Source organism: Falco punctatus (assembly GCF_963210335.1).
Source record: "Falco punctatus genome assembly, chromosome: 4".
Classification (NCBI taxonomy): domain Eukaryota; kingdom Metazoa; phylum Chordata; class Aves; order Falconiformes; family Falconidae; genus Falco; species Falco punctatus.
The window spans coordinates 103,767,724-103,870,309 of record NC_137583.1 but is presented as its reverse complement, the minus strand read 5'-3'; the positions used below and the strand labels follow the sequence as shown (position 1 = coordinate 103,870,309).

Sequence of the window (102,586 nt, the reverse complement as noted above, 5' to 3'; positions counted from 1 at the left end):
ATTTTTTAAACAGAAAGCTTTTTTGAATCTGTCTCTTACCTTCCAGAATTAATTTCTTCCAACTGTACCACTGAGAATACTTTGTTATAAATCATGCAACAGTAGGTGTATTTTAGCTGGGCTGATATGGGTTGTGTTGCTTTATGCTAGTGATGCTGCGACAGCATGAGCTGTGCTTTCCTTGTTGTGTATTCAGAGCAGGCGGGTTTTTGCATGTCCTGAGATATCTTACCCTGCCTTTTTAGAAGTCCATGGCAGAACTGTGATTGATGTGACGGTGCAGAGGATTGCAGGATAATGAAAAATTACCCAAGGTTTGTGCTGAGCTCAAGGGTCTATAAGCAGTAACGTACTCATCATTATTCATAAACTGTGAGATACTGCATGCTATTTTTCAAGGTTTTAATTGCAGTTGGCATTACAGACCTGCTGCTAGCAGTAGCCTTCTTGCTGTTTCTGGGTGTTTCTGGGATACTTGCAGTATGAAAACCTCACAGGAATAGTCAGCCAGTTTCTAGAGATGCACTTAAACTATACTGTTAAATTTAATCCTAGCTTCTGTTAGAACTAACTTCTTTTGTTCTGATGGCTGTCACTAACGTGCTAAGAGCTGAGTGGTGTGTCTTGACACATGAGCTTGAGTATGGACAGGTCCACATACAAAAATATGTGGAAGTTGTAACCAAACGTGCAGAAGATCCTTATCTCATGTTATCAGGCCTTGTGATGGGATGTTTTCCCAACATGTTTCACTTCAACCAATGCTATTTTTCCCTGCTGTCTTCCTTCTGTCCATCTCCTTGTGAACAGAACTTGCTCAACAGTTTACCCAGGGTTGTTTGTTGCTTTGAAAGCACATGCAAAACTGAAAGTTGCCTAGGGTCACCTAGTTTAAATGTAGATCTCCCTGGTATAGCTTTGATGACCTGAGGGGTGGTGTAACCAAATGCAAAGTTAGGCATGATCTGCACTCCTTCCTCTGCTGGCAGAAATGCTGCATGAACGTGATGATTCAAATTGGCTGGATCAGGCAAGTGTGAGAGGCAAATGCAGAATAATAACTCCACACACAAGGCCCCATTGGCAGAGATGCAGTCCCTGGTGAATCTTTGAGGAAGCATGAATACTTAAGGGGACAAAGTCTTTGTGGGCAGGCAGATGAGGTAGGAAAATGCTATCAGCCACAGTCATGTTCATTTAGTGGCTGTAAAAGTGACTTTTGCTCTGCGTTTTCTTCTTAGGTTCAGCACTGAGAATACAACTAATCTATTAGCACATCTGACAAGCCACAGCGTTTAACCCACTTTTTCAGCATCTTGCCCAGGAGAATAGGCCAGTCTGTTTACTGAGATATTTTGCAGCCCATTTTTCTACCACTACCGGGAAAATGGTCATATTTCAGACAGTAAGGCCCATTAGCTTTTTTCAAAAGGCAATTCCCTGTGAACACGCTGAGTACTGCCCAATACATTAGCCATGGATGGGTGGTTCATTTGTCGGCCAGTGTGGGATGGCACCTGCTTGTTCCATGGCTATGTAGTAACTCCTGGTGGGTAGAAAGAAGAGGCTTTCCTCTTAATAAGAGGCTTATTCATAAGAAAGGGTTATAATCAAATAAGAAATATCTTCTGCCCTTTAGATAGTCCATTGCCTCAGAAAAAGATAAGATGACTGCCTTGTACAGGAATTCTGGAGTTGTCATCCAGCTGATATTGTACATGAGTTTTGCTAGAAAAGACGTTATTACCACAGATTTTTATGTTTAGCTGGATGAGAAATAAAAACATTGTCTGAGCTGTTTGGAAAAACCTTATTTGGGATTTCCAGCAGATCAAAGGGGGGAATAGCTGAATGGAATGGTGATGTGATATGAAGGCAATGGAGAATGGAAAGTTGCTGTGTCATGACAACAGTAGCAGAAGTATTTTAAGTATTTAACTGTTAATTGCCTTGAGCACTTCACTTGTGTCTGGTGTCACTTACCACTGTTCCAGCAAGAACTTTCCTATTTTAGATCGTGCTCTGTAGGAGAGATTTGTGTCTTCATGTTATTTGGAAAGCACCATGCCTGGGATGGGCAGCCAATATCGAGTAAATAACTCGCATGTTTTGGGAGCCTGTCACAGTAGCTGTATGGAAAATGGCAAGACTGCCTAGCTTGCACTGCTGTGTGCGTGCGCTGAGAGCGCTATGTACACAGCACGCGGCTCCCTGGCTAATATGGCCATCGGTGACTGTGCAGATTGTGCAGAGTGAATTGTACAAAACCAGAAGTGAACTGCTGGGAAACAAGCAAGAGTTTCATGCAAAGCAGATCTGAGAGGACCTTGTTTCCCTGCAGCCACCAGAGACTGCCCACCTACCCCCTGCAGCTGGTGTGCCGTGCTTCTCTGTCCCCCTTCTCAGCACTTGCTGCAATAGCACATACTCCTGATGCCATGCATCAGGCATCCCTGCTTTTCCCTGCTGGGTCAGGATCAGATGCTCTCCTCCATGGCAAGGGTTATAAACATGCTGTTTCTTCCTCCTTTTCATCATGGCTGGACACTGGTCTCCCGGTCTTCTTTCAGGGGCTCCCTTTGTGCCCCATTTCCTCTTCCTCCCATTCAGGAAACCCTGATCCACCACCCACACAGTCAGCCTGAGGAAGACCATTAAGATGAAGGTAAGACATCATCAGCTAAGCCAAACATCCCCCAGCGTAGTTCACCTAACAGAATGGGCCTCCAGCCTCCTGCTGTCAAAGTTGTAACTTCTTCACTTCCAGCAACATAAGGATGTGAACATATAAACTGGGTCACTTCGTTACCATCACCTTCAAAAAATCAAAGACATGGGAAGGCAATGCTTCCAATTCCAACTCAGTAGGTGCGGCAGGCAGCAGATATCTTCATCATACTGGGCTGTAAAATGAGAATGCCCTGAGGTAAAATCTTGCCTTCAGACTGGAAAGGTTTTCCTTCTTTTTTTTGAATTTAGAAGTAATTCTTGCCAATTTGAGAAACAAATCAGCACACTCCCAAAATTGCATGCTGCATTAATTCAGCATGTATATTAAAAAAATTCCTTTTACAGAGGGCTGGAAAGTTAGGAACGGAATCCTGTAAGGGAAAGGCTGTGTGCCATTGCTTGCTCTGCTTAAAATAAGGCTGACTGCTCAGTACCAAACACTGGGAAGGACAGGTGAATAGCAGTCCCTGTCATCAGAGGGAAGCAGATTGACTGATCTGTTGGCTCTTTTGCATCTCCTGCTTCTTGAAATTCATAAGGAAAACCTCATGTATAATGTTAATATATTTTGCTTCTAACATCTTGACTACAATTGCCATAATCCTGAAGGCCCTAATCCCAGTTTAGTTACTCTGGAGAAGGCTTCTGATTTCAGGTGGTGATGAGTCCCCTGGCACAAAAGGCACAGTGCTGCTAACACCTTTGTAGTTATGATCTGGCCATGCATGAGTTTATGTTTTTACCTCTGGTCTGCTGGTCATCTACTGCCGGCATTTAGTATCAACACTGCAGTTACAGTCTACTTTCCCAGAGCCCAGCTTTATTAGATTCCCAGCCAAAGGAACTCAGACGCTTTCTAATCTCTGTACTCTGCTTTTCTCACCTCCTGCGTGGATGTCCTTCCTTCACCTTCACCACAGAGATCTGCAGATAAAAACAGTGGTATTCCAGCCACCTTGGACCTTCAGTCATTTTGGTGTATTGATGCCAATGCTTAATGGAGTCTTGTTGAAGTTTTAGAAAATCTTCCTGTTCCTTTCGAATTTCTTGATGGTTTACCTGAACTTACATAACTAGGGGAGAGTTTGACCTATGACACAATCTTTAAATAGAAACTTGCCTGTAGCATATTATTTTGGTTTATTAAATGCAAGAAAAAAATCTTTTCTGGTAATTCCCAAGCAGTGAAGAATTTGCAGGATGAGACCAAAATTAATTACTATAAGTAATGCAGCCACTGTACACAGTGGTTTTACAAAAACAAGAAATCATCGTCAGATTAAGACACTGAGCTCATCCAGAGTTACTGCAGAGAATTCAACGGGGACGTTTCTCATGCAGCACAACCATACGCTTTCTGAAAATATAAATTATAACAAATGAACCAGAAAAGGCACAGCACTGACACACAATTACAGAACAGAAGGAATCCCTCTTGTTTTTACTTGTTTGATTAAAAAACCTGAAATGCAAAGATTTGTTTATCTCATTGTATAGGGACACAGCAAGAGTCATCTGTCAGGTCTTTATGCTCAGGGCTGTTTCATGTGCATGTTTCATGTGCAATGTTTCATGGCACACTAACATTTCACGCACATTAGCATTTCTAGTAAATACTTATTAGGGACCTCTGTTGTACTCGGGTAAGATTGACACACAATGAACTCAGCAGTGATTAACTTGAAAGGTAAATACCTTGTAGGGAAACCTCAAAAGTCTGTTCCCATCAGCAGCTGACTCAGAGGCTTGCGGGGGGATATTGTAGCTTCTGCAGAAGTCTTGCAGTGTAAGTTTTAAAGCTTTGCTTGGTTCAGGTGACAGTGGTTAGTAGTTCAAAACATGGCTCAAGGCAGCAATTTCATTTCTCTGGATTTCAGCAGGAGAAAAATGTAATAGTTCACATACTTGTATTTGGCTTGCAATGAAAAAGGAGCTCATGTGCTATAAGTATATTTCAAATGCCAAGACAAATCAGATGTGTTCTTATAAACAGTCTTGTAAAGGTAGGTAATCTATTCTCAGTTATGCATTACACCCTCCTGGCCTCATAACTCATGAAGTATACTTAGTAGTTTAAAATGTGAACATCCAGAGCTTATGCAGCAGGTATTTACAGGTTGGAACATCTAATTTTTTTATTATATTACATGTTCATTTCTTTGATCTGTTAATATAAAATTACAGCTTGCTCTTTCTTCTCTCTTAATCTAAGAGCCAGATTTTAAAGTAATTCCAGGCGGAAGGGCAACAGTAAAACCTGAAGACCATTAGGCATCTAATGTTGCATGGAGGTGCTCAATGGGATTTCCAAAACACCATGTCTGTTTGATGTCTAATATCCATTACCTCTCAAAGGGAATTAGCCCCAGATCCTGCATAGGCTTTTTTTGCAAATCCTATTTGATGCCTACCTGCATCTTTAAGTATCTAAATGCCTTTGCATAATTTAAACTCTTACATACTATCTCAGAACTTAGTAAAAATGTTAAGGAGAGTTTTGCCTAAGAAAGCATTTCAGTATTCAACCTTAGAATTAATAAGGTGCAAACTGGGAAAGGCTAAGTTCTAGATAATCCTTCAAAAAATTGCTATCTAAACATAGCCTGTGAGTGCTTAGTCCCATATGGTCTAATACAACAAGGCAAGGATATACTATTCATCTTTCAAGAATCTCAGTTGGTTTTTCCTTAAATAAAGGGCAGTAGATAAAAGTCAAAGTGAACTGAGAATCTAGTGTCAGAATTTGTTTAATTGGATCAAAGTTCCTGGCAAGATCTAAATATAAACATACTTAAAAGAGAAATCTTTTTATATTACATTTTTGTTCTGATACTTGAGTCTAAGTTTAATATAGAAATCTTGTACTGCCATCCAATTTGCGAGAAAGTCCTTTGGAAAGATATTTACTTTTTAGGTTTTTTTCTTTGCTTTAAGAAGCACTTGAAAACCAACACATCTCAAACGCAAACGAATAGAAATGTAATCTCAGTTGTCTAAACGAGAAAAAAGATCAGCGTTCTTCCTGTTTATCTTGCTTCCCCCATATCATCTACTTTTCTAGTTGATATCAGAAAGAAAAGCAACAAAAATACATCCTAGAGTTAAATGAAGAATGTGAAAGGAATACTGCAATTTGTTAAGACAATAACAACCCCAGACCTCCTTGTCTTTCCAAATGCTGTATTTTCAAAACTACATAGATTAAAAAAGGAAGGTGCCATATGCACACACACACATGCCTTTATGACCTCTTGTTGATTTCTACAGAAACAAATAAAGGTTAGAATTTTCTTTTAATTTATAAGTTACGGAAGAGGTTCCAGACAGATAGTCTGTATATAATATCTACATGTTTAATGACAGAGATATCTAACATTAGCCATCTTGCTCTTCCCTTCAGAGCCCCACATACTTTCTTCCTGTCTGTGACACTTACTCCAGTTTGTAGTCTAAGCTCTTTCAAGGTCGCTAAACAAATACCAGGACCCCATGAACAGAAATAGAGAACAAATGAACAGGTCTAAAAATGCTTGTGGTAGTGATAACCTCTAAGTAAAACTGATTAATAACCCCATTTTACCAACCCCTAAAGGACCCAGGGACAAAAATGAGTCATCTAAGAAGGCAGGATCCTACCTGTGCTTGGTTAAGTTTTCATGATCACAGTAGGCAACAGGTAGTCACAACGCTGCATGAGTTATTTTCATACACCTTCTTATTTTGTAGCAAACTAACTTGTGAAACGATGGATTTAACTTTCGACTATGAATCTAGCTAAGGAATATTTCAATAGCACAGTTAGTGTTTTAACTGTGTGCAACTGAAATGCCATGTATGTAGCTGTTTGCGCTTATTAAGTCCATTATAGACCAATCCTTCTTACAGATGTAAATCTATATATTTTATCTCACAAATAACATTGACAGTCAGCCAAGACCATGTAATCGTACATGTCTACAAGCTAGCTCCTTGCATGAATGGCTCTCCCCATCACACCAAAAAAATCAAATTACAGTCTAGGAAGAACAACAGACCCTTGCTAAGAAAATGCAAAACATCACCAATTCAGTTGCACTGGATATGCTAAACTCATGTGAAGGAAAAAGAGTACAGACTTCTGCGGAAAGATGTGCTTTCAATATCTCATCAGTCACTGCAGGAAAGAGTTCTAATGCTTAGCTTCCCTTTGCATGGCATTGCTCTTGCAGAAAGTGCTTGTACTCCAGTAGGATCTCACTGAAATACAACCACACAATGGCATTTCATAGGAAATAAAAAATTCAGTAGGTTAAATAAAAAACTTTTCTATTTACTGGAACAAAGCCAGAGGCATTTACAGTGTGTAGGATTAAATCAGAGCAGCCTGGAGACTGATCTGTGAGAAATTTGAGAAAGAAACTAAAAATGCAAGTTGATTGGCAGCTGTTTGTCATGATGGGAAGAAAATTTTGGCCATTGTGATGTTTAATCAAAACTAGAGAGGTATTTATAGCAATGATACAACGTGAAAGTGGTTGTTACTTAACTGGTTGTCTGCTAGTATCATGAAAGATAGTTTTCCCTTCCATTGTGGGTACACACCTTTCTTGCTTGGGTTTGTTTTTTCCCCTTCAGGATCTCATAAGACTTACTACTCAATTTTTTAATCTAAAAAATCTTGTTTGTTTCGGTAGGTATTAATGATCTCATTTTTGATCTTGTTTGCTAACAGACTAGAACTTCCTGCATGTGCCACAACAGAGACAATCTTTTTTCTTCTTCGTGAAACGAGCAACATTAATTCTGATCATTTTCTGAATTAGCAGAGCTTTTCACAGGAGCATTATTTTTAAGTGCTGTTACCAGAATTACTCAGGAGAGCTTAGTTTAAATTAGTGATGTTTAAATTAATTAAAGAGAATGGCCTATGAATTTTCCCATTTGAGTTAAGATTCAAGATCTTATTTGTGTGTAGGGGTTTGCGTGTATGTTACCAGCAACAGCAAATTTGAAGAAAATCTTATTTAAATGTTGTCTGCTGCATAGGCGATTACGTTAACACGTCAATTAAAAATTACAATGCAGGCAATTGCTCATTTATTCTGAGGTTCCATGTATCTTAGTCGTGGGTACATCAACATAGCCCAGCTGCAGTCAGTGACACTGCAGTAACTTGTATGGCCAAGATCCTAGGCCAGATACATTAGGTAGTGAGAAAAGGGCATGGGAAGTTTGGACACCTGCCGCCTTTTCTGAGTACTGCCCTAACTGTGCTGTGCCTTCTTGGGATAGAGCAGTAGGAAATGCACTTCATGGAGCAAATGCATGAATGATGACTCATTTTAAAGTGCATGAGCTAATTCAGCTTCCACTGACTTCAGCTTGGATGAACAAAATGCAAGAATGTAAAGTAGCGCATCTATTTTGAAACATTAATTAATTTATTTAGATGAGTTGCCTGCTGTGTCTGGGTACAATAGAGATCATTGTTGTTTCAGTTTCTAACTGGTAAAGGACTTCTAGCTTGGTAGTGAGCAAAGGCTCAGAGTCCCCCCTGCAATGTTGTCCCTGGGTAACAAACACAGTACTGCTTCTTGTCCTTTTTTTTATGTTAAGAGAAAATTCTGGTTCCAACAAGAATGGCTACGTAGTCCTCACAGAGGCCAGGATTTGAGAGCAGGCATAATCCCACCAAGCCATTACCCCTGCTCTTTCTTTCCTTCCTTGATGCTGGTTGTAGCCCAGCCTTGGCTCGGAGCAGCCATGCTCTGCTTAACTCAGGGTATTTGCTGGCAGAGTGGGCTCCAGCACGCTCTGCCAGCTTGGACGGTGCTGGCCTGGTTGCAAGGTACACACAGGCTCTCCTCCAAGGAGCGCTGGAGTTAGGGCTGAGCCATGTGAGAGGGAGTTTAAGCTGGGGATGCTGCACAAGGGGATTTTTCAGCTCAGACACAGGCTCCTCTGGGCCAGAACCAGGCTTGTCCAAATTCCCACCTAGAGACCACGGCAGACTACTAGCAAGCTGTTGGAAAGACCAAGTCGTAAGCTGAAAACACATCTCAGAGAAATTGTCCTCCAAAAGCAGTAACTCAAGGGCTTAGAGCGAGCGCCATGCCATGCCCTTTCATAGTAGCGTTTACGTTGCTGGAGAGGTATAAGATCAAATCAGGAGCAGCTGAGGAGGGATATGACTACAGATGAACTATGGATGGTAAGGGAAAGCATACAAAATTTTACGTAAGTGTTTCCAAACATGAGCTCATTAAATTAGGTTCTGAAAATTGCAAAATAGCCTTCTGAAAAGAATCATTCCCATGGTGTAGGTCAGGTAAGATGGAGCTAACATTTATTTAAACAGCATGAGTTTATATCCCTTCTCCCTCCTCCCCCCCACCCCTCCCCACCCCCAAATCCATTTGAGAGCAATATTTTGAGGGTTTAAAAAGTTTACCTTAGGGAAACTGTTGGATTGACAAAACTTATCCACTAAAAATAATTTAACAGAGGTTCCAAAGGCTTTTCTGAATGAAACCAATTACAAGCTCTTCCTGAGGGAAGGTGTTAGACCTCTGGCATGGATGTATATGTATTAAACATTTCAATTGGTAAGAAATCATTCCTCCTGAAGACATTGTTTTTTGCTTGCTGACTGCAACTTAATGATCTTTATTGATACAGGTGGTGCAAACACCTAGAAAGTAATACAGGAATGCTGAAGATGTTTGGATAGGATGATGAACTAGAAATGGAGTGATACTTTTTTACGCAACCCCACTGCTCTTCTGCAAGGCAATTAGATTTCTGATTCCAACCATTTTAATGCTAAGTTTCATTTTTCAAGTTCAGGGGTTTTACGCCCTCTCTCTCTCTCTCAGATTAAAAAAAAAAAAAACAGGTGAAGAGGACTTGCTTTACGTAAAAAATTATCTGTAGAAGAAAAACAGAAAACCAACCGTTAGAGATGTGCTTATTCCTTTTAAATTTCTGTCAGGGGCTTAGCACCTCCGATGAATAAGAAAGGCAATTTTAACATATATCTCCACCTTTAATTCCTCAGTGCATTCATTTTAGCAGCAATCATTACAATGGGGTTGACGTGTCTGCAAACCTGGGGGGTGTTGTCAGAATCCAGAGGAATGAGCATGCAAGATGAAGTCAGAGCATTTGTTCCTTGACAGCTCAGGCGCCGTGGCAGCCAGATAGTGCTGCAAAAAAAGAGAAGGCACTACAGTTCCTCCTCACTGATCTGAAGCCTGCAAACAGATATCATTTCAGACATAAATACTCTGAGCAGCATGGTTTCCTGGGAGGTTGTTTTAAGAGTGAAGCATACCGATGCCTTCTCTGAAGGTTTGTGTTTCATGTACCTATTCCGATGACTGATTGTTTCTAACAGTCACTCTCTGCAAAGACTCTCACTCGGAGAACCCATTTATATTATGAATGAGAGGGTTTGGGGGGCTTCAAAATTAAATTTATCTCCCTGTTCTTACATCTTGCAAAAAATAAAGTCTAATGCCTGAACTGCTGCTGAATTTTTACATTTTGCATATATCAAGCAAGATAAAACTCATTTATTATGCTTACTTTTATCAGGTTATTAACATATTTTACTTCATCTCTGTAGGTATTTTTACTATCTCTGAAAATATGCCCAATGTTTTACAAAACTTGTACAGGCTTAGCATCACCCATAAATTCTCACAATTCTGAGAGGTTGAATATCGGAGGATTTTTCCCGTCAGTTATTATTTCTATAATAGGTGTACGGAAAAAGAAAAAGCACATGATAATTAGGGCAGCCCTGAAAAAACAAATCCCCCCAGTCATGTACAGTTAAGATTCAACATTGAATTTTAATTATGAGTGTTGAGTATATATTATGAAATATATTCCACATTTGAGTATATATTATAAAATATACTGTTTAAACATTTTATTGTCCTCAACCTGCTTCTTTTAAAAATAAATGTTTTATGCACTAATTTACTGAACATACAGAACAGAACTGGCAGCCACCAATATTAGGGATGAATATACCTCTCTTCCGTACAGCTTAGTCAAGAATACTGTCAGGCAACTTGCCTTATAGCGGTGTTAAAAAACTCACAATAACGTCACCATTGGAAAATAGTGATCTTGAAAGCTTCAGGAAGCCCCACAACTTTTTCCCTCATCCCCTACCCCCCCCCCCTTTTTTTTTTCCTAGAAATGCAAGATCAGTGATATTGTGAATATGCAAGCTGTAACATGTTTATGCTTTTTTGTACAGCTATTATACCTATATGCACTGAGAGGCATCCATCCTCAGTTGTCTTCTCAGCATTTCCAAGGAAGGCTTGTGCTACAATATGCTACGATTAGTCTGTGGAAAGCAGAGATCCCAATATTCAGTGACAAAAAAATTTCAAAACCTTCTTCCTTCTCTGCTACAAACTTAAAATGGTTGTTCAAGACTGCTCCTTATGTAGTTGGTACCCCAATATCTGTTCTACTTACGGTGCTATTTGTAAGTAGTAATAGTGTCTTACAGAACCCTACCCACAGCAAGTTACTGTGGAGAAAAGAGTGAAAGAAGGTGCAGAGATGATCCCAGGCCACCTGCATCTGCCTAGTTCAGCCAGAACATGTCTTTGCCTATGAAGAGACATATCAAATGGGATAGCAGCCCAGCCAAAAATGGGCAGTTGTGCCTCTGTCATGACTACATGTTATAACGTTGGCTAAGGTGGTTTATTGCTAAACCACAGGCTTCCATCAGTTCAGATTTTGGGAGCAAGTCTGTTCTTTCCACCCCTGGTGGGTTGAGGCCAGTTTGTGGATGCAGTTGGTAGCAAGGAGGCATCAACTGCCTGGAAGCCAGGCACCTTGCCATACAGCTGTCTACGGGCCAGCACAGCTCTCCACAGCATAGATCTGCCAAGTGATTCAGTTTGGACCACTGAGGATAGAGACAAGGAGTCTACTAAATAGCAGCTGTTTTGTTTGGGTTTTTTTTTTCTTCTGCAATCCTCGTTCTTTCTCTTAATCATGCATGGTTATTATTTAGATTCACAGTTTCAAAATACATCTGTACATGTCCAGTTTCAAAAATAGGTCAAAGCACCCATCCCAGTGTCAGTAATAAAAATTCACAGGGTAAGCACAGAAGAAAGCCACCCATAAATGCACAACCTGCAGACCACCCTGCCTTAACTGTGAGGGCAAAAGTGAGTGCAGAGCAGGGTACCTCAAACATTAACAAAGTTCATGGCTGAAAGCAAGATCTAAGCCTACTACAGAGGATTTCAGCCAGCACCTCCCTTTATGAAGAGGGTACACTGAACCTCTGCTGGTCTCCCCAGGGGCACTGGGACATGGAAGTGAAGGGTGTTTCTCAAATTCCAAACTGTTTAGCACACACTAGGTTAAAGCTGACCCCTTTAGTCCCATCATGAAGCTTATCAGAAACCAACACTAGTTTTGGAGCACTATAGTATAATGTATTTTCAATTGCTGCTATATGTAAGATAGGAGCTAAGCACTGCTTCAACTACACTGGCAACCTCTGGCCCTGCTGGTGATGGGTGGCACTAATGACTAATAATAAATGGCTGTTCCAATTGCCATAAGATTAAGAGAAATAATCTTTTTGAACAAGAATTCTATACCCCAGTCTGCTTCTTAATAGCTACTCTTACAATTGGAAGATTACTAGCTAGTATTCCCAGGCATTATATTTAACATTCATTTACTCCCAGACTGGTATAATAACATAATCATAATAAAAATAGATTTATTGGTTTGTTTCTCCTTCTAGCTCAATTAGGTAAAGATCAGAATTGTATAGGTTATTGAGGACACTGAAGCAGACGCTGAATAATAACAGCTAATCTCTGTTCATTGTGATATATCCCAGAACAGCTGCAAATAATGGCCAAGCTCTGTTATCATCCTGGATAGCATGAAAAATAAGGATTTCTTCCAAGTACTTCCAAGTCTGCATTACAGGCCCATTTTCATTTCCTGTTTAGTCCTCTTCTCTCCTTTGATTGAAATCCCATGAATTTCCACATATGCAAAACAGCTCTTCCTTGTTCTGTGTTCACTTAGAGGGGAAGACTACTGGACTATCCCAACCTATATTTTAACTGGGCCAAAAAGAGACTTAGGTTGCCGCGGGTAGTTCCAAGTGTTCCTTCACTTGTGCTGGTTATACTGGAATGTTGGTTTTGAAAATATTGTATGACAAAAACTATTAATGATCAGCCTACAAGCATTTTTGGCAGTATCTAAGAAACCATGTTTATAATTGCCAACAAGTCCACAGAAAGCACAATAAATTGTGTGTTAAATATGGAGAGTCTCCATCCCTATAGATGAAATAGTCAAAATGCAATAACCCTTGTTAAACTGTGGTACAGTGTCACATTCTTTCAGTGGCTGTTTTGGGCTTCATGTCATGTAAGACATTATAGTGCAAGGTGTTGCTTCCCAGGTCATACAGTTGTCCCTGGGGAATGTATCAGAGTGCTAAAGTTTCTCAAATATTCCATCTTCTGTCCAACAGTGTGTTTTCTTGTCCCACCATTTCCTGGTTTCCCATTCCCAAGAAACTGAACTAAATATAGTTTGAGAAACTAAATTTCACTAGAATCAGTGCCTGGAAAAATCTCATGCATGACACCACCCATCTTACAAGCAGTGAAGTAGTAAGACATGGCAACTCAAGTGCTGTTTTTTAAAGAAAGTGACACATGGTAGTCCTGTTTTTTTGCATTCCTTGCTGCTTTTTGAAGTGTGTTAGACAGCTCTAAAAATAGGTGTGAGTGTAATTGCCAGGCATTTGTAAAGGAGCCTGTTTGTGAATGCCAAAGAGGTTTGAATGTAGATACATTTTGAGAAAGTTGAGCTGGAGTAGTTCCTTTTCCTTCATCCCCCACTGTTTCAGGGGATGCAAGAGTAGAGCATGTGTCCATGCAAGGTGCAGAAGAGCCCTGCCAGCAATCTGCAGCAAAAGGGACTGTGAGGTATGCAGCCAGTGGAAATCGTGCTGTTTTGTAAAATAGATGCCGCCTTTTTCAATACAGAATTTTCCTCTAAAATATAAATGCAGTGGTTTTGTGCATATGTTTCAATGCTTATGAAAGCTAACAGTTGCAGATACTGGTATAGACTCCAATAGCTTTCCTGAAGTCAGTGGTACTAAGTTTTACAGTTCTCTATTTATTCCAACGAGCAAGATAATATGTAGCCTTGCTACCTTCTTTTGCTCCAACACGATCCTAATCTTGACAAGTCACCATCATGTTCCAGAAAGACAACTGAAATGCTTCCCTTGTCTCTCTGTGCCTCCTGTCCCTACAGACGAGCAGCCCCTGTGACTTAGGGGCAGCAAGCAACACAAGCATGCTGCATCCCTGGGCATTAGAGCATAGGGCTGTTCACGGTGGCTGTAGCTCATGTAGACGGAGCCGTTTTAGCTTTAAAGTAGCTGGCTTGGGCACTGATGATGGCATGGGAGCCATGGGAGCTTTGTAGTGCAAAGTCTGCCCAGGAATACTTAGGTAGTTAGCACATGTATACTTTGAGTAGCCACAGATGAAGTACTTTGACAGGTTGCATAAACAAGCAATAGGTCAGCATGGCTTATGAGCAGGTTAACTGGTGTTTTTCACTACCCTGCTTTTGTCGAGACTGGGAAAATGCTTGTGCAACAGGCCCAAGCTGTGATGGCTCACGTGCAATGTGGGGAAGTGGCTACTTGGAGCCCAGGCTGGTGATTGCCCCACAAGGCCTGGCTGGTCACATGGGGCCCAGGTTGGCGCTGAACAAGCAGTTCACCACCATCGTGGTTAAGGAGTTTATAGCCTATTACCAGTTTTCTGAGTCATCCGATCATTTAATTCAAAGCCTCTAAATTAAAGTTTTCAGTCGCAAGGCTTTTAGCATTACAGCTCCCAATATACTTCATTCGCAGTTCTGAAAATGTAGTGAATAACTACCACCAAAAAAAAAGAAAAAGAAAATGCATTTCCAGTCAAGTGTATGTGGTATATGATGTTTCTTACATATATATTGCAGCAGCTTTCAAACTCCTCTTTCTTGAAATAATTTTAGGCTTAATTAGTATTTTAGAAGATTTGTTTTTTGAAGATCTGTAATGACCAACAAATGTTTAGTTTGTTACTGAATCATATCTTTCTTAATCAATAACAATTACATGTACTTCAGTGTGAAGCATGAGTTCCCTGACACTTCTCAAAACACCTTACAAGGGAGCACAGCATGCAGTTCTTCGTTATACCCTGCCATGTCAAATGAATCACATTGTTATTGAATCATCAACAGATATTTAAACCGAATTCCATGGAATTTCAACTGTTTACTGTGCTGTCTCTGAACATTATTTTTATCCAGTGTATGTCAGCCAATATTGTAATATATTTTTCATCTAATTTGGCAAGGCAGTTACCTCAAATTGAGAACTCTTATCTTTTTGTGTAGTTAGCTTTTAAAGGCAAAGATGCCTTGTGTGATCTGAATATGGTTTGTAAAATCTGAAAACCTCCACATGCATTTTTGCTTGTCTTTGAGCCTGGCAACAGTTGAGGTACAGAATTTTATTAAACTGTCCAAATAAACCATTACTCTTGTACTGGTGGTGTTGTGTGCCAAATAGTAGCCTGAAGCAGAGCTGCTTGGCTCTGTTAAAACTCTGAACTAATAGGTTCATAATGAAAGCAACAATTCAAACTGAGCTGTAAGAAGCATGGAAGGGCCTATGCATCTCTCATAAAAACAAATATGTTGTTTCATCACTGTTCTGTGGTAACAGGGGTCATTTTTTGACTCAGCCTTGAAAGTGCACACAATATATGTGCACACAGCCTCTCCACGAGGAGATTCCTCAGCACATTTCAGAAGTGCTGCCCAACCCCTTCTTGTATGTGAATCCAAGGGACAGGAAAAAAGGAATGGGATGAAAGTCACTCTTTGACTTTAGGGTGAAGAAAAGATCAAGTTCTCACTTCAGTTCTATCTTGAAGGCTTAAATGGAAGAAAATTGTATGGGCCTGTGCCAGCCCTCTGCATCAGGGTGGATGCTATTCCAAAATGTAGTGCAGTTTTGCATGCCCAACTGGGAACAGTGGTACGCTGCTTAAAAAATCTGCTTCTTTGCAGGTCACGTACAGATACATGTCTTAGACTAATAAGAACTTCAAATTTAAGGTGTTTGGTTTTTTTTTTTAGTATATCGTTCCAGATGAATTAAAAGATTTCTTTCCACCCCGTTTTTTATTGAATCATATTATTGCTAAGATCATGATCCTCTGAATTCATATATGCACAGAGATCTTACCATCCAAATGTTTTCAACCACTCATCTCTCTCAAATTCATTTCTACACTTATTTTCATAATGCTTCTGCATGATCTAGAGAATGATAACTGTCCTAAAATGGAAATTTGAATTACAGCTGACTCTTCCCTTACCTGTTCTCCTTGGCTTTAGAAACTGATCTGTCCTTGGTTTTAGATAAATAATGCTATTTCAGAAATGTCTCATTAGTATAAACAATGATGTAGTTGATGTTTTTCTCCTGACATTGTAGCTAGCATCCGTATACAAGATCCATTGTTATTGTGTTCATGCTGCATTTCTGTAAGCACAAGCAATGCATCATCACGGGACAATAATTTTGCCAGATCAAGGCTGCAACTCTGCCCTCAGAGGGCTGTCTGTAAGCAGATAATACTGTTGAACTAGACAGAAGGATTTACAATGAACCTCTTTTTAATTATCCTGCATAACTCTAGGGAGCTTTTCAAAATGGTCCCTCTTTGAGTAATTTTAATATGTTTCTAAAAGATTTAAAGCGATATAGGTCCAGAGGCAGAATAATATGTATGGCTATTTTGAAATGCTAGTGTAAAACCCCAGCTGCACAGCTTTGTCTGTATTCATATTTTATTAATCAGTCCATTTTAATGTCCTCACTTTTCTCTCTTTCTCATTCTCTTCCTCTAAGTCCCTGCCCAGCTGCTTCCCAGAGACCATTTTAAAATTAATTCTAATGATTTTAGGCACTTCTAATGTGACTATCATCACAAGATTGTCCTCTTAGTTTACCAGGTTGTTAGCTGGCAGCGGTACTATTTGGGGACCTTGTCTCATTGTTTCCCCCAAGCTGACAAGAGAACAGCCAAATCCTTGGTCTAATCGTGTTTATTTATTTACAATTTAAATTAATTTAAATGAATATGCCATGGGATATTGGCTTCCCTATAATATAATAGCAATGTAAAGAGGTCTAAGCTCCAGCTTTTTTTCAGAGAGGGAGCCAACTGAGACAAACCCTGTGACCAGGCTCATTCCCTGCAACCAGAAAAACCCTGCACCCATGGTGAATTTTCTCTGGCCTGTTGGGCATCTGGGGCAATTACTCCGCTCTGATTAATGATCAATTTTGACTAGGAGTTTTGGATATTCCGCTGAGCCTGAAGGAATTCTTGGAAGACCACTGATTTTAAGTGGGGTCTAATGTTTATTCGGGTTAAACATTGTCTGGATGACAGCCTTTAGTGCCTTTCAGCACAACAGTTAGCAAGACCTCTAGTCAGAAGTTTTGCACTTAAATAGTTAAACGGGAGCAAAAAAGTCTGATTTTATTGACAGCCAGAAAAGAAGCAGGCAATTATGCTTCAAATGTTTCTGCTTGATCTTGTTCTTTCTTTTTTTACCGTTCTTGTGGATCACTATGTATCTATAAAGAGTCAATAACTTCAGCTTTGGTGGTTTGTCCAAAATCAGTGCCTTGCAACAAGAAATCTCTTTGTGGACTTCTTTGCAGAAAGATTTACTTGTCCCACTTCCTAAAAAACAGAGAGACAGTGTTCATGCTTCTTATTTTCCCAGGACCTCTGGCTCTTTTATGATGCTTCTCCATTCAGGTTGCACTGGCAAAACTTAATTCAATGTGGGGGTTCACACTGGGCTGTCTTCTGTGGAATTCTCCTGAAAAGGACATTGTTGAAGAGTTATTACAACAATCACAGACTACGTTAAATCTCTGTCAGCTTCTCTTCAGAGTTTAACTTGAGGGGGGAAAAAAGTACACCTTCTTAGGGTTTCAGTCTTGGTCCTCCCTGATGTCCGGCACCAAACAACAGTAATAACAAAGGGTATCTGATATATGTGAAGAAAAGAAAATCTTCACATGTAGAAGATATATATAAATATATGTTACTACAGGTCATGTAATTTCCCCTGTAATATCTGTTATTACACCACAACATATTTGTCCATAACATAACATACCTGTTATTACACCATAACATAATTGTCTTGCAAGACAATTTCATGGATGATTAAAGTACTTTTTTTCAACAAATTGGCTGCAGGAAAAAAATAAAATAGCAATCTCATAGTAATAACAGGTTTTATACAGCACTTTCCATCTTGTGAGCAAGATTTCCCTTGAAAGTAAATTGCACATACCTTCTCATTTTATCTAGGTGGAAATTAAAGTGCCTAAGCATGAGGGATCATTTAACCTATATATTTTGTTCTCCCAATGTGTCCATAGGTATTGTTGGAAGTGTCACTCAGCAAAAGACTTAGGCACACAGTTAACTTTAAAGACTTTAAAAGGCTCAGTTGGTCAGTGGCAGTACCCTTGGTGCATAATACTGAGCAGATGTATAAATACCTGCAGGATCAGGACCTTAGGTTGGCAGTTTTTTTGGTGCACATTATACTTCTCATTCTATTAATGTAAAATACCATGTAAATATTTCGCAAAATATGTATGTTCAGTAAACACACACAAAATCCCAGTGAATTTGGCTAACAGTTTCTACATAACAATAACAGACATAATTTTAAAAATCAAACTAGTCAATCAAGTTGATTATTTTGAAAGGCTCAAAATAAAAGAACTTGGGTACCATGTGATTTCTTCCAGGGCAATCAAGTTCTTGTAAGTCCTTGCGATACTGTACATAAAGTAAGAAATATCTTCAATATCATCTGAACAGTGTCTCAGATGTCCAGGTCTCAGACGGCTGGAATGTTATGTTATTGTTAGTTGTTGCTAGATTACTTTTTTACAATCTTTTTCTTCTGTTTCACAAAGATAATAAATCCCCCAAAGTTTCTCATTTTCTGTCCAGACACCCTGCAAACTGCTTCTGAGATAGTGCCGGTTGCTTCTTGTATGTCCCATCAAAAACAATGATTCTTTATGAAAACTATTTTTTTTTGCATTTAGCTATGAAAAATGACAGCAAGAATTATGCAATAGAGGATTTCTTTGGAAAACCTCCTTTGCAGTCTATACATACACTCAATGGGACAATCCCATTTCTTAAATAAAACTGGGGTGTAAAAGAAATCTGTGATAAATCTAAACCGAGGAGAGTATCTGGGTGAGCTGAGGCTATAATGTGTCCTTTCCTCCCACTCTGCAGCAACAAAAAGTATCCCCAATTCTGGATGAAAAGCATTATATGAAGCTGTACCTACTATGTTCGTGTAGGCTGCCAGGTGCAAACATTTTGGGGATCTGTAATACCATGGTTTATTCATTTTATTTATGAATAATCTGCAATGTCACACTATTCATTACACTTATATATGATTAACACAACACTCATTTTAAAATTATATTATTCAGAGGCAATAAGTCATGGAGATGTGCATCTGTGCTGGTATGATACATGTACGTGCTTTCTGTCTTGTTTCATCAGTCTGATGACTCTCTGGGTAAGAGGTTAAAAACAAATTATCACTAGTCATGTTAGTCTACAAAGAGGAACTTATGTTCAGTAACAACTTTCCAGATGGAGCCACTTGGACCTTGCAACCACACCAAAACATCATGGTGCCTGCCTTTGTGAATGTTTTGCCAGAGAGGGTGTTAAATATCTGAGTTCTCATGCAGGGATGCTGAGCACCCTCACCTGTCACAGGGATGAAACGCCTCATAGCTAAGAGCTGGAAGTCTTCAGAAACCTGCTTTGAACAGGGCTTCTCCATGTCCAAGCTGTCTGGTTGTCCTGCAGTCCTGTCCCATCAGTGTAGGCAGAAAGGGACTACTGATGGTGGATACTGTGAGGCCACCTCTCTTGCTAAAGGTAGACACCTCTGAGAAGTTTTTGAATTCTCCATGAGTTTGTCTCTCTCTGACCAGTGGTACTGGAGATTGTTTGGTGCCTGTGACTCATGTTGTAACCACCTGCATTCCTGGGAGGCCCTGGAAAAGTAGGGGCTGTTATTAGGTTGGGACAAGCTTTACATTCCTCACAACTTAAGGTCAAAAGAGATCATTAGATTGTCTAGTCTGATATCCTGAGGATCGGTGGCTACTAAATGTTGTACATGTACCTCATAGCTGAGATAGCTATTTCATTAGCCGTGTTTTAGTCCTTGAGAAACCAAACTTATGTGCCCAAAGCAGTACCTGAGATCCTTGCAGTACTTGAGAACTGATTAGGCATGACATGTCCAGACAATCACAGAAACAATACATGCAAAAAATCAACCTCTTTGCCAATCTGAGCTAGAAAAATCTCTGCTGCTCCTGGACTTGGCTGAATTCAGACCCAAGAATCAGATGTCTAAGATTATTTTCTTCATTGGTTTACTCTCTTCCTGGCTACAGCAAAATAAATAATACATGCTCCGAGGGAAGGCAAAAATCTACTGCAGAATATATGAGGCCAAATATCTTCTGGGAGGAGTGGAGAAGGGAATCCTCCTCCCCGCTGCAGGCAGCCAGCTGGAGCTCTCAAGTGCGGGATTTGATTATACTCATTACCTCAGAGCCAACCTGCAAACGTCTGAGAGGGCAGGGTACAATTCAAGGCACCTTGCTTCAGCCATAATATAAGAAGTCGCACAGATACATCATTCTAATGGATGCAAGACTAGAGGGATCACCAAGGGATCTAGCCTGACGTGACCCTCCTTCCCTCCCTGTTTGAGGCTGCTCAGTCCATTAGAGGTTCTCCCAGAAGCTGAAGTAAAGCCCATATTTAAGAAAGACAGCCAGTTTTTAGGACAAGATCACACAACGGTGAGTGCACCACCTCCCTTTGTAAGCTTTTACAGAGTTTAATTACCTTTACTGCTAGGAAATTGCATCTGATTTCAAGGTTGATTGCATCTCACCTTAAACTTCCAGTCACTGGATTTAGTTGTGCTTTTGTCAGCAAGAGTGAAAAAGCTCACCACTATCTGTTATCTTTTCCCTGTATCTTCTCATCCTTTTCTTGAGCAAGTGAAATATGTCCAGCTCTTTAGGCCTCCTGTCTCCGAGACTTGTGCTTGATTCGCAAAGTATTTGCATTTTCTCCAGTATTTTCTCATCTTCTTTAAAGTGCAGGCACCAGAACTGTGCCTGATGATTTTGAAACATGCAAGGACTGTGCAGAGTCCTTTCCACAGCATTGCACTGAGATCTCGTGTTAAGGGTGATTATCTAGAGTAATCACTTTTTATCATTCCCTGAGTCTTTGCTCTCTGAGCTAGTGTCCGTTCCTACAAGCTTTTGGCTCCCAGAGGTATTAATTTGCATTTGACTGTAGTAAAATGAATTTGGTGTGCTGCTTGTTGGACAGTGATCATTTAGCCAAATCAAATCACTGCAGAAGTAATGTGTCTTCTTTATTTACTGTGCTAAAATACATTGTGTCATGTGCAAGCCTTTAAAGCAAAGATTCTATCTCAAGGCCTGGATTGCTGAAACCAATATAAAATAAAGTTAGGTGAAGACTGTTTCCGATTCTGCTTGGGAAAGCTCCTCACATTGAATGAAACCTCCCCATTAAAAGACTACATTTTGAAATTTGTCAGTGAGACACTTCTTAATCCTTGTAATGGGTGACCTGTTAGTTCCATGTAATGCAAGACTTGAAATCATAATGTTATGTAGTATTAAGTCGACTGCCTTCCAGAAATCCAAGTATGTCCTATCAATACAGCTGCTATTCTCATGCAGTCCTGTAATCTTTTATATAAATCTTCTAAATAGCCAAAAATTCCACAAGTGTGTCTGACAAGACCTAACTTCCACTAGCCTGTTTTGACTAGCATTATATATATTTATTCTCCAGTTCTTTTTCTAATATTGAAGTATACCAGAAATGCATGCTGTTTTGTCAGAAGCCCCAAACTCTAATTTCAAGTAATGGATGGTGCATAGCAGAAAAATATACTTCCCTACTTATATTTTTCTCTAAATCAGAGCTAGGTGGAGTATGAGCTGAACTAGTTGAGCTTATTTACAACCACTGTTTCTCTTTCAGAGATGAATTATTGACTGTCGAAGGATTTTCTGTTATTTAAAACAGAAACTCTCTTCTATAATACTGTGCAACTCTTCACTATGAAGAAAAGGGACTATGTGCAAAACTAGAAAGGTCTTTCAAAATGACAGAACCTGCCAAATACAGGAAAACAGAAGCTACGGGTACTTTTTGAAGAAAGTGGTTAAACCCCAGTCCTCAAACCCTTGTGAGAGTAGCAGTGCTTAGAAATCAAGATGGTTGGCACATTGCTAGCACAGGGCTTAAGCAAGACTAAGAGACACAAAGGATTTGTACTGGCCCTCTGCAAAGATGGCTCTTCTCCATTATTAACCTCCTTGGGGCAAAACCTCATCACCTACACATACAGTGGCAGTACCTATGGGCTGAGAGGAGCATGAAGACTATTGGCACCATCAAGCACAGAGGAACAGCAGAAGCAGGTGTCCAATTTAGGAATATGGCTACAGTGTGAACACTGTAGTTTGTGTGGGGTTTAGTATTTCCAGGATGCAAAAATTCATACTTTTTGCTGCTCTTGTGGCTCAATGCAAACTGCTGCTTCAGGCCCTGTGTGTGTCCTCCCTTTGATCATGGAGTAATCCCAAGGAGAATGACATGTGTTTGCACTGTCTTTACAAAAAAAGTCACGCTCTGGCCCATGAACAGAAGAAATATTCCCTCTAAACTCCTAAGCACATGCTGCTAGAGTAAGACCGTTGCAAGATTTAGTTCTTTAATGTTGGCTATGAAAAGAATTGATCCTCTAGTAAGGTCACTCAATTTATCTCAGCACTGATTTTTATACAAAGTTATTAATATCTGGGAAGCTTAAAGGAATAGATGGTACCAGATGATTCTTTAATTTAGCCATTGAAGTATTTTGTTGATGTTTATAAATTTTTAAGGATCCAATCCTGTAAAGCCTCATTTGTATGAATGACCCTTAGTCATAGTCTGGCTGAATTATGTAGGGGGTTTTGCATTAGAAAAAATAATTTGTGTAAAGGTTGTTAGTACTGGGGCCTTTAATATTTATGAACACTTATTAAAATTATTTTATGAGGTAAACTTAAGAACCATCTGGTATCACCTATTTATGCTTCCTAATTTGCAGAACTATGTGTAAAAGTCAGCAAGTATTAGCAGTTGCTTTCTTATTTGAGGGCAGCCAAATGACCTTCTCCTTCTCCTTTAAACTTACACTCCTTCCTAACAAAGGACTAATCCTTTCACTTCTACTTCTGCAAAATGGACATGTGATGCCAATAAGCTAATAAGCAAATCTGCTAGTGGGTTTGTTCATGGAGCTAAGAAGGTTTTTTTTACCTAGAATATATTTTCTACTAAACACACAGCCAGCTGGGGGGGGGGGGGGATGACATCAGCTGTATTTCAGTTCTTAAAAATCTGTGACATTTTTAACAGCAAGTAGCTATGCATCCCTTCACAGTAATTTTCCCCAGAAAAAACACACCTTTCTTCTCCTTTTCAAAGATACATTAAACACCCATTAATTTCAGCTGAAGTTATAGATGCTTAGCTGCTCTCAGGAGTGAGTCTTTGAATACAAACCTCCAAACCAGCTACTCATGTGCAGCTGGCCAAAAAGTTTTTGGAAGCTGCAATTTCAACAGGAAAAATAAGTATTTCTATCTTTTGTGAGGTTCTTTTTGCCTTAACACAGGCAATCACACTTAAATCAATAGGATGAGTAACATCACGGCTAATGCGGTAAGCTAAGTTATGCAAGCTAAGACCAGCCTTCCCTTATATTGTTATGATATTTAACTATGCAAATGGTTCATTCCACAAAGTACAACTGGAGGTTCAGTTTTAAAGGGAAATTACTGCTGGAAGCCATCCATTTTTATCTAATCAAATAAACTTTCTTTTTTTCTGTACTGTTGAACCAAATGGAAAGCAGATCTGCTAATCTTCTTTTTCATTAAGAAAATATTTAACAGCAGCAAGTCACTCCAAGGAGGTTTGTGATGCTTGTCTTATTGTGTATTGTGGGTATGAGCAACAAAATGCATCCATCCTGAGTGCTATACCCAGTTGTCAGATGCCTATCTGCTGAACAGTGAAAATACAAACACAAGCTGAATTTGAAGAAATGGTTCCTGCACATTAGATTTTGGGTTCTCAGCAATGATTAATATTTTTCTACTGCCTGAAAATGAATCTGAGTCAGTTTCAGTTAAAGGAATAAAACTCACAAAGCCTGAAAATCATTTCCCACTGCAAATAGTACAGGGCTGGCAGTCCAGTCATGGCTTCTTCTGGTCACTGACTTGTAACACAACACACTGTCAACAGGAATGCATGCTCATATACTAAATTTTTGTTTTTTAACTGATTATGTCTTCAAAGCTGGGTTGAGTCAGTAAGTATAAGGAATATGTAAGGAACCGTCAAAAGTGATTTTTATCAAGTTTCTCCATATTTTCTATTTCCTCTTATACTAATAAGAATATAAAATGATAGGCATACATAAAAGTGTTTGTGAGCCAGTTTGCAAATATTCTTAGGAGGAAAAAAGCAGGTTTTGATGGAATAAAAAGACCTGGTCCTACATTATCTTGCCGATGTGACTCAGACATTACTCAGGGACGTAAGTATTTTCTTGGGTAGAGACTCCCAGGACTGAGGTTTAATGATGGAGAATGGCATTTAGCAGTGTATGTTGCATGTTTTTCCTTCTCCCTGCCTCTCCCCACTCCCTCAAAAAAAAAAAAAAAAAAAAAAAGACCAGCACACAGCTGGTCCTTCTGACCCAGCAGTTTCTTTTTAACTATGGCCTGTATGGAGACAAAACAGTTTTGTATCGTTAGAGGCCAAAAAAACCACCAAGGAAATCCCAGCCAATTCATTTTCTGTTCCACGTAGCACCTTCAGCGGCTTTCACTTTTAATGCAAACCAGCTACCAAGCAAAGGCGAATCTTTCTGAAACCCATCTACCCAGGTGCTCTCAGCCGGAGACAGGCAACTGAACCCTTGGCTGCACGAGGTAAACAGAGCATTAACTTCACAGAGCCCGAGTAGAAAAGTACACCAGGGAGCGTATGTTTCATTGGGAGAGCCAACCGACCGCCTGGTGATGTTCCTTCAAGCCTGGCTTCGGCTTTGGCAGTCCCTGCCACTGCTGCAACGTGGCACGTTTCGCAGAAGCACTTCTCAGAGCAGAAAGCCACCCCAGCCAGAATCACGGTAGACCCAGCGCAGGGTCTGAGCAACTGGTTCTACGCAAGACCAGTGCAAGGGGCTGGTGGGGCTGGGCGCAGGGTGAGCTCCCCTACTGCAGCAAAACCCCTGCAGCAGCAAGTTCGCCGGATCAAGTACTGCGGGCGGGCGGGGAGCGCCTCTCATCCCGATCGGCGAAGCCATCGCCCCGCTCCGTGCGCCGCGGGGGCAGCCGGCAGCCGCCGGGCAGCGCCGCGCCGCGGGCAGGGACGGGGCTCCCCGCGGACACTGACGGGCGCTGCGCGGCACCAGCCGCGGCCGGGGCGGCCCCGACTCTGCCCCGGGGCTGGGGGCGCGGAGGCACGGGCGGCATCGCCGCTCGCGGGGGGCGCCTCCCCGTCGTGCCGCGGGAGCGGGAGGGAAGTCTCCTCCTCCCCTGCTCCCCGCCCCGCTCCCTCCTCCCCGCCCGCCCGCAGCCGCAGCGCAGGGGCAGGAGGCAGCGCGGCGCGGCAGGCACAGCCGCCCGGTCCGCGCCCGGCGCAGGCAGCAGCGCTGGCGGGCGGTGGCTGCGCCCGGGCCCCGCCGCCGGCAGGCTCCGCCCGGCGCTCCCATGGCGCGGCGGCCCCGCGCCAGGTGAGGCTGCGCCGCCTGTTGCGCCGCTGGGGCGCGGGCCGAGCCGAGCCGAGCCGCGCCGAGCCCCAGCGGCGACACGCCGCGAAGTTTTGCGGGAAAGCGCCGCTCCGCGATGTGAGTTGGGGGGCCGGGAGCAAACTCGACGGGGACGGAGGGAGGGAGGGAGGGAGGTGGGCAGCGCTGCCGCTACCGCCGTGCCGTGCCACCTGGCCCAGCACTGATGGGCGAGGGCCAGCCGGGGTACCCCCTCGCCTCCCCCGCGCCGTGCTCTGAAGCCGCCGGCGCCCCGTGAGTGCTGGTGGGTGACGGGGTCGGGGCTGCGCCGAGGCAGCGGCGGGGTGGGGAGGGAATCAAGAGGCAGAGGCTACGGGGAGGGGGGGGCTGCCACCCCCTCGCTTGGGAGCAAACGAGGGATTTGGGACTCGCGCCCCCCGATCCCGTAGCGGGGCGGCATCAGAAAACGAGGGGGCAAGGAAAGCGCACCCCCATCCGCCCCTGTCTGCCCGGCGGCGGCGCCTCCGGCCGTGTGCGGGGCGCGCTGCCGGGGGTCGCGCTGATGGTGCGGGCGGCGGCCGGGGCGCGGAGGCGGCAGCGGTGGGAAGGCGCCGCGTGCGTTGCGGTGGGATTTTTCCACGTTGACACCTACCAGGGACCAGCTGCTGCGGAGCGGGCGGCGGTGGCTGCCATGGGGAGGAGAGGGCAGCTCGCTCCGAACGCGAGCAACAAATGGCAGCGGCGGCACCCGCTGCGCACAGGTGAGCTGCACCGCCTCGGGCCGCCCCGCTGCCCTGTCCGGAGCCGGGCGGGACCGTGGGGGCGGCGCTGGCGCTCGGCGGGGACCGGCGGGGCCCCGGGCAGGGCACGGCCGCCACCGTAGCGCCCGCGGGGGGATGCGGCGGTCGCTCGCAGTGCGCGGGTACCGGGTGCTCTGTGTGCGCAGAAACCGCAGGCTCTTCTCTCGCCTTCCCGGCCATCTGCACCTCCAGAATTTCCCTCTCCAAAAATCTGGGAAATGTCTCTGATGTGCCAGCGGGATTTTGTTTTTTAATCCTTCTTGGCTTCTGCCTTCAAAATTCAGGAGATTTCAGAGTATCTCTTAGGAAATCGCAAAGTGATTCAGGCTGCAGCTTATCACCCAGTCTCTCGGAATGTCCCTGGACAGCAGAAACGGTGTGAATACAGAATAAAACCAACCAAATAACTTGAAAAACATGAATAAACAAACTACTTCAAGAGTCAGAATGAAAGCCAGGCAAACGGCATTTAGTACTCCTTTCAAAGGCGTCAGCCCGGAGATATTTACATATATGTATATCTCTGAAAATGACAAAATAAGCTAATGCTTTTGAGATTATTGTAATTATTTTTAAAAATAAGGTTTTTGGCAAGGAAAGGAAGATGAGTACTTTTCAAGGCAAAAACTGGATAGCCTTACCTGAATGCTGAAAAATAACTGGCAACAATTTCTTCTTGTGTCAATCTGTCTAATAATTTGTATATTTAAATTGCAAGGTGTGCATCACGCCCTGCTGAAAGCAGTAGCTTGAAGGCTTGGATACAGACCACCACAGTGTTTGTATGACTTACCCGTTGATATTATTCTTAGTAATTTAATTAAAAAGGACAGGCACGCAATGGGCTTCTATTTTGATTTAGAGAGGAAGAAAGTATTTAAGCTGTAGAATGAACTGATTTGTCAGACCTTCACTATGTTCAGAGTCGTATTTTCTAGTTTTGAAATGGTAAAATTGTTTGGAATTAATCATAAGTGTGATCGCTTAGCTGATTCTGCAGCACTTACTGGTGCGAGTTGCCATGGGTTTCTGTGGGATTACTCCTACAGGTAACGTTCTGACGACTCAAGATAGCAGGATTGGGCCCGTCGTGAGATAATTCCACTGTACGGCACTATGTGGGGATGTGCCCATTGGCGCTACTGAGAGGTTTTTGATGTCAGTAGGAGAAGAACTTGGGTTTAAGTCCAGATCTCTTCCAGTTTTTCAGCTATTGCTGACAGGAGCTCTGAGCCCTGATCTTGCCTTCCCAGAGGTCGGCTGTAAAATTTGCGCTGAGTTAGTTCAGTCCAGCTAAGATGAACTGCTGTGGGCAATTGTAGTTTTCCATTGCCTTAGGATGAGTTGAAGGAGATCAGGGCCTCAGTAAATGAGAAGGAGGGTTATACCTGCAACTGTCAAGAATCAGCGTGGTTTGCCTCAAATAGGAGATTAATTGAAAAAGAAATATCATTTAATAAGCATGTAAGTTCATGCTCTGGATCCGGTCCTGTGCTAATAAAGTCGATGCGAGCTTTGCCACAGATACACTTACAGCAAGGCTTAATTTAAAGACATTTGTGATTTGTCTCTTCCATGTGCTTTACGGGGTCCGTATTTCAAATCTTTTGGGAGTTAGGAAGCTCCTCCTGCTCACACTGAAGCTGCGTTAGAGTAACTTCAGAGCAAACGCATACATCAGCTCGAGAAATAACCTCCAAGCAGTAGAACTGAAATTTATAAAATTCAGCCTTACTCAGAAGTGCTAATTTGGGTGTCTAAACCCAGAGAAAATCTATTGCTTCATTGCAAACACACCTTTAGATATTCAGTTAAATAATACGGTACTTCTGAATCTTGCTTTTAAGGATATTTCCTGTCTCTTCGCTAGGAATATTTATGAGGGTAACACAAGGGATACATGGTTCACTGGCAGGAAGATTTTAAACTTTTTTAATGACATGAATAATTTAAGCAAGCAGGAATAGGTGTAGAAATACTTGTTACCATTTCAGTTAATAAGAAGATGGACTAAGGACGGTACTTTTTCTTGGAGTAGAATATTGCGTTTGTGATGACTTAGAGGATTTGTATGTAGCTACTGTCCTTGTCATCTGCATGCGTGGTCTTTGGATCAGGCCTCATGTAAGAATGCAGCTTAAATTAGTGTTCTGTGGCTAGTAAAATAATCTTTACAATTCTACTTCATGCAGTAAAAATTGTTTGTAAATTTAGAGAAAATTCTTATGGAGCTATGAAATTTAGAAACTTGTAATAATGCTAAACAGAACCTTATTTCAAAATTATATTATTGTGAGCCAAGGATAAATTATTTGAGTTCATGGAATATGTAGCATTTACCTTGGCTTGTTTGGCTAAGCTGTTTTAAATATTATTTTATTTACTAAAAGTAACTTCCAGAAAGTGCAGCTTTGGTAGAGCACTTCAGTGCCGGTATGAATCAAACGTCAGTATGTCTACAGAAACTACAAGCAATAAGGATTCAGAAACTTCTCAGCGTATTCAATAAGTATTTTTAAATAGATGTGCCTTCTACTCTTAAATCCAATGTGCAGTGGGTGAAGTAGCATCAAATTTAGAGTTGTTCTGGTGAATGTAAATCTGTGCTTCTAGTTTTAATCCAGCTCTTTTAATAAAGAAGTTTCTGTGCTTCCATCGTTCCGGTGCAGTTTGTTAGTCTGGATGTGCAACGGAATTGTGGGTGCATCCCAGAGAAAAAGCAGTATGATGTGGTATTGATTTTACTCACTGCTTCGTCTGAGCTCACGTTTTAGATAAACAGTTGCCAAACCCACTGTGGAGGAGGATCTCTGTATTTCACAATGGTTAAAGATGTGTGTGCTCCTGCTTCATGAAGATTTCTGTGGGTAATTGGTGTCTGTGTCCGTACTTGCCATTGATGGCTTGCGTTGCTTACCCCTGTAGGCTAAGCGGCATTTGTGGCCGGCGCTGGCTGGTTTTACAGTGAGACCTAGTTTGAAGAACAAACACAATGCTTACTGCTACCGAACAAGCAAGTAACTTTTATTCCTCTCCCCCTGGATATTTAAATGCTCTATTGAGTTCCTTCAGCAAGCAGTTTTTTATTTTTGTCTAATTAGCTTCTTTCTGCACTGATTTCACCAGTGGATGTGGGAAAAGCCTTTTACCATAAGGATCAGCGTACCTCCAGAGTTCTGCTTTCCATCAGCAAGGAAAAGGTGATGGGAGCTGAATTAAAATGAGGTGTCTCTCTGGAGAAGGTATGAACTTTTATAGGGGTGAAAAAAAGAGAAAGAGGGAAATGGGAACAGATGAAGAAGGACAGATGCCCTCGGAGTAGGGAAAAAGTGAAGGACAGCAAGGAGCAAGATAGTGGCTGAACTGGGTACTTTGACTTCCCAAAGGATGAAGGGGTCGGTGGGGTTGCACCGTAGCCCTCTGGCTCGTCTCCCTGCTGTGCCACGGGACTTGAGAGAAGATGTTTTTGTTGATTTGAGTGGGAGTAGAAGCGTTGCTGAGGGATTGAACTTGGCTTTTTGTATCTCAACTCCACTGGCAGAAAGGAGGTAACAAAGTAAACAGGGCTGGTAAAAGCCTCTTCAGAGATACATAGAACTGGGTAATGGGATTTTTTACATAAACAGAGATGAAAATTGCCACTACAGATCTTGATGTATTTGATTAAGGTTTACCTCTACTTTTCAGGGTCAGTTCAGCTATCTAGTGTGTGTTTTGTCCTACATGACTAGCAGTTTCATAAAGCTGCTGACTTACCCTTTGAGAAGAGGAAAAAAGTTGATCTCTGCCTGCCAGATAGTGCTATAAAGATACGATAACAGGAGAAAGTGAAAGGTGGTAGAAGTGACTGATAGCACATAAATAGGATGCTACTCTGGCTTGTAAGCAGGAAAGCAAATGGAGACTGTTTAATTATTTAAGGAACAATAAATGAAAAGTCTGGTTATAAAGTGACAGTAAAAGGAGAGACAAACAATAAAAAAAAAGTTAGGGAAGGGAAACAATGCATAAAGAAAGTAGAAGGTGAACAGGGAGGGATCAGAGGGGCAGGGGATGGATTTAAAATTTCCATGGAGTTTTCAATTGGAAAATATTATCAGTATAAATCCATATATTGCAGTGTTTACATAACAACCTACCTGTATTCTACTCAAATTGTGGAAGCCTGATGCAGGGTGTTTTCCTGAGGGGTCGTTACATGTTCCTGCTTCATCCTTTGGGTGCACCACCTCATTTAATAGGGCATGTGTTTTTAAAGGTGGCATGCCTTAGTGGTAAGCCATCTTAAGAGATATACTTTGCGGATGGTGTTAGTTCTAATGGCATTATCATTTTCCCTTCTGTCAAAGTTGCAGTGAAAGTTAACTTTTCCTCCAACAAATAATACCATTGATTTTAAAAGGAGTATTTTTTTGCAGTTTATCAAAACTGGTTTTCATACTTTTGCGACTGTAGTAACTAAAGGTATTTTGTATGTAAAATTTGCAAGTATTCAGCATTTCATTAGAGTGCTAGAACAACTTGAGTATTTACTGCGCTTGTACTGGGAGTTAGAGGGACAGGTGAAAAGCATGTGAGGGTTGTTTACCCTCACCTAGATTACAGATGTGTATTGCTTTGGCAGAATTTGCTTCATGCAAAGTATTTTTGTAATACTTACAAAGCATACATACTTATGTGCATGTGAATAATTTGCAGCCAAAGGGTGAAGCCTTTGGTGGACATTCAGATGAATCTATGCTGTTTGCTATTGAAAAGGCATTATAATTAAAAAGAAATAAAAGCACTGGGTGTACAGTGTTGAGTTCCTGCAAGTACTCCTCCTCCTTTAAAAACAAAGTCAAGTACTTCTTCCACTCAGAAGACGAGCTACAACAAAAACATGTGAAGTTGCTTGCTAGGTCGTATGTGGTTAAGCAAGCAATGGTGGTTATTTATCTTACTGATGAAACTTCAGCTTATGAACTATAAAACCAAAATAAGTTTTAATTCTTGACTTTTTTACCCATTTTTATTTCTGTTGGGTAATGAAAATTCACACTATCTATTTAGACTTCCATTTAAATTATTTTTAATTCTTCATGTGGCAGGATTTGTGTATTGTTTTCAATGCACTCTTACCTTAAAAAAACCCCAAATAAACACCAAAAAACCTTCTCATGTATTTCTAAAAACAGATTCTGTAATGGTTTGTTTAATCTGAAGTTTTATTTTGAAATGGTGATTTCTGTTATACCTTCCTCCATCTAGGCAAAACTGGTATTTGCCCAGAACTAAAATAATGAATCAATATGTGCAAATGTAGGAGTTCCAGAAGAATGGAAATACTCAAAGGCGGAAGAGCGTTCACAAGGCTGGGAATCAGTAAATCCAGGGGTCAGTCTTTACAGCAGTCTGGCTTTTGGGTTTGGGTTGGGTTTTTTCCCCTGGATGTACTGTAAATGATCTTTAAAATGTATGTTGATTCCTATTTATCATTAAACATAATTTATTGTTATTATTGTTGAAAGAGAGAATTACCCTTGGTTCTTTTCTCCTGAAATGAAGTTAATAGTACAACTGCCGCTGCATCCTTTAAGTAGTCTGACAGTATTTCTGAACGTCCTTTCTGCCCTTCTTTTCAGCTTTATTGACACCAAGCCATTGAGATGAGAATTGGTGACTTTTGAACAGTCTATTTTTAACAAAATTTGTAATAGAGTATTGCTGCTTGTGAATATGTGTCGGTCCCAGTCTTCACAGGCACTAAAAGGGAAGGCACATATCAGATGGGAACTGCTTTTTAGTACTCATTTTTGGATTTTGTGGTTCCGTGGGTGTGCCTGGACATGTTCTGTAGATAAGAGTATCGATCTTCACTCTGTTGCTGCAAGGATATCTCCTCTTTTTTTAAAGTGGAGAGATTCCAAACTGTTTCAAATAAAATGGTCTACATCACATTATAGAGTGGGATAGGAATGGGAAATTGTTGTTTTCTAGGATCTTCAAACATAGAGTGAAGCAACTCTGAAAACATGGGATCACAGTATTTCTTAGAACTTCACTTGTCACTTCTTGCACGCAGCAAATAACTGAAGCACACCCATTCAAATAGAGTAAGAACATATCAGCTTTGACTTAAAAGCAGCACATGGGTGACAGCATGCAGTAAATGGGTAATCCTTTCCCTGTAAGTGCGTATTGAGGCTGGAAATCTGAGATGTCATGTCCCTACAGACCAGATTTCTGATCCCATTCTTGGGTTTAGGCAGACTGTTGTCATTGAAGGGTTAATAGTTTTTGTTAAGAAAATGTATTGGTCATTCTGTTTCCAGAAGCTGTCACGGTTTTTGCCCTTTGACAGAAGACACTGTATATGTATTCTGCTCATCATTTTCATCAATTATATGGTATGCTTATTGGCAGTTCTCATGCATAAATAGTTATTTTGTTGGAGTAGGAGATGACAGGATTTAGACATGTAAGAAACCTAAATCTTTGGCTCAGATAAAATTCCTGATGGATACAAATGGTATTTCAATAACTTTCGATCCAAAAACTTTTCTTGCAAAGCGACATGACTGTTCTTCTTGCCAGTCACGGCAGGTGCTCCATCTGTACAAATACCGCCTAATTTGAACCAGTCAAGCCTAACATTTTTTTTCCCACTATCTGCCACATTTTCAACAAATTTTCTCAGTTCTTTAAACAAGTGTGAGGCAGCAGTGTGGAACAAAATGGACAGAGGCCAAGCAATTCCTTAATTATAACAGATTTTTTTTTAACACATTGAAGATCAACAGTCAACTGTGCAGTGTCAGTAGCATTGCAACTTCCCTTGGTTTGAGGAAAAAAAAGAATAATTTGCGTGAATCTGTTAAAAATTGACTGCATGCTGTTGTATTGTCTAATATCATCTCAGCCCTTCTCATTTTCATGCTGCATGAACAACTATGAACGTATCAGCTGTGTGCTGTTCTTTTGATCTGCTTTGTGCAGCAATAATTGATGTACCCTCTCGCATTCAGTCTTTGTTGTCTGAGGATGGCTGTTTCTTACAAGCTCGCCATAGGGATGTTTGCTATTACACCTTTGCCACTGATTTTGGCTCACAGATGCGTGTTTATATTTTACATTACAAAAAGCTGTTGTGCTGGGGATCTGTCTTGATATGAAATCAGACCGCAGGTCGGATCCAATTAAATATATTTTGCATTAATGTCAAGATTAGTTTATATAAAAATACCATTCTAATCTGGACTTTCTGTGCAGCTGTATCACCGCACCACAAACATACTTTACAGGCTCTGTCCCTTCACCACAGAAGAACCTGGCCTTCCCTGAGAGAAGCTCTCTCCATGCAGCGTCGGCTTCATGCACTGACATCTTGGTTTTTTTCACTGTGGCATGCACAACTCGGCAAGCAATGCTTTGGTGATGAGTAAATTGCTTCAAAAAGTTTATGGATGTTGGAGTTAGCTGGGAGATCATTAGAAAAACATGAGGTGAATGAGGATGCTGCAGGTTGCACAGGTCCTTTATTTTTTTCCTTTTGCTGTGGAGTTGCAGAGCAGGTAAGCTCTGGTTTTCTGTGGGCTCCCCAAAAGTAGTCTTGTTGACTGGAGTTACTGTGCCTTGGTGGTTGTTTTAGTTTAATGAAGCAATTTTAATCGTGGGCTAAAACTGCTCGTTTTAGATTCTGGTTGTAGAAGCTGTGGAGTGCAGCTTTTGAATCCCGAGTAGTTGCTTGGGCTTCTATAAAGGGAAGCTACAATGCTGTCAGGGCTGCAGAACGGAGCTGCATCGATGCAAAGCAGGGCGGAGCTGGGGGCTGACTCTGACCACGTGTGTTCTTCCACTCACTTGGCTACTCCAAGTAGCTTTCTCCATTTCCCATGCATCCATAATTTCCTCAATTTATTTTTTTAAAAACAATATTATTTTTACCTTTCTTCTAAAAATAGTTAAGGCAAGGGGTTAAGAAGACTGTTTAATAAATATACCTTATTATATATATAAATATGTATATAAATATGTTTTTAAAGTGATGACATTTTTGTGACTGCACATGCGATGTATGTATACAGGAGCTAATGGAGCTCTGAAAACATTTGGTCTCAGCCCTTCTGATGTCACTGTTTCTTCATTTTGAATCAGTCAGTTGCAGGTAAAGGTCACTGTCAGGGTACCTCTTTGGTGACTTAAATACCACAGCTGACAGAGAAAGGTTTAATTTCCAAGGATCAGCTATCAGGGCAGTGCAGTTCACCATTGCCTTCTAGGGAAAAAAAAAAAAAAAAAAAAAAAAAAAAAAAAAAAAAAGCATGTTTGCTTTTGATTACAGATACCGAGCTGCCTGTGGTCACTTGATGTGAGTAGAGGTAGACTGGCTATAGAGGTGGGGAGTGTGGTAGTGAAAATGGAAGATTGGTGAGCGGTGGACTGCTGGCCAGCATTGACACTGTACTCAGGTTCGCTGTTCTCGCCCATACACCTGACTGTTCTTGGAGTTACCTGGCAGCACCTTGGATAGAAGGGTTGCTCCTGGGAACAGTTCCCTTACGGTCTAAGAAATTAGCTATAAACTTTGTCCTTTCTCCAGTATAACTTAGACTAGATGATTTTATTTGACAGCTTAATAATTGTACCTAAGCTGCCTCTGAAAATATTTTGCGCTTGAATTTTATTAGTCTTGAATATATTACTTTTCCAAAAGAATTTTTATAGTTCTTAGTAAATGAAGAATGAACCTGGAAAAAGGAAATTAAAAGCAAGTGCTCTTGTGTCTTCACTTCCAAAACAAATTCAGTATATAAATAAGTGTAATTATATTATCTTTTCATCATTTTCACACCAGAATGGGGCGGGGGGAAGCCCATCTATGTAAATCTTTTGAAACCTGCTTCCTGTGCCATAGCCTGTGCTTTTCCAGATGAGAGAGGAACGCTGCGTTCCTCAGGTGTGGGAAGGAGAGCATTGCTCCGCAGTGACTGCCATGAGGAGCAGAGCAAGGCCGGGGCTGGCGGGCAGGTCCCTGCTGCCCGGTGGCAGCGGCGGTGCTGGCGCCTTGATGGCAGCGCTCGGAGGGGAGCGGGGGTCTGCAGGCTGCCCGGGAGCCTCGTGCCGCACGGTGCCCCTGCGCCCCGCCAGCCCATGGCTCTAGGGCACACCTCTTTACTTCAGGGGCTCTGTGGGACATTGCGGAGTTCACCTGGCATCCCTGTGCTGCGTTGCAGTTCCCCTTGTTGGTGAAAGCCTTTGGCTTTTCATTGGGAGGTTTGACCCTGGGTTGATTTGAAGGGGGAAATTGATTTCCTCACCCATCCAGAAAAAAAAATCCACCCCAAAAGAACCAAACAAGCGCACCAGCCTCTGTAAATTCATCAGGTGTGACAGGTTGGTGTTCCTCAGTTCGGGCTGGCATTCGTTGGGCTCGGGGGCAGCATGGGAAGTGCTGTCTGTAGGGAACTGGCAGGGAGGTACCAGATAAAACACTTGTGGAAGAAGGCTCATCCGCAGAGATGAAGGGTGGAAAGACCAGGACATGCTGAAACATTTGCTGTAAGATTTGTACCTCTGGTGAGCGGTAAAAGATAAAACATCCTGCTTATGCTACAGCGTACCCTCGCTAAATTACTTGGCAGCCCTGGTGGGGGCATTTTGCAGAGTAAACGGGCGTTTTGCATGTGCACAGGGCACAGGGATTTGTCAGGGCTGAGACACAGACACTGGTATGAAGGCAAATTCTTGGTGCTCCTTCCTAATCCATCCAGGGAAGCATCTCAGACGGGAGCTCTGTCTTTGGGTGTCTGTGTGAAGGGCTCACAGCTGTCAGTGGTAATGGGCTTCCCTCAGAAGTCATCATCTTAAAAGGCTGTTCAAGAGCTGAGCCCCTCTGCGAAAGAGTTCCTTTGTAGGATGTGTGGCTGGTCCAAGGTGTAAGAGGAATGATGATATGTTTTCAGTACCTGCTGCTGCCGCCAAACTTAGTTAACGCTTACTGCACACAAAAATACCACCATTTGAGTTTTTAACATGAATATTGTCAGTGTGACCTGAGGTTGTTTGTAATTGCCATGGTTTGCAGGAGACCTTCAAGGTTGTGGTTCAGGGCTTCAGGAGGTTTTGTCCAAAACCTTACCGGGAAGAAGTGCTCAGTTCTTTTGCATTAGTGAGTGACACCGTTTAGGAGAGGGTGGGTAGGTGAGGTTTCAATCTTCTCAGCCGTGGGGGAGTCTCATGTGACATTTTGCAATGTGCATTTAAAATCTCTTAACTTCCCAGCCATTTCCTTTTTTTTTCCCCCCTTCCCCAGAACTCTTAAAACCTTGTTCTAATTTTTATCTGAAGCAAAGTGATGTTTAAAGAACAAAGTCCATTAGAGATGTTGGCACAACAAAGAAAAAGAGTTTCAGAAGATGTGAGTCAGCTTAGGAGGTCTGAAATGGGAGGTGGATAGGTTTTTCCTTTCTCAGGGGAAAATGGTCATTCTAGATAAGAAGGTAAGGTGTTCTCAGGTGACAGACCAGAAAAGTCTTCAAGAGGCTTAAACAAGTACAGCACCTCTTCATTTCCCAATCAAAGGTGGAGAAATGTTTCACTATAGCATAGCAGTGTAGCAAGTTAGTAAAAAGTAAACTGTGTAATTTTCCTTGCAAATATCTGGATAGTAATTAGAATGTTTACAGTTCCTAAACTTTTTACTGTTTTCTTTTTATCTTGCTTTCTTCCCTTTTCATTGCTGCTGCTTTTTGAAACATGTTTTCCCCCTCTCTTAGAGGTGTCGGCTGCAGAGGACTCTACCCACATACCAGCTGAACACTTTGCGTGGGCTGAGGGTTACACGGAGCAGGACAGCAAAAGACTTTCAGTGCAGGTGCCTGGAGCTGACAGATGGGTCTTCTGGGGATGGAGCTGGATTCTTAGGAGGAGAAGGAGCCGCAGGAATGTGTGTAGGTTCAGACCTGAGACCAGAGTTGTACAGAGGTGTCTCCATTAGCGATTAGGTTGCTGTTTGTTTTGGGAACACCAGTATTGTGGATCTGGTGGGGGTTTTTGGTTTTTGTTTTTTACTTGAGATTCACTCACATTTAAAGACTTGAGGTAAACCTGCATAAATCTGAGCTCACTGAAGTTGCTTTGATTAAGGTGTGTATAAGCCACAGTAGATTTATGTCCATAATGCACATACTGTCTCAGTTTATGATAGACTTATGCAAAATCATAATGAAAACACCTTAAAAATGGATGTTATTCATACTGATTTGAACACTGTGTATGTCCAAATGGGAAGTGAAGCATTGTTCCTAACTTGCAATATAGAAATACTTGAAATAACTATTTCTGGGGCTTCAGTATTATCTATTGAATTAGATATCTACCCTTGTCATCTGACAGGCTACTAAAACAAGATTCTGCTTAAAATGATAGAAGTGACAGTCATACAATGCATTTCATTCCTGCTGAGCTCTGTTACATAGTTAGTTCAGGGAGATTGGGATCTTGCTTCAATCCTTCAAGGACAGTCATTTGGAAAGGATTTGCAGAATTTATAATTGTACCTATAAATCCCCCGCTCCCTCTTGCAAGTATGGTAAAATTTGTGTTGCAGCCCTACTGTGCTGTGCTGGGGAAACGGCATTTCTATCTTACTTCTTGCCTGTTCCCTCTTTTTCAAGGGAAACCTTGAAACCAGCGGTTGTGTTGTGCTTGCAGTGAATTCCCTCTGCCACTGCCACAGACCGTGCTTTCCTTCCTCTGTGACGTTGTTATGTAGAATTGCTCCTGTGCTCTGTCAGCGTTTGACCCCTTGCAGCTGGCAGTGAATAGAAGAAATCATATATACAGAGCGCACAACTCTGCCCTTAGCTGCACTTGTGAAAACCTGTGGCATTATACAATTGGCTTGGAAAGACTTAAGGAATCCCGTGAGATCTGCTCTGCTGAAAGTCACTCTGTAAATGTTAGACAGGGCTGTTGTTTTTGCGCTAGTACGTTTTCTTTTCCAGCCATACCTGAACCGCAGTTGATGATACTGTTTCATAACGTTGAAATAGAGGGACAGATTTGGAGTACAAGATGTGCTGTGCTGTCGGTGGAGTCTGCTGTTAAAACTGTCTTAACTAGGCACCGCAGCAGTGTCTGTGCTGCAAGCACAGACGTGCTCTGTGGGCTCCTAGTTCCTGGCAGCGTTCAAACCTCTGGTCACGATGTGACAGTGCTCCTCTGTGGCCTGACCTCTTTTGGGAAGGAACCAGGCCCATCTGCTGGCAGGGCTGGGCAGCAGGAGGTGCCCAGAGTCCGTTGGTGGGCACTGGCCATGTGGCCCAGCGAGCCCCAGGCAGCAGAGGACATTGTCCTTTCCAGGTGAAGAAAACTGTGTTTAGGTCTGACACGTTCCTGGCACTATCCAGTATGGAGCAGGCACAGGGCTGAGGAATGTAAGGGGAAGGTGCTGGCATCCCCTCGGTCTCCAGGCAGTGGGGTGAAGCTCTGGGATCTGGTCCATGGTGGTGTAGCTGACTGCCCTGCCATTTCTGGCTGCGAAACATAGTGCACGTGGAGATGTATGTCACTGTATGGAAAGGCCCGTATGACCTTTTTGTTTCACATTCAGTGCCAACCATAGGAAATAATGTTTAGCCTATCAGCAGATACTGTACTGACTGCAGCATCATTGACTCATACCAGTCTATGAGTGTGGAGGATACTTCATACAGCTGGTCCACAAATAACTGAAGAGCTTAAGTAGCAGTATTCTTCTTTAAACAAGTGTTGCAGTGATAGACCTGAGCAGATCGGAGATTGAGGCAAACTGTCCTGCTCTGAGCCTGTTACTTTTCTTCCTGGTTTCTGCACGTTGTGATCCTGCTGAGACAAGAGAGCAAATAATGAGAAGTGAGGAAGTGAAGCAGAAGATACGATGAGTTGTATTATATGCACCTCCAGTACTGTCGTTGGTCGCTTTTACTTACTTCTATTTTGTGGAAAATTTTCAAAAGGAGAAGTTTTGGTTATTTTTTTCAAGACCGAATTGGAAATTTTGCCATTGCTTAGTGTAGAAAGGGAGTCGGAAATACCAAAATTACATGTTAATTATTTATGTGCCCAGTTTGCTGTTGTGAATGGAGGAGCAAAGATTTTAAAACCTGATAATTACTATGGATTTTATTGTACTGACTATGGTTGTAGCTGCAGGCTGCATAAGCTCTGGAGGGTAACCTAATGCCCTGCAGTCCACGCGCACGCTTCTGGGAGGGAGGAGGGAATGTGCCAAAATGCTTACTGCTGAGCCGTGAGGTTACATCTGGATGTTTTGTTGTGTTACCAGAGAGGCATGGTGTTTTTCCTTCAAGGCCTGAAGATGAACAGCTTTATTTATGTTTCTTGTGGTGTGTCCAGAACAGAAAAAAGAACAGAACTAAAGTTACCATGCTGTAGTACAGCGTCTTTGCATTTTTTATTCTGTGCTTCCTTATATTCAAGGGATTTCCTAGCAAGAATAGAAGCATCTGCAATAACAACTTCTATTTATGTTAATCTTTTGCAATCAGCATGCAGTCTGAAATAATTACAATGAATGCACCCTCTGCTCCAAACACTCACAACTTGCATTTATTTCAGGCTTTTTTGCCTCGTAAGTCTAAGAACATAATCCCTCATTCTGCAGTGCTTCATCTCCTTTGCATGAATTTATCCAATAGAGCCTTTTGTGAGCTTCATTAACAATGGCCGTGCCATAATAAATTACATAAATCAAGAAGTTTTTAATTAAATAAGTTAACAAAAAAATATCAAAGCACAATAAATTTAATTAGGTAGGTAACATTTTTTTCTGTAATAAATTTGCACGTGAGGTGCATAAATAAGTAGGCTGGGGTAAAATCTATAATCCCAAGTTTTTTAGCCTTCATAGGTGCAAAAAGATTTATCTTTCTTTTTAAAAAAAAATTTTTTTAAAGATTATATGTCAAACATACCTTGTTGTGCAAAGGATTATGCAAATTTAGCAGAAAAACAGGAGCTACTGACAAAAGAATATGCCTGACCCTATGAAGATGCATCTTACAGTCTTTCCTCCTCTGTTTCTTTTTGAGCTACTGGCCCAAGTCAGGGTTATTTTCTCCAGTTTGGCAGTGGCCCTTCAGCACCATGCATTTTTTTGGTGCTGGCCAGAATTACGGGGTATTTTTGGTAGAGTTGGACAATGTATATGGTATAAAGGGCACATTCAGAGCCGAGTCTCTGTTCTAGTGCTGTGTGCATTTAGCTGGGCTGCTTGCCCAGGCATGTGGGAAGGAAAAGATCAGCCTTGGCCCATGTGTGCAGTGCCATGGAGCAACTCAGGTGCTCTGCAGCTACCAGCACTTGCCTTGGCTTTCTCCTTCCTGAACTTACATCCAGAAATATTAAGATTGCAATGTGATTCCCTGCCTCCTAACCTCTTAAATGGCTCAGCCAGGTTGCTTTCACTTGGGCAATGTTCCCATCCAAGGGATTTGGTCCAAAAAGGAGAGCTTTCATATCCCTTTATGTCCAGGATGTGCAGCTTCATGACAGTGAATGGTGCTCTGGTTTTCGATGGTGAGACCATGAGGAGATTGAACAAAAACCAGTGGGAGAGGACACAGAAAGCTAATCTATAAAATTATGAATATTGGTTTGTGTTTTTCTTGACATCTCTGCAGAATCACAGAGATCAGTGCAAAGGGAGTGTGCTGGTACATTGCATTTGCTGTTTTGTTTTGGTGGTGCATAGAGTTGGAATAATGTTAAATACCTTTTTATTTTTCTTCTCTGCAAAGCATCTTTTCCTTCTGGTATTTTAATTTAGGACTGATCTAGAGAGGCAAGATTGATGTCAGCAGCATCAGTTTACTGTTTGGGGTGAATTTCTTGCTTTTGGGGTCTGCTGCCGTTATTCTATGTACCACCAAATTCGGAAACCAGGGAATAAGACATTTGGACATTCTGTGAAAAAACATAGCACCAGGTCATCTGATTTGTGTGTACATACAATTGGAGTTGAAGGGTGAGAAAAAGATGTATGATGAGGGAGATAAGGGAAAGACAGACATGCTGGGTCAGATTGTGACAATGCTGCCTGTGGTGGCATTGACAGTGCTGTGTCTCCATCCCCTCCTAGTCAGCTGTCCCCTCATCTTAGGTCACTGCAGAGGTGGCTCAGTATTATGGGAAACAGTAAAAAAACGTCTGTTGCATTTTAATACTGGCTCTGCCAATAATTCTTCTGCATTCTGCAAGGTATAAGTAATATTTAACCAGGTGATGCCTGTTGTGAGGGTGAAATGGCAGTTTATCTGAGATGCTGTATAACTCCTAAAATACACCAGAAATGTCAGAAACCTGTGAGCGGGTGGATCTCTTACAGTTCTCCAACTCACAGACTGCCGTTAATTGTCCACCAGATGACATTATAAAACATTTCAGTATATCCAGATACCTTATCTCTCTCTGTGCCTGCCTTTTTACATCGAAAGAGAAGCAGCTATAATTCTAGAGAAGGTAGGAGCACATAAAGTTTATATAGCAGAAGCACATTGATTTTACAGAAAATGCCCCACTTAAGTTTTAGGGTTCTACCTGAACAAGCGCCAGACAGCACTCCTAGACTTGTAGAGTGTTGCACAGAAATCATTGCTGTAGTCCACAAAATTTGAGAGAACTTGTAGCATACACGGTAGTCTGGTGGTAAGGAAGAAGAGGGACTCGCAGGTCCAGAGAGCAAAACCAAGGTGAAAGGAAAGAGTGAATGGGAACACAAGAGTTGGGAGAAAAAACTGATGCACAGGAAAACAGGGAGGAAATTGTTCAAGAAAACATAGGAATTAAAATACAAAGCTTTGGCTGAAAAAAGCAGCTCCCTAGTAGCCACTTGCTAGGATGAGAACATGGTACGTTGAAGAAGACACTCAAGCAGACCTTCCCCTGGAGGTTTGGGAATTTCCCATGCAAAGGACCTTGGGGTGAGTGGGAAGAAACTCTCCCTCTTAAAATGATACAAATTAGATGACTGAGGCAGAGAAATTTTTAAATTGTATCTGGAAAAGAAGATATTAGAAATTAAGGTCCTGACGACAGGAGTGTGTCAAATTAATGCATTATGTATTTTGGGAATTATACAATGTGTCATAAGCCAATTTCATTCCAGGGAAAATGTGACATCTTCTCCCTTGTGAGTGAGGTTTCCAAAGGGCTGAAAAGCAAGGAAAACGTAAAGCAAAAAGAGAAGTTGTCAAATGGAGAAGAAAGGCATTGACTGTGCTATTTAAACTGTATAAATCAGCAGTGATGTGTCCTACCTCTCAACCCCTTCTTAATAGCTCTGTGTGTTTAGGCTGCTAGATCTGTTTTCCATTTTCAGTCTGTTTCAGTGCGATAGATTTTACCTTGACCTGTAAAGCCAGTCATATCCTTTTACATAGCACCGACTTCCCAGGGAGCAGAAACATAAATTTCCACTGTTGCCATGAGGTACATGCTGTGCCTCACAGCAGATCTGGTTTTTAACTGGCAAGAATGTGTGCAAGAGGATTTTGCTGGGCTGCTGAAAATATTTGAGCTGCAGTTTTACATACTGAATTCTTGTTTCTTCTGCTTCCAGAATCTGAATAGTTTCGAAGGGGAATGTAGAGTTAACATCTGCTGTCTGAAATGATCTTCCTTTTCAGACAAATATTGGGTTTGGCATTCCTGTTCAGCAAAAAGAGCTATCCTTTCCAAGACATTCGGTATAGGTATGAAAATGTTCAAAGACCTGGCAATTAATAATTATTATTAACTGCTGCTTCTTTGCTTCTAGTACAGTGAACATGTTTTCAGAGTAGAATTAAATCCAAGTCTCTCCAGGGGCTGTTGGTATTTCGCTAATGCTAAATTAAAGCATGCCATGTGCTGCGCACTAGGGGCGGTCAGTAGTGGCTTGACAGAATTTAATTGTGTGTGTGGCAGGGGTGCTCTGGGTCACCGCCTGGTAGGTGCGATACAGCTGCGATCTGGTGGGAAAGCAATCTTTCAGAGCCTCTCGTGTTTTCGTGACCAGGAAGGAGACATCCCCAAGCTGCTTTCCATCCTGCCTGCGGGTGAGGTGGTCCAGCTCCTGGAGGGGGTATCCTGCACAGCCAGTTTTTGTTCCTTCTGCTCATCTCCTACCCTTTTGCTTTTTCTGCTCCCAAGCCGTAAATACTTAAAATGAAAAATGAATTAATTACAAGCCATGAAACAGAGATGGAAGCTGAGCTACCTTAAAAAAACTCAGTAAGTGAAGAAGCAGGTTCAGGATGGAGAAGAAGGGAAGTTGAAGTAATCTTTATAGCCTTCAAAAGTACCTTCCTGTGAAGCTGTTGAAGCATAGGTTTGGAGGTATCAGTACAAAAATTTAGTAGTATTCCCTCTTTGGGACAGGCAGGTATATGCCAGAAGTCCTTAAATGGCCTATCATCCTCTACCACCCCATTCTGAGCACTTGTCCTCTTAATATGTCTGTGGTGTTACTTTTCTTGGTGAGGTCCTCACCTTTCTGAGCCGTACACTTGTGAGCGTGTTCACCCTGCCGGGACTGGCGCAGCCAACGCACAGTGTGGTGCAGCATGTCTGGGCTAAAATAAAGTGTTAGTAGGAGGAGACCCGCCAAAATTAAACCTGTGAGTCTCGCATCTGAGCCAGCAGAGTCACTGGGTGGGGAAGTTCCCTGCAGAGCCGAGCTGAAGGCCCTATGTCCGGGCTATCCTTCTTCCCGCTCTCTTTTCCATTTCTCACGGACGGGGCTAAGCCAGCTCGGGCAACCGTGCACTGGCTGTGGATGGGGCTCCCGGGAGAGTGGCAGACGTGGTCTCCGTAGCATGCGGCAGCTAAAGGGGTAATTGGTGGGATGCAATGCTCAGTGAGCTGTAGGTGCAGGTGCAGGTAAAGGTTCGGGTGAAAATACCCCGATGTGTACTGTACCCACAGCGGTCCTCAGCGAAGGGCGTGCTGCCTCGGGGCAGGGATGGAGCAGGAGCTGTGGTCATAACCCGGTGCAGGTGCTGTGGCTGGTTAGGTGGTGGTGACAGGGCTGGGTGGGTGGTGGTGACAGGGCAGAAAAGTTCAGGAGGAGGGGGAAGCATCTGAAAATACATTGGGCTAGCATTTTGTTAATTTATATAGTAATTTGTGATGGCAGTAGCTGAATATTGAACAGCTTAAATCTAAGCAGCTGGCATTTCATGCTTTGGTGAAAAGAGAGTGGGTGAGTGAAATAGTAGGGGTAAATTGTGAATAGGAGTGAAACCAGTATGTGAAGCTTTCTCTGAACCTGCCCACCTCTTTCTTTGTGTCATATTGAGCAGCTGGGGCTGTGCAATCTCAGCTTATCATCACTAATCAGTCTGTGGATCTCTGGGGACATGTTTTGCTTTCAGTTGCTTTGGTAGAAATCTAAACTTATTACCTAGATTATTTGCATTTAGACCAGCAAAACTGCACACAGAATTTGAGCCTTTTTTGTCAGTGTGGTTGGTGGGAAGTGTTCTCATTTTATGAGAGACTCCTGCCTTTGTGTAGTCAAAGTAGAAACCACTTGAATATAAAATGAGAGAGCATTTGCACTACTGTCTTTTTTTTTTTTTTTTTTTTCTTCTGTGAGGAAAATTGTACTCATCTTAGTAGGAGTAAAACTTAACAGAGTTCACTGTAAATTAATTGAATTACTTAGTTTATTTAAGTGACATTTTCCTAATCCATAATATTTATGCCAACCTGTAAGAGGACAGGACACAAGACTTAACCGAGTTAGTTACAGAGGTGTACGCTAGCATAACTGAATTCCTTCAGCTGTTCCAAACTTTTTTCAGGGAGATTTTCCCTCACTTGATTTCCATGGAGTTTTTCTCTTAAGTGGAACACTGGATTTCATGTATGCTTTTTAATGCTAGGCTAGGTAAGTATGTTCATGAATTGCCATCCGAGACTGCTTTGTCCAGAGGTGTAATTTAGATACTGGCGTTTCGTTCATTATTGAGTTTACCTTGGTCTTAATCTATGATTCCATCTGTTGTTCAGCTTGCGACTGATGACTCATTCCTGTGCTTCACTGGATAGCTGCACATGATCTTACCCCATTCTTAGATGCGCTTTGGGAGCAAGCTAACAAGAAATGTTTACAGCATTCAGGGTGGTAAATAGCAATTCCACAGAAAAATCTATTTAAAAAAAAAAAAAAAAAAGAGTGAGAGAGGAAAAAGAACAAAGGTTTGCTGTAACTAAACAATTTTTTAAAAAATCGTTTATCTGTTTTATTCCACCTCTGGGCCTCACAGTATATGCAAAGGATGTAGGAAGATGCCCTCTGCCCCTTTCTAGCATGCATGAGAAAAGTCAGGGTGTGCAGAAGCGGAGTGCTGCTTCCATGCAGGAACAAGGTGTAGCAAAATCACCAGAGACATCCATCTCATATCCTGTAGGAATCCATGTAAAGAAAGAAGTCCTAGTGGGATGTCCACTGTATTTGCAGGAGTTTTCTGTACAAGAGCAGCTTCCTGCGTGCCATGTCCCCGCATGACTTAGCAGCATCCCGTAGGTGTGAATGCCTGCCTCTGCAGGGCAGGATATGGAGAACATGAAAAGGTGGGTGGTGGAGGGAGGCTGTTCCTGGAGGCGTACCCGCAGCATGGAGGACAGCATTAAGTGCGTCCCGGACAGGCTCCTCACAGTGTGTCATTACTGGGGGATTAAGCTATTTTCTCCATGGATCCTGTACTTGGCAGAAAGCTCCGCAGGAGGGGTTAGTGTGCCTCCTGATTTAAACATATGCAGAAATCAGCACTTGCATAATAGGCTAATTCTTTATTACCCACCAGTTTTTTCTGTTCTGTGACACGGGTTTCAGATACTGCACATGTTGATTTTTCTTCTTGTGCCATGTGGTCCTAACACATGGTGAGCGAAGGACATTCAAACTTGAATTATTTCATCTCCCAGAATCTGTCAGTTTTCCAGTGCCACTTTTTTTTTTTCCCCTGCTATCTCTTTGGATATTTTTATTTAATTTTTAAGAAAATAGAGCATTGAGTTTAGATTGTTACCTTAATACTAGTTGTTCCTGTTCACTACTAAAAAATATATTCGTGAAATGCAACTAAAAGAATTATCAGGGTGTAATTTTGCCTTTTTGGGGGGTCAGGATAGGGGTGAATTTGCTGACATTGATCTTTCTGCTTTGCTGGGTCTGTGAAGACCACAAGATTTAATTTCTCTAGGTAATTCTAACTTGTTGATTTTCCGAGTTTTTATCTGCTAGCTTTGAATGGTAACGGGCAATCGCAGGGAAGACTTTTAATGGGATTTGAAGAGTACCTTTATACTCAGGGTAAATATATAATTGCTTTCTTTATGTAGGTAAAGGTTTAAGCCAGCACTCTTGCTGCTGGTGTCCTTTTGAACAAACCTGGATTATTGTATTGTGCAGAGTGCACTAACAACCAAGTGATACCAGGCAATATTTTTGTTGTTACCTGCTTATAAGTGATGCCCTCAGGGTAGTTAAAGGCAGCATAAAGAGTTTACACTGGGCATGCTCAACCTGTCTTGCAAATGCTGTGTTCATACCCCTGCCCTGCTAGCCACGTGGGACCTTTTTTTCACCTCATAAACACTTCTTGTGGCCATTTGGAGGGTCTGCATGACCATATTCCACAACACCTTTCTTCAGCCTGGCCACCGAGCCATGTTTGCACAGGTTAGAAGCTGGATGGTGAGGCTGAGAACTGAGATTTCTCTAAGGTCAGTTTATTAGGTTCCTTCAGAGCACAGGAAAAACAGCCTTCCATCCAACTGTGTGGTTGAGAATCACTTACAAACACTGCCCTTCTCTGGTTTATTTAGTGGTCTGGCTGCTGTTGAGCTTTTGCAACTGTGAAGTCAGCTGATTCTTGTGTACCAGGTTCTGTGGAAAGAATTTTGGCCAGTGGTGACTGATAGGAAAGAGGAGTGTGGACTAATTATGTTTAACAGCTTGTGCAAAATATATGTAGGAGTGTAAGGAAGAAACTGTCACTACTGAATCTCAGAAGAAGTAAATGTAAGAAAAATGTTCGGCGTTTAGGGAGGAAGGAGAAAATGGTGTGCATGGATTGAATGTGAAGCATGAAGTCCCTGTTCAAAAAGGGAAGCTATCCAAATGCTGTTTGGGAAATTTGGGTAGTTTTCAGAAAGCATGTTCTGTTGTATCTTGCTACTGATTAACAATTCTGTAAGTGTTTGGTGGGTATCATAGTTTTACCACATGCCATTACAGCTTGCTGACTAAATCTGGTGAAATTTGTTTCTACTGAGGATGAGTATCCTCATAGGATGTGCACAGAGAAGTGAACTGATTATATTCTTCACCTTTTGAGAGAGCAACAATGTTCATTACAAACAACTTGTAAAAAAGCAAAGAGCATTTCATTGATAGTGTTATTGAACACAAACTTCTTGTGTCATCTTATATGAACCAGACCAAAAAAACCCACGGTACTTTACAGGCAACAGCTAAAGCAAGGCTTTGAAAAAAAACATGGGTTTGGCTTCTATCAGTATAGCAAAATATTTACTTAAATGAGCCCGACTTCCATTTGGTGGTGTAAAGGAAAATATTTTTACATTTCATTTCTTTTCTTTACCATAATGTTGAATTTTGCTTACTTTATGTAGTTGTGCATGGATAAGTAGTATTTTTATGAGTTATCTGGACATTTGAATTTCTTATGCATGGACCTATGAATTAAAGAATGGAACTTGAAAAAATGTTTTCAGATGAGATAAAAAGATCACAGTAACTCAGTATTGCCTCCTTTACATGTGTACTCTAACTTTATTTTTTTCCTTAACATACATACGTATATTCCATCTGTTCTTGTAGTTTTCTGATAATAATTCCTCTGGGATTCTTTTCAGCATTAATTTTTGTGTATACCATTTTTTTCACATATCAAATTAAATTAAAAGATGCCACAAGTGAAATAAACAGAGAAGTAAGTTAACATGTAGAAACACAGAAAACTTGTATAGAAAATAGCTTTTTAAGTGGATTTAATCCAAATGGTCAAATTAATAAGGCTAACAAGAAAAGAATGGATGTTTTTGTGCAGAAGGGTGAAAGACATTTTAAGAGAAAGCTGTGAAACCCCAGGGGGAAATACGGGAATGGTGACTTTTGAAACAGTCTAGCCTTACGACCAGAAAGAACTAAACCAAAAGTAATTAAAAGAATTAATTGCTTTCTTACCGTCAGCCCTTTCCCACCATGAGAAGCGCCATAACTGGTGGTTACCAGTGCTCAGAAATAGCGACTGTGGGCAAGTATGTGGTGGGCTGCCTTTTGTAGGCATGGTGCCTACAGGAGCTTCTCTTCAGCATAAAACAGAAGTAGAAATTAAACTTGCCTGGAAATGTGAACCCAAGTAGTTTAGGGTATTAAAAGAAAATTGTCTGCTATAAGTGCTATCGTTCCTTGAATTTTGAAGGTATTTTTGTTACTGTGAACTTGACAATTGAGGTGGTGCTTTTCTTCTGAGGTACAAACTACATGATGCCATGATTTAGCACCTTTGCTTATGTGTGGAGGTTATTTCTACACTTCACTCCCTGTGTGGCTTTGGAAAAAAGCTGGTCAGCAGTAGCACTCCCCTTCTCTCCTGCAGATTATTTGGACCTGTAGAAGTATGGAGCAGAAGTGGTATGCCTTGCTTCTCCAATGAATTGCAGCACTTGAACTTGCCTTCAGAGTCTGGCCTCCTGGGAGCCCCTGGGGTTGCGAGATTAAGCAAATAGCTTGATAGGAAGTTTGGTACCAGGAGATGAAAACAGTTGTGCCGGCTCTGCTGGAAGGTAGTAAGAGAAAGCCACAGAGAATCCCTGAGTGAATGTGAGCAGACCTGGGGGCTCTTGGTTTGGCAAGCTGGAGGCTAGCAGGATAATAGCCTTTTTTCCTTTGAGGCTGCAAAACCCAACAGGAGGCTTCAGGGAACACCTCCATGGCTTGTTCCCCTGGAGTTCTTCTTTTCCATTGGCATGCATCACGTCCCTGTAAAGGGACGTGAATTGGCCTCAGATCTTCTAAGGCAAGACTGTAAATATAGGATGGGAAGTTGTATTTCTTGTTACAATCCATTTGACTGACTTCTTAAAATTAATAACAAAAGATGAAGATTTAGAAAGCTGTACTGCCATGGCTCATTTCAGCTCCCCCTGAAATCATTGGGACAGACTACAAGATGCTTAAGTAGGGACAGTTCAGTGGGTTTGTTTGCTTTGTTTTGATTTTAACTCTTCTAGCTACACTTCACAGGATTTTGTTCTGCAGTTTGGGTGCAGAAAACAGAATGCAAATTTGCCCCTGTTTTCTGGCCAGCTTGAGTGTCATTTTGGTGACTGAAAACACTTTAAAAAGGCTTAAACTTTTTTTTCTTTCTTTCTCTTTTTTTTTTTTTTTTAAAGGCAGCATTCTTAAAACAGCTTGTATGAAAGTAGGCACCCAAGTTAGTGTTTGATGCATTGAAATCACTTAATCGCTTAATTGGTTCATTTGGTGTACTTATTAATTTAATTAGCAAAAGTTTGGCCATGTGTGACTTGCTGTCATTTAAAAATCTTCTCCTTTTAAGAGCTTCCAAATAAGTTTATGCATATTTATTGGAGGTTTTGTCATGGCATCAATTCAGTAATTCAATTTGTTGACTTCAGTTCAGTTACGTAAATTAATAAGTATTTGCAGGTTTTGTTCTTTGCTTTTAGAAGCTGGTATGAGTTATAAAAGATGAGCACTATTTTGATTTAGAGCATGATGTCACAGAGCAATACAATAATTGTGCATCTTCAATGTTTGTTTGTTAGTATAGCCATTTCTCAGGAAGCACTGTTGTTGTGGAAACCAGCATAATTTTAATTAATGCTTTACACTATGTGCCTTACAATTAATATTTTAAAAATAGAACATCTGTAATTGGACTTTTTTACCCACCCTAGTTGTAGTGGAAACTGTAGTCGGTGGTAAGATGTCTCATAAGCACTAAGTGGTAGAAAACATCTACAACTGAATTCTGGTTTGTGTTTGTAAATCCTTGTTGCAATTGAAGCACCCCATGGAGTGCATCTCTTCTTTACGGATAACACAGATCGTACAGCCACGTGTAACACAAACAGGAAATAAAAATGTGCTTCAGTAGGATGCGAATGTTGTGCTGCAAGGCCTGCAGTTACCTCTGTCTTGAGTTACGTTGCTCTCAAGTATTTTTTCTTGAATTACAGTTCTTTCAGGTGTTATGTTTAACCTGCTTGGAAGTAACCACAGAATGGCTGAGGCTGGAAGGCATCTCTGGAGGCTGCCTAGTCCAGCCTCCTGCTCAAAGGAGGCTCACCTGGAGCAGGTTGTCCAGCAGGCTTTTGAGTATCTTCAAGGATGGAGACACAGCCTCTCTGGGTAACCTGTTCCATGTTTGACCACCCTCACAGTAGGTTTATTTTCTTACTTTCAGATGGAATTCTCTGTGTTTCAGATTGTGCCCATTGCCTCTTGTCCTTTTGCTGGGCACCAACTGAGAAGAGTCTGGCTCTGTCTTTGTTATTCCTGTCCATCAGTTACTTATACACATTGCAAGACCTTTCTGAGCCTTCTCCAGGCTCAACAGTCCCATCTCTCTCAGCCTGTCCTCATACATACAGATCGTCCAGTTCCTTAATCATCTTTGTGGCCCTATGCTGGACTTGTTTCAGTCCTTGTTTCTCATGTACCAGGAAGCCCAGAACTAGCCCCAGCTCTGCAGATTTGTCTCACCAGTGCTAAGTAGAGGGGGAGCATCACCTCCCTTAACCTCCCTTTAACCTCCCTTAACCTGCTGGCGACACTCTTTCTAACGTGGCCCATGATGCTGCTACCTACCCTTGCTGCAAGGGCACATTTCTGGCTTATATTCAATTTGGTGTCTGCCAGGACCCTTAGGTTCTTCTCTGCAAGGCTGCTTTTCAGTCGATCAGCCTCCAGCATGTAGTGGTGCATGGAGTTATCCATCCCTGGGTACAAGACTTGGAATTCCCCTTTGCTGAGCTCCATGAGGTTCCTGTCAGCCCTCCAGCCTGTCCAGGCCCCTCTGGATGGCAGCACACCCAGCTGGTCTGTCAGCTGCTTCTCCTGGTTTTGTGTCATAAGCCAACTTGCTGTGGACTCTATCCCATCGTATAGGTCATTCATAAAAATGTTGAATGATACTGGCCCCAGAACTGACCCCTGGGGTACTGCACTCGTGACTGGCCTCCAGCTGGACTTTGTGCTGCTCTCCACAGCCTTTTGAGCTAAGCAGTTCAGCCAGTTTTCTATCCACCTCACCATTTACTTATGTAGTCTGTACTTCATCAGCCTGTCAAGGAGGATGTTATGGGAGACAGTGTCAAAACCTTTGCTGAAGTCAACATAAGTAACATCCACTTGTCTCTCATCTCAGTGAGGTGAGCCGGGCATCTCATTACGGAAAGCTATCGGGTTGGTCACATGTGATTTCTGCCTTCTTAAATCCATGCTGACTACTCCCAACCACCTTATTTTACTTCACATGTTAAGAAAATTGTTCCCAGATTTATTTACTCATCACATTCCCAGGGTTGGAGGTGAAGCTGAGCTACGTGTGGTTTACTGGATCCTCCTTGAAAATAGGACTTTTGCTTCCTGGCAGTCCTCAGATGCGAGTAGTATCCCATTCACATCAGCCAGCTCCCTCAGCATCCGTGGATACATCACCTCAGGAGCAATGGGCTTGTCTATGTGCAGTTTGTTTAAATGTCCCTTAACTGGATCCTCCTCTGCTGACAGCAAGTCTTCATTGCTCCACACTTTCTCACTGGTTGGAGGGGGCTGTGATTTCTTAGAACAGAAAATTGAAGGAAGAAATAATTGACTGCCTTTTTGCTGGTGGTAGTCTGTCCCTCTGGCTATCAAAGATAACACTTAGTGTGCTTTAAATGCAAACCAGTTCTGGCAGAATGTGTGTATTAAATTTAAAGTCTGTTGATAGACCTTGTTTAAAGATAAACTGTTAATATCTTTCCATGATTACACTGAAAAAGAATTCTTGTGCACAAAAAAGTATTAATCTACAAAAAATGTGGGAGTTTTTCCTGTGTGCTTCGCTCTTGTGTTGGCCTGGCTGAGTGCCGGCAGTGAAGAGATGTGTAACAGGAATGACTACAGGCAGTGCAGGGATTTCAGAGATGGTTTTCATGTGTCAGAACAACAAGGTGGATTAGTCTGCAGTCACGTTCACGTTGCCATCGAGAGCTGTCGACAGTGCCTGACCCATTTTGTTTTAAGCTTGCATGGGTGTAACAGTCCCAATCTACAAGTGTTTCTGTGCAGTCATCAAATAGGGACAAGGAGGGAAGAATAAAAAATGAAGATGCCGTTTCCAACTCAGCAGGAACCTGATGGCCCCCGAGCTCAACAGGACCAGAGCTTTGGGAGCCACTGCCTCCCAGGGTACAGGTGCAACCATTGGTGCAAGGTAGGGTGCTGGCTCTTGGCTTCTGAGCTCCAAGCCCAGCAGCAGCTAGGGAATCCCACCACTTACGGGGCTGCAAAGCACAGAACGTCCCTTTCCTGCTGAGCATGTGCCACCAGCGAGGAGCACAAGTTACATCACCCCTCCAGATTTCTCCAAAAAGAAATTGGGTATCTGCATTGAATGGAGTCAGAGCTGAGGAGCTGTCCATCTTTGGCAGTGTTCATCTACTCTTCCAGCATGGCTCCAGCAGCTTAAGTTAATAATAACTTTTAAAAAGGCTTTCAGTTTCTTAAGGTTCCTAAAACAGCCAGCAGTTCTGAGGGGGTTGCACAGTGGTGAGGACTCATCCTAGCACCACTGGGAGGTCTGCCAGATTCGCTCCTCATCCTGCACACAAGCAAGAATGACTGTCTGGGGACTTTGGCACTGCCTCAAAAATGATGGGCTGCCGCAGGTGCTGCAGTAATTATTCCCAAGAGTAGCTGTGCCATCTTTTGGGCTGCTTTCTGCTGGCACTGTTACACAAAAAGGTCATTTATTTTCCTCAGCGTATCTTCTGTTGTTAATGCATCTTGTTAAGTCAGGGTTGCAATGCATTGTTGAATCTTGTTCATGGTAGACCATTCCTAACACAGCCTGTGTTAGGTGTCTTGTTTTACAAACTGGTTGTATGATCTCACCACAACCACCTGAGCTTCTGCTTCAGGTCATCGCTAAGATCCTGAGTGGAAGCCCAGCCAAGCAGCAAACAGTGGGGCCACTTTGTTCACCTGTTTGTAAGGGGCTGTAACCATTAGTGCAGTGGAGAGGCACCTTCTCCTCATTTTGAAGAGAGCCAGCTGAAAGCTCCGGGTGGAAGAACTGCTGAAGAAAAAATACCATCTTTTTAGTAAGATGGGAAAAAGCCAGTTATTTAAATTTTGTAATTGGATTGAAATTTTTCTGTCATATGATGTTTCATAAAATTGTTTTCTCTCGGGGATTTAAAAGGTTTTTTAAAAGTTTTTAAAAATTAATATTTTATTAAAATGGCTTTCATAAAATTCAGTAAGAAAACATGTATGTTCTAGTAACATTAAAAAAATCCATCAAAGTGTCAATAACACCTTTGACACAAACACTATGAAAAATGCAGCAGAAATAAGAAATTACTTAACTGAAAGAATGCCACCGTAAAGGGAATGATGTGAAATTATTTTTTTCTCTTCATCCACCATCAAGCTTTGAGCCATGCCCAATTTTAATGAGTAAAGGTAGGATGTAGAATTTTGCCTGGGCAATACTTCAGTAACTTTAAATAAAATAATTATTGACAGGTTATAGAGTATTTTTTTCTCTCATCTTACTGCTAACATTGATTCTAAGAGAAGGCTAGTATTTCTTTTGTTATAAATAAGCGATTGCCATATTAAAGCAGCTGTTAAAATAATAAAATAATTAAAATCAGTCATTATTGATGAAGTTATTTGTGCAACCATATAAGTAACTTCATAATACAAAGTGAAGTTCTGATGGGTGAATATTGTAGATAAAGTTTTAAGACACCTGCAGGGCTGGTGGTTGACTTGCCCAGTTCTCCCTGGTTGCAGAGGTGTTTGCATCTGCCAAAGACATTTCAGCGTTTCAACTTTGGAGAATTTTGGAGCAGTTATTTGCAAGATGGTATTTTTTTGGTGGGAACAGAAAGAAGAAGTATATCCTAATGAAAAGGACAGCAGGTGAAGTGACCCATCATAGTAGCTGTTTAGGGCTTGTTGAGGCTCGTGGCTTGAGTAACCACGTGCTTGCTGGCTCACGGTCTCCTGGCTTGCCGTAGCGCAGTCGTGCTGTGGCTGCTGGCACATGCTCCCCATCGCCTCTGTGGTGGCTGGGAAAGCCAGGAGACTACCTTGATTTATCTCTTCGCACTCAGGGTGGTGCGTGTCACTCGCTCTAGCCTTCCTTTCACAAGGTGCCTTGGACACTCTTTCTGACCATCATGGGAAGAAGTAATTTTAACCTCAAAGAGTCTGTTACCGAGGAGTGTTCCTGCTAGAGCTGGGACTGTACACTTGTGTGCCGAAGAGCCTCATCCTTGTGCTTGTTCTTCTCAAAGATAATACCTGCTGCTGTTTGCCAAGGTAGTTTCTTTTTCCTGTCTACAGACAGTGTCTTCAGGTGGTTTGGGAGCAGCAACGTGGCTGGTAGTGAGAAGCTGAGGATTAAACAGGACAGCGCAGACATGGTGCTGAGGTCTGCTGCGGCCCTGCTGATGAGGGCATGTGTCCACAGTGGTGGTGAAGGTATGGGGAGACTATTGAAGCCATGGCTGTGAGTGTCTCCCTTCTGTGCTCTGGGGAGACGCTTCTGAGCACAGAGCACCATGAAAGCCCTGGTGGTGCAGTAACACATGGTTATTGCCATGTAACACTGGCTACTTTCAAATTCTGCTCATCTGGCATGGATCAGCTTGAAAATCAGTTGACAGCACCGGGCTGGCTGAGGTTTAATGCTGGGCTGTTTCTCAGGCTAGCAAAGTTTTCAAGGTTCGAAATGCAGTTTGCAAGGATGGGCTTCTCCTTGCAGCTGGAAGAGATAGAAAATCTGATGTTTTCAGGAGGTATCCTTTTGGGATGCAAGCAAACTTTCCCTGGACCAGAATGAGTGGCACTGAAAGTGTGTATGGCACCACTGTGTTGCAGAAGTTTAGTCTGTTTTATTGTGTGCAAGCTAGTCTGTTATCCTCACTGTTCGGTAAGGAAGGGCAGGGTAGAACTGGGGGGGACCTTTGTCTGACTGAAAGCAAGAAGGGTAGGAGTCGGGAGTGCAGGAGGTGCTCAGGTGTGCCCCAGCTTATGAAGACGGGACCCGCATTACTGCAGCGCTGTGGCACTCCGTCTGTGGCAACAAAGGGAAAGAGAATGAGTAACAGTTTCCTGCAGTGGGAAGCGTGAGGAAAAAGAGAAATGAAAATGCTGCTCTCAAGTGGTGTGGTTCATTTTACTCTTTGGATTGCCATTTTTCATAGTATGTAGACTGGGACTTGATAATGTTGTTGCACAGGCCATTTGAACTTCTTTGGGTGTCCCGGACTGTTGACTTGTATTCAGATGTGGGATTTGAAGGCATAAAAGAAGTAGAGATGCCTTAGAAATTAATTGATTCTTAAAAAGAGAGAAAGGAGAGAGACATTTAGCAGGGTGCATTTCATTGCTCTGTTGCGATGAAGATGTGTAAATACAGGGTAAGACTACACCACTGTATAGGTTGTTGACCATGTCAGTGCATCTCTCTGTCCATTATTAGTCAGTGGAAAGCTGATGCTGCTGATGGTGGGCCACTTCATGGTTTTTCATGTAGCTCCCAGAAAGATGGTATAATTTGTAGAACTTAATGCCTGGCAATTTCATTGGGCCTCAGCTGGTAAGAAGTTCACAAGCCAATGAGGTCTTCCACATGAAACTCCCATGTCTGGCTTCTCCCTCCATGGTGACAGCACTGACATGGCAGCAGTTTCTGGTTCTCTTTTTTAATTGCTCTTCCTGCAATTCCACAGGCTTTGCTAACAGCCTTGAACATTCCTGTAGGTTTCACCACTCTTCTAGCCTCTGTCTTTTTGTCCTTGAGTTAGTAGTCCGGCCAGTGAGATGAAGACTTTGTAGCTGGGCCATCTCTAATAAAGAGCCCCTAAATCCTCATGTTTGTTTCTGACAGATGGGGAAAAAGTGAGTGGCTTTGAATTCATATGCTTTTATTTGGGACAAACAACTCCCAAAAACCAACAACAAAAGATGCAAGTGGGGGAACAAAAAAAAAAGAAAAAAAAAAAAAGAAAACAGTTTAAAATAAGTCTTGATTTCAAAGAAATAATGTCTGTAATTTATTTTCTCTGCCATTACATTTCATTGCTTCTCCATTACTTTTTTTTTGAAGGAATCATTTCAGGGGAAGAAATAGTAGTCTCACTTTACCTGTCACCACCCAGACTGTTTTAGGGAAGTGTATGGACACAAGTGACATACTGGCCATCATAGTTATGCTCAGCACACCTCACCAAGAGCAGCTGTTGTTTCAGGAACCGGAGGATTCCTGAAGAGGATCAAGAAGGGGAGGAGTGTGTGTGTGCCATGCAGCAGGGACAGATTCCCTTTGCTCCGATGTGACTTCTATACATCTTGTTAGAAGCGAGTGGGTTAGTGACAGGGCAGGGATCGCAGGTGACAGAGCGGGGCTTGGCATAGCAAAGACTTGAGGCCACTTGGGCTCTTGTACTGAGTGAAAAAATTCAGCTTTACGGCTCTCCTGGAATCAGACTGAAACAAGACTGGTAGTAAACAACTTCTGTGCTGATAGCAGGGTGCCTGAGCATGCAGGTGGTTTGGAGCAGCAGTGAGCGCCTGTAAGCGTTGTTTTATGGTGGTGTGCATTTCAGACTGAAAAATGGCCACAGGCTTTATTACTTTCATATTAACGTTTTTTCATTACTCTCTCCCTCCCCTCTCCTGCAAACTGCTGCATTCATCCGCTGTAAAGTGGCTCTTGCTGTTCTCCCCTCGCCTGCCATTTCTCACAGCATGAGGAGGGGGAGGCAGGTGGGCGGCAGGAGGGACAGCTGAGGACATAATGGCACCGCGTTCTGTTGCCAAACGAAGCCAAAACCCAGGCTGCCGCCAGGTAACCTGTTGAAGTAACTCTCAAAGCCCTCGATGACAAAAGCATCCCTCCTGTCATGGCTGCAGCTTTCTAGTGACCTGCGAGGGGAATGCAGCTTTTATGAGAGCTTCTCCCATAAGGGTTTTTTATTTTACTCTTGCTCCTTGATGGCAAGGGCTTTGCAGCACAGGTGGTGGTATCCATCCCTTCCCAATGCTTGCAGTCGGGTATTTCCACTATGCTTGCCACTGAGGGCTGTGTGCCAGGATGTTTGAAAATTGTGAAACAAGTAGTAGTGATTCACAGGACCGAATTTGCCCTGCTCCTTTTAGGAATGGCCTAAAATAATTTTTTTTTCAAAACACTATTCTTACATTCTCTTTCCTTTTCCAAATATATCATGTTTATCTTGGTGCCAGTACCAGCTATAGCCAGAGTTAAATTAGCCCTCCTGTTAGCTCTGCCTGGTTTTCAACAAGCCTTAGTAAAATAAATCATGTCCCACTTGTCTTTAAATTTCATTATCATGACCTAACTTAATTTGCTATAAATTATTTCTACCTGAGCTTCTTCGGCTGTGAACTTTCAGCCTCCAGTGTCTTGCTCGTTGGATCATTGCCCAGCTAATCAAGATTATTTTTTTTTCCCTTCACAACTCCTGCTTTTTGTATCAGCTAACTCCTCCAAAGTCAACTTGGCTGTGTAACCTCCATGGGGACACATGAAGAGCTGATGTATTCTTGTCTTTAAAATAAGGATTTTATTGAACTGAGTTTCGGTCTCTTCCTGTCGTGCTCTAGTGCTGCTAATAAAGACCTCTTTTCCCTTAGAATGAATGTGACCTCAACAGTTTGTTCTCATCTTGGAGGCAGCCATTGCAACACTTTCTTTTGGCTCTTCCTTTCTTTTCTCCTTGGGAAGAATGACTGACTGGAAAATCTCTGCTCACTCAGTATTGAGCAGCTGTGCCTTGTTTTTGTTTTTTAGCACAGCTAGATTTCATGTCTGATAAAGACTGGTGTTTATTTCCACTGAAAAATGTTGATGTTTCTTTTTTTTTTTTTTTTTTTTTATCCTTTAGAGCTGTTCCTTTTATTTAGCAATTGTTGATAAACAACTTTTATTTCAGCCCCCTGAACACTGAAGGCTCGCCTCTCACCAAGCTGCTGAGTTGCAACCGGGCTAAATGTTTTTGCTGAGTAAGGGTCAGAGAACCCTTAAAGGATTTCAGCCTCCTACATCGAGTTGTAATAACAACTTGCTATGATCATATGTCCTCAGAAGAGAAACTTAAACAGCAAGCTTTTTATGACTTTGGAAAAATACTGCATGGTTTGAAAAGAAAAAAAAAAAAAAAAAAGGATTTTACCTGATTTCCTTGGGGATGCTCCAGAGCAGTCATTTCGAAATGAAAACACGCTGATTGTTGCTTAGGTGGAACACATGTAATTTGCAGAGGCCTTTAACGGCATCTGAGGGCCTGATGTAACTCTCCAGCACATTAAAAAATAGCCAGTTTTTCTAATTCTCATTTGGAGACGAGTGGTAACATGCAGCTGTTCGTGATGAGCAGTCTAACATTGTCTTTCAATATAGCCTTTCTTTTGAAAATAGACACTCCTGCTTGAGATCTTAGATGCTGGTGGAACAGGTATGTCTTCTAGAGTAGTTTAACGGTTGGACTTGATAATGTCAAAGGTTTTTTCCAACCTAAATGATTCTATGATTCTAACTGCTACAGTGGACGTTGATGGAATTGCACTTTCTGGGTGCATTCAGACGCCGCTGAAGGCATCCTGTTACCTCCTGGTACTGGACGGTGCAGGAACAGCGGGGGCAAAAGGTACTGCCTTGGGCACACAGCAGCGTCCTCGGTTCTGACACGCTTCAGTCTGACCTGAATTACTGGGCTCGAGATGAGGTTTACTGGTAAAATGACACGTCATGTGATAGGCAGGGGGTCAGATTAGATGATCTAATGGCTCCATCTGGCCTTAAACTCTTAATTAGGGAAATGCTGCCAGCACAAGATGGCATTGTAGCTGTCGGCTGCTAGATTTCGCTTGCTTGGGAGATCCTCAGCTGAAGCAGAGCTGCAGAGATTGTACTTGGGCTAGTCTTTTCCTTGGCCTCTGGTACCAGTGGTAGCCAGCAGAGCTAAAAGTGAGTCCTGATGGGAACCTGCTAATCTTGCTTTCATGGAAGTACAAAAGCCCTGTGTCTAACTATTCCAGACTGTCACACGTTCAGCTTTTACAGCTATAATGATATCTAAATATAGAAATAAAATCTGCTATTAGCCCGGTAGTATGGCATTCATTGAAAGAAAAAAGATAAGTAACTGGCATGATGATGCAAAAGAAATTACAGTTACTTGAAACCGCTCATGGATTAAAATATTAGAAAGTGGGGATGTGGTTTTATTAGTGGGTGGTTTGATACAGTAGAGGCTTATGATACCTTTACTTGAAACCTTGGGTGCAGAAATGGGAAGTGTAGGTGTGTGCGTTGTTGTCGATGTGCACTTTGCTGTCTCAGCTATGCAAGTGGCAGTGTGCAGGTTTAATAACCATTGACACTGCAAAACCAGCATCACTAATCAACTGGTTTCTTTGGCAGGCCCGAATGTCTTGTAGTTAACTCAGTGTGTCGGTTGGTTCCAGAAGGTCACTTGAACTCCTTCTTAAAGTTGCTTAATTTCTTACTGATCTCATAATTACTCCAGACTTGTTGTCTCTTTTGCTTTTTTCTGAAATGCGTTGATACGTCACAATATTAATTTCTTCAATAGAAGATTGTGGTTTTGTGGTGTTGGGCATTCACTTTTAAGTTCAGAGCTTTTAACTGGGAATTTCAGACTTCATTGGTTTCTTTTATCTACAAATGTAACATATTTTATTTTTCTTGCATTTTTCTAAATCATATACTCTACTTTGGTGTGCCATTGAAAGGTCCTGTTATTGTACAACTAGCATATTTCAAAGTACAGGGAGCTGAATTAATAACTGCTGAGCTACTCTGTTCTGAAGTGCTGGCCCCTACTGCAGTTTAGCTTGTGGTTCCCCCCGTCCCCTTTCAGATATTTTCATACAGAGTAATTGCTCTGGAAGTATATTCTTTCTCTTTGTGGTCTCATCTTGTGGGTATTTATGAGATTGTTTCATTTCAGTAGTAGCTTCTACTGCCCTGGCTTCTTTCCTTGCAAATTCCTTGTGCCATAGGCTCTGTGTTTATGTCAGTGAGCCGTTGTGCATGGAGAGAAACAGCCTTGGTTTCCTGTGGTTTAACACAGCAGAGTAATCTAGATCCCAATTAAAAGCAAGAATATGTGAAACTGGGTGTTAAACTGCCACTGCAGCACTGCCTCTGCTCGCTTCTGTATTTCTGAGGTGTCTAACCCAAGAGATGGTCTCCTCTGCAGTACCCATCGTGGCTTCTGGGAACCTGCTCTGTGGCAGAGGTTCAGCTGGAAGAAGCAGCTTTCAGCTGTGCTCTGCTTCGTTCTCCTCGTCCCTTCCCTGACTGACTTTGGAGTCTGTAACACATCTTATTTCTTCTAGGACTCCCTAGTGCCCAGGTATCTGCTGCCAGCAGCTGTCTTGCTGGCTGCTTCGTGCAACTGTTGTCAACTTTACAAAGCTGCTAGCGTGTTCCTTGCTGAATGGTCCCTTCAGGTTTGCATGCTTATTTCTGCCTTGCTGACTTTATTATCAGCACAGCTTCCTCAGACTAATTACAACTTCTCTCTTCCCACTGCCTACTAAGTTGCGGGAATATTTGGATGAACCTCAAATGAGCCTGAAGATGGATAGCAGTATGCAGAACCAACTAAGTGCCCTTTAAAGGTGGAAGAAAGGTCTCTAGATGGTCTGAAGCTTGCTTATCTTCCAAAGCAGTACCTTAAAGGCCTATTAGTTTCTGGTAACACAGTTTTTGTTACTGGGGGTTATACTTACACTTTGCAAAACAAGAATGAGATTTTTCAGTTGGACAAGGACACCATCTGCAGTCACCAGATGCGGTTATCAAGATTAAATTACTAGACTTGTCACTGATTGTGCTGGTAATCATTGAGGTGATCAGTGTAATTATCTTGAGATCAAGACGACATTTTCTCTGATATGGTACTGCAGAATTAAGTTGAAGAAGCATTTATCATTAGCTACTGGGTAGACTCAGGGTATGGTTCCAACTAAGCACTTGTCTTTTTCACATCGATCACATTGTCGTAAGAGAAAAATAGATCAGCAAATATTGTGAAATTGACCTTTTGTGTTGAAAACATCTTCCATTGAGTTCTGTCAGATTTATTGAAAACCTACTGCGTTGCCTAATCATGAAAGGCTCCTAGGCATTCAGTTCATAAACCATAACTTCAAACTTTAGTCTGGATCTCTTTACCCAAGGAAGACAAAGTATTTCCACTTCAGTCTATTTTAAGCTTTCAGAGTATTTTTTTTTCTAGTATAGATCATATGGAGGATTGACTCAGCTGCTGCTGGAAAGGGTTTTCTTGCCAAACAGAGTGGTTGTTGATGTTGTCTCAGAAAATGTGACTGAGACTCAGTAGAATGTAATGTATGAATATATATATATATATAAAAATAGAATATATATATGACTCTAAAAATGTTTTTGATTCTAATGCACACTAATAATTAATCTATAAACAAATGCTATGGCTTTGGAGAACTCTTCACAGACAGTCATTTGTTTGTGTTGGAGCATTTCCCTTTAGCGTATGTAACGTGGTTCTTCATGTTCTTATGTAGTGGTAAAAAATACATTTTGCAGATATGTTTGCTGAGCAGTAACTGACGTATCTTGAGCCTTTGTTCATTCTTCAATAGATTGTCAAGCTAATTTCTTGCAAGTACCGTGATAAACGATGTTGAAGAGATGATGGTATTTATCTTACATCTTATGCCTTCATTTTTAACTTACTTCATGATGCCACTATATATGCACTGTAAGTGCATGTAATGTTTTGTTTCCTTTTTCAGATGCCATAGATATGCATACAAAATGTTGTTTATGTTTCCCAACAGGCTGTATTGCTCAGGAGAGGGATGGGAGCCTTTTGTAGTCTTAAGGCATACAAAGAGGATGCAGGAACTGGGAAAAGTAGGCGGCACGGAACATCTTCTAAAAATCAAGTGATTCAGTCTTAGGGCTTGAAAGAAAGAGGTCTAAGAGCACCCCCGACAGCTGTTTCTTTAATTTCCATCGAGCATATCAAATTTCATTCCAAGAAATGTATTGCCACAGAACACTTCCAAGAGCAAAGCATCATAGGAAAGCTAGGAGATAATTGGTGATGTTGTTTTCTGTCAGTGATTTGTTATTATTATCTGCTAAGCTTCACACAATTATATGTCAGCTGAGAGTTATAAAATAATTCCTGACTTGACATGAAAAGGGAGAAAAGTCAAATACATTTTTTAACATGAACCCAACCCATCAGTCTTAAAGTGCTGATTCATTTGCCCACACAGTATAATTAAGATGTTAATCTGTAATAAGGAGTGATACATTCAGTGATCTCACAATCAGAAAGTAATTATAGCTTTAAATGTTCATTTGGCTCTCCTCAACCATTTTATTACTCCGTGACTGTTAAGAGAGGGTATTCGTACCTTAGGATCTGTAAACATCTGCACCCACAGTTTGCTTCTGCAACTGGACGTGGTTTGCCATGAGCGGTTGTTGGAGGGATGTCTATACTGGAAGGTTTATGGGAACAAAATGTCGACTGGCATTCGGAGTCCTGTCTTAGGGGAGAATATTATAGTTTGAGTACATTTGGCATTTCATTAGATAATGAATCCATTATGTAATTAGCGTTCAGGCTCACACCGATAAATCATGACATTTCAATTATTCATTGAATCAATGATCTTTTGCGCCCCTTTTTTTCCCCACCTCATCTGCTGTTGGCTTCTGTTAATTTCTCTTCATACTGCTTTAGGGTTTCATCTTGCCACGTTCTGAAATCCTAAAAATCTTCCATTGCCAGAGACTTGCATCTGGGAATTTAAATCACCTGGCACCTTGCAGGCAATTCTTGGCATCTCTCTGGTTTGGTGCTTCATAACATTTTAACTGCCTGCCTTCAAGGTGAAGCTGTGAAGCAGCCAGGCAGCTGCGCCGCATCCGAGGAGTGCCAGGGAGAGAGGCGTGAAAGACAGAGGTTGTCCCGAGACTGGAGACCAGATTCTTTTTTTCATCTGCTAGGCTGAATTTCATGACAGTGTCCTGGAGCTACAGAGAGGGTTGAGTTGCCCAACTCAGTCTGCCTGTGCAGCTGGTGAGATTGCCCTTAGCTGTGGCATGCCACGGTGCCTTCGCTGCTGACAGTACACAGGCAGTGTTGTTTTAAAGAATTGTGTTGTTTGTCTGGAGGAATTCACTTGGTACCCATGAAATCCGTTGTTCCGTAGTGCGCAGACAGCACAGAGACCAGAAGTGGTTGCTGTGTGCTCCTTCAGGCCCTGCTGCTCCCGCTCAGCTCCAGCACGCAGGTATCATCATTTTCCAGCTCAGTACCCACTCAGTCACATTGTCATGGTGTAGTTTTATCATATGTCCATAGGGAAGTGAGCAAAAATCCCTTTTTCTTCTTTTTTTCCTTTTTTTTGTGTTTTTTTTTGTTTGTTTGTTTGTTTGTTTTTTTATAATTAAGGTTGTTTTGATACTGTACTTTTGAACCATCGTCTGAATCCTGGGACAGATGTAGAATAAGATGTAGAAGAAGGACGCTCACCATTTCTTCATCAGTCTTCTTGCAGTTTTTAAACAGTTGTGGTCAGCTTCAGCCCATGTGTTTGAGGAGCCAGGCAGGATTTCATGGAGATTTTTGCCCCGCTGTGCACAGACTGTGTTGGCCCCAGAGGCTCAGCTGCTCTCAAACACGGCACGCAGATGCACAGGGCAACCCCATGGGTGGCTTAGTGCCAAGTCTGTACTAGCTGGTAGTATAAGATTGAGGATAGGATGTATAGAAAACATTCTTTCCTTTGATATATTCTCTGATTTGATTCTTCATAAATATGCTATCTGGACTGTGGGAGTAGTGGGGACAAATCTCTTTCTTTGGTTCAGGTAAAATTCTCCTGTCCTCAGTCCTTCAGCAAACAGGACTTTTTGGGTGGGCTAATGGCCTGTGAATTTTCTCCCTTAGCCAACTTACAGCTGTCTTGTCAATACTAATTACAAGGTCGTATTTTTAGAGATAAACTAGTATATGGCATTTTATGACCAAAAAAAAAAGGGGGGGTACAAAGACATAAAATATCGCTTTTTATGGATGTAGAGAGCAAGGCAGGCCTGTGTGCGTGCTGTAACAAACAGACTGGCATTACAGGAAGAAGAGTGCAAGGAAAACAGTCCATTAGAGAGAGGAGTATTTTCGGTTTCAGTGGATAATTTGCTAAACCTGATTTAAAATAAAAGTATTCAATATGGCAAATTTAAGATCTATTTTAATAGAGAATAGGAGACTAGATTTATCAACGTGCATGTTTTCTGTATACCAACATAATCAATATCTTAAGGAGGGGGGAAAAAAAAGTTATAATAACATCAGGTCTTTCAAATCTATAAAACAACTCACTAATTATCTGGAAGTCAGATAAAACAATAATCTTTTTACAGTGTTCCTTTTTAATGGATTTTTAGTCATAAAAGTTTAATATTTATTCAAAGTGAAAGTTTGCTTTAAAGGATGTCTATAAAAAGAGCCCTGTAGGAGTCTATTTCCTCGGCTTTTCTAATTCTGCATCAAACTTCCAATGCTGGCACCCAAAAAGGTTGTTACTCTGAAGGGTAGGAGTTTACTTATCTAGGCTTGAAAAACCGAGCTGTTTTTTTTAGGCATCTCTTGAAGACTTATGGGGAGCTGAGGGTTTCATTTGAAGGTGGTAGGGCTGCACACATACACGTACACAGAGCAGTTTACAGGTTCCTGTGTGAGTCGTATGGGCTGTACATGAGGAGAACGGGAGGCACCTTGACAAGTGCCGTGCATCTCTGATGTGGAGGGCAAGCAGCTGCTCACAGGGACGCCTTTGGTATTAACTGAAAAACACAGTGACGTTTGTGGTGGTCACTGTGATCCCAAGGAGTGTGGAGCTCTGTTGTGCCATTTGGGATCTGTTTTCAGTGAGGGCTTCTCCAGGTACTGTGCCTAAAGTTAGTAGCAAGGTCATCTAAGTTTTCCACCTGTACATCATCAGAAGTGTGGTATGGCTGGGCAGGTGAATTGTGCACTCGACCCTACGAGCCACACTCTTGGGAAGCTGGGTTGTACCTAAATTCTTCCATTTTTTCTGGTGGTTAAAAAGTGACAGACCAGACAGATTGAGTGCAATCATGACATGGCCCACAGGTCACCCCCTGTGGCTGGTCTGCTGGCTTCTCCCATTCTCGCTCATTTGGGTGCATAAGCCACAGTAGTAAGAAATTCCTGTCTGATCATGGCACCTTCAGTAACCACGAATACAAACTGTGTGTGCAGATGCCAAGCGTCTCTAGTTAGCTGTGACCCCTGTGACATTGCTGGAGTAACAGATGCGATCTTTTTCATCAAGGGGTCCAGCTTTGAAGACAAGAAGAGACATTATTTCAGTACCTTACATTACTGGTAGGGAAAATGGAGTTGCTATCACTGATTTCTTCGCAGTGAGACATGTGTGCCATGCAGCTCTCTTTGCGCATGGCAAGAGGCTAGTGTAGTTGCTCAAATTCTTACGGCATCTGCACAGATGATCATGCATGAGATGGAAATACCACTTTGCATAAGAGACCAGAAATGAAAACATTTTGTAGCCAGACTTGACCCTAGAAGCCACATAAAAATCTGTAGGTGGCTGACAGCTATGCTCTTACTTCCATGCTGTGCCCCCAGACTTGACTTCACAAGCATGCCTTCCTGCTGTGCCCTTGCTGCTTCTCCCAGCATCCCAGTGCTCCTGCAGCTGCCTTTACCATCGTTCATGCTTTTGGAACACTGCTACAGTCCCCCTTCACCTGCTGGGCACCTTGAATACCTCTGCCTTTGTTTTTTTGCAACTCGTTTTGTGCCATGGCTTTACAGTCCCATGCAATCTCTGAACCTAGAGGGATAAAAATTTCTTGTACTGCTGGGACTGTACCCATTGACAGTGCTGTGCTCTCCAGTTCTCGGGGTTGGGCTTTGAGCGGTCATACGCAGCTGACTGACCTGATCAGATGCTGAAGGGAAGAGAGAGGGAACACTGCGTAGTTAAGTAGGGGCAGGGACTTGATAGGAAGAAGCATGCCTCTTGATGGACCCTGGGCTCAAAAGATGATGCTTCAGCTGCAGCTTGATGCCATACCACCTGCAGTCTTTTTTTCTCTGCGTGCCATGACATCACATTCGAAAGAAAGAGCCTCTTCCAAAATACCTGTTTTATCCAATATTTATCCAATTGTTACTGCTAGAAAAGTGCATTCTGCACAGTGTCTGTGCTGGTTGGCTTAGGGAACTAGAATGGTTTTTTAGGATCATATCTTTCTCCATTTTGCCACTTCTGCTTGTTTGTGAATAATAACAACAACAATAAAAATTAAAAGTCCTCCTCTGTCTCTTGTCAGTGACGACTCCTTACAATTTGCGATCCAGTGAAGAAATATGTGGTATTGACTGCAGAGAGCTGCTGCTGATTCTTCTCATTAGTGTTTGACCACAAGCAAGAGGAGTAATTCTGTGTGTGAGTCCGGGGGTCTTACACTGGCGTGGGCCTGTGTGATCCTGTTTACAGACTTCATTTTCGGCCCTCATTTCTGTAATTTAGGACAGGAATCATGTCAAAAAGACATTTATATTAAATACATTGGATCATGATTTTGTCTTTATTATGCAAGATCTTGCTTGATGAATAATCATCAGGAAGAGGGTGGTGGTCTTGATCTCTCCTCAACAGAAATGTTTGGGAATTCACCTGAAAATGTATGAGAATTCAGGTGAAATTCCAAGTAAAAGCATTGTGATATTGGAGCAACTCGAGCAAAGATTATTGGCCATCACAGGTAATTTTTGTAGTGCTAGAAAGTAATTTTTGAAGCATCCTACTGAAGTCTAGATGCACAATGTAGGAAGAAGGCATCTCCTGAACAAGCCAAGAGTAAATATCAGTCTCTCCCATTTGAAAGATACAAATTTCCAGGAAGAGTTTCATCAACAAGTGGATCTGCTGACTTCACCTTGGTGGAGATGCAAGATCCTGATGGTTGAGGGGAAGGGTGCGTGTGCATTTAAAACACTATGGGCAGAATACTTCTTAAGGCTGACTTTAGTCTCTAATTTTGAGTCTTGAGAGCGGTGGCTGGCCTTCAAGTACAAGGAACTGGCAGCTGCTCCACACTAACTTTTTATAGGGGCAGAGGCTGTGTAAAGGACCAGTATGGAGCTACTCACATGTGTGTGAGCGCTTGGGTAATGAAGAGCTGCCATGTGGACTCTGAAAGTCTCTACATTACAGTAGAAACCACTTTTACTTCCCTTTGCCCTTCCCTTTCTCTTCCGTGAAGTCAGACATCTTTATATATATGATTTGGGTTTTTTTGTATATAGCTTTGGTTTTTTAGCATTGTCCTAAACAGTAAGAGGTCTCAGACTGTGTCATTTTTATACTGTGCCATGTGATGGTTATAGGATTTGCTATCCTTCTATATCTTGCTCTGAAGACGCAAAAGTATAATATTGCACGTAGTCTTGTCATGCATTTCTGTGACTTGGCTAAGCCTGCAGGCCTTTTTTTCCAGGTTGGTCCAGGTGGGTAGTTGGAGGCACTAATGCTTCTTTACATCACTGATTTCTTGTGGGGAGGAGTAATCAATCAAATACCTAATGCAGTAGTATTGCATTCAGGTGCTAAGACACAGTCTCTGCACCTTGCTTGCTGGAAGGGCAAGCATCTGCAAGTGCCTGACACCTGAAGCTCGGTGGAAATATCAATGTGTATTAAAAGCAAATATGCTTTCCTTGAGGGTTTCAGGATTTGTACGTTTTTCCTATGCTGTTGGATGTTTGTACTGAGTGAATGGTCTTAGGGGAGCATGAGAAGAGGAAAGCTTGAAAACCAGTTTAAATTGCAAGATGGTAAAGAATTCTTTTGTGCGATCTTCACTGTCTTTTATTGCCTTGCAATATTTGACTTGTATGTTAGGTTTTCTATGTTTGTACTTGTATTTTAGAAATGTACACAAAAGGTCTTTTTATACATGATGCCGTTACCGGTGTTTGTAGTATTGCTGTCATTTCCCTGTGCCTTTATTTACTTTTTAATTTATTTTTCTTTTTTTCTTTTTTTTGGAGATTTCTAATTAATTCATATACTTATTTTTATTCTATTTCTGCCATCCTTTTTTTAGTGTTTCTGACTGGTTTATCTCTTGTCTTTATTCCAGCTTTGTTACCTTCTTTATTTATTGTGTTCCAAGCAGAGAAAAATTAGATGGATGCTCAAGGAGTTGAAAATCTTCCTTCTGGCATTACAAATGTGCAGATGCTAGTTCTCTTTTCTCTTGTTGCAGTCACTAGCTTGCCTGTGAGTCAAGCAAGTCCTTGCTGTAAGTTTGTTGGTGAAACCCAAACCTCAGATCAGATATCCCTTGGATCAGATATTCTGATTATGGAAGTAAACAACGCTCTGTTTCCCCTGACTGATGCTCCAGTCCTGATGAGTTGCTTCCAGTTAATTTACTGAGAATTTGTTGAACTTTACTCCTGCTCAGCTAAGTTTTGTTGACTTGTATTGATAATTATGGGTTTAAACTTGTGTTTGCTCTTTCTAAGGACTTAAAGCACTGGGAGTTTTCCATTTACTTAGTTATCTCTTTTGAAGAGGAATTTCCTGCTTAGTCTGTAAAGATCCTACTGCTTCCACTCAAAACACATCAATACACTATAAAGAAAAAGAGCTTCATTTTTCTTCAGTGGGATGAAAATGTTCCACATTGTCTTTGGTGCCTGGGGCCTTTTTGATACATGATCTTTGGTGGCGTAGGTGTGCTGTGGAGGACTCAGCAGGGTCCATAGTGTGCTTCCGGGTTGGCAGGTTTTTTTTAGTCTGTAGTGAAGCAAATATGATATTTAATTGTCTCATCTCTGCTAAGAACAGTGTGGGGTTTATGCTTCCCTCAGAATTAAGCATCTGAAACTACTTTAGGCCTTTGCTCTTCCACCCCAGTCCATTCCTGCAGTAGGACTCCAGTATCGTTGGTGGGAAGTCACTGTATACAAGCAGTAGGTGATGAGGTGATGCTCATTCTGTGGTGATGAACTGACCACTCATCTCCTCTTTTGGTGCAGCACAGTAGTGAGACACATCAACATGAAGGGAAAGGAAAATAGGCGGCTGTTTTTCCAGGGGATGGGCCTTTTTGCCACAGCACCCAGGGCTGCTGGAGGGAGGAGGAGGTTGCCACCTCAGAGCTGCGGGGGGGGGAGCAGCTGCCAGCTCCAGCTTGGCCTCCGAATGGGATGCACATTTTAGCAAGTACTTAGCACTTTTGGGCAGGCTGGGAAAAAACAACTTCTGGAGCTTGTCTGCTTCTGTAGCAGATTTCTATCTGACCTGAAGACCAGGCACTGCAGTGACCAGAGAGCAACAGGGAGAAATGGCAGGGATGCTCCCTGTGCAATGGGCTTTTTTCACGTAAAACCTGTTTCTTCCACGGAGGTCCTGCAGGACTCCGTGGTGGAGGTGCTACCTCACCTTGCTGTCCTCAAAGGGAGCTTTTCATGCTCTGCTTACTTCCCTTCTTAATGGTTTCACATTTCCAGGGTTGACTTGACAATTTTTCATTGCTAACAATTTCCCTTCTTTTTAATTTTAGAGTAGGAGTTTTTTGGAGTCCAAGTGTAAAACTTCTGTTTAGGTTCTTGCGCAATCTCTTGATCAGTAAATGAGTTGAAGAGCAGTGGTGTTACGCTACTCTCTGCAGTAGTTGCAGTGAGAGTGGGCTGAGCTTTTGCTGTTCCCAAGCCATAGCAGAGGGGTAATCACACATGACATAGATGCTATTAGGATGGGTTTGGGTGGGTTTAGTGTTTTTCTGTGTGGTTACTTGACGTAGTAAGCCTCAGCAAAAGGGTTAAATAGGGCTCGAGCTATGGATTTGAAATTCTGCGTGATACATCTGATCCGTATTACTGTGATGTGCCAGAAACTGCAGTTACTGTGTGAGTTCTGCGAGCAAAAATGATTGCAATGCAATTTCTTCTTTTTCCTGTAAGATCGCATGTATCCTCCCTGCAGGGATTTTGTTGTTCAGTGGACTACGGTGTGGGTTTGGAAAAAAGTAAAATCATTTGTATGTAAATACAACCTGAAGGCTGCAAATATCCAAGCTGCTACAAAGACAGAGGATGTGTACATGAAAATAAATGGACCTGTTGAGGTTAGAAATTCATAGTTTACCATAACAGGGGAAAAAATAAATGAGGTTGTCTTTGAAACCTTATAGGTCAGCATTTCAGACTTCTGTATTTGTGCTCCAATTAAAGGAGAAAATGGAAAAGCTTCTGGATATTTACTATTTTCAAGCCAACTTGAGAAGGGAGAAGCAGAAACAATATTTTTCATATGTTCTATTACCAAATTACATGCCATGAATAAGATGGTTGTTGTTTGGCTCGTACATAGGTTTGTGTGAATTTTATTTGGTTTGGAGTCAGGCTGTGTGAGGTTTTTTGCAATTGTTACATTTCTTTTTTTTTTTCCTTTATGTTAACTGAAAAGAAAATCTTCAAGAAAACTGGAAGTAGAAATGATTTCTGTGGGTCTCACAAAATGCTGGGAGGTACAGGAAATCCAGCGTTCAAAAGCAGAAGAGAAGGAGAGGGAGACAAGAAAGGAGATGCTGGATGTGTCTTACAGCAGCATTTGGTTTACTTGATTTTTATTTCTTGATACAGTAAAAATATTTCCTTGCTGAAGTACTTTGATTTGGACTTAAAATAGCATATATTCTTTTGAAATAAGTTCACATTAACCCCCACAAATCCCTCACTTACCTGTCCAACTCTCAGCTCCTGTTAATGCATATTCTGCTTTCAGCAAGGGAAAATGTAATTTAGTTTTATAGCTGCTTTAGAAAAGTCTGTGATAAAAACAAACCAGTGCCGCCTCTAATGAGTATTAAAGCCCAAACCTGTGCACTTTCTAATAGGTGTAGTCTTTCCTCTTAAAAATGTCCTGGGGTTTTATGTACTAAACTCAGATTAATGCTAATGGGAGTTACCTAAATAAATCCTCCGGTGCACTGATAGTATAATAGAACATTTATTTAGTGTTGCATTTCACTTTGACTTCATTTTGTTTCTATTTTTTTAATGAAAACAAAATTGGGGTTGGAGTTTATGGTATAAGGAACTTTCTTTCCTTCCTCTCCGTAGGTGTGCTTCTAAGAAGAGTATTGACCATGAGGAAGCCCACGTGTTAGTCAGTTTGTACTAATCCCACCGAAGAAAATGAAGCCGCGTTTCAGCTTTGCCGACCCTTTTCCCACCACTGTTGGCTGAATGAGAAATGGTCGCGTGATTATGCTGACACCCCAGCATGCATTTGGTAGACCTGTGGTTAACTCGTTCCCTCTCCATGTGTCTGCTCTTACAAAGTTTTGTCCTCATGATACTGTGCTTTCATTCTGCCAGTATGTGCCCGAAAGGCTGCCTCTGTTCTCACTCTGGAGGTCTGAACGTCAGCTGTAGCAATGCAAACCTCAAGGAAATTCCCAGAGATCTTCCTCCAGAAACAGTCTTACTGTATTTGGACTCCAATCAGATAACCTCTATCCCTAATGAAATTTTTAAGGACTTGCACCAACTGAGAGTCCTCAATTTATCAAAAAACGGGATTGAGTTTATAGATGAACATGCCTTTAAAGGGGTGGCAGAAACCTTGCAGACTCTGGATTTGTCCGACAACCGGATTCAAAGCGTGCACAAAAACGCTTTCAACAACTTAAAGGCCAGAGCCAGAATTGCAAACAATCCCTGGCACTGTGACTGCACACTGCAGCAGGTGTTGAGGAGCATGGCCTCCAACCATGAGACTGCCAATAACGTCATCTGCAAGACTTCTGTGCTGGATGAACACGCGGGGAGACCGTTCCTCAATGCTGCCAACGATGCTGACCTCTGCAACCTTCCTAAAAAGACTACCGATTATGCCATGCTGGTCACCATGTTTGGCTGGTTCACCATGGTGATCTCTTATGTGGTTTATTATGTCCGGCAAAATCAGGAGGATGCAAGGAGGCACCTTGAGTACTTGAAATCCCTGCCAAGCAGGCAAAAGAAACCAGATGAAGCTGATGACATTAGCACTGTGGTATAGTATTCTGAATACAATGACTGCCTTTGTGATGGAGACTAGATTTGGATGACGTGAAACCCAGAGGTTTACTTCTAACGTTCATTGTAACATTAACACTTTGGGGTTGGGTTTTTTTTTTTTCCTGTTTAACTGAATTACACCACTGTTGAGCTTTCTAACAGAAAGTTTTGTCCGGGTGGTATACTTTAATTATTTCTCTGGTGGTATCCTAAAGCAAGTGAACTAATATGTAAACATTAGTTTAGACCCATTCCACTATTTAATAACGAAATTTATTTTTTTAATTTAAAAACCAAATAAAAGCTTAAATTTGAACCATGTAAAACAGAGTAATTTATTGATCACAAACCTATCCAGTACCAGGGCACACTTGGTTTGATCAGTGCTCGCAAGGTAGAAGAGAGGAACAATGACGAAGTGGGCTGTGAGAGGTCTGGGAGCCGAGGCTCCCTGAAGGACAATTCTCTCCCTGGGGTGCGAGGTGAAGAGCTGGTGAATGGTAGCCCATTTTTGGGGCTGCTGGCCGTGATGGGAGAAGGGTGTGGAGAGAGCACAGTGCCCTGATTCTGGGTGTAATGGACCCGTGCTTGGGTAGGACCCCGGGGGGCATTTTGGCAGCACTGGGGAGGAGCCAACATGAAGGAACTTCATTGCAGGACATGAAAGAGAGGTAAGTGGCAAAATGCAGTGGTGTTTCATCTTATACCTGCTTACTGCCTCCCATGAGCTTCAGGCAGGGGTCCCCAGCAATGGGGAGGACAGCGAGAAGGCAAGCACAAACTTAGTATACTGTTTAAATGAGAGTAGTGATGGTGATGACAGATTTTAAAATTTAAAAAAGCAAATTAGTCTTTTTAATCTATGTATTGGTTCATAACTAAAAGTGGCTTTATTTTTTAGAGTGCATCCTTTTTTAAAAAACTGAATTAAGTAAGTGTATATTTAGGCTGGGCATATTCTGTTGTGTGTTAGAAGATATTTTCTTATGATTTTATGGGCAAGGCTTAGGAAGTCCATGTACTTAAATTCGGCCTTGGATACGAAATGGATATTTTAAAACCATGTCTTTGAAAACATGGTAGTGTTCTCTTGTCATAGATGAGGTTTTCAAAGGGAACAGATTCACAAGAATGTGTACCTCTTGTCCTTCATTACCATAATAAAATAATACTTGTCTCTGAGTCCCTATAGGTCCAGTCTAACTGACATTAGACTATGGATTGCTGAAGGATGGATTAAAAAATGTATAAAATGCTACTTTGCCAAAAAAGCGTTAAAGGACAGCCTTAACTCAGAAAACTCCAGTCATATCTTCCATTAGATTGTCTGTTATTTCTGTTACAATTATACTCTTACGGTTTAGAAGGCACAAGCCTGTTTATCTTCTTTCAGAACATCGTTAAAAGAGTATCTAAAATCTGTTTCAAAGCAAGTGAGAGAACAGGAAAAAAAGACATCTTAAAAAAAATTTGCATAGAGTCAACTTTTTATGTCATCTTTGTGGACTGACTCCTGTCTAAGTAGCTGTTCTTGTGACCAACTTAGCTATTTGCATTGCTTTATCTCGATGAACAATTTGTGGCCTTTTAAGAGAATGTTCATGTTTGTAAAGGGCACAGTTTATCCAAAAAAGATCTGTGCTCTGATATTTCTACCTCCCCCCTTTGCCCCCCTATTACGTTAAAAAAAAATATATTTTTTCTAAGGGGAGGATGCTGTTGATTACACACCCTGCTTAGCTTGCATTTTATACCTTCCTTTTCTTCAAGCTCTATCTTGCTGAACTTTCCAGCATTGCCAAAGTCCCCAGCCCCCCCAGTGCTGTGGGGCCTCCTGCAGGTGCTGAAAGCAGTGGGACTAAATACACATGTGACTCTGAAGAGAGCAGATAAAATGTTATATTGTACTGGTGATATAACAAACCCTACTGAACGGGACGTGTAGTGCCTCTGCATAGGCTGAGCCAAGCTAATTCCTGATATAATTCTCCTAACTTCTCTAAAATCTCCTTCAGGGTAAAATTTATCTGGTTTCTTTCACTCTGTTCCCCAAGCGATATTTCTGATGCAGGGGGGGACTAGCTAAAAGGGACTGAGCTGGAGATACTAACTTAAATCAAGAATTCAGTGCTGTGTATTCATAATTAAATGGAGGAATTTCTCCACAAAATTTAAAACAAAATTTGAACAAAAATATTTTAAACAGCAATAGTTACAAATCCAGACAGTTTTAAAACACTTAAAGATACTTGCAGGTTTTTTAAATTAGCTTTTAAGCAGCATTTAAAACAAAACAAAAGAACACCAAAAAAACCCCTTAACACATCTCTCCCCAAAACTGACTGACAAAACTATAAATAATTTATCTTTAGTTTTTCCATGTTACTGCTTGATCCGTAAGAATTGTTCTGGAGCGGGTACAGTTTTCCCCCAGCTGAGCTTCTGACTCTGTGTGTTTAAATCCTGGCCAAAAAACGATTTAAACCAAGTTAAGCAGTACTCTGTAGAAAGGCTCTGATTTTCTTTCATTGATTCACAAAACTTTTCCTTTCTTCTTTTAAAGACAGTACTGAAAACTGTTTAAAATCTGAGAATCAAGGCAATGCTCTGACAACAAATAGATGCAAATATGTCCAGCTGAATTTAGCTGACGAGGAAAATTAATTAAATCACTGTTCCTCAGCAGACTTGATGGTGTTAGTATTCCTGTCAACTCAAATATTTGAGATACATCTCTTTGTTTCATTGAAAAGAAACAAAAAAGAAAGATAAAAACCTTTAGCCTAAGAAGATACTTGTTTTTATTGTGTTTACTGTACACCTTTGTGTCCCAAACTGCTGTCTGTAGACCTGCATGCTGCCCTTTGAAGTCAACGGCACCAACTTTTAAACTTCGATTGCATAACGCTTCAAGGAGTTATTTACAAAAACAGTTTTGTTCAAAAATAAGTAAATTGGTGTATTTTTAGCTGTGTTACCTTAGCATATAAATACAGATGAGAGGAAATGGATGTTTCCGTATTCACAGGAGATAGCATATGACAGAAAATAAGGAGGGCAATGCATAACACGGTGATTCTTAAATTTTTTTTAATTACGATGCTTCAGGAAAAGTAGAGCTAGGGTTCAGAAACTTAAATGTGATTAATTTCTCTAGCCTGATTTTTTTAAAAACCTTTGCTAGATTTTCTTTCTAAAGCATAAAGGATATCTCTCTGAACATTATTTTTTTCCTTAAAACTAATGCGGATTTTTCTCTGCTAATTTTCTAGTGTTACTATGCTTTGTGGGTGAGATACGTGATGGTGCATTTGGGCTGTGTGTATTTAGGCTCAGACTTTATACTTCTATTCTCAGTTTTGTGCACAATTAGATACAGATATCTTCACCATTAATGTACGTTGGTTTTAAGTCTTCAATAACAAGGTTGCAGACTGTGATTGCCATAACTTTGAGGGGGCTGAGTATGAACAGGGTGTGTTGTGGTGCAGGTTTTGGTCTTCCCAGGGAGGAAAGAGGAGAATCTTGGTTTAGCAAAGAGTTGCCATACAGAAAATCCACCACAATATTTTTCAGTTTGAAAGGGGCAGGTTGTAAGTATTAGGAAACAAGCAAAAAAAAAGAAAAAGAAAGTAAAAGGAGCAGCTGGAGGCTAAAATGCTTGAAGGTATTATAGAGTCTTGAAGCATGTTTAGATGTGCAGCAGGGTCTCAGAGTGAATCTAAATGAATTTTAAGAAGAGCGTCCCTGTACTCCCACGCCTGGGAAAAAAGCTAGCATTGTCCCAAAAGCGTCCCGAAGATCTCAGAATGGGACCAATGCTATACAGTGTATTTCTGGGTGATGTGGAAAAGCCAGCTAGTGAGCTGATAATATTTGTGAATGATAAACAGTTATTGAGGACAGCCCAACCTACAGCTAACTGTGAAGAAATACAGAAGGTTCTCACATTTCCAGGTTAGCAGAAGATGATAAAATGAAGGTTGGGTTTTGTTTGAATAATTGCAAAGTACTGCAGATGGCACATTCTTAGTTATGAACACAAGGACATTCTCTAAATTGGCTATAATCAATGGAAAAAACATCTTGGAAGCACAGTGGGAAGGTCTTCAACTATAAACACCAGAAATTATTAGGAGGGAAATAGTCAAACAGCATGGTGGAATGACATGATAAACCACTGAAAGAAATCTGTGATGAAGCCACATCTGGAACATTGCATTCAGCTCAGATTCTCTTTGTCTCCAAACTGCTGAAGATGTAGAGAATGGCAGTAAGATAATCAAGGATATGAAGTTCTTTCTATAGGAGAAGACATCAAACATTCCCAGGCATGGGGATGAGATGCCAGAAGAAGACATGGTAACAACTGGAGTGGTACGCAAAAGGTAACTTGAGAAAGACTGATCTCTTTTTCTTGCAACAGAAAATAGAACAGTTCTGATTAAACAATACCAGGCAGCAGGTGCTGTATCTTGAGGGGGTGTGTGTGTTAATATTTTTTATTAGCATGCATTGAAATGATAAAGTATGGGATACTATAGAGTAGAAAACACATATGGAAAGGTAGGACTCCACAAGTTCATGGAAGTCAAGGTTGCCGGAGGTTACTTAACACTGTTAACATTCACGTAGATACATTTCTCAAGAAGGAAAGCCCCTGCTCATCCTGTGAAGCAGGGATGTTTTCCTAGGAAAAGCTCACAAGTCTGTGCTTCTCTTAGTCTCTCTGAGGTACTGCTGTGGGTGTTTTTTGAAGAAGGGAAGGTGGACTTGATTTTATGGCACTGATGCGCTCATGCATCCAGTGGGGTGCAAGCCATGCTGCACTGCCCTCCCTGTGAGGCAGGAGGGAACATCTGTTGTGTGGACAATGAGGTTTCACATGCATGGAGTGGGAACGAAGCCTGGGAAAAGCAAAATCACATTTAATTGCTGGTGTCTCCTCATTGTGAATTGCAATGATAACTTCCGGGCAGGGTTCAGGCTCTCCATGCTGAGTTGTGCCAAGACTTTTTTAGCTAAAGGAATGACAGCTTTTCATTGGGGACCTGTGGGAAATCTATTCAGAGATTTTCCCTGGCACATTGAGGTGCTTTGATACTACTCTTACAGCTCACCCGGTGGTCCATCTAAAAAGGATGGGGATTTTCCTGTAGGTTCTTCATTAAAACAAGGCTGAAGCCTTATTTTCCACAAAGAAATCCCTTCATTGTGGTCTGCTTCTTCAAGTGAAGGCTGTTCTGATGACTTAATGAAAGTATGAGTACTTCACAGTGCCACTTATGACAGGGAAATACCCTGGCTTCTTTAGTTTTGGTTTGCCCAAGTCAATTAATTTGAGAAATGAAACCAACCAACAAGCATTAAACAGAGTATACATGCTGTACCGTGGCAATCTAGGAAGTAGGTGTTTTTTGCAAGCCAATACATACATGAGTATGTATGTGTGCAAGTCATCCTCCGTCTTTCAAATTCACTCGTATTTCCCTGTGGTTAGTTGCGTGCATGAGTGTGTCAGATACGTGTACGTACACATGCAGGTGGGTAAAACAGGAACTCCTTTGGATGCTTTCATTTCCCCTATTTAATCATGAAACAGGTTGCTTTGAAGCCATGATTCATGCTGCATCCAAGCCAAGTAAACCTCCGTCCTCAGCCTTTCATGATGTCCCCCGGGTCCCAGCACCAGCTGCACGCAACATGAAAGAAAATGGGGTGACACTGGCACATCTCATCCTCTTTCTGAGATCCTTACTCAGATCCATTGGTTACTATATAAAGCTGTTACAGACCTTTGTGAACAACCTTTTGTTTTCCTTCTGGCTCACAGAAAACAATTTTCTAGAAAGAAAAATGGTTAGGTGGATGATGTAATGCCTTTTAGCTCATAAGGAACAGTCCTGTTTGTAAAAACTGGAGAGTGCAAATGTGGCTAGTGTCCCTGGGTCTGTTCTCCTCTTCCACACTTGTTAATGAGTAGGTTCTTGGCATTCTGGTGTGTTTGGCTGTGTTTTTCTCTTAGGAGTTAGCTATGCCTCTTGGTGGAGATTTCTTAAGATGGTTGTGAGTCTGAATACAGCTGCTAAATCCAACAACAGCTCCGGAATGAAAAATGAGATGGTTTCAAGCTTTCCCTACTGCAGAGAAACTTGAGAAGCAGTTAAGTATTTGGGAATTCAAACATCTGTATTATTCCTAATGCTGCTGTGAAACTTCAAACGCACATTGCGAGCATCCCACTGGTTTGGTGGGGCAGTCTGCAAGAAGATTTCATGAAGACGCAAGAACCTCCAAAACCTGTTAGTGGTAAACTGGGCATTTGGTGGGGGGAAACAACATAGGAAGTCCATATGTTGAACAGTCAGTTTACATATCTTTATCTTCACAATTACTAGTTTCAGCCTCATAATCAAAGAGTTTGTGATCATTAGTCTTTTTAATAGCTCCATCTTAATTTGGAAAAATAGGTCTTTTTAAACACAACTGCCCTAACACTGGTACTATCTGACCTGGCAATGCTAGTATTTAAAAGGTGACTGAAGTTCAACGTATTAGTTAAGCTTCATCTGCATCTGTTTGTATGCCTGTCTGCACACTACAAAAAAGTATTTATGTATATATTAAAAATTACACATTTTCCTTACATAGGTGTGGCTGTAAGACCATACTCTTTCCAATAGGCTCTGAAAGACTTTAATGTAAAAAAGCAAGGAAAATATTAGAAAGGAAAAACAAACTCAAGAACTTTCAGGTCTTCTTCATAAGTCAGAGCTGGATGAAGGGAGGAATAAAAAAAAAAGCCATAACAAAACTTATTCTTGTTTCTTCCTTGGAGGATTAGTTTTGTGCTCAATGCTGCATTTCATGGCTTACTTATTCTTTATTTCTGTACTTAAGCCAGATTAACATCCACTTTCAGCTAAGTCTCTTATAAACAGAGATCTCGGCAACAGAGAATACTGAAGCATATCAAGTTGGCTGAAAAAAAAAATGTGACTGCAACAAATAAGCTCTCTAGACAGTATTTCTATACCCTGTTAATTAAATTTAGTGGTGAAGGAAAAGAGTTGTTGAATTAAGGTAATGCTAGAGAGATTTCAGGTTCTCAAGTAGATGCTCGCTTTTATATTCTTAATGTGGCTGTATGTGGGGCAGCCAGACTTCTTGCTACCCTATTTCAGAACCCACAGGTCTGGTGGCTATTGCAGAACAGAAAACCTTTTATCTCTTCGTGTAGTCACTAAGGACGAGAGCTTTGGGAAAGTCTGTACCTGGGAAATGCCACCCTGAGAGCAGTTTGCTCAGTGTCCTGCCGCAGCACTGGCAGCGCGTTGTTTTATGCCATTTCTAAAAGAAGGGAAACTGCTGTTTGGATGACATCTGTGAACCCTCTTGAAGTGGCTCAGTTACCACTGGCAGCAGAATCACTACGGCTCAGAATCCCAGAAAGCTCGTCCCTTAGAACCATAGAGCACTTATTTATTTAATTTTTTATGACATGTGGAAGAAGCCGTATGATCTCGTTAAGCCAGTTTCATTGCTGCTTTGGTACAGAATGACACAAGTTAGTTTTGGGACATCAGACTTTCCAGTACTACAAACCGAAAACCACCAGCGCAGCCAGTTGGATTTTCAAGAAAAGGGTGTCTAACCAGATCACAGCCATACTAAAAATGTTAGAAATGTTTCCCCTCTCTTTTGTTGTTTAATACTACCTTTGTGGTTGAGTACCCTTCATAGCTCTTCATATTGAATCTTCAGCAAGCTTGTTTTCACTTATCAAAAATTATTTTCTATTGCTATTAATGGTAGACCTCACTGGGAAATACATGCATGGGTGGGCATAGATTTGGTCTATTCTCATTTTATTTGCAAGATTCATGAACTGATTAAAATATTAGGGTTTTTTTACAAAGTAAATGAGATATGATGCATATACACAAGTTTTTTTAAAAAATGATTAATAAATGAACAAAGTGAAATTCACTGTATTTTATTCTGAAGTTCTGCAGTAGAAAAAGACAATCTGTTTAGAAGAGCTGGGTGATATATAAAGATATTCTTTCAAAAGACAAGCTTTGCAGTACCTTGAAACACTTACTTCTCTTCAAAACCTGTGGCAGCCCTGAATCTGTAGTTGCATTGCACTAGATGCAAATTGCAATGCTGAAAGTAATATATTTTTAGATAATAAAAATAATCAATCTCTATCTTGGGTTCTCACATTGTGATATACCAAAAATATTTGCTGAACTTGAGTTTGTGCTTTCTTTGTTAGCAGACTTCCTTCCCAAGGTCAGGAATGCACTTTGGGCTGTATTTGCCGTTGCCTTCAGTGGAATCAGCATTTCTGCAATAAATGTGTTATTGATGTGGGGTGAACTGATTGATTGTTCTGGCAATTGCTTTTGTACTGACGGGGTTAGTGTGGGTTTAATCTATAAAAAATGGCACCACACAGCTCGGCAGTGGCACACCCTCAGACTTCTGGAGTGGCAGTGAAGGACTAGCTTTTCCTTACGCTGGTGGCAAAAGCGATGGCAATTGTCTTTAACTTCATATTGTTTATATGATAGAAGACAGATGGTGTCTTTTTTTTATTTGGCTGTACATAGACCTCTCTGGAATCTGTAAGTGTGTGTATATGAGGGCAGGCCTTTCCAGTGTAAAAAAAAAATGGTTTGTTATTTTTTACCCAAAACCTGGTTGACTGCATGTTACTAGCTTCCAATAATGGGTCACAGTTCAGACAGCACCACCCACAAAGTTGCTTTATAGCAAAACTGCTGGAGTCAGCAGGCTTCTGGAAAATAACCACCGTTATTGTTTAAATGCTTGTACTCTGGTAGTTTTCCACAATTACAGCTGTACTGTTGTGCCCTCTGTGAACACCACTGTGGAGGTAGGCAGAAAGTTGTCTTGGAAGGAACAAGCTCTACATTTTGAAACTCTCCTGAAGGCATGGAGAAAGGGTCTTTCATGGAAAATACCCCAATTAAAACACAACAGTACATAATTGTGGAGCTGAGGAGACCTGACACACATTTTATGCCTGGCCTCTGACTGCCTGAGTAAATTGATGCCATACTTAGCACAGGGAACAAGTGGTTTGGGCTGAGAAGGGCAAGTCATTCAGAGCGGAGCTGCTTTTCCTGAAAACCCACAGAAATGCAATGATTAAGTAGCCTTGGCTTTGGAAAATCCTGCAGGTAAGTCTTCAGTCAGTGTTGAAATGTGTTTCCTTCTGATGCGGGTAGATTTATTTTGACGCAGCATGGAGATGACTGTAGGTGTGGCAGTCAGTTTTAGCTGACAGAGGCGCATGGGTGATGGCTGCTCCCGTTACATGAGCACAGTACTGGGTGTCTGACGAGCGTGCTCCTTCTGCCGCAGGTGTTGGGTTGAGCGCAACAGAGAACCGACTTCTCTGCACAAGCTGAGAAGATGCCAGTGAAAGGCCCTGTGTGGTCTGGCTGAAGATTTGAAGAGCGAGCAGATGGCACCCTTCACTGCAGGCCTGATGAAGCTGTTTCTCATGAACTTGGTTTGAAACAACAGTTCTCATCCCTTGTGGAAAACCACATTGGTTCATGACACACGGACTTCGGCTGTTCCAGCCTCCTGTCCCCATGCACGTGTGTGTGCACTTGCACGTTTGACTCAACTAGGTCTTGCTGGTAGGAAAGTGGGAATTTATGTGCCCGACATTGTGAGTTAGTGGATTTACAGGTGATGGGCTTGGGTGGCAGCAGTATCCTGGAGAAGCTGTTCACAGGCTTGTTGGAAGGTGGGTGGGAGAGGGTTAGAGGGTGCTTGCCACGGTCATGTGCTATTCCAGCATTGATATAAAAGTAATTGTATTTTGTCTTCTGTTCTCTTACTGGCCTAGTAGTAGAACTTCTTCTGTAAAAATGAAGGCAGGGTAATTAAATTATTACTTATCACTGCCATAATGAAGAAGTACTTAATTACTGCATGCTATATGTCACGTCAGAGCCTGCCAGGTTGCTTTTGTCTGAGGCTACTTCCCCAGGGCAAGGAGTCAGCCAAGTTCTTCGTGCGTCCCCACCTGATGGCGGGGCACCTGCCTCTGAGCAAACATACCTTGTTCACCTGACAGCTGTGCTTGCGGGGGGGGGGGGGGGGGGGGCTCTCTGCATCCTTCAGTGGCAAACTATCTGCCTGTCTCTCAGGCATTGTGCATTTCCACATATAAACTTCATTTCCTATCAGAGAAAAGAGGTCAGGCTGAGGGGCAGGGTGAGAGGTGGTGGGAATCTGCTCCTTGTGCTCCCAGGGACAAAGGAGTAGCTGGGGGGGATGAAGGAGGGCCTGATCCGAAGCAAGGGGTTACGGGAATGCATGGAAACGACAGTAAGCCCCAGAAACCTGCTAGTCTGTATATGGCAGAAGCCCTTAGCTCTCTGTGGAGAGGGAAGGAAGGGATGGGAGAGGCTGAGATGAGGTGACAACCCGGAGAGGATGCTTTGCATGGGGGATGTGCATTCATTTGGGCAGCTGCTGGGGAGGGAGAGGGGGATGCAGAGGGAATTCCCCCATGGTTAAGTCACTGTGACCCTTGCTGACACCATGACTTGTTTTCCACCTCCCATAACACCATTGATGCTGCTCCCTGCTCCAGAAAGGCCATCTGGGGTAAAGCTGAGCTGGGAGAGGAAGGGTTAGGATGCTTATGCTTCTGACAAGGAGACCAGTTCCCCAGTCCCATCCAGCCTGGCCAGAGTGTTTCTCCCTTCCCACCTGCAGCCTCTGAGACCTCTGTGGCATGGTGAGCGGGGTCAGTAGGAGGCATCCCACCACGGGCCCTGTTCCTGCTGTGAGGCTGGCTCCCACTGAGCCGGGTGGGGGAAAAAAGGTGCCAGCTGCTGCGGTGGCTGCTGAGTTATCAGTCACTGCCACATTGCCACCCCACAGCTTGCCTGAAGACCCAAGGTCTTCCTGCCCAGCCCTCATCAACTCTGAAGAGGAAAGATATATTTCTTTTCAGGCAGTGAATTGTAAATAATGTCCATGCTCTGTTCTCCCACAGAAAGGTGTTAAACCAGCTGTATGTGTCTTTTGAAATGCAGGGAAGATGTAGTGAAAAAGGGTGCAGGCTGTATAAATCAAGTCATCCCTTACATGCTTCTTGCTGCTGTGTCTGTCCTTTTAAAAATTCATAAGCTGAGAGACCATCTCCCCACAGTACTGCCTGAAATCCAAAAGTGTAGAGGGTCAGATCCCTACCTGAAGTGGTGTAATGTGATTCCATTAAAATCAAAGGGGCTGTTCTCTATCACAGTGGAGGTCCTCTTGCAGAAAGCATTTTTAATTGCCAGCATCCTTACTGAGCATACGGGAAGTAAATTCATGGTAATTTTGGGAGAATATTTAGCCTGTCTAGTTTAAAGGCGCTTGTTGTTGCTATTTCAGTTGTGCCTAAGGGTTCCTAGCAGAGAAAAAGATACTGATACAAGGGTTTGGGTCGGCACGAGTTTACTTCAGCGCTGACTTAAGCTGTCAGGGCTAAGTAGATCAAGAGGAATAGCACTCAAATGATTAGAGCTTCAAGGCTTTGTAGGTAACAAAGAGAATCTAATTTTAATTATGATCTTCATTGAATCTTGAAAAGGTCATATTCTTTCATCAGTGAGTAGAAGGACAAGGAGAATCTACATGAACTTCTCTCAATGTTACTTTTTATTTTTTCCCTAGAATTATCTGGTACAATATTAAATATGTCATTGCTGCACTGCAAAGGCAGTAAAGCAGGGCTAAGAAAGAGCAGTTATAGTCTAACTCAAAAGTACTAGGGACAGGTGAAGACCTGTGTCTCTGCTCCTTCTTGTAAGAGCATGGTAGTATGCTCTAAGGACATAGAGGCAGAAGTGAGAAGCCTGTGTGTTCAGAAGGCCTATTATGATCATGTTAGCTTTGCTATGTATTTATCCTTTGGAAAGTTGATAGTGGAGCATTTAGTCCACCCAAATATACATATATATATATATAAAAAATTGTCTCTGTGTGCACATGCACATGCATGGCAGGGTGAGTGGTGTCTTGCGAGTGCAAAATGGCCTGTACAGAACCATATTTTCTGATTTTTTTTCTCCAAGTTTCTTACCCTAGCACCAGTTCCTAACATGTTGTTGTAGCTAAACCTTCCCTGAACTTTGTTTTCATATCATAGCAATTGTTTGCCAGTGAACAGGGTCTGATTAGCAAGTTTCTAAAAATGAACTTGTGAGATGCTGTACCTTTTTTTGCCAAGATGCAAAAATGTTCCTTGGTTGACTCAAGACATACCTCCCTCCCAGTTTGGAGGTACCTCCCTCACCCAACAAGATTTTAATAATTTAAACAACCTTTAAAATAATAGTCTCAGGCTTTCTCTTAACTTAAAAATTGTACTTTTGAACCAGAGGTTAATTAACCAGTGGTTATAGGACTAGTGTTATGTCCCTTGCTTCTGTGAGGAATTTACAGAGAATCGTTTGCAAGCAGGCATCCTGCATTTAAAAATAACCTTGTTCTGCAGGCATATATAACTTGTTTAAGTTACAGTTGCTGTCTCTACCTAAGATCCTTATCATTGCCAAGGAAATGAGAATTTCTCTGGGACTGTTATCGCTACAATTCCATGAAATATAGTTGAGTACCGTAAATGTAAACCCTTGCTGTCTGCTGCCAGCCTTTTCTAGAACCTCATCATTCTTAGATGTGAATGGTATGGATGGCAGACCTGTCTGCTGGGGTGCTTGATATCAACAAAGGCTGAGAAACTCCAGGTGAAATACAGGACTGTTGCTCAACTTTTAAACAAATATACCTTGGTAAAGGTCACCTGTGAAGGAGAAGATGTATGGAAGATGCCTGGAAAGGTGTTCATAAAATAGATGGTTTGGTTTTATTTTTTTCTCCTGTGCTTGTTTTTCACTTTTGAAATTGAACTCCTACCGGGACTGTAAAGTTGTACAGTGACTGGAGAAATAGCAAAGTGGTGAATTGCCACAGCCAAATGAGATGATGTTTAATAAGAGACAGGATTATTTTTTTTAAAGTCAGACTACCTCAAACTCTCTGAGCATGTAATTTTTTTTTTGTGGCTAATTAACATCACATAAAAGAGAACTTAAATCCTTAATAACAATTTTGCTTCTTCACGGAGATGGAAGAACTCAAACATCCTTGGCGCATCCTTTATCAAGGCTTGGAAAGTTTGAAAGACTAAACTCAAGATATTTCAGATAGATCAAAAAGTAAAACTAAAAGAAAATCAAGAAGGTTTTAGCTTTATTTCTTCATCTGTCATTTACCCAGCAGCTGTAATTTAGCCACCAAAACAGATGGGGAAGACGAGGTCCGTGCAAAATGTATACATTCTCTCTTGTCAGCTACAATGGCAGGAATATTTGGTGTACAGGTTTTATCTGCTGCTTTAGTTTCTTTTAATTCCCCAAAGCTTCAAGCTGATCTGTGTTCCAGCTCTAAGTATCTGTATTAGGACCAGATTTACAAAACCTCAAGCAAAAGTCTGATTGAGATTTTATAAATCTGGCCTTAATGAGGGGACTTGAAGCTGGATTATTCAAATTGTTTTGGAAGTAGAGTGGATTAAAAACTTGTCTTAAAGAACAAGGCTCCTTCAGCATATTCTTAATGAAGACCCTAAGTTTAGAAATGCCTGTTTAGGAAGAAGGTAAAAGATAGAAATCAAAGCATCTTTCTTTAAAATAATAAAAACAATTCCTCATTTCAAAAGTGCAGGGCAGCCTGGGAGAGTGAAGCCAAGCCCAGGACCCCTTCTTGTTGTGCCAAGCTACAGTGCTTGCAGATGCGAGTAGGATCTATGGGGATACTGCTGCCAGCGGGGTGGGAATCGAGCACATAGGAGCTGCTTTTTCTAGCTCCAGCTGGGGCCACAGCACGGCGTGGGCTGGGCTCTCTCTGAGTTGTCGACCTGGTCAGCAGCAAGATTTGGTGCTGCTGCTGCCTCCATGCCCTGAACCTTCCCCACCATGCACGGGGCTGGTATGGTGCTCACCCATTTAATTCTCTCAGGTCACCCCCAGGTGTGAGGGTGTTTGTGACAATGTTTCTTCCCTTTTCATTTTGGTTTGTTTCTTCCTGCCAGTTGCTGAAGGCAAGATTCAGTCCTCTGGATTGATACAGAACAATGACAAGCCCCAGTAGCGTCTAAGGGCTGGGGGGTGCTCTGCGGATATGTGCAGATCCAAGCTCTGCAAAACAGTTTGTCTTCCCGATGCATGCCAGATCCACAATGAGAGGAAGTGTGTTTGGAAAAGGAGTTGCATGTTTTGAGGACATTGTTTTCTAAATGCAGTATGTTAACTATACCTCTTGTGCCTGTGGTTAGAGGGGCTCTAGCACTGTGAGAAAAAGACCTAAAGAACTCCTCTAAAAACCATGCAGCTTGCTAATGTCCTCTTTTAAAGAGAGAACATTGCATTTATGTCGTATTTTCTAGGACCGTCTGCAGGGGAATACTATATTTACTTCAGCAACTCGAATGAGGATTAAGGGCTCAGATTTTCTGAATCCTTGGCCACTCATTACAACTAAAGGTCTTGGTGTCAGACATCACATCCTAATGGAGTATGTATTAACCAGGTGGCCAGGAAAGTCTAGCTTTAGAAATATGTGACATACTGAAGTGCTTCCATTTTGCTCATCCGATTCAGCATGAAAATCAATTTGTGCATCTGCAAGCTCTTCAAAAGTAGCTGACAACTGAATGGCTTGTTTGCTCAGAGGCAAACTTCTGCTGCTTGTTACATGGTGTTTGACTCTCTGAGTTCACCCTCCTCTCTTGTTTTTGCAGTTATCCTGGGAAAAGGGGTTGAGGAAACAACAGAAAACCTTAAGACAGACTAGGATGAAAAAACAGACTCTGTGGCAGAATTTTAGGGTCAAGATAAACTGTGTTTTACGTGGTCCTCTAATGTATCCAGCTGTCTAAACTATTTTCTTTCACCTAAGATCTGTCAGCATTGGGAACATCTACTAAGAAGTTCCACTGCTGGTTACAGGTATGCCACTGAGCAAAGCAAGTACAAAACTTTATATAAAGGGGAATGCAGTATGCTTTTCCTGATCATCTCTATCTACCAAAAGAACACTGAAGTTCACACAAGGATTTCTGTCTGGTTGGTTGGTTTTGAATTAAGTTATCAAAGGTTTTGCATTTCTCTAAGTCCTCAAGCACATTTGCACTTTCTCTCCCTTCCCCTGTTAATGTGCCTGTTATAATAGTGAAAAGGTACTGTGGATATAGCTGAGAAAAAAGGGGGTGGCAGGAACCCAACAGACAAGCTCTTGCAAACTGCAGAAACTGCAAAAAATACTTGCTTGTTTGTTTTTCTCCCAATTATGTCAGGTGGCCTACAAAAACATGTCAACTCCTCCCACGTACCTCGCCAGAAGCCTTATATTATGACAGCTAAAACAATGCTGTGGCTGTTTAAATGAATGCGGTGTTTTCAACTTCTGAGGACAAATAGTATTCATCATCCTCCCAATACCGATGTCTGCAGAGAACACTGGTTACTAATCAGCTGCTTGTTTTAAGAGCTTGTCTCAAAACATCCCCAACTCCACTGGCCACTTTGATAGATAATCTTGTTCTAGTCCAATGTCAGCATTTAAGACAGGGCTTTCTGTCAACACGGAGAGCACACAGGCTGGTAAATATCTAATAAGTGGGTTTTCAAACAATCCAATTGTAATGTTTTTCACTAAATGGTCAGAAGGAGTTTGCTTATTATTAACCAAAGAAGTTTGCACAGATTAAGGATAAAGGGTGGATTTAGATGAGATATTAGGAAGAAATTCTTTACTGTGAGGCTGGTGAGGCACTGGAACGGGTTGCCCAGAGAAGCTGTGGATGCCCCATCCCTGGAAGTGTTCAAGGCTGGCTTGGATGGGGCTTTGAGCAACCTGGTCTGGTGGAAGGTGTCCCTGCCCTTGGCTCGGTCATCTTTAAGGTCCCTTCCAAACCATTGTATGATTCTATGATTTGCTAATCAGATCTTGCATCGCTGCAGACTGGATCTGCAAATTTGTATTATTGCAGAGCCTCAGACACCCTTGTCTCTGCTGGGAGAGTATAAACACATGGTAAGACTGCCTTAGTGTTTCTCTGCCCCTGCACAATCCTGAGCACATTTCTTATGACCACTTGTGAAACTGATAGCAGAGTTTCCAGTGGGGAACAAGACTCTTGTGCGCAGAAGGCAGAGTATGCTCATATATCTGTGTACAGGCTCTCTTTAGAAAAGACTTGGACAAAGTCTGCATTAATAGGATGTAATAAAATAGAAGGGGTGACACAGTGTGTGACTAGTTGCATGGTTTCAGATGTTTCTAAAATTATTAAATACAAATAATCAAGCTATCAATACATTTTTGCTATTTGTGAGAGTTTTTAGTAGCACTTTGCACCATCCTGTGAGCTTTGCAGTGACAGCTGATGAGATGTTTGTTGGAGGGTAAGGTAGCTGGTTCACAGATCAGATCAGCAACAGATCAGTATTTAAGGCAAAAAGGAAATAATGAAAAAAATTCTGGGCAAAACAAAGGGGGAAATATTAAGAGAAAAAGAATGGTTGTTATATTATCCTACTGCGCTGTGTTTCATGATGTTGCAGCACAGAATTCAAGCTGGTGCCAACTCTCTGCTTGGCTCAAAAGAGATTTCTAGGCATTTGAGGAGAGTTGGTTCAAAATTATATGATTTTTTTTTTTTTTTTTCTGGAGAAGTTGTTCATGTTTTGCAAACAGCTCCAAGTAGTGTTGACATTTTCCAGCTTTTTTTGTTGTTGCTGTTCCTCTGGAGAGAGCTGTGTATGTTACTTTACTGTTTTGTTGAAAAATTACCTTGTAACCTTGAGGCATTTATATTAGTTTTATTTCATTTTAGCCTATTCCGCTGCAAAACAAGCATAGTGAATCAAAGCTGTTGATTGAGCTGGTTTAAATTTTTTGTCTTCCGTTTAAAGCCAATAACCATAAGGCTTCCATAACACTGGGTGCGCTAGTTCTCAAAGAACACACTCATATAGCTTTTGTTGATCTCTGAGAAGGCTGGAACTCTACTTTGTGAATAAACATATTTTCAAAGCTATTAAAAATTTCAGTTAAACAGTGTGATTTTTGTGCTAGCAAATTATTCCTTAGCCTTACTGAAACAGAGAATAGAGCACTTTTTACCATTTACCATTACTCCACTGTATTAAAGTATGCCGTTCTGAAATGGTTCATACAAAGCTGCTCATCTACGGATGTGCAAAATGGATGCAATGACTCAGCCATGCATCTGAGAAGCTGGCTCCACCACAGGCCTTTGCATTTAGCGGCTGTGGGAAGAAACACTTCTGGATGCATTTATCCTGGTGCCGCGTGAAGCCGTGGCAGTCAAATGGTCCTGCTTAAGTAGGAGTCACAGTCTCACTAGGCTTAAGTCTGTGCAGTACTGTGAAAGTTCATGGTGCTGTGCTGATTTACAACAACAAGGGTATCGCACTTGATCTTTATGAGTGTGGCAGTGGTAATGCTGAGCTTGGCTTCAGCAACATCGTAAGGAAGCAGTCTGGTGCCAGCTCTCCAGGAATGAAGTTGCTCCTTCAGAGGATAGGAACAGTTAAGCTCCAATGCACAAAACATATGTTGCTTGCGTGAGGTATATTTTGGGTGAAAACTCTGCTTTTAATTATAGACGGTTGCATAAAATGTCAGTGATTAAAGCACAGATTTAACAGTATTCTTGGCCTGCATCATACCAGCCATTCTCCTCCTGTTTACTCTTGGTGCAGAATTTCTCCAACTTTATGGAAGTTTTTTATTCAAGTGAAAAAATATCAGCCAAAGAGAAAAGCAGCATTTCCTCATCTATTTTGTCTCTCAAGGTTTCTCAACAGTGAAATTGCTCAGGATGGGATTCAGAACAAGCTGAGCAGGGCTGTTTTGAAACAGGGGAAAATGGAGACCTAGTATCTCACTTCAAAGGCAGAAAGCTAAAATTCAGGTTTAGGTTGTCCAAGGCAATCTTAGCCTTTGGTGTCCCTTTGTCCACAGACTGATGGGGAATGCCCATCCTTTAAAATCACCAGTTGCCTCTGATAAGTAAAATTCCATCAGTAATTCTCCAGAGCCTGAGATAATTATATCCAGGGCAGAACTGGCAAGGTTTGAAATCTGATCAGATACATATCCAGCTGAGCATGATCCACTTAAGTATTTGTTCTGATTTAGCCATTGTCATTCCAAAAATACTGCCATGGAGGAAAATATAAACATGATCCCTTCTTTTTTAGGATTGTTACCATCTGTATCATAGCTACCAAATGTTTCTTGCTTAACATGTATTTAAAATTAACCTAGTCTATGCATCGCCTGCCTTTACTGTAAGCATAATATAGTAATCACAGCTCTGTTCAGAGAACGTGGTCTACTTCGACAAGCATTTTTCTTTAGCTTTGAATAATGTTTTCTGACAAGTGCTATTTTTGCCACTTCTTCTATAAATATGTAAGTTCTTATTCTGCTGTAGTGATTCACTTTGTACTCATTTCTGTGGAAGTACGTTGAATTACACCAGCTGAGGTTATGGCCTCTACTGTGCTTTTCAGAATGTTTTCTTTTAGTCTCTTCTATTTTTAGGTCAATTACTGAGTCCCCATAGCATTACATGACTGAAGATAGCACCTGTCCTTTTATTTATATCCTCATATTTTCTGAGTTCCTGTTGCTGCTTTTTTTGACCTCCCTTCCCCATGTAACTGCTTCTCGTTATACTATTTCCTGATTTAACCTAGATTACACAATATCTGTGTAGATTCAATAATCCTTTTGAAAGAACTAATTGAGCAGAAAATGCTAGCGGGAGACCTATGGGTTAACCCCAGCCAAGGCAAAATCCTCAAGCACATAAGTAGAGTACTTTACTTTTTAAATGAGGTGATTAATGTTAAGATGCTATCTTACTCTGAATGCTGTGCACACAAGTGTGACAGCAAAACCATGTTTAAAAGAATATTTTCTGGAACTCCAGGTTCTGCCTGACTGCAGGAGGGATCCTTAGCATGAGGAGGAGACACAAAATGCTGCCTTCCCTTCCTAATGTCCAGCTTCTGCATTTCTTGAAAGGGCTGACAGAAGTCACTTGATTCGCAAGGTGGCTGCCAGCTAAGCATGACCAGATGCTGGAGGAGCAGGGAAGAGCCAGGGATGTGGCTCTGGTCTCTGTCTGCTGTAGGGTTGGCTGCTTGTGACAGAAGTGGGAAGGGAACCAAAGCACCAATCACCTGACCCTCAAAAAGCACTCACTTTAAGTTACCGAGTTTATACTGTCAAGTGTAATGGCCAAAAGCCAGGCTTTTCTGCATGAAGTACCCAATTAATAACTTAATGGGTATTTGGAGGTTTTGGCATATATTCGGGTTTTGTTATCATCTGACCTTTTCCAATCTAGTTTATTATATGTCATATGTGACTTTATTTGTGCAGTGTATTTTTTTCTCTAATAATTACAGTTTATCCTTAAAAATAAGCATTACTGATATATCTGTGTCAGTGTAAAACTAGAATCACTCACAAGTGTGGTTGGTTTTAAATATATTTCCAATATGATTTATAGGGGTAACTTCATAGGCACAAAGGAACTTTAGATTTCAAGAAACAGAAGCTTTTCCCAGAAATCTGCTATTGTACTAGCAAGAACTGCAATACACTTTAGGTAATTTCAGGCTATTAAAGAATTTGTGTTTTCTGCATCATATTACCATGATCGAAATAAGGCTATCAGCTTCTTATATCTTTGGTTCTGCCTCACTTTACCTATAATTGTCATTCCTTTGGGTTTGGGGCTGAAATTGGAGCTGTGCCAGGTTTAGCATGACTTCTTGGATCCCACAATGAAACAAATATCTAATACCCCAATAAAGAGCAATGAGGAAAATAGGAATAAAGTAGTAAGTAATGGGTATAAAATTTTGCTAGTGAGAGCTGAAACCTTCTTCCCAAATATGGCACTGATTTTGGCATGTTAGAAACATTGCATCTAATTACCTATTTCTCAGCAACAATGTCATGCAATTACAATTTTGATTGTGAAGGTGTGTGTCCAAGATTAAGAGTTGAGAATAAGGTTGGAGGGGCAAGGGTAAATGGTTCACTTTTTGAGTTTCTGAAGAAGCAGTGCACTGTTGTCATTTTCCAGCCAGTCTGAACAAAGAAAGCACCTGAAGAACATTTATTTTTCTGGTCTTTTAAGCTCCCATCTCTGGTGTTGCTGTTACTGCTGCTAATTACCCATTTGGGTTTCTTCTAGTGCTAATTCATGGTCCTGGAAGACTGACTCACTGTAAATTGACTGAGAAAGAAACCTTTCTTTGTCCTCAGCAAATCTGAATAATTAATTTTTTTTAAGATTATGCTTCTTAGCCAACATTCTCTTTGTGAAAGAAAGAAAGGGGAATGTTTAATTAAAACAAGAAAGTGCTGAAGTTAAACAACATTTCAGTCACACCGGTAGTTGAATAACATGCTATTTTTTTCATGGTAACACGCTTGCCTGCTCAGCACTATTTACTACTAATGCTTCCAAAGCCTGGTTTTGCAGCAAAAGTCCTCCAAAAGCTAAATAATTTCCAATTAGCAGAGAGTTTTATAGAGAAATATCTATAATAATTCATTGAGGACTTAGGCCTGGGAAGTGCCAGGCAGCCTCTGCTCCATTGACCTGCCATCCCCAGCCTCGCACGCAAAATGGAGGCCGCGGGGAGGCCCAGGTGCTGGCAGCAGCGCTGTGCCCTGGGCAGCCAGCTTCCCTGTGCAGGTGCTCTGGGTGCAGGAGGACCTGAAATCCCACGTTCAATGAGGCGGTGCTTTCTGAACATACATTATCAGCACCTCATTAGCTGCTCCACCGCAAGGGAGCCGCAGTAATTGTGTGGGTGTTATGACTGGTGGCAAACATGAGGTAGGTTGTAGCAGCTTCAGGCTGAGTGAACAAGGTGTGGGGAGGGGATTCATCGTGCTGATATGAGTGTGTATCTTTTTTTCTTCCTACTTGGAATTTCATTGGTTTCTAACAGTTTGGCCTTCATGGCTAAGAGAATCATAGAAACAGAATCACTTAGGTTGGAAAAGACCTTTAAGATCAAGTCCAACTGTAAACCTAGCACTAGCCAAGTCCACGACTAAACCATGTCCCTAAGTGCCATTTAGATACCTCCAGTGATGGTGACTCAACCACCTTCCTGGGCAGCCTGTTCCAGTGCTTGATAACTCTTTCAGTGACAAATTTTTCCCTAATATCCAGTCTAAACTAATCCTCCCCTGGTGCAACTCAAGGCCATTCCCTCTCATCCTGTCGCTTGTTACCTGGGAAAAGAGACTGACACTCACCTTGCTACAACCTCCTTTCAGGTAGTTGTAGGGAGCAATAAGGTCCCCCCTCAGCCTCCTTTTGTCCAGACTAAATAACCCCAGTTCCCTCAGCTGCCTCTCCCAGGACTTGTTCTATAGACCCTTCACCAGCTTTGTTGCTCTTCTTTGGATGCACTCCTACTTCTTGCCTTTATTGAAGATATAACAAACGCTAATTTAATCTGTACTGGCTCTTCATGCTTAGTCTCAGATTTATCTAAATCTTTTCAGAAAACACAAGAAAAGGTCTCCTGCTTCCCAAGATGTCTGCTTCAAGAGCAAAACCTGAAGTGAATGAAGAAAGCATTAAAATGGTTAAGTTAAGCATTAGACTATGTGGTTTCAAAGTTTCAATGTACACTTGAGTATTTCTGCACTTAGAAAAAAAGAAAATCACCATGTGACTTGGGCATAAAAGCAGTATTTAAAACGTCTGTCCTGAAATAGCATGTTCCCATGCCTGGGTTCATGTGAACAAAACATTCTGGCTTTCCTTTGTACAGGTCAAAATCACCAGATGTGTTGAAAAATCAGCTAAACACTTCTTTCCAATGCCTAGCATATGTATGGTTATGTTTCCAGCATGGATAACTGCTGTAATGTTCATCACTGTCATCACAAAAATTACCAAACTAGAAACTGATCCCTTTGGGCAGGTCCCCCAGCTTATGCAGAACAATGGGCATAGCAGCATACTGTTTTCAGGGTGGCATCCTTCCAACCAGCAATGGTAATGTGCTTTCTCCAGTTCTGGGGGGAAGGAGTGGTATGTACAAAATTCACATTGGTGCCAACATTAGATCCTTCTCTGCTTACCAGCTGGGTAGTTAGAATGGCTGCAAGATTCATCTGTGCTAGGAGTAACAAGATTAGGATGGACAGTGAGCTTAGGGACTCGCCTAGAGCAGAAGTGCAGGGTGCATAATGATCTCTGTCAGTGGCCAGACAAGCCTTACTTGGGTAGGGACATTAGCATGACTGACAGGTTGAAAGACTCTTGAAAACCTTCAGGACTCCAAATCAGGAAACCGAATTATGTGGTTGAACTTAATGAAAAAGTAATGATGGCAGCGAAACTGCAGCTATTCTTTGCAGCGCTCCAACTGAACTGCAAAAACAGATCTTAAAAGGGATGGAGGGAGGGATCAATGTAATAAACGCTAGCACACATTTCATTAGGCTTGAGCCAGGAAGCGGGATGTACTGTAGTAGTGATTCCCTTTTAGATTGGCAGCAAGGGTGCTAAGAGCTGTATTTTCACCTCTTACCAGTAGAAATACTCCTATTCCACAAGTAAGACAATAAAAAAGTCTATTAGCCTCTTGTCCAGATCTCTTTTCTAACCCTAACCCAAATTCTGAAACAAGCAAGGAAAATCCTGTCTTGATATGACCTGCCCAGATTTTACATCAAATCCAAATCAAATCCAAAAAAGCAAATGTGGAGGAGGAAGACTCTGAAAGGATCCTTTGACCAAATGGAGTTATCTCCCAAGTGGAAGGAAAAGAGATGCTTCAGAGCATGATTCCTCCTCTACTGAAGGTAATGCCTAAGTGACAGGTAGGCCATGCCTATCTCATTCCGTTGACTGGAGGGAGACTACAGTGAGTTACTTATTATAGATGTCTATGCTTCAAGTGTCTAAAACTGGGCAAGACGAGCCTACTTGGTGAGTACCTAATAAACATGATCAGCGAAGCTTCCTCTATAACACCAGGGTGAAGAGCCCACTACAGATGCTTTGGTATGTTTATGCATGAACACATACATTGCATTGATGCTTCTGTGCACTAAAGTCTATTGGAAGAATTCTAATTAGTTCCTAAGAACTGGCCTGATGCTTTTAAAATTACATCCTCTACTTTTTGCCGTTCAGTTTCAATGCCTTAAATTTTTCAGTTGAGATAAACAGGAATTTATACTCCTAAAAATTCAGTGAAAAAATTATGTAGTCATAAAATTTCTACTTACAACCAGGGGAAATTGAAGTAAATGGATTTGTGTTTGTTTGAATGCCTACCACTTTCCTATGAAGATAAAATCCATGATAGATTTTCTGATAACCTATACATCAACATTTTTTCAGACTTAATTTTTAAATGGGCTTTATCAGCCTCACTCATGCCTCTGAATTAATTTATAATGATGTTTCCGAGGCACCATAATGTAAATAAATTTGATAGAATTTCCCCACCTACCTCAAAAGCAAATAATTTTATCTTTTCATTGAAAGTTCAATGTTCTAGAGCATTCCACCCACACCAAATTAAGGGCCTGGGTTGAAAATCTGACTTTGCCATCTGCTTTGTGCATGGAGTTCAAACAAAAGCCTTCAGAAATGAAACTGTGTCCATCAAAGGGTAGAATCTGTCTTCTAATACAGAAACTTGGCCCACAGACTGGCACATCAGATCAAACAGGATTCAAAGCTTATTTGTGATCCAGGCATACTCACTTGGAAGTAATAGATTGAAGTATACAAGAGTGCATTTTTCTAAGGCTAACATGTGCTCTGATTTCTGTCTTGTACTTATCATGGACCTTAGTGAGGCTTCACAAGCAAACTATGTGCAAGTACAGAATTTGTTGCTTTGCATTCAAACCTGTACTTTCACTACAGTTTCTGAGAAAGTGAGAAAACAATTAAGGAAGCAGTTGTTTGGGCTGGTGAAAAATGAAGAAAATGATAGTGACAAACTAAATGCTCAGATAGTCTCACCTGAATGTACTTAAAGAGCAGGCAGAGATCATTACAGAGGCATTATCAATCATTTTTGACACCTCATTAAGAGCAGATGAATTTCCAGTGGACTGAAGGACAGAAGAGCCAAGGTACAGCCAGTAGTTAAGTAGGTAATAAATAGGAGAGAAAGATGAGGCAAGCTTCAATACCCAAAGAAATAGTGAAAGGGTTTATTCCTACACGTTATTGCTATGGCCTCTAAATGTGCAGGTTTTGGGGCCTGTGGGAGCGAATGCTCTCAGGTCCAAGGAGAGGCAATCAGATGGGCAGGAACATATCAAGCTAGTAGTTTCTGATTGAGAAATACGACAACCCCTACTCTCCACCCGATTCATCTGTCCCCGCCAAACACAGCATTTTATATTTAGAATATAGTTGGAGAGAATACCAAAAAAAGAAATAGTTATGATCAATAGAAGAACCCAAGTAAAGGGTTAGACACATGCTTACTCTGTGATGGTTAATCTAATTTAAGCAGTCCCATAGCCTTTTCATACTGGGGAGTGATTTTGAATACTATTACTGGATTTCATTTAGTACATAAAGGCATGCATGCATACAGCCTAGGGGTACAAGAATGGGCAGGCACATCCTGGCAGAGGTAAAATAAACCATGCCCTGAATCTTCATTTTCCTTGCAAATAAATCCCAGGCTGAGTTACCCAAATTGTTTCTGGAGCCTTTGAATACCAATATGATATACCTTTCCACTATGGGGTTGTTTTGGTTCATTGGTTTAAGACAGCTCTTTTGGTGATTTCTTTGTTAGAATACATATGACTGTCCATTAAAAAAGAACCATTAATATGCTGGGGCAGGTGCTTAATTAATGTAAAGGCAATGATGCTATTCTGATATATGCAAGCTAAAGACCTGTCCTGTTGACTATCCAGAGAACATTCTTGCCAGCCATATTATCTATGTTTCATTGCCTTGTTTTCTGTATGCCCAAGGAAAGCCAATGAAAAATAATTCTTTCTTATACCGCTCATAGCCAGGAAAGGATCTGTCATCATCAATCATGAAAACACTTGAAATATGGATGCAGTGCCTTCACTGGTATGGTCTTCCCCGTCTAGCTTGTTACCTTGCTTTAGAGGACATAGGTTTTTTTCCAGTGCATGGGTTTCTGATATTTACGTCAGTGGAGGTGGGTGGGGTGGTGGAGGGGAGTATGTATTTTACTGCAATCTCTTCTTTGTTTTCAAAGTTTATTTAATTTAACTTCATTTTTTAAGGTACTTGTTTTTTGTATATGTATGTCTCACTATTATGCATAGACGATTAATCTGTTTAGTCATTCATAATGTTTTCTGACAACTTTTTGTAGCTATTTTAGTGTTAAGACTTATAGTGCTAGAGTTCCTTAGAAATGTTTGGATATGACATCACTTGGCACTTGCCAAGTGACCCTGGTACTTTTTTTCATCAGCCAGTAGAAGACCGGGTCTGTGGTATCTGACATCTCTTTTAGTTAGGAGTGCTTTAGGGCTTTATTTTATTACAGATGTAGCTACTGTTTTCATTTTGTATCTAGGATGGGCATTAAATTAAAAAGTGCAGCTGCTTTCAATTACCGTCTGATGTTCAGTTTTGAGATGACTTTCATTTTTCGTGGCATTGCTCAGTTGCCCTGCCCCCTTCCCTGCTCACTTCTTCTCAGAACTTCTAAGCACTTGGGCATTATGCAGGGATTGAAATTAACAGATGTCATTCATTGCCCACCTTTTCTGTTTTGGTTGTAAAACCAATTCACTTAAATTGTGAAAATAGTGAAAAAAATTATGTTCTACAAGCCAACTAAAATTTTCTGTCCATGGGGAAATGCTGCAAGATGCTGCTAAATGAATAGAATGCTGTTAGGGAAATGCCACAGATAAACCCTTTGTAGGCATAGTCCTCCCTTCTCCTTCTGTATCTCTCAGCCTGGGACTGGGGTTTACTGGGAGAAGGGGGCATTTGCTGGTGAGATGGAGGAAGAGCAGAAGGCACAAACCGCACCTGTAAGGATAGCATTCTTATGTGAAGAAGAAGGGTGTCCCAACCCTATGAAGTCAGTACTAGCAGGAGTCATGAAGACCCATGTTAGGAGGGAGCAATTGGGACCTCAGCAGCTGTGTCAGTAGCCTGACAGACACTGAGGGATCCCCATGATGTCATGGCTAATGCCAGGTTGAGCTCGCCACCGGTGTGGGCAGGCTGAGCAGCCCTGGGGTGAGACACCACTACTGAGGCAGCAGGGGAACAACATGGACTGGAAATGGCTGCTGGAGCTGCAGGGTAGCATCCCTTCATGGAAAGCAGGAGACAGCCTTTCCCATCCACCCTCCAGTGAAGATGAACACTGGCTGTGCTTATTTGATGCTGGGGGTTTGGTAGCCTCCAACAAACTGAGTTGAGAGAAATAAAGAGCAACATGCGAAAGGCATGTTGGTTCCTTGGGTGGTTATCCAGGACGTAGAGGTGAAGAACCACTGGCAAGGGCAGTGGGGGTGGGCATAGTGCTCCTCAGCCTCATGCTACTCACTCTTCATTGTTTCCTCAAATTAGACATTTCTTACGGTCTTAATGAAGTCAACTCAGTAGGAGCTCAGTGCTTGCAAGTAGGGAAGAACCTGCTATGGAAAAAAAAAGGGGGGAGTGGGGGGTGGAGTTTGAACTTTCCTGCCTTTCTGCATATGGGCTCAAAATGTTTTATTTTGGAGATCCCCAGGTAATGAACTAAGTCTTTGCTGTCCAGTAAGACTAGAGAGGAAAAGTAAACTTCCTTCTAAAGGCTAGCTAATTTCTCAGAGTGTACCACAAATCATCCATCTTTCATGCAAGTCACAAATACCAGAAAATGCAAATGCTTGTAAGTCCACCTTGAATTGTGCCCTCCGTGCTGTGGCAGATGTGGCACACTTACTGACACCAAAAATCCAAAGCTGATTTTCTAGGCTGGGGTAGAAGAGCTTAGCTCCCACTAAAGAAAAGGGGGTGTCACTTCTCCCCATGCATACACACGAGGGAACAAGATGCTTGCGATTTTAATGTGTAACTCTCTTTTATGCACGTGAAGAAAATACTGGGAAATCTTTCCTCTTTGTTAACAGAATTTTTAAAGAGAGAGCAGCCTGCTTCCATGTTAAGCAGCCACATGAGCAAACACACACACTTCTGGCAGATCAGGAGGTTGCCCTCTTCCTTTGCAGATGAAAAATGGAATCTGATGTATGAAATACCTCTTGTAATTAATCAGCTGGCTTGTTCGTGCCTCCTAATCTCAAATTTGAAAGTTGTCTGGAAACCTGAAGTACCTTGAGGATAAAATAATGGGCATTAGGCTTCTTTTCTAGCAAACCAGGCTTTGGGATCCTGCCAGCATTAGTCAGGCTTATTGGACCATACCTAATCGAAGCAGGGAAAGGCATGAGCTTCTGAAGCCTTTGACTACCTGAAAGTTTGGAGAGTGACGAGCAAGAGTGACCTCTCCCAAGCTGTGAGATAAATAATAAATGGCCAAAAAAAGACACAGAAACCTAAAAATAAAGCCCAGCTACACTGTGAACCCCTGTAGGATCAGCGAGGATCATTTCACATTTCAGCATTTTCTCCATTTTATTTCAGGGAAAAATTTGTTCACAGAGCACCTCACTGAGCAAGGTTTTTGCCCCTTGCTACTTAACTCCCAGCCCCCTGTAATGGATGATTCAGCATGCAAGTGGATCTGGGAGGGGAATCTGCACACCTTGGCTGCAAGCCATATGATCTCCAGGAGCACAGTTGTCCCCTCACGTCCACACTGAAAAATGCCACCGGCTCTGAGGAAGCTGCTGCTAGCAAGGGCTGCAGTATTGGGATACTTGTGGCTTTTACTTTTTAGAAGGATAAAAGAGGTTTCTTCAATGAGAAATAGACTGAAGAAGGTGTCAAAATGGTTTATTTGACTCATGCTGACAAACGCTTTGGTGAAACAAACGGGGTTTAAACGGAGGAGCAGGAGAGACAGCCCAGCTGACCTAAGAGAAACCACAGGCTAGGGGTGGGTCTGCAGTAAAACGTGGCGCTTTCTGGAGTCTCATGGTGGAAAGAGAGAGATGTGGGGGAAGGATGGTGAATCCTCGGACAGCTGCATCCAAGCTCTTACTTCACCAGGAATGGACACACACTTACCATCAGGCTAAAGGCATTTGCTGCATTTGACCAGGATAGAGAACATACATTTTCCAGATCAAGGCACAGATGACTTTGGTGGCTGAGGGAAAGGTGATAGCAATGTCAATTCTCTCCAAGCCCCAGGGTCCAAAGCTGGGCTGAGAAACAAGGATCTCACCTCAAACTGCAAAAGAAGAATTGACATAAAAGAGAAGAAAACTTTAGACACAGAGCTATTGCTTTTTAGAGTAATAGGACAGTAGTAAGATGGAGCTGTCTCCCTTGCTATATGCTGAATGACAGCTTTGAAGGTACCTTCAGTCAAGGAGCAGGGGGAAGATGCGGCTTACGTTCAGCAGACAACTGAGACTGAGCAGCAAGGAGCTGTGGCAGGAACTGAAAAACAGGAACAAGTCAGAGTCAACATGCAGAGATGACGGTCTCTTCACAAATCCTCCTTCATGTGAGAATTTCCTGTGACTGGCAGTCAGGAAGATAAACCAGACAGGATAATATCGGGTATGATCACACTGGGAATCTCACACCAATAACACTGCAAAAGTTGGGAAGAGAGAAGAATAAACTAAGGGCAAATGGCAGAGGAGCAAATCACACAGAGCAGGGCTTTGGGAACATAGAATCTTAGAATTGTTTAGGCTGGAAAAGACCTTTAAGATCATAAAGTCCAACTGTTAACCTAGCACTGAACTAAAAGTAAACCAATTCCCAGGGAAAAAGGTTTTACCTTTTTTTCTACTGACATGTAAGCAGCATCTTGGCTCTAGCAAATGCATTTGGGAATAAACTCAAATAGTAAAGGCCATGGAACTGAGTGGCATTAGCAATTTCCACAGTTTACAACAGTGCAATTTTGATTGACCAGTTGTGCTTGCATGTAACAAGGCCCAGTCCAATATCTACTTCCACTGGAATAGATCCTGCACGTCACTGCTGACTTGCCTGTGTGTACCCTCCATAGCCTGCTGCCTGGGTCTCACTTTACAGAGTGTGGGTCAAAGGGGCCTGTTTCACATTTCTGTTAGACATACCGTACTTGTCATATATAGTCATCCCCTTTTATTCGATACCACCAACAGGATACTTCCCTCTAGTAGGACTGCTGCAGGTTTTATTTCGCTAC

At 41.7% G+C, this 102,586-nt stretch overlaps 1 protein-coding gene across 4 annotated transcripts; it reads left to right on the top strand.

Annotated features, from left to right (window-relative positions):
* The first annotated feature begins 25,544 nt into the window (after window positions 1-25,544).
* On the top strand, window positions 25,545-73,441 carry LRRC3B (leucine rich repeat containing 3B). Of its 4 annotated transcripts, XM_080385827.1 has the most exons (3): window positions 26,593-29,854; window positions 31,863-31,988; window positions 72,174-73,441. In XM_080385827.1, exon 3 carries the CDS (start codon window positions 72,337-72,339, stop codon window positions 73,114-73,116), a length of 780 nt encoding a protein of 259 aa, XP_080241953.1. In that variant the 5' UTR covers window positions 26,593-29,854; window positions 31,863-31,988; window positions 72,174-72,336; the 3' UTR covers window positions 73,117-73,441. The 4 variants fall into 4 exon arrangements, with proteins under 4 accessions (XP_080241952.1, XP_080241951.1, XP_080241954.1 ...); XM_080385826.1 differs by lacking the exons at window positions 26,593-29,854; window positions 31,863-31,988 and adding an exon at window positions 25,545-25,818; XM_080385825.1 differs by lacking the exons at window positions 26,593-29,854; window positions 31,863-31,988 and adding an exon at window positions 25,545-25,932.
* The last annotated feature ends 29,145 nt before the right edge of the window (window positions 73,442-102,586 follow it).

Bases quoted from the DNA above. Each gene is read 5' to 3' on its own strand.
- LRRC3B (XM_080385826.1), top strand. From the start codon at position 72,337: ATGCATTTGGTAGACCTGTGGTTAACTCGTTCCCTCTCCATGTGTCTG.